Genomic DNA, 117,500 nt, shown 5'->3' on the forward strand with positions numbered 1-117,500 from the left:
ACCTGCCGGGTAGACGGAGCATCAGACGTCAAAATGCGGAAATGTCGGAGTTGAGGTGGTTGAATGAAAGCAGCTGGGTATCAGACCGGATGTGTTTTAGATGAATCCAGCAGGACAGAGTCTGAAAAAAGACAGCAGAGCGTAAAGGTCCTGATTAAAGACGATACAATCCACCGGGAGGTTTGAGAAGGACAGCACGGCAGTCCCGCTGCGGTGTTTTCGCTGCTGCTCTCCGGCCTGTGAACACTGAGCACCACCGAACACTGCCGAACACAACCGAACAGTACGGGGTCTCCCTCACATATAAACAACCTGCACGGGCTCAACGAGAGCTGTAAATATGAAAACAAGAGCCGCGTGTTTGTTTTGATTTTAGCCTGAAATCCGTCTGTTGCACATGTGCAGAGGACGAGCCGCTGGGACTGACTGCTGCTGCACGAGCTGCTGAATCATCCACACACACACACACACCGAGACACGCACACACACACGTGCGTGCACGCGGACAGCGCTTGCGCGAGGCACAGCTGACACTGACGTCATCCTTCTACTGTAAACATAACCCTTTCGTCACCAAACTATATATGAGTTTTATATTTCTTTCACCACATAAAAACTTGATCTGATAAAAACGTAGAAACTATGAAGAAGATACTTTAAAAAGAAATAATTTAATTAGTTTAAATTATGATTATGAAATTATTAAACCAACTCTTTCAGATCATCTCAGTAAAAGGACTGAAAGTATAAAAGTATGTAGAAATCACACGTGAAGTTCTGGACTGAAAGTTTAACTTGGGTTAAAGTTTTCTATATTCTCTCATTGAATAAATATGAAACATGAATGTACAACGTTGAGCTTCTGCACTTCTGTTCCTGAAGTGTATATTGTACTGTTTTACTGCCTCTGTCTGACATTGTCTGACAGCTCTGTGTGTAAAATTAAACATAAAATAAGTTTCTAAAAATGGATTGTTAGAATAAACAGACAGGCTCGTGTGTATTTGATGTCACTTCCAACAAAGAGACATTTCCCCTCCAAACTTCTCTTAATGTTTAGGCCCCCAAAGGTCAAATTAAATCATAGTGTCCAGAAAAATGTTTGTCTGCTATGAATGATAAATGTGTAATTCTGTGAGGGTGCAATCAATTCTTTAAATATAAATATAACCTCAGACTCTCACACTGGTGCTCTGACTTCAAACTGATCTGTAGCATGAACTTTAACCTTCAAAAGTCAGAGTGAACTTTAAACCTGATCAGATTTACAAAGCAGGACGCTGTTGCTTCACCTTTAAGGATTTTATATAAAAGTCTGACTTTAACTTTGGTTATTGGTGTCACTGATCTCATTTGCTGTCCCTTGTGGACATATTGAGCAGGAAACAGTTTTCATAATAATAAAAATAATCTCCCATTCTAACTGAAAAAGCCTGTGTGCTCAGATTGTGCTGCTGCTGTGCTGTGAGCATTTGTCCACCAGAGGGCAGAGTTCACTTTCCTTCACTCCCCAAGCATCCTGTGTTTGTGTTGAAGGCCCAGAATGCACCAGCACACTTTCAGAACAAACATTTACACGTTTAGATTTGTGATTTAATAAGTCGACACACCGTGAGCAGTGACATGTCTCATTGAAAGCTTTCAGTACACTCACGGTGCTTTGTCTTTACTGCTGCATGACTCATGTCCTGCAGGTGAAACGTTGAAACATTTCTTTAATGTCCTAAAGTTTCTCCTCATCTTTGTTTCCTGCAGGAGTTTTAATTGAATGTTTTTTCTACAGAGAAATATTTTTCTCTTCCTCTTTGAACACGTTTACTTATCCCGTGTTACAAGAAGTCTACAGATAATATGCTGAAGTTATGCTTAACTAATGCATGACTCCTGATGATTTAATGCATGAATTCATGCAGGATGTAGGCTATCAATAGATCCCAGGTTAATTATTATTAATCAATATCAGATTATTTGGTTTTTAATAAAAGTTTTGAAAGCAGAAAAGTTCCTGTTTGCGTTGAAATATGAAGCTTTGACTTCATTAAACTGCTTATCAGATGTAAATATATACACATATAGACAATATACAATACATAATATATATATATATATATTATGTATTGTAATATTATATAATATTATATAATATTATAATATATATATATATTATGTATTGTCATCAATGTATATATACATTGATGTAGGCTATATATTCCTTCTTCTGGTGTTATTTTAACTGCGTATTCATTTTCTCCTGAGCTGTAGTCGCTTTGATAACCTGCTGCTGTAACGCCACAGTTTCCCAGTTTAGGATCAATAAGGTACATCTATCTATCTATCGATCGATCTATCTATCTATCTAAAATAGTTAAATAAAGACACTTCCATGTCACTGAAATGCAGCTAACTTGATGCTGATTAATTCATGTATGACAGAACATTCCTAAACTGATGAAAAGGTGAGGGACATGACTCCGTGATATGTTCTGCTTTCACTGATGCATTACATCAAAATGATTCATGCTTTATCCGAGCATTACTAAAGTATATTCTTCGTACTCTTCCTGTAAAGTGTTCCCAGTTTATCTCACTTGAAGTCTCCTCCGTGTGTTTATGGTTTTACATCTCAGAGGATCCGGCGGGACTGTGAGAGTAAACAGGCGGCGGTGAGATCAATATGTTGAGACGCTCTTGACGTGAGGCTGAATATGTTAAAGGCTGGAGAGGGTAAATTGTTTAGGCGCTGAGGGTCGCCATCTGCAGCCTCAGTCACTCTGCGCGCACAGCAGCGGACTAACCGGACAATCTGAGCGCGTCTCCTGCAGGAAAACATCACAGCTGCTTTTGTTTTTGAGACAGGACGGTTCTTTGTTTTTGTCTGCATGCTGGAAACACACGCAGAGTTTGGTGCTGCCTCGCGCTGCAGGTGATGGTGGACAGAGGATGGAAAACACAGATCCATGAGGAGAAGTTGAGACTGATGTGGCACCGAAGGCGTGAGTCTATTTCTATCCATGGAGAGTTTTTATAACGAGAGCCAAAACCAGAACCAGAACCAGGACCACCGGGACCAGCACCAGGTGGTCACAGCTGGAGCAGACAGCCCTGGGCCGGGTGGAGGTCTCAGTCTCCGCGCGCTTACCGGCTGCGTCCTGTGCGTCCTGATCGTCTCCACTCTGCTGGGGAACACTCTGGTGTGCGCCGCGGTCATTAAATTCCGCCACCTGCGCTCAAAAGTCACCAACTCGTTCGTCATCTCTCTGGCGGTGTCCGACCTGTTCGTGGCCGTGCTGGTGATGCCCTGGAGGGCGGTGTCCGAGGTCGCCGGCTTCTGGCTGTTCGGCCGCTTCTGCGACACCTGGGTGGCCTTCGACATCATGTGCTCCACCGCGTCCATCCTCAACCTGTGCATCATCAGCATGGACCGCTACTGGGCCATCTCCAGCCCCTTCAAGTACGAGCGCAAGATGACGCGCAGGTTCGCCTTCCTGATGATCGGCGTCGCGTGGACTCTCTCCATCCTCATCTCCTTCATCCCGGTGCAGCTCAACTGGCACCGCGCGGACTCGGACAACTCTACGGCGGAGAACCCGGAGGACTGCAACGCGAGCCTGAACCGGACTTACGCCATCTCTTCGTCCCTCATCAGCTTCTACATCCCGGTGGTGATCATGGTGGGGACGTACACGCGCATTTTCCGCATCGCACAAACCCAAATCAGACGCATCTCCTCTTTGGAGAGGGCGGCAGGGCACCGTGCGCAAAACCGCCTCCACCGCGCGTCAACGCACGACGAAAGCTCGCTGAAAACGTCTTTCAAGAGGGAAACGAAAGTTTTAAAGACGCTGTCCATCATCATGGGCGTGTTCGTGTTCTGCTGGCTGCCCTTCTTCGTCCTGAACTGCGTCGTGCCTTTCTGTGATCTGGACAAACTCGGAGAGCCGCCGTGCGTCAGCGACACCACCTTCAGCATCTTCGTGTGGTTCGGCTGGGCCAACTCGTCCCTGAACCCGGTCATCTACGCCTTCAACGCGGACTTCAGGAAGGCCTTCTCCACCATCCTGGGCTGTAACAAATACTGCTCCACCTCCACGGTGGAGGCGGTGGACTTCAGCAATGAGCTGGTGTCTTATCACCATGACACCACCATGCAGAAGGAGGCCTGTGCCATGCCGGGCCCCGGGGCGCAGAGACTCATCCCTCCACCCCCTCCGCCTCCGCACACAGGAGGAGACCTGGAGCAGAACTTTGACAAAGTTTCTGTCATTTCAGAAGATTCCAGAAACCACAGTAACCCGCTGCTTCCCGCCATGCTGCAGTACGAGTGCGAGGCGGAGATTTCTCTGGACATGATGCCCTTCAACTCCTCCGGACCCACCGACTGTTACGTGATTCCGGGTCAGATCCGGGACCTGTGAGTGGTGCAGGGTACCTGTTCAGTTTGGTGCCTCCTGATCCATCCTGGGCCTCGATCCTCACCATATATCAGGGACCATTGACCTTTGACCCCCAGCTGATGATGCCATAAGGAACAGGTGCCAAAATGAGCTACATCAGTTGTTCTCAACACTTTTTGGTTTGTGACCCTTCAAAGTAAAGTGCTACTTTTATTGTGGAAAGAAGAAAAGATATTTTCTCATCAGACACTTTTTCCACACAAACGTGAACAGTGGAGGAAGTGTTTCTCACGTTGAGTTTTTAGGAATGTTTTTGTTTTTAATTCCCCTTTCATCATCTTCACAGCCTTCACATTGGGACCCCAAAAAGTTCTCTTGACCTGCAGGTTGGGAACCACATATCCCACGTCTGCAGCCTGTACATGTCAACATGTACATGTTACAGGGTAAATTACGAGCTTATCAATATGTGCAAACGATTGATTCTAAGACAATGTAATCTCTTGTTATCATGTCATGATGCATGTTAACACTTTGAAAACGTTTAAACTGCAAGAAGAAGATCACACATGTTCCTGTGTAGCAGTTTGAGTCATGCTATGCAGCAGGTTCGTCTGTCTCCTCGCTGACTGTTACTGAGTGTTCAGATGTTCATGAACCATCTCATGCTGTAGATAAACCTCACTCTCTTCTTATTAAACTTAAAGGTTCCTCTGGTTGTAGAGCCAACTCATCTTTCACGTAATGAACATTAATCTGATGAACGGAGTTCAGCAGCTGCTCGAGCTGTAACTCAATGACTCCACTTTAGAGCTCCACTGTTATAAACACAACATAATCGTTGCACTGAACATTAATTCAATCATCATATTTATTTAGATTTGTCACATGTTGCCCCTGAAATGTACTTTATGCTCACAAATGACCTGTTGGCTTTGATGACACACAGACCTGACCGGCTTTAAGTAACTCCTGCAGTGATCGACTGACGTCCTGAACCACGGTTCTTTGATGTGAGCGTTTCTGCCTTTGATATGTTAAAGAAGGCCGACGGGACGAGAGGGGCAATTAAAAACAATTATACAATTAGCTTCAGTGTTTAATTGCCCCTTCAGGTAACTACAGGCTGCTTTTGTCTAACCTCAGAGTTAGATGAGAGGTGAGACGTGCATTCAGGTGCATCCAGGCTGAAATGTGTTGAAAAGGTCCAACAGGAAACAGGGAACACTTTTTTTTTTTTAAATGCTGAATCATTTCAGACTCTCTCCTCCGGCGAGATGTTCCCTATGTAACTAAATAAACTACACTGTAAATTCTGACAAGTTGAGTTTACTTAAAAACCGATTACTTAAATATAATAATAAACCTTTTCAGTTGCATTAACACAAAACATACACTGGAAAATTTGGTTTATAAGACGCACTTTTAATACATTGTTTTTCCACATATTTACGAAACAAATTAGGTATTTTTTTCAATAGCTTCCGTGTCATGTGACCAAGTGTCCTCAAATCAATGTCAGATGTCAACGCTCACAGAACTGGTGCCTTTTTACAGCTTGATAATTTGCTAAAAAAAAAAAGATGATATTGTATTATGTTGTATGATAATCATTGTATGATTTGATTGTGTTCTCTTGTTCTGCACCAATCCTCTCTGGAGTACCACAGGGCTCCACATTAGGCCCATTTATATTTTCCTTGTTTAAGCTTCCTTTGGGTCCTATTCTCAGAAAACTTCTCCTACCGTTGTTATAGCGACGACACCCGGCTGACACCTGTACCTCCCTCTTAAAGTGCTTTGAGGGTGTAAAATCAGGGCCGGCCACTTTATAATCTTGATTAATGCATAATGTAAAGTCTACGCAAACTTGAATTTGTTGTATTTTATTGGTTGTTTGTGTAATAATGTTGTGTATAACATCGAATCCTCTTTTTTTCTGTGTTTCTAATGAATCATTCTATTTTTTTATTTGTCTGTAAAGCTCTTTGGTCATCTTGTTGTTTTTAAATGATTTGTTTTAAATAAACTCTTGACTCACAAGACGTCAGTTTTAGCCGTGAGGTAATGTGGATCACTAAGCCCATTTACCCATTTAGTAACACAAACAATGTCAATAGCATTCCCTTTCTCCCAGCCTAAGCCCACATGAATCCATTTAGCTGCACTTTGGTGAACTTGGTCCAGTGTCAGCTTCTGAAATCTGATCCTATAGAAGTCTATGAGAACATGCTCCTCCTCCTCTCCTGTGTTATTCCCTCAGTAAACATGTTCCTAATGAGTTTATGGTCTCAGTCTCTAGTTTCAAGTCTTCTTCAACACAGCATGATGTTCATTTAGTCACTGATGCTCCATTGAGAGTCACACAGACCAGGAAGAGGGGGGGGGAGGTTTAGGGCTACCTGTGAGTGACAGGTCGCTACCCAGTGACCTGAAAAATGTCCTGTTTAACGTTTAGTTGTATTGTGTTAGTCGTAGTGTCACTTTGTCTGTTTTTTTCTTAGTCAAAATAAGCTGTGAATAACAGCTGCACCTAGCTTACCAAGCTAGCATTAGCTGATAACACAGTATTGCTAACCTCTTGCTCATCTCCAGTTCCGACCTGCGTCCACATATGAGATAAGATAAGCTTTATTGAGGACCCAACAGCGGACATTTACTTTAAAAACAAGACGGTGACAGTCCGAGGAAAGCCCGATACAGCTGCTAGCATAGCATAGCTTCTCAGTCTGATTTCCCCTGTGATTACTTTCTGTGTGAAGGTGTGTGCGTTAGGAAAGGTGCAGTCAGCAGCTGGGAAACAGGCGATGAAACACGCTGTATTTGTGGAGTAATCAGAGGTTTCAATGTCACTTTGAAGGGACAGTTTCAGATATTTGATGCCAATATTCCAGGTTGTGTTTGAGTGTGGCTCTGGTAGGAACAGGTGGACTGCTGCGATTCCGACTGGATCCAGATGGAAAGGTCAGAGCTGATTAACATTCAGCTTCCTGCCAGACTCAGAGAAAGGATGAAGGCGGGAGGAAAGTCATGGACAAAGGCAGATAAATTGTCTGCGGATGATAAATGAAGTTTTCACACAGAGTGCTGCGGTGTGATCCCACCGGGAGTTCTGCAATCTGACGGCAGTTTGTGTAACTTCACCTCAGCTTGATTAACCATCTACTTCCAGTTTGGGTAAAACAGCTGAAAGTTAGACTGCTTTAATATGAGTGTGTGATTTATGTGTTTAAATCCATTTTTAATTAACTTCTTCTAAAATACCTGCTTTAGTTTTCAGCCTTTTCTGTCAACTTCATTCCCACCTTGATCTAAACAGGAGGAAGCAAAGTGGGACTTATTAACAAGGCCTCAGTCTGTCAATCATTGTGTCGCTAGAGAAGCATCAGCTACATCCACAGGTCTCAGAGCTTTAGTGACTTTTAGCTGCTCGTTTATCTGTCAGACTCACAACTTTTCCAACTGCTTCACTAAAGAGATATTCCCCTCAGGAGGTGGAGACCAAAGACAGCGCTAAAAGAGATTCATGAAACCACATGAATGCTTATGTTCCCCTTTATCTGCTCCATATGGAATTACTTTGTTAATGCAATCAGCCAAAACTGGTAGTTTAAATTCACGTTGACAGCAGGAAGGAAAGAGTCCAGCAGCACTCCTTTAAGACTGCTTGCTGACAGTCTGAAAAGCTGCACATGCAACAGGTCAGAGGAGGTCACTTATAAAACATGAGATCAGGTCACTCACAAAAATTGTCAACCATGAAACCGGGAGTTTTCGTCGATGATTCCCAACTGGAAGCGATCAAACATAAGTTTAAATTGTTTTCCCATTGAGGATGTCTGAACTCGTCATTTTAACGTAACGTTATATTACAGAGAGTCTTTAGGCGTCAAAAGAAAAGCCAAACAGCATTAAAGCGAGGCCGGAGTTATGAGTTTGTGCTGTGTTCAGACAGCTGCAGACAAACAGGTAGAAATGTAACGGCCCAATCTCAGGATCAAGCTGAGGGAAGATTTAGTTTCTATGTAGCTTTGAGTTAGCAAGAAGACCTAAATCACTTTTAGCTGCTCAGGAGTTTTAACAGAAAGAAGACTTCAAACTTTGGTCCGGCTGAACAGATCATTCCCCACGCAGGTAAAACAGGCAACAAGTCTTTAGGACAAAATGCACAAAAGAGTTTATGGTCAGATTTGTTTTATTAACGCTTTACGAAGTTCCAAGAAGTTCATCCTGCAAAACAAGGAAACATGTTACTCATGATGGAACAACTTTTACAGAACAGTTTGAATTTAAAGTCTCTTTACCTCATTAGACCTTCTTTCCTCCTTTGGGCCCAGTCACTGCTGGAGACTTCTGTGGAGCTTTGACAGCCGGGTAGGCCATGACTGGTGGTTCAGGGTACTCTGGGACGTACCTCATGTGGGAGAGGTCTTCCCTCGCTCGCAGGTAGCCGTTTCTGGACTGGATGATGTAGGAGGAAGGTGCCAAAGGAGACGTCTCACTCGCGCTCTGCGGCGCCTCAACCTCAGAATCCCAGACGCTCAAATCTGGGAAAGAACGAGACGGCATCCAGCTGCTCGGGTCGTAAAACGAGGCGTCAAACCCCCCTGCGGGCTGCTCAGGCAAAGAAAGGGAGCCTGAACTAGAGGGGTTTCCATAAGAAGCAGGGCCGTCACCAAACCCGAAGGATGAGGGAGCGCCAGCGTAATGAACAGCTCCTTCACTGAAGCCGGTTGTTGCAGGAGCAGCAGCGTAGTGAGCAGCTTCGTACCCAACATCTGAGGTCGCAGGAGCAGCAGCGTGAGCAACTGGTGCTGCAAAGTTGGAGGTCGCAGGAGCAGCAGCGTAATGAGCAGGATCATAGAAGGGGCTTGAGTCTCCACTGGTGCTCGCTCCAGGCTGAGGCTGCACGGAGAAGCTAGGCGTCTTCTTCCCGGCACCAACAGGTGGACTGACGTAACCTGCACCCTGTGGAGGGACTTCAGGAACCCTGGAGGGTTTGTCAGAGCTGGAATCAAAACTCACGACAAACCTGTTGGGCCCATAACTTGGTGTGGCCCCACTGGGAGCTCCCAGACTGGAGGGGGACTGGTTTCCAGTGGAAGAGCCGGCCTGATGGTGGGCTGCTCCAGGCTGCTGAACAGCAGAAGGTTCATGCTGCAGAGACGCCAGAGGAGGACGAGGAGCAGGTCCATCACTGGAGCCCCAGGTAGCCGTGTAGGGATATCTGTAGTCTGGATCAGAGAGATCAGGTTTAGAGGAAGTCTTCAGGGTCTTTGAGTACAAGTAAGGACAGAAACAGATGTCTCCATGTTTAGCTCTGCTTTCAACCAAAACATTAAAACAGCTTTGTGCATCCTCGTTTGGATTTCTACCAAACTCACCTCCTTTTGTTGCAGGAAAACAAGCTCCACTGCTGAACAGCAGCAGACAGGTCCAAGAAACCCTGCAGGAGTCAGAATGTTATTTCCTCTTGAAGTTTAAACAGAGCAGAGTACTTGTTGTCTATCTAGTTCAGGTGCATGAAAGCCGTTGAGCTCACCTTAAAGAGAGTCCGTGCAGCATGTTGGAGTCAGCAGGTTGATCTACAGCAGCTTCTCCTTCGAGCCTGTTGGAGGTTTGGAGACTGAAGCTTTGTGTTGAGCTGCATGTGGCTCCTCTGCTCTTATACTGCTGCTCCACATGTCTGCACTAATTACACTCATTACTGACACCTGGAGAACAATCAGGCCCTGCAGAGGATCAGCCCGTCTCCACAGGTGGAAGAGAGGATGCACATCAGCTCCTGTTTGGTTTCTGTAACTGTCAGATAAATGCAGCGGAGTGGAAAGTGCACGATGTCGCTGTCAGAAGTGTTTAGTGACAGAAAGAGCTTCAAAATAAAACTAAAGGACAGAATAAACCGGTCTCTGCGCCCTGATTCAAACTGAAATCCTTCTCATGTGTTCATAAAGTAGAGAAACTTCTGCTGCTCTCAGTCTCTGGAGTAACGCCACAACATGTACACCAGGTCACACTAAACAACTGATGCTGCGTAGATAGAAGCACAAAAGCCACTGACAATGAGGGGATGTTGGAGGGGATGTTGGAGGGGAGGGAGGGTACTTTCTGCTAATTAGATTATACCTGTGAAGAGTAACATTTAGAGGACACAAAATGCCAGTTAAACTAAACAGGTACCTGGATGTGATTCATCCTAATCATCCAGTCACTTTCCAACGGTTATCATGACCTTGAATCCAGATTAAATTGACCTCCCAAAGACTGTAAAGTTTTCCTCCGCTGAGTCCTTCCTTTGATTAAAAGTCCTGTTTTGTACGAGTAACGACCTCAGAGACTTCCAGTTTTAATCAGAGTAAAGGTCAGCCGGAGTCGAGCAACTTTTTACTGCAGATTTTTTATTAAAAGATTTGATTGACAGTTTTTGAACCATCAGACGTGTTTGCAGTGACTTTTATAACAGCCGCAGGATTGAAACTCTGCCTCCATCACATGACCCTCCTCCTGCAGGTCTTAACGGTCGCTCGAGTGTCCGCTGCAGGAATCATCACACCTGAAGAGACACAGAAACACACAGATCTACATTAAATGACAGCTCGGTGCGTTCTCTCCGAGTCGAGTGCAGCACTAAGTGTCTCCGTCTGTTTGAAGCTTTTGTTCGTCTTGCGGAGCGCGGCTGCAGCGAGCTCAAAGGTCAGGGAGCGAATCGGAGCGCAAACACACACTTCACTTTCATCTCCAGGAGAAGAAGGCTGGGATTGTGCTGGAGCCTGCTTTTATTCTCTGTCAGGAGTCACTCCAGCTCAGTGTGATGGTGTTCACAGTACGGGATTATAAGTGGAGGTTCAGTCCATCAGCAGAAACCGTGTTTATCCTCTAAGTGTGGTGAAATCTAACGACAACGCCAAGAGGATTAAAGATAAAGCATTAAAGGGGCTTTATGTACGATTTTACATATTCATCAATCAAACATCATTTTTTATTGCCAATGTGTGAAGGGACAGCAGAGGAGACCTTCCCCAGCTTCCTCCATCGGCCCGAACAACCTGTGAGCTGATCTTTATGTAAAACACTCAGGACGGTTTTTCCTCGAGGATGTGACGTATCTGCACGTTGCCGAGTACCTCTGCCGAGAGCTCATTCTGCACCACTACAGTCACAGTGTGCAACACGAGACAACGCAGGCTGTGAAATGGAGACGGATCGTGTTAACAAACGACAGCACCCACAACAACACAACACAAACTACACACAAGAATAAACAAACAAAATAAGTTTATCTAGTGAAGCCCGTCTGACCAAACAGGAAGTGACCGACGTCAGGGGGAAAACTAGAGTCAACATCGGCAGGGCATGCGACTCATGGAGACCTTCGACTGCTTTGGGGATCAAAACCGACCCACGACTTATTGTTGTCATAGAAACAAAACCCGCGTGCAGCGTTCTCTCGCCGCGTGCAGCGTTTTCTCTCTCACAGCACAAGAGCTTCATCCCAGCTCTCTGCAGCCGCCCCGCCTGGCTGATGTTCGCTAAAGCTCGTGACGATTTGCTGATTCGCCGGCGTAATTTGCCATTTGGTTACAAAGCACAATGCCAGAGTCGTCCTGTACTTATGTTAAGCTAGTTGGCTAACCTTAGCATGCTCGCTAAAGTTATGTCTACCAAAATACTGAGTGTGTATGTCAGTTATCTAGCTTGACACATAACTTCACCAGCTAACGACAGTGTTGATTTTGTTAATTATGTAGCAGAACAAAGCAAATGTGAATGACTACAGATTGTTTATTAGCCAATATCATTGCTTTACCTGCCTAGGCTAAGGTTAGCCAGCTAGCTGTTTGCTGGCCACAAGCTACCGTTAGCTTGTTTGCTATCGCAGATGATTTGCCAGTTAGCCAACGTAGCAAAACAACGTCGAGTAGATATCAGCTCACGCAGACTCCCGGAGCTGATCTGGCTGCTAATTGAGTAATTTGCTGTTTGGTTATGAAGCACAATGCCAGATCCATGCAGTGTAGTTATGTTAGAGATAGCTGGCTAACCTTAGCATGCTCGCTAACATGACAACCAAAATACTATCCGAGTGTGTATGTCAGTGTTGTCAGTCTAGCCTGACAAATAACATCTCCACCCAACGTGATACCAACTCAGGTATGACTGTTGATTTTGGACATGATGCCGCTCGATGAACACGACTCGTCAGTGAAAAGTAAACAGAGCCGGTGACGTCAGAGACCGAGCATGCTCAGTTTTGTGTGCGCGAGTGCTCAAGAAGGTTGACTGCAGTTCCCTCAGCAGACCGTGTCGCCAGGAATGAGTGTTTTCTGAACGTTACAAAACACCTTTAAAATATAGAAAAGCCAGAAGTCAGAGCTAAGTGATACTCTGCAGATGTTTTACAATATTGATAAGGTCTTCGGGCCTCTCTGGCGCAGGTCGACTCAGTCACAAGAGATAAGTTGTGATTTAAGCACCGTGAGAAACTTCCAGCCTTTTAAAGCTTTGGAGAATAAAGTCAAACATTGAGAGAACAAAATTACACTCATGAGCATTTCTCTGCAACATGTCAACGCCTCAAGATGAAAACAGCTGTTGGTAAGATTCTAAAATATGTACAAAGGTTATTAAAAAGAAGTCTCACTCTAAAATCAGTTTCTTTTTGCCTTGTCAGAGATTAATCTGCACCCACACATTTTCTTCAGCCTGAGGTCAGATGTAACATGAACACAATCCTCCAAACACTTCACAGGAAACACAGCTCCATTGAGAACTTGTAGCTCTACTACAGAGAATTAATCTCAACCAGCCACAGAAGTGGACCCGAGTTCTGCCAAGATACTGTTGTGAACGTCCGTCTGCTCAATTTAGAGCAAGAAAAGTTCGGTCACTTTAAAGTGTTGGAGGAAACAAAACCAAAGTGTAAGCGCTCTGAGATTTTACATCCTTTGACTGCAAAACTGCAGTGACGAAGCAAATGATCCACCTGTTCCAAAGCAACGAGACATGAAAGCAAGTCAGACATGAAACAGGAGACTTGACTTCAGAGACTTTATTAAATAACTGCACACATCCACATGTTGAAGGACGGCTGAGGCTCTGCTCATCAGAAGCTCCTGCACAGAAAAGAGAAAATGTCACTCACTGAAGAAACTTTAAAAAAAAGTTCAGACTAAATATTTCTCTTTACCTCATTAGACCTTCCTTCCTCCTTTGGGCCCAGTCACTGCTGGAGACTTCTGTGGAGCTTTGACAGCCGGGTAGGCCATGACTGGTGGTTCAGGGTACTCTGGGACGTACCTCATGTGGGAGAGGTCTTCCCTCGCTCGCAGGTAGCCGTTTCTGGACTGGATGATGTAGGAGGAAGGCGCCAAAGGAGACGTCTCACTCGCGCTCTGCGGCGCCTCAACCTCAGAATCCCAGACGCTCAAATCTGGGAAAGAACGAGACGGCATCCAGCTGCTCGGGTCGTAAAACGAGGCGTCAAACCCCCCTGCGGGCTGCTCAGGCAAAGAAAGGGAGCCTGAACTAGAGGGGTTTCCATAAGGAGCAGGGCCGTCACCAAACCCGAAGGATGAGGGAGCGCCAGCGTAATGAACGGCTCCTTCACTGAAGCCGGTTGTTGCAGGAGCAGCAGCAGCCTGATGAGAAGGTTGGTATCCAACATTTGAGGTCGCAGGAGCATTGTCGTAAGCAACTGCTGCAGGAGCATTGTAAGCAACAGGTCCATCACCAAATCTGAAGGCTGTTGGATTGTTTGCGTAAGGAACCGGTCTATCATGAAGCCCGCTGGAAGCACCTGAGGAACCTGAAACAAAGAAGGATTCAAGTTAAGAGTCTTAAGAGAGGGTCAAAAGCCAAGTTAGAATAAAGGTGTTGAAAGTTTAAGGACTGTTGGAGATGGATCACCTTTCTTTGCAGGGTAAGCAGCTCCAGTGCCAAAGATCAGCAAACAAATCCAGGAAACCCTTTAAAAGGAGCAAACGTTTCACTCCATTCAAATAAAGTTAGCTTTCAATTAAACAATGTAAATTAAACCTTCCAACTTACCTCAGAAACTCCATCTTGAACTCTGAAAAGAAAATCTGTCAACCCAACAGTTCAGCTACAGCAGGTGCTCCACAGTTTGCAGACAGAGGCCGTGTGCTGTGACTGAACTGCACCTGATCCGTCCTTATATTGGGGCTGCACATGCTCACTGCTCCAATTAAGCTCGTTAACCTCACCTGGCGTCCAATCACAGTCAGTCAGTCCATGCTCTGACGCTGAAGGTGAGGCAGGAGAGAGCCAGTGGAGATGGACTGATCCTCTGCAGGGCCTGATTGTTCTCCAGGTGTCAGTAATGAGTGTAATTAGTGCAGACATGTGGAGCAGCAGTATAAGAGCAGAGGAGCCACATGCAGCTCAACACAAAGCTTCAGTCTCCAAACCTCCAACAGGCTCGAAGAAGAAGCTGCTGTAGATCAACCTGCTGACTCCAACATGCTGCACGGACTCTCTTTAAGGTGAGCTCAACGGCTTTCATGCACCTGAACAAGATAGACAACAAGTACTCTGCTCTGTTTAAACTTCAAGAGGAAATAACATTCTGACTCCTGCAGGGTTTCTTGGACCTGTCTGCTGCTGTTCAGCAGTGGAGCTTGTTTTCCTGCAACAAAAGGAGGTGAGTTTGGTAGAAATCCAAACGAGGATGCACAAAGCTGTTTTAATGTTTTGGTTGAAAGCTCTAGACTTCCTGAAAAGTTCAAACTTGTTTAAACCTTATTAAACATGTAAATATAAAGTTACTTTCTCGCACTGCTCTCTGATGACTCTGAACTTCAGGCTGAAGCATGTGTAGGATCCAGAATATTTCTTGTCAAAGCTTAATCCGAACCTAATCTCTCTGATCCAGACTACAGGTATCCATACACTGCTACCTGGGGCTCCAGTGGTGGACCTGCTCCAGGATCAAACTCTCGTCCTCTGGTGAACCTGCAGCATGAACCTTCTGCTGTTCAGCAGCCTGGAGTCAGTCCACCTGTTGGTGCCGGGAAGAAGACGCCTAGCTTCTCCGTGCAGCCTCAGCCTGGAGCGAGCACCAGTGGAGACTCAAGCCCCTTCTATGATCCTGCTCATTACGCTGCTGCTCCTGCGACCTCCAACTTTGCAGCACCAGTTGCTCACGCTGCTGCTCCTGCAACCTCAGATGTTGGGTACGAAGCTGCTCACTACGCTGCTGCTCCTGCAACAACCGGCTTCAGTGAAGGAGCTGTTCATTACGCTGGCGCTCCCTCATCCTTCGGGTTTGGTGACGGCCCTGCTCCTTATGGAAACCCCTCTAGTTCAGGCTCCCTTTCTTTGCCTGAGCAGCCCGCAGGGGGGTTTGACGCCTCGTTTTACGACCCGAGCAGCTGGATGCCGTCTCGTTCTTTCCCAGATTTGAGCGTCTGGGATTCTGAGGTTGAGGCGCCGCAGAGCGCGAGTGAGACGTCTCCTTTGGCGCCTTCCTCCTACATCATCCAGTCCAGAAACGGCTACCTGCGAGCGAGGGAAGACCTCTCCCACATGAGGTACGTCCCAGAGTACCCTGAACCACCAGTCATGGCCTACCCGGCTGTCAAAGCTCCACAGAAGTCTCCAGCAGTGACTGGGCCCAAAGGAGGAAGGAAGGTCTAATGAGGTAAAGACTTTAAATTCAAACCGTTCTGTAAGTGGTTTTGATCATGACTGACTCTTGTCCCGTTCCTTTCACAGGGTGGACTTGATGACTCGACAAGCTTTGGCTTTCCTGAAACATTTGTTGGTTTGAAAACTTAAAGTGTCAATAAAAAAAACTTGGACAGTGAGAACCTGTTTGTCTTTGTTGTTGCTGGTTTTAACACCTGGTTAAGGTATTTCTTATTGACATGACTCTCGAGGGCGATTCAGCAGATGACTGAGTTTAGGGCTCCTTCACTTAAAAGCCTGATCTTGGAGCAGATTTGTTCACGGTCAAAGTCTTGTTCGAGGTCTGTGTTGGAAAGCGCTTACAAATGTCATCATGCTTCTATTGGTGGAACTCTTGTGTTTCACTTCATGCAGCTTGATTTTTGATCAGGCCGGTCCCTCTTTGGAGAAATGTGTGTAATTCAGGAGGCTGTTTGCACATTGGGAGTGTACTCGTAAAAATGCTGGTGTTGCACATTTTCAAGCACTGATTGGTTCTTCCCATCTTTTAAAGGCCTCTTCATTGCATCTCGTATCAGCTTGGCACAGTCTGACTGGAGGATTTCTTTGTCTTTCTCTTTGCTACAAAATCTTGTCAACCCCACAGGCCTCGTCTGTGTCTCGCTGGTTTAAGTTTAAATCAAACTTCTTGACCTCTGAAACTGTGGGAGGTGTTAGATGATGTAGATCTGAAAGGGTGTGAGCCTGTCTGATAAAGGCTGTAGATATAAACTTCTTTAAATGGCACCATTCTGCTCTAGTTTTGAGAAGCAGTAGGATGTTAACTGTCCATTCAGCTGCTGCTTACCTCCCAGTGTTCATGCAACGCAGAGACTGTCAGTTGCCTGACGCATGGTACTGTTCTGCTGTCTTATTTTGGAAGTGTTTGTCAGGAGAGACTGAGAAACGGTTTGTTCAGACGGAATGAGTCATTTTCAACAAGTGTCTCCGACTGAACAGTTAGCATGTGCATTTCTTTTTTTTTTAAGTGAGTTTCTATTATGTTATAGTGAGGCAATGGCACCTATATAACTGCAGTTTGAATTATTGAAGTATAAGTATATAACACTGTCACTATCTAGTTCCCTTAAGTATAACACTGTCACTATCTAGTTCCCTTAAGTATAACACTGTCACTATCTAGTTCCCTTAAGCACCCACACGCTCTTGTTCCCTATGGTGTTAATCTGCCCCCAGCATGCTGGACAAGAAGCAGCTGATATTTCCTACGGTACGTTTTGAGAAGAAAAAGAAGATGACTAGATGTGATTTCAGTTGGACTTTATCGGACATGTATGAAGTGGTTGGACTTTTCCTTTGACTGTCACACTTCACCTTCCCTATCACTGGCAGCGGCCTGAAGGAAAAGGCACAAGATTAAAAGACATGTTTATGTGACACGGTTCAGTGGACAGCAGCCAGCAGCTCAGCCCTGCTCCTCTTCATCTGTTCAGTCCTGCTGCTCAGCATGTCATTTCACACACTAATAGCACCACTGATTGCCTGAGTGGACATCTATTCACGCAGGATGCTGAAGTGCCACTTCTGAACAGCTATTGGTTTCGGCTGATGACATTATATGTCCAATCCTCTGAACACAAGCAGAGCTCTCCACTTGTACAGCGACCATCAGCCATGCTGCTCTTTCATGTGAGAGACAAAACAGACGTTCAAAGGAAACTGAGGCTGACAGGAGCTCGTAGACAAAGCCTCAGCCTGACTGTTTACATAAACTACTTCACCTCCCTGGGTCTCCTTCCACTTTCGGGGTATTTGGGCGGTTCACATTAAAAGACAGAAATATGTCTTTTATAATATTTATAATTCTTGCATCGCAACAATCAAGAAAGCTGCTCTTCAATCGGCAACACTTTTTCAGTTTACTATTCTACATATTCCTTGTTGACCTTTTTTTCAACCCCTTGGTTGTTGCTTTAAAGACATTTCCTGTAGATATTTCACAATAAAAGGCTAACAGTAAAGGTAGGGATTATTACCTGTACGTCAGCTGAAAACCTTTTCTATAAAACATCTGTGTAGGAAGATTTAGTTTTTAGATTTAGTTTAAGCAAAAATAAAACTGCACTTTTGCCAGTTACAGAGCTGAAGTTCAAAGTAGAAGTGCAGGGCTCGACATAAGCACTGGCCAGTAGATTAAGCATTTAAAGCCCACCATGTAATCGATATAGTAGCCCTCCTGAGATTCACAGTTTCGATGGACGGGACAAATTACTTTCTACGCAGGATGGCTACTGCTGTCAACAACACATTACACGCTACACGCTACAGATCAGCTGGCATTCTAGAACACGCTAATTGACGTTAGCAAGCTACCGCGGACTAGTATAAATACACACGTTTTTGTTTTTCAGACGCGACGTTACGTGAGGTGGCAAGTGTGTGTATTCCCGTTATCAGCTGCAGCTCGTACCGGTGCACGTTAGCGCTGTGGCTACATAAACAGACCGTTCACGGAGCGGGCGAGGTGCGGACTGTTTGAAGGCTACAGGAAGTACGAGACGGTACGATTTCATTTCAAAATGTTTTCCATTTTTTCGATTAATCGATCAAAGGAATATTAGTCTCAAATATTTGGGGGATGTCAAACATTTGCTGGTTTCAGCTACTTAAATGTTCGAATTTGGTGCTTTTTTTTAAAAAAGTGTTCGTTTTACGTTAAAAAAAACAAATGTGTCATTACAGTTATAAATCTGATAGATTGAGATAAGGTTGAAAAAGTCAAAGAACCCTATTAAACATGAATATTCTGTTTTGACACCAGTTGAAACACATCTACTGCTTCAAGTCTGTTTGAATAAAATGTAAACTCAAAACAAGTATTTAGTTTATTCCAGTCACATAATCAGCTGTGTGAGCTGCAGAGACAGAAGAGGCTCTGAGACATCAACACGAAAACACTTTCACAAAAATACAAACAACTTTGTTTGTGCAGATTGTTTTTAACGGGAATAAAGAAGGACTAAAGAATGTGAAGAACAGAGCGAGTGCACCTGAGAGAGAACGAGAGGCGAAGAGGTGACGGAGGACGAGAAAGTGATGGTTGAGTTTTAATCAACCGCTGAGTGGACGAGAGGGAGGAGGGCTACACACACACACACACACACACACACGCTTATATAATATCCACATACAGTACATATGTGTGTCATTTTACTCCTCATCACTTGTGTGTGTCCACTTTCTGTCTCTTCAATCAGCAGCTCATCAATCAGAGGACACAAGAGTGTGTGCGTGTGTGTGTGTGTGTGCATGTGTGTGTGTGTTTGGATAAAGCCGTCGCTGATGTTAACGCATGCAGCCACGTTGTTTCTGATTTGCAGGATAAACATTTATTCTCTGATAAATGGACAGTGATTATTTGATTATTCCTGTGTTAGAGAAATGTTTAAATATTGATCACATGAATTAACACTGGGCACAGACAGTTTCACTGCAGCATACAGAGATCCCGTTAGACAGGTAGACATCACTCGAGCCTGCACGTCACCTTTGGGCATCAAAACACATTTAAAGTTGTATCATGATTAAATACCTTATTAATAATTCTTCTGTTCCATTTTAACGACCAGAAACAGAAGTCCTCATTTGGTCGGGGTAGAATGATAGTCCACTGTTGGTTAGGTTAATAAGTATAAGTGTGTGTCAAGGTGTGTGTGTGTGTGTTGTTCCCTCCTCACCCTGCAGGGGCGGCGCTGTGCAGAGGAATCACTCCTCCTTCATCCACACCTCCAGGTGATTGTACACAGATATTAATGAGTTTATGTTTTAATTTATCAATCAATCAATTCACCATTACTTTTCAAACAAATCAATGCAATGTACGTATTTTAAAGCGATTGATTTAACTAATTAATTGAGACTAATATACATCAAACATGAAAAAAAAATGAATATAAAAAGTATTACGTTTATTTGTACAAACAACGAAAGATGTGTGATTAAGATAATAACAGAGAATTAAAGATAACATGAAAACATAAAATACAGCGCAAAATGAATTGATTATAGTTTATCTCTATGATAGAAATAGAGTTAAATATAAATGTGTATACACCATACCATGTGATCTAAGTTTGTCTTCACATCCTGTAAACTGAAACGCTTCATTCTCAAAACATCAGAGCGGATGCAGTTCATGACCTCTCCACTAGATGGTGCACACTATCCATCACCATTCACAGTTTGCTTCTCAGGTTCATGAGGAGGCTGTCGCCCAAACAGAAGATGCTTAGTGCGAGAGAATTTACTTTAATGAATAACCACGGGACACTCAGGTTTGTTCTTGTTGTGCTACATGATGAACATATATTGCACAACGATCATAATTAAAAATGTATGAATGTGTTTAGATCACAGAAGTAAACAAAACTTTAACAGCATCAAAAAACACTAAAAATACATTTTGACATATTTCATTAAAATTTAGCACAAAACTTCTGAGAAACGAGAACAGAACCACTTTTTACACTCTGCTGTCAGAGTTTGTTACGAGGCCTCGCTCCCCCTGTCAGCCCTCATGGACTGCAGTTCCTGCTGGGTGGTTAACTGACTTCCTGTTGAGGATACAGTGTTCTTGCCATCTTCTGCTCCCGTCGTGCAGCGCAGGGCGCGGGGCAGCGAGCTGCAGAGGGCCTTCCTGAACATGGAGCTGGAGAAGACGTAGACGATGGGATCCAGGGCCGAGTTCAGGAAGTTCAGCCCCAGAGACACGATGGTGAGCTGAGTGAAGGTGTAGAAGGAGGTGCAGTCCCACGGGCGGTACGAGCGGATGACCCACACCCCGATGGTGGTCACCGTGGTGGGTAAGAAGCACACCATGAACACCACGACGATGACGGCACACACTCGCATCGCCTTCCGCACCTTGTCCGGTTTTCCTATCTGTCGCTGCCGCAGGAAGCAGGAGATCCGGATGGAGCAGAAGAGCAGCATGGCCATGGGGACGATGAACTCCAGCACCGTCAGGATCCGGTGCATGCTGACCAGGATGATGATGGCCCGCGAGGCCTCTTTGTAAGAGGTGAAGAAGAAGCACTGGGTGTTGCTGCCGCTGCCCTTGATGTGGTTGTAAGCCAGCATGGGAACCCGAGGACTGATCACCAGCATCCAGACGAACACGGACACGAACACAGCCTGGCGCTTCGTCATGCGGTTGAAGCGGTGGTGGGGGTGGACCACCTGGAGGACGGTGGAGGGTCAATCATTTGTATAGAACTTTTCATACGCGTTAATGCAACATATACCTCAAGCCAAGCTAATACTGTTCAGTCCACATTTCCTAATTGCAAGTTTAGTGGTTGTATGAATGGAAATAGAAACCTGGACGGCCTGCTGAAGCTTAAGAAAATACTTGACATGTTAAAGATTCATCAGCGTAAGTGTTGAAATGGCCAAAATGAGCCGCGTATAACAATACAAAGCTTACTCACCTTAAAGTAGCGGTAAATTGCCACCACGGTCATGAGTGCGATGCTGGCCGAGCGGTTGGAAAACATCAGGAAGAGGTTGATCCGGCACATGCCGTCTCCAAACACCCAGTGACCCCTGAGCAAGGCATCGATCCTCAGCGGCAGACTCACCAGAGCCAGGAAGTCTGCGATGACCAGGTTGAAGAGGAACAGGTTGTTGGGGTTCCAGGCCTTTATTTTAAAGCAGAAGATCCAGATGGCGACTACATTTCCCAGCAGCCCCAGTATGACGTCAATGGTGAGGACTGGGGGCAGAATCAAACCCTCCAGTTGGATGCCGACTGGTGGGCAGCCTCCACCTCTTCCTCCACCTCCTCCAGGGAGCGGGGTGGTCCAGTTTAACGTGGTGGTGGAGTTCTCATTTTGCTCTGGCAGCATTTTAGCTCATAAGATTTTAAACATCTCTTATTCACCGCTGTGGAACTGGAATCGATGAATCTGATTGGCAGCTCAGTCTTGATTTGTTGATTTTTCTGGTGCTTCTATTTCTGAAAGTTGTGGGTTTGGAAAAAATCCTTCTTGACCACACCAGGAAATCTCTCACTTCCTGTTTTCGCCTCCTTCCTTCTTTTTGTAGAAATGAATCTGTGTAAAAAAAGTAGTTTTGTGTTTGTTCATGAACCAGTTTCACATCAGACAATAAGACTTGATTTAGTAAAACCTAAAGAGCGGCAGGCAACTTTTATGAAGTTATATCCACCATCTTTTAAATAAGGTGGTGAATTATGGTGGATTTATTTTCAATTCAACGTGTAGTTTAAAGATAAAAAACAACAGCATTTGAACTTAACTTCAGTATGGTTTCACAAATAAGGTAAGATAGAACTTTATTAGCCACTTGGTTAAAACAAATACACCAAAAAAAAACACAAACCAAAATAATGCTGTTGACGTACGTTTTTAAAAATGCATGCAACTTAACATCTACAAAACATCAGGACTTAACTTTGGCCTGTTGCATATTAATGCTGCTTTGTCATTAAATCCATTATCATCGCAAACACGTACATTGAGGTTAAAAGACTGTGAATAGTAATATTCAGAACTCACCGATCAGCTGTGTGAAGAGAATCACTCATAAACTGCTGGAAGAATCAATGAAGGGATTTCTGCCCTCATCAGAGCATTTATGTCTCTAACAGGAAGATGCTCCTGTGCGGTTTACTTTCATAAACTTCACACGTCAAACAGTTAAAGGTCTGAGCACAGAGGGCAACACAAAGTGACGTGTAAGACGTGAAATCATGTCTGAAGCACATTTCTCAAGACATTTCACCAGAGGTGTCTTAACTCATCGATGAATGCACAGCAAATGAGTCATAATCTGATCAACACTTCCTACATTTCTATTATTGCTTATCGTGATTTAATTTGTCTTCAAACACTTCAGAAGCATTCAATCTGAACAGCCTGAGCTAACAGGTAAGTTAAAAAACATCAGAAAAGTTACATGTTTACATGTTTTCTGTCAGATTTAGCTAAATAAACACACACCTGTTCCAAACAGTCCATTTTTTATTTTAGATCAAATTAAACAGGGTCAAAGGTTAATTTATTTATCAAAACATGCAATGAATTTAGGTTAATTCAACCTTTCCTGCATCCTAGTAACACAGAAATTAAAATTATTATGATTGAAGTATCCTCTTGAAAAGATACATTTTGTTCTCCTAACTCTGACACTGAGAATTAAGCCTGTCTTAGCATGCTATTGCTAAAGCTAACCCTTCCTTATTTTATTGTTGATGAACAATCGAATGCTGCAGTCGGCCATCATTTAAACTGTTTTAAAGCTAAAGAGATAACATACTAGTTACATACTTAAATTATGCTCAAATTAAAAATACATAACATGAAGCTAACTGTATTTATATGAGGTGTGTTTCAGGTAAAATGGATATGCCAGTGATGTCTGCTGAAACTACCCTTAGCCACAGAAGTAAATACCTCACTGATATCAATGTCTGGAAGCAAACACCAGTTTGTCACTGAATTTTGTGTGTTGCTGTTGTGTCCCAGTGTTACAACAGTAATGCTAAATGCTAACTTAGCCATCATAAAGAATGACCTTTGGCTAAAAAGTCACTAATATTTGCTTCTAACTTTAGTCATAAACCAATGCAACATACCAGCAAATTAACACAGAGCTTGGTGCTAAATTGTGCCATAAAAAGGCGAATATTAAGACGAAACGTTAGCAGAAAAATTTCTTGGACAAACGTAGAAATGTACATAAATAACTGCTGATGTTAGATTGCATAAAGGCTAATAAAAAGCAAGCTTACATATAAATGTTAAGTAATGCAAGTTAAGTGCTGTAAGTGAAGTCTGATTTTATAGAGCAACGTGAACATGAACTTGTGCAAACAGTGCTTGATATTTCACAACGGGTTTCCCCTCTGTGTACTCATGTTAAAATGATGGAGGAAGTTTGGAAATCAAAGAACTGCAGTTGTTGCTGTCGAGTGACACATCAGCATATTGTCATTTTTCAGGGTCTGTAAATTACAATATTTCAGTCTCAGGTTGCTCTTAGACGGATTTATTCAGTGTTTGTGAAGAATCATAATTTCACTGCTTCTCAATTCACCAGAAACTAAAAAGACTGTAAGAAAATCCGGAGGGAAATCTGTCCCTATATAGAGATAAAGCAACATATTTATAACCTGTTACCTGCTTAGCTGTCAGTCAACAGCTAATATTAGCATTTAGCCACTAGTAGCTATATTAGCCTACAAAAAGCTAGGGATTGGCTGAAAGCTAATATCACCATTTCAATGTGCTAGACAATTGTAAATTACCCAACGTAATGTTTGCTAGCTAGAGGTGTTGTTAGCTAGGAAGTAGTTGACTGCTAATGTTAGCTTTTGTAGTAGCTAACAGGTTATCAAACATGTTTCCGTTTGAAATATGGCCTGATTTCCCTCCAGACTTTCGCTATCAATCATCTTTTAAGTTTCTCACTAATCAGGAGGCGGTGAAATGTAAACGATTGTCAGCTACACTAAAACAACTTACGGTCTGGTGTACGAAAGATTAGTCTGAGTGTCCTACATGCTGTGTATGAATGTGCTGTGAATATTGTGAATAGTCAGATTGGTTTAATTCTAATCAAGTCAATTAGCTAGATGCTGTACTTGTTAGCATTAGCAGAATGCTAATTTGATTCTTTTACAGGCTTTGCTTCCTCACATAGCATATTCTATAGCTAGTTGTTCATATTTATGGTGTTAGCATAGTTTTTGGCAACTTTGCAGCTGTGGGTTCATTACCTGCATCGACAATGAAGTCTGCTAACCGACCCTTGAGGAGCTGTGAGCCTGCCATATTTTGGTACTTGTTAGTTTCTCCAAAGAAGAAGGATGTCGAGACGGTTTGTGCTCGCTTTAGACGATGGGCTGTATTCTTAAACATTTATAGTTTTTTTTTTCTTCTTTATACAACCTAAATGCTAGAAATGCTAATATGTTTCATTGTCAGTGTCCCACTGCTTATTCTTGTGTAAAAGGTTCAGCAAAGTTTTAAATGCTAGACTTGCTGTGTTCTGACTCGACTCAAGAAGTCACAGCAGACTGTAACTGTCAGAAGAAAAGTTTTATCAAACAAATTGAATGAAAACAATATAAAACTATAATGTCGAAAATGTAGTAGGCTACCCTTAGCTAGCTTTACAGGTTATAAAAGCTAACCTTAATCTAAACATCAACATAAGCTTCTAACATTAACCATCAACATGGCTATAATTTAACAAGTAGTAAAAAATGAACAGAGTGAATCCTCGGCAGCCCTGGCTTACACAACCTGGCCACACTTTGGGCCCTTAGGTGTGGCCAGCTGACCTGAGGTGCACCTGCAGAGACAGGGCAGACAGGTCAGTTGTCCAGCCGGGCGACACCACAGGGATCACCACATTTAAGCTACGCTGATCCATTGAAATACACCCAGATCGTCTGTGATAGCGGGCCGTAATGATGACTGACGCCGGCGCAGCTCTCACTTTCTCCCCTTCCCTCTCGTCCTCAGAGATGATTCATTCTCCTTTGTGTTTCCAGTCAAGTAAAATTTGAATTTCAATCCGTGTGCGCTGAATTCAGCCGTCTGCGTGCCTGCCTGATACTCCGGTAATATTTACAGGTGACTTATCTTTCCGAATGCATTTGTGAGACTCCAAAGAGGCAGCGTTAAAGCTTCCTCTCAGTGTTTTAACGATACCGCTCTAATCCTACAGCTGCAGAAAGGACAAGTCTTCAGAAAATGTAGCTTTAAACTTTCATCCTCTGTAAGGTTTGTGTGCTCATTTTGTGCGTGTGGGTGTGTGATTATGTTGTGTGTGTGTGTGTGTGTGTGTGTGTGAGGGACGGGTATCAGCATGGATTAGTGAGTAAAGGTAAGCGCGTGTCTCTCCCTGTCTAGGCGGATTTCCATCCCTCTCCTCTTCGCTCCGGTCACACACACCGCCCTGGTTTGAACCGCCGCCGCCGTCTCTTCTCATCCCGTCTCCTCCTCAGAAACACCCGCTGCTGTCTCATGGCGGTCTAACACTTTGCCTTCTTGTGTGTGAGTGTGTGTGTGTATGTGTGAGAGTGTGAGAGTGTGTGATTGGTTGGTTGTGTTTTTTTGTCTTGGACCGTCGTGCGATGCCATTCCTCACTCAGGACGCGGAGCGTTTCGATGGGCTGTCTCTCCTCTACTGGTAAGCTAATTCCCCCTGCGCTCCTCCTCCCCCCCTCCTCACTTCCTTCTCTCCTTTCCTCGTTTTTAAAAACAAAAACTTGTCTCCTACGATGGTTTTAAGCTTTTGTTTTCATGCTTCGTCCCGCGTCTGCAGCTCTTGCTGCTGTAGTTGATGTGGGTCACGGACTTCAGAGGGGAAATTGGTTTACAGCCTGTTTACTGGCAGATGCCTCTGAGTTTAAGTCCACATGCATGTGCGCACTTCTGGGTCATGCATGTCAGAGCTGCTTTAAAGGAACAGAACAACATTTACACTGATTCTCGTTTTAACGCACTTCAGTTTGGGCGTTTCTGTTTGCAAAGACTTTGTGATGTTTGTGTCTGACAGCTGGAATTCTGTTTAGATTTATAGTTTAAATGTACATAATTATAACGTTTCCTCACTGTGTTGATTGGAGCTGAAACCGTCAGATTAATGAAACAGCTTTTGCTTGAATTCTTCTGCCTGATTCAGCTTCTACTCAAACAGAATAAATATCCAACACAGAGCTAGCTTACTTTGTCAAAGCTAGCAGCTCTCTTAAAAGCACTGGAAACCCAAATTCACTAAATCTTTTTGACGTTGTCCTTTAAGGTCTTTTGCACATAAGCATCTAAAACGGGTCAGGAAATAGTTTTGAATGTTTATTTTCATGTGCAGTTGTTTGATGCAGTCAACGAGGACCTATTTTTGTGTAAGACGACACTAAACCAGTGCTAGCTAACGCTTTATAGCGCTACAGTCTTGAGAAAAGGTCTAAACAGCAGAATGAGCTTTCTTTACACGTTTCAGGTTTTATCTCAGACGTTTGTGCAAACGCTCAATTTTAAAATCAGATTTGTATTTTACTATTTCAGGCCAAATTTCTAAGACTTTTAGACGACTGGATTAGAAAGTGTCAGCAGAAAGATGGAGCCAATTTAAGCTTTTCATATATTACTGGGTAGTTAAGTCAGTAATATGTGTGATATGAGTGAGCGAGTGTGTACAAGTAATCCAAACTTTACTGTTGAGCAGATCCCCTTTAGAAGTTTCATTAACTTAATTTAGTAACATAAATATCTTCAGAATGGCACATAGGTGTATCTACAGCTGTGACTCCTGAATCCTGCCACCCATAAGTCATCTTTTCTCATGCGATCACCTTCTGATCCCGTCTGAACTCCAGCTGCAGCTTCTGATAATCTTCCAGCGCACGGATCGTTTTCTGCATTATTCATCTCTGCAAAAACATCTGCTGCGCCTCACAGCGAGGAGCCTCGCCGCTTTATTCCCCGCTCCTCGTTCTGGGCGTCTCGTTCTTTATTTGACACTTGAACATACGGGGAGAGGAAGCAAACAGGCAGGAGGAGATTAAATATGGAGACACCAAACGATGCTCTGCTGCACAGCTTCGGAACTGAAATGCATTTTAACACAAATTTAAATAAACGAAAAAGATTTTGCAGCAATGTTTGTTATTTTTTTGTTTGGATCGAAAGAAAACACTTTAATAACACACTGAAGCTAAGCTAGGAGCAGGTATTTACAGGTGCACATCACCCATTTTCAAAGACTTGCATTTCAAGGAGCCAGATGTGAGCATACTTGTACGAGACACGGAGCTGGAAAGAATCGGGGGGTTCAAGTTAGTTTGGTTAGCATGGTGCATCACTTGTTCACAGCTACAGAGGTATAATTGGGGATGCTAATGTTAACATTCAGAGAACAGACTTAAAACAAAATGTGCTTATTTTTAAATGAAGGGCCGACTTCTCAGGCTGTCTCTGAGCACAACTAAACGCTGTCACGCTGGTAGCAACTTGTAGTGATCATGTTTTGCCGAGAGAGAGGAGCTCAGGACAAGCTATGGGTTAGCAAAGATAGTGCTAGCTTAATTAGCATTCATGTTAACTCATTATTTGGGATGCTAATGTTGGCGAGCTTTAAACAGACTTTTAATAAACACTCGACTCCTCAGAGTGTCTGTTAGTACAGCTAAACACTGAACAAGACTTTTACCAGGTCGCGGTGTTGTCGACTTGTCAATCACAGGTAGCCCCGCCCTAAACCCTCCCCTGCTTTATGGTCTCCGTCACCCCTTTTACACTGCCAGTTCATGGTGGGATTTTAACGCCTGTGTGACGTTCCGTCTTCTACGTAGAACACACGGAGGCTGATGGTGGCCGAAGTCGCTCCGCCTCTCAGAGTTAGTAACAGAGGCGAAACAGCGTCTGTGTAAGCAGCGGAGCCGGCAGGGCAGAACAGCACCGTGTGTGTGCATGAAGCACATACTGTTTGTTTACACCTCGCACACATTTTGCTTCCGCACCGGAACGCTGTAAAAACACAAACTGAGGCGGCTTCATGCCGGTGTTGCTCGGTCCAGTATAAAATAAAGGCTGCATGACGGTGGAGCTTCGTTACGGCGCTGAGGCGGAACCACAGTGTAAAAAGGGCTTCTGACTGTAAATGGGAGCATCAGTGACTAAATGAACATCATGCTGTGCTGAAGAAGACTTGAGACTAGAGACTGAGACCATAAACTCATTAGGAACGTGTTTACTGAGGGAATACATCAGGAGAGAAGTAGCCACCAGAAGTGTGTCCCTTCCCTGGGTCTCGACCCTCAGCTTGGGAACCGAGCTATAAATAGACAATAAGTGCCACTGAGCAAACTCCTTTCTCTGACGAAGACTGAGATGTGGTTAAACCTCCTGCAGAGCTTATAAGCGGAGCATTTTAAGACTCACATAATTTTTCCGTCATCATCAGATTACTGTCGGATTCAGACAACGCGCTGACAGGCGGAAGCTGGGGAGAGAAAACGGTGCAACAGTTGCTGGTTTTATGCAGCGTGGCGTCTCCAGAGGTGGAGACATTACACAGTCTTCACTCTAGTATAATACACAGATACTGGTGTTAAAAAAAGACTGGTTAAAGTAAAGGTGCTGCATTGTCCCCTCTGCTGGTACATCAGGCTTGTTTGAAGGCGATGGGCAATGATTGCTTCAAATGTATTAAAGCTAAAGTAACGAACCAGTTGTGAAAATGTAAGAAGTAGAAAGTTCAGGTAGTTATTCTAAAATATCACAATCAGAAATACTTTCAGGCCGTCAGATGCTCTGATACAGAGAGACGCATGAAGAAATATAGGGCACAATTAATACAGGAAATAAATAGAAGTAAGAAATATATCAAATAAACAGGAGCAACTGTAACAGGCTGCACGCGCAGTCGGTTCATGCGCACCAGGCCTAAAGGGGGTGCAGAAGCCTTAAAACCTTACTGTTACTGTGATGTCAGATTATCCACAATTTCCCAAAAAGTGAAAAAAAAATTTTAAAAAGGGAGCCGGAGGAGAAGAGTAATATTCCAAGAAAAAACTAAAGTGGTGAATTTGCCAGAAAAAAAAGGAAAGTTGTGAGAAAATAAAGTTCAGGGATCCACACTTCCTCTCACCATCTCACATCAGACGCTGCTGCCTGCTGTGCATCAGGCCTGCTGTGCATCAGGCCTGCTGTGCACGACCTTAAATTATACTTTTCAATCTGATTGAGCAAGAAGGAAACACTTTGATTTTAGCCCAGGATCTAACATTTATGACTTTGTGATCTCAGAACTTTGCTGGTTTTATTCTTGCAAATTTCCCATTTTGATTTACGCCTTTAATCTCGTAATTTCCAGGATTTTTTCTCGGCATATGACTTTTCTCCTCTGGCTGTTTACAATGGTCACTAATAAGCCGTCGTAATAAAGTATCTATGTGATCAAAAGAAGAAGTTTCCGATGGGGAAATTCACGTGACGGCGCCCTGAAGTCAGAACACGGGAAGTCAGAAAACTGAATAACCTGAGCTGCTGAGTTGACGGATGACAAAAGTACATGAAAAACATGGCGGACTGAAGTTAATGAGACTTTGTGCATTTTATAATCTTTTAATTCATAAATGTTGTAACCAATAGTTTCTGTACACTTAGTGAGGAAGATCTGTTTATAGCATTAAATTAAATCACATGTAATTTAGAGCGTCCACTTTCTTTCCCTTGCACACCTTAAAGCTCGTGAACACGCCGAAATCTCATGTCACACTCGACGTTTGTTTACATTCTAGTTCTCGGAAGCCCGTCTCTAGCTCCTCCTCCTTATGACATCACACAGGTTGTTAAAGCCATAAGCTAGTCGGGGTGTCGTCTGTCATGACTCAGCTGAGTCACGGCAAGAATTTCTGTCTCTTTAATCTGTAATCTGACTCAGTAACATCTCCTGTAATCTGAACATGAGACACCCAGCTCCTAAATGACAGGAAGTCCCCCCCACCCCCCCACCATCCCCCTCCTCTTCTGCAATGTACACAAAACAAAGACAGAACCAGGTGTGTGAGTTCAGACCGGCCCATGGCCCTGCTCCTTGTTACTGTGTGTTCCCGCTGGCGGTCGGCCTGTGAGTGATGATAATCACTTGCGGCAGGTAATGCAGATTATCAGGTATTAAGTGATCAGTTTAATTGCTTCCTCATGTCCCTGCTGCTGGCTTTGCTGCACGTTGTCGTCTGTTTGTGGAGCTCAGAGAGCTGCTGCTGCAAACCGGCAAATGCTTTGACATAATTGTTTAAGCAGCATTTGTTGAACTTCTCTGATTATCTTGTGAGTAATAAACAAACTAAACGCCTCCAAGCAAGAACAAATAACTGACAGGATCTGTGTATAACGTTTCCAGCGCACAGCACTAAGTGTGTAAGTATCACGGCACAGGGTGACACATGCATCCTTATAAGTACCAAACTAAAGCAGCCCCCTTGGTTAAGGTTACAACTTTAATCCAGCTACAAATCATCCATTAATCAGAGAAACAACTCAAACACATGAGAAACGTTGCATCAGACTCACAGGAGTCTTTTCAAACCGCTCTGTGTGCACTTCAATATAGGACAATAACAAAGACAATGTTTACCAGTTTACTGCACACTAGCAACGGTTATTACAAGACGAGTAAACCTACAGCTGTGTCAGTGCACATGTGTAGCTAGCATTCAGCTAGCGAGAACAGGTAGCTGGAGATGGCTAGGCCATGTGCTGAGAATGGAGCAGGTGTTAAGATGGACACCACCAGGCAAAAGGAAACCCGGAAGGCCCAAATCCACCTGGAGCAGAACTGTGACACAGAGCTGGAAAAAATGAACCTGTCATGGAGAGAAGCCCAACATGCTGCTAAGGACCGAGTGCACAGCAGAGAGCTCACTGAAGGCTCGTGTCCCATAGGGGATGAAGAGGAGGCCATTTTGGTTCCATCTGATGGTTTTGCTGTGTAGTTAAAGATCCTGGTACGAGTACCTGAACAGAAGAGAAATCATTACACATTTCTTCTACCGTCAGCTACAATTTACCTTTGCTTCTGTAACTTTGCTTCACCTTCTATCCCGGCTTTGTTAGCGTTAGCATTAAATTACAGCTCTCATCAACTTTGTAAAAGTAAACACTATGAAGTTTCACTTCATGAAGTTGCAGGTTTAGAAGTATTTGTTTCTTTCATCGTACTTACCTCCGTTTGTTCCATAGTTCAGACCCACCAAGCAGGATTGCTGCTAGAAAAGGGCCGGCCAGCATTTCCTGTCTTTTATGGTGTCTGTGATGTCATCTCTGACATCAGAGGGTCATCTCAAGTGTAGGGGTTTTCTTTTCTGAACACTGTTTCTTTTTTATTTATATGCATCCTGGAGTAATTTGACAAAAGTGACTAACCTGCTGTAGAGCCTTTTAATAAAGTAAAGAAGCTGGTACATGTAAATAAAAAATTAAATTACAATGAGTTATTATATAAGTTATAACAGCCAGATATCACCAAGCAAACCAACATGCTAGTTTAAGCAGGACAAACAATGAGTAAGTCACGCTCAGGGTGGGAAGCTTGATGCTATGCTAATGTTGTTCTGCTATATTTCAGGTCTTTAAATCACTTAAACGTAGACGTACCCTGAAAGTGTTTTTATTCCACCTCTTCAGCCACTGTAAGGACTAATAGTGAAAAGTAGGCCATATAAAATAAGCTAAGTCACAACAACTAATGTTAGCATTACCAAGCTAACATTACCATTAGCTTGTCATTTTAAGCCTTTCCGATCATATTGTGTAACAATAGCAACAAATGCTGCTTCCTTAATGATCAGCGAATACAAAGACAACGCAAAGCAACATCACGTTAGCTAAAGTTAGAGAACCGCTAACAATAGCTTTCCAACAACATATCCATCTGACAGTGTCGCAATACGAAAGCAAAGGCACAGCTAACGGTTATGTTAGCTAGCTAATGATGTTAGCTGGGACCTCTCTGAATGCTAAGGTTAGCTGTTGTCTTAAAATATGTCACGCGTTCCCTCCGGATTTTCACTATTTGTTGTCTTTTCACTTCCTAAATTTAAAATGAGAAAGTGGTGCTAAATGAAGACGAAGAGTCGTTTGGGAGTTCAGAGCGCCGTGTTTTAGTGCTGAGCCGAATGGAGGGACGGAGGAGACGTTTCAAACACAAAGTGGGCACAGCTACTAATTCAGAATTTCAACAGACACATGCTGCGCTCAATAAGAACCAGTGAAGACATCCCTCCTTTGGGAGAACATCATGTTCTAATCGAAGCTCGGCTCTTTGAACGTCAAGACTTTACATTCTAATCAGCAGCCTCCTAATGATATATAATATGTCGTGTCATTGGCTGTGTAAGATGGATCATATAATTTCAAATAAGCCTCTCCAGAGAGATCAGAGTGACCTCCGCTTTACCCCTGAATCTTTATTCATCCACTTCACTGTACATTATCCCTTACATAACACAGTATACAGCGCCTGGTCCTGCAAGCAGCGTCGCCTCACAGCTCGCTTCACCTGAAAACAAAGGAAGACAGGTACCGAGATGACTTCAGAGTGTCAAACAGTCAAACAGTCCCGAACGAAGCTCCACCTTTACTGGATTTCACTGACGGACGTGTGAAGGAGCTGAGCTCAACCAGTAAGTAGATACCAAAGCTGTCGGACTGTCGCTGTGCAGGTGATATTTGTCTCTGAGATGTGGTGAAGAAAAGGAAAGTTACAGAAAATGATAATACCTACAAGTAGCTTAACCTCTACTATAGGTGCAGTACTTGTGTAGGTGTGCATAGTTCCAGTCTTCAACTGATTTTAATCCACTTCTTTCAGAGGAAAACAAAGAGCCTTTTTAATTTATACTCTTATGAAGTTAATCTGATGGCTTCATGATTCAAATGATCAGTCGAGAAGACCCACAGTCCGTCAGTCAGTTTAATCTCTGTGTCTTTTTTAGCTGCGTCATCATGCACAGATTGCTGCAGGAGCAACAGCATTGACAGGCTGTAAACTTTCAAAAACGTCTCTAACAGTTTTTAAGCCTCTACTTTTTTTTTTACTGCAGCCAAATTATCCACAGCGGCCTCCTCCTCTTCAAAACAAACAGACATGAAGATAGAAATAAGTAGAGTACTGAAAAAAGCTGATTCATGTTAAAAATCAGTGTTTCTTTAATGATATTCAGCAGACACAGGACATGTGGAGTGGGCTGAGAGCTGAGCTGCTGCTAGCTTGATTTGCGTTGCTCAGCTTTTATATGTTAGGATTCTTTCAGTGTTCCTCATTCAGAAAAAACAAACTTACAAATTACCAGAATCCAAACACTTCCTAGCTTTCATTACAGTTTGATAGTTTCGCACAATATGTTTGGAAAGGGCATAGCTTCCTAGCTAACGGTAATGCAAGCAATTTGAAGAATGCTAGCGTTAGTGTGTCTTAGCTGTTGGTTCCTCATGAGTTATAAAATAAGTGGATTTAACTTGAAATACAGCCCGTTGTTCCTCCGGAAAGGGTGTAAATGGCTAACAGCTAAATTGTCTAGTTAACGGTAAGGTTGGCAAATGTTGTTGGATGCTAATGTTAGTTGTGACCTAGCTGTCGGTTGCAGATCAATAGAAAAGCCATGAATTGATGAGATTTTGATCCATTTCTTATGATGAGCAAACATGGAACTGATATTTAAAACTGTAAAAAAAAAATTAATAAAGTTTCAAGTAAAAAAAATTTGTTGGGAAAGTAATCATATAGTTGTGTGTGTGTGTTCCTCCATTCTGCTCTGCTGCATAGATTCTGCTCAGGCACTCTGATGGACTTTCGTCACTCTGGATTTGACGTCATTGTTGTTTGTCGAGTTACGAGTTATCTAACCGGCCTGATCGAGAGCCATCACCTCAAAGTGTGGCTCGGATCCAATCTCAAAAACTGTGTTCCTCATGTAGTTTGTGGTGTCTCGACTTTCTAGAAACTATCTGGACACGATCTGGAAATGACAAACCGGTCTGAACTAGGTCTTCGGATGAGGCGGGAAAACAAAGCAGACAGGACACTGAGAGTTGTTTGGTTGTGATAAATCTACTGTGGATTTAACAATACCAAAAGCTTAGTACATAACCCCTGTGTTCAGGCCATCCACCATCAGCTGACCCTTTAGCCTGCACTGCACTTATCAGCGGTTGGATCCCCAGCAGCTCTAGTCATGTCGAAGTGCCCTCAGGAAGGATCCTGAACCCTGAATTGCTTCAGAAGGCCCAGTCTTTGGTGTCTGAATGTGCTATTTGAGCTTTGCATGGGACTGTTGTAGGTCTATGAACGTGTGTAAATGGATGTATGCTGACATGTAGTGTAAAGCGCTTTCAGTGGTCGGAAGGCTAGAAAGGAGCTAAATAGGCGCAATCCATTTACCACCTACCGCTGAATTCCATTCATTCTGTGCCAGATCGTCTAATGTGCTTACTACTTAGCCTTCATCGCTCCCTGATCCCTGCTGGTTTTTTGGACCTCTGCCTCTTCGCCTGATCCCTTACTGGATGAGTTTACTGTATCTTACACGCCTGCCTGGTGTTGACCGTCCCGCCAGTAAAACTAAATGTTACCTGCCCGCTCCCTGAGACCTGCCTTTGGCACTAAAGCTGACTTTTTGGGCCTGTAAATGTGATTCTGTTCACTGAAAGCAGGATGAGCTGGTACCCTGCTCTCTGCTGGTATGGTTTTTGGACACATCTAAACAGCTGATTACAACCAAACACTAAAAGCACAAATTAATCCTCATCTGTTGCCAGGTAAAAATATTACCTGTCACCTCAAATAGTACCTGAATAATAATAATAATAATCTTGTTTGAGGTGATAAAACTCCACAGCACAGACTGTATAAGAAGTGGATGTAACCACTACGATATCTCCCATTGGTTCTAAGCCTAAGGTTTGCATTTTGGCAGGTTTCCATAGTAGCAACCTGTCAATCACAGGTAGCCCCGCCCCAAATCATCCTCTGATTTATGGTCTGTTTGACTCCAATTCGGACTTAGCAAAATCAGACTAAACCTTGTTTAGTCCTACAACAGAACAACTGCGTCTGCAACCCATTCAAAGCTAACAACATGATAAACTTTACAGCAAAAACTTTCCTCTAACGGAAAGGTAAGGGTGTGACGCTAACGTGCTGTTAAAATGTTGTACTGCAGAGATCCAGGTCCGTTAATCAAACAGCTACATAAAATCGTATAAATGTTCATAATTTCACCACTTCTTTCTGGAGAGACATCGGCCCCTTTAACGTTTAAAAAAAGCTGTTGTATAGAGTTTGACAATGGCTAAAATTACCATCCAACCACTTCCTAGCTTACATTACAGTTTGATAGTTTCACACAGTTTGATAGGAAAAGGATTACATAAGCCAACGGTTATGTTATCTAGTTAACGGTAATGTAAGCAGGGAATTGGTTGAATGCTAAAGTTAGTCGGGGCTGAGCTGTCGGTTCCTCATGAGTTTTAATTGGCCCGTTGTCCCTCCGGAAAAGCGTAAATTGAGAAGCTAACGGCAATTTTGGGTTATAGTTAGGCTTTTGTTGCATGCTAACGTAAGCGATCTGTTGCAGATCAATGGAGACGCCATGAATTGATGATAAATTGTTAGATTCTCTACCTTTATGTGGTTATCAGACCTGGAGCACAGCAGCGCAATGTTCTAACAGCATTTGAGCTTCTATTCAGAAACATGGCGCCATGTGAATATGACACATGAAAAAAAACGTGTCAGATTAAATTGTAACACCTGATTGGAAGCAGTCTGTGGATGATGGTTTTATGGATGTCGTGGATTGCACCATGAAAGTGGAAAAAGGAGGGGGTCAAATTGTCCTCAGGGCCCCAAAAACTCCGGCCCTGTAAAGTCGGTCTAGTCCACCACAACACAATGATGCTGTCTCCACATGGACACTTTGTCATGCACACGCATACGTAAGCATCTGAAGCTCTGACAGTGAGCTGAGCCTCGGGACCGGACCAGCAGACAGCAGGATCATGTTAAACACGACTGAGGAATCCTGAGGAAATCTTCTCACTGACAAATCTCTCCACACTCACACACACACGGGGATTGTCCAGGATATAGTAACTGCTGTGTAATGTTCCTTTGATTGTTTTTAATCTCTGTTTGTGTGTGTGTTCCTTACATAGAGGTCACCGCATGGTTCAGACGCCGTGTCGTTTAAGAGGCGACAGCTTTTATTGGTTTAGATGTGACTGAGGGAGGGAGTGAGGGAGGGGAGAAAATGACAAAATCCTGGGATGATTTGATTATTTTCTGCAGCCGAGCTCCGAGGAGAGAGAGAGAGGGCGGCTTTGGATGAGTCAGGATGTTGATATGTTTTTGAATCTGTTGTGTTTTTCCTCGTTGCCAGGACAATCATGGGCCCGCACGGCATCAACCGAGCCGTACAGAGGCTGGAGTTCTGCGACTGCAAGAAGGGACTGGGTGAGCGTCTTCCTCCTGACCTCTGTGACCTCTGTGGTGTCAAAACTGTCAGCAGATCATTTGTTTTTCAGACGTTTCCTAACTAACCTGCGTGTTGGTGCACAGGTGTGAAAATAATCGGAGGATACCGCGAGCTGACAGGAGAAGAGTTCGGCATCTACATCAAGCGGGTGATAGCCGGTGGGCTGGCAGCTGTGGACGGTGCGTACTTTCCTCAGACTCTCTTGTTACACAGGAAATAATTATTTTAATCAGAATGATGATCATCCTCCCGCAGCAGGTCCGTCCGTCCGTCCGTCTGTCTGTCTGTCTGATTGTTGCTCTCTGTTCCAGGTCGGCTTAAGTCAGGTGACCTGATTCTGGATGTCAATAACATCAGTCTGATGGGAGTGACCAATGAGAGGTGAGGTCAGCATGTGCTGTGTCTGCAGTTTATCTCTGAGTGTGTGTGTGTGTGTGTGTGTGTGTGTGTGTTTGCAGAGGTATTTTTAGGTAAGAGGCATTTAATTTTTTTTTAGCCTTGCTCACAGAGTTGATCCTGGGACACCAGACGGGAATACTTTAACCAAAGCCTGACCGATAGGGAACTTTAGCGTCTGATACGATTCGTCAACGACAGAAACGGTGGTAGATTTTTGAGCTGTAAAGACGAGGAACCTGTTTGTGATTAGTGCCTCCTCGCTCACTTATTTTGCACACATATGAGAGCACACCTTCCGGAGCACCGTCTGCTCAGCCGAGCTCGTGGCTGACGATGGTTTCTCTCTGGGGGAGACGGACAATTTTTCGGGGCTTCTGGTGTGCGGTTATTTGGATGAGCGACGACGGACATGCGGGCTCAGACTTCCTTTTCTTTCTGTTGGCTGTTTAAAGTGTGATTGCAGCTGATGTTAGTTATAGAGCTAATAAAAAGCTAAATCATCGTCAGAGAAGAAGGGAGACTCCTCCTCCTCCCATGATTTATTCCCTCAGTAAACATTAATGAGTTTATGGTCTCAGTCTCTAGTTTCAAGTCTCCTTCAACACAGATGATGTTCATTTAGTCACTGACGCTCCCAGTTAGAGTCTCGTAGCTGCTACGTCTGCGACCTCTCAACCAGGACAGAGGCGTTAAAATACATGTCCAAATATGGTCACAAATGAATGACTTCACGATGGCTACATCCACTTCTTAAACTGTGAACTGTTTGTCCGGTTAGCTACGAGGCTAATGAGCTGGCTAATCTTCTTCAGTTATTCTCAAATGAATAAAGTGACAAACAACAGAGTGTGAGTGCGACTCGAGTGAACAGCCCGCTGCAGAGGAGAGGAAACATAAAGCTCAGGGAGCTGATGTGACGGCAGAAGGTAGCATGTAGCAATAGCTATTAGCTAAGCAGCAAGAGTAGCTTACCAGCTAGCCTTTGAATAGTCACCAAACTTATAGAGCTACATGTTAAATGTATGTACCTGTCCTGTGTTCTGATAGGGCGGTGGAGATCCTAAGGACCGCCTCGCTCTCTAATCACATGTCCCTGCTCGTCGCCAGAGACGATGAATCCAGGTGAGACACAACACACACAGTTTCCTTTCCCTGCTTGTCTGAAATCTTTTGACTCACACATGTAAAAAACAACAACTCCCATGATCCCACACTGCTTCACAAATCAAACTACGACTCTTGTTGAGGTTTTGAGACCACAGTTTGGTCATTCTTGTTGGATAATCTGTTTCCTTAAAGTGCTGCTTTCAACATGTCTCTGATTTATGAGACTTCTGATTGGCTCGTTTACTCAGCATCTTACCCAGCTCTGTCAGGCACCAGGAATAGGACTGTATAGGTCGTTTGTGCAACGGCTTACGAGATTAGAGATGTTTGAATTCCTGTTTTTCTCCTGGACTTGCAGACAGCCCTGCGACACCAGTGTGATTAACTTTGACTTCCTGTTTGAATGACCCGTGTTTAGCGGTTTGATCCGTCCTTAGTGTAAACCCTGCTGTGAACGTGTGTGTGTGTGTGTGTGTGTGACGGGCAGCATCCTGCGGTTCAGCAGCAGGAGGTAAAGCGACCTGGCACTCTGCTGTCTCCTGTGCTTTTCCACGTCGGCCTGCCACGTCGAGACAAACGCACAGTGACACAATAAGGCCGCTGTGCTGGCGTCCACCGGGGTTGAGCTCCAGCTGATCACTGATGCAAAACTGCTCACAGATCAGCAGAAACAGCAGCTCACTCTGGATCCACGCTGCACTTTTTGCAGGACGCTTTGCAGACTTGATATCTACGTGGCCGATCCCACTCGTGCTCCCAAACTACCACGTTTCAAAACGTCTCAGTCCAGTGTTCCTTTCTTCACTCTTTCTATTGTTTGATTCTCCACCTCACAGTTCAACACACGTGTCCTCCTGGGTCTCAGTTCCTCATCCATAATATTTTGGATCCTGCCTCTGAAACAAACACGGGAGTAAACAGTCTCTTTATTAACACCTTGTACTGCTGAAAAGTCTTCAAAAGTTACGAGACCTTCACAAAGACCAAGTCACGAACCAGCAGACCAGACGAGCAATGAAAAGTGGTTCGTGCTTTTTAAGGCACGAATAAAAACATCCAAAGGAAACGACCACAAACACCTTTAATAAAACCCGTTCATGTCCTCACATCAACACCGACATCAACTGTTCTCATTGTTTACAGTCCAACTAGAAACGTGCTGACTGCAGGTGGCGTTCAGAGACGTCTAAGAAAGGATTGTTCGCTATAAGCATGCACATGTCTGTTTATAGAGAGGAATAAAGATCGTTGATGGGAGCTGGGATGGTGTTACGGGGTTCCGTCTGCTTCTGCTCTCCACACAGGCGGTTCTTCCTGCATACACGCCTGCTGATACGTGATTGGTCAAAACTACTGTCTTGTACAGAGAGGGTAGTAGGTAGGTAACAGCAGTTTGGTGTGGCGCAGAAAGATGATTGAAGGGAATGAGCGGGTGTGTTTCAGAGAGGAACAGAGCGGACAGAGGTTGTAGAAGAAAGGTCGTCCCGCCTCTTCTTCATCCTTTATTATGACCAAACCTGCAGCGTGTGTTCGCGTGTGTTCGCGTGTGTTCGCGTGTGTCTGTGTGTGTCCGTGTGTGTTCGTGTGTGTCCGTGTGTGTGAAAGCAGCTTTGTGCCGACACGTCCGGTTCGACCTTGCAGCTCGACCTTGATTGTTGCGGCGATTTGTTTCACACTTTAAACAAATTATGATGATTACGTGCAGCTGGACGGGAGCGGGACGGCGGGTCGCAGCGGGACGGCGGGTCACGGCGAGTCGCGGCGAGCCGCAGGAGGCTGATGAAATCATGCTGGGAGGATTTGGTTCTGTGTCCTCACAGGTTCAGTGGATAAAAAGAGAAAAACAGAGTCTAAGCTTATTGCTGAGTGTCGTGGGATCAGGCTGCTGTAATTTGCGGATGTTTGTGTCATTTTTAAGCTGTTCTCCAGACATGAAAAGTCAGGGAGTCTGTCACCGTCTCTGGGTGATCACTGACAGCAAAGTACAAAAACTGGCTATGTAGGTATCCACATGACCTTTGACCTCTGGCGTCTCAGTCTGCACAGACTTTACATTTAAAACCCAAACGGTGAAGAAGATTTGAGAGTTTTTTCTCGTAGTTTTCTGTGTTTTTAAACAATCCGTACTCTCAGATGAACCCGAATCGTTTATCAGTTTAAAACCTTCAGAGAGCTGACTGAGGGAGCGCGCTCGCTCCTGGTGCTGAGCCTCAGACGGAGACGACACGACGGGAAGAACGCATCCACAGAAACAACATAAACTGCATTATGAGAAAAGGTAAAGGTGCAGGAAGGGACAAAAAGAGTTCATATTTCTGTATAATACGGCACCAACAGATTGAATGAACCTCAGATGTAATCAATACGATTAATGATGAACTTTGGCCTTTATTGTTATTGATTTAACAAGGTCACAATAATCGTGATGAAACTGCAGAAAAGAGATCAACAGAAATCTGCTCGTTGGTCGCCCTCGTCAGGTGTTCCACTACAAACAACAAATAAATCGCAACATGTTTTGTTGGTGTCACAGTGAAACGTGTCCCCCCCGTCTCAGTTTGTCCTTGTTCTGTACGTACGTCCCGTCTCTCTAAAAATATCTCCAGGTGTGAAAATAATTTAATCTCAGACATGAAGATTAAAACTTTAAAACAGACGTTTAATGTCTCTGCAGGCCTTTGAATAAAGATAAACACTCTACTGCTTTAAATCCAGACGTGACGCTCATGCTCTGCAGGGCTATTAGAGGTCAGACGTGTGATCAGTGTCTGTGACCTCTGACCTCTGAGTGTTTGGTCCCTGTGATCCTGTTACGGAGGAATTAACAGATCAGACAGCTCTGACCCAGGTTTCCTCTGCGTCCATGTGAGGGAGACAAACTCTCACGGATCAAATCTTCAGCTTCAAAATAAAACGTTCTCATGGAGAGATTTAAAAGCTCTTATTGTGAAAGTCTGAGTTTAGCTTCACGTGTTTGATCCCAGTTTGGTGGATGTTTGTGTTTTCAGATTGTGTTTGCACAGAGTGGTTCTAATGCTGTGTGTGTGTGTGTGTGTGTGTGTGTGTGTGTGTGTGTGTGTGTGTGTGTGTGTGTGTCCTTCAGGAGGGAGTTTGCCGAGCTGATGGAGAAATACGGCTCCAACAACGTCACCGCTTCAGGACGGATCTCTCCCACTCAGCTCTCCACAGGTACAACGCTACATCACTGACCCTGACCCTGAGTGTGACCTCACACCGGAATCAGTCTTTACTCTTAAACTGCTTGGTAAAAAAATAAAGACGACCGCACAAGATGTCCTCACTTCTTAACATGTCCTGAGTTTTTACTAAAATCCTCCCCTTCTGAAAATGTCGTGACTTACCAAAGCTGCCGTCACAAACTTTCTCCCATTCATCGCTTCTCTTTAAAATAGTTTGCTCATTGTCCAAACGACTCCTCCGAAACATATATCCTCTTTTTATTGTGTCAATCTTCCAAATACTTTCACTGACTAAAACAGGAGGGTCGATCCGACTACAGGGAGAGACGGCGACATCCAGATCGTGATCTACCAGCTGAATTTATAACAAAGTGATCAACAGTGAGCAGTTTGTGATCCTTTCTAAGGCTCTGCCCCTGACTCGTAGAGTCGCGGTCGCTCCGTGTTTCCGTGAACAACCTTTATAAAGAATCAAAGACGTCTCCAGCACACGCTGTGACAGAGATGAGCCGGAGGTGATCCACGCGTAGTTTATCATGAGCGCGGGGAGGAGACAGACAGGAGGAGAGGAGCAGATATGACGCAGATCTGTCAGTTAGGGTATAAACTTCGTCTCCACATGCTGTCACACGTCCATGATAACACAGAGCTGTAGAGGAGCGTCAGGCTTCATGATCAAACGAAGTTTCACATAACGTCATGGGATGTGAAGCCAGGGTTGCCAGGTCGGCGGTTTTCCAGCTGAATTGAGCGACTTTTGAAGTGCTGCTGCCGGCGAGGCCCTGTGCGGTTACACTATTCTCAATATTCTTCCCAAAATGTTCCCACTTTCCAAAATAAACTTTCTCACTTGCTAAAAAGCTCTTCCCAAAGTTTAGTCCTGGTCTGAATTTTAAAACACTTGCTGAGTGTTTCCGTCTTTCCAAAAGTGTCCTCACTCACATTTCAGTTTAGTTTCATGCCGAGAAATCTTTCCGATCAATTACATTATGAATCGATCACACTGAACTGTCTCCTCCCGCCCGCTCCTCTTCCTGTTTCCCCCCACCCGCTCCTCTTCCTGTCTCCTCCCGCCCGCTCCTCTTCCTGTCTCCCTGCTTTCTTCTTCTCTTGTCTCTTTTCAGGGAAGCTCACAGACACGGCCTCCTCCTCCTCCTCTTCCCGATCAGAGAGCCCCCAGCTCCTCAGTCCTAAAGAGGGGGTCACCGCCTACACCCACACCCCTGCTTACAACGCTAACCCCGCCTACACCGTGCACACGCCCACGCTCGCCTTCAGGTAGACAATGTTATCATTATTATTTTATTATTCTTCACTCAAAGTTCCATATTCGCCTGACCTTTAACCTGACATGAAACAGCAGGAGTGCACAGCACACTCTAAACAAACAGCTCATTAGGAGACATTTAGAGTAAAGTTATATTTCTGTCCCTTTGGATGGAGGTTACATAAACTGTTAGATTGTCCTCCTGCAGCACAGGAACACCAGTAACAGCTAAAAATAGTCCAGAAGCATTTTCATCAATTTCCAGAGTCGAGTAGGAACACGGGGGGGGTTACAGATTATGTCATGTGGGATTGAATGTGAGCGGCGGCGTGGCTTTGTGGTTTTTAATCATGCTTAGTGTCATCCTCTCTCTCCCCAGTGACAGCATCATTCAGTTAATATGCGTCGCCAAGGGAACAGGCCTGGGGCTCGTCATCAAGGGCGGAGCCAACCGTGCGGAGGGACCAATGGTGTTCATTCAGGAAATAGTGCCTGGAGGAGACTGCCACAAGGTCAGCGTCCTCACGGAGAGCTCCGAACGTGCAAATGTTTGTTCACCATCGAACACAGAAAATAAAATGACAGAAGAAGAGATGATTGGTCGATCTGCTGTGACACAGGAAGAACTTAAAGCCTTAACTTCAGGTCTTTGTCTGAATGAAGCTTCTGTTTTTAAAGCTTTGACAAAGTGGACAACAAATGTTTGCTTTTAATGTCTTAAATCACTTCCTGTTTGTAACACTGTCATATTTAAAGTGCCTGAACAGTGAAAGAAGTGTTGTTCTGAGGCTTTACGCTGTCAGACTGTCCGTCAGTCCGTCCTACTCGACACCTTTAAAACACCTTGAGAAAAGGTCCACTTCGACCGAAAGGCTGACTGATTAGAATTGGGTGTTTACAGGTCAAAGGTCACTTTGATGTCCATAAACACGTTTTTGCGTGCAAAGAGCAAACAGAGGCCACGTTGCCAACAAAGTCGTCTGTCGCTGTTCAGTTTAAGGGTTCTCGTTCTGTCGAGCTGCACTTTGTAGCAATGCTAATCATTCTGCGTCAGAAAACGTTACTACAAAATAAAAGCTTTATGCGGGAACTCTGTCAGCTTTGAATTTTAACATGCTTGTGGCTCATCAGAAACATATTTTAGCTCTGAACCTGACACAGATGTGACTGTTCGACTGTGTTTGAAGCTTCTATCTTACTTCCTCTGCAGAACTTTGTTGTAGTCGGTTAATGCGTCTTTTCAATGGCCCTGAAAACGTGGCGTTCCCCAGGGCTCCATCCTCGGTCCCCTTTTTGTTTAAAGTTAGACACATCGTCTGCAAGCTCCAAATTCACCTCCACTCCTCCGCAGATGAAACTGAGATTTATAAAAACTAAACCAATGTAACTTCCATGATGTGTCAACAATCTCGGGTTTTTGTCAGAATGACAAACCCGTCTAAAGCTGTGTTTTTGTCTCGTGTTGATCTAACAAAGATTGTTTGTTGTGATTTAATGTTTGTGTTCAAGCAGAATAAAAACTGATGCTTAAATCGTTTGTTTCACCAAAGAGCCCAATGAAGATAACTGAAGTGAACTTCATCCTCGTCGCTCAGTTGGCTGCTTGAGCTCCAGGATCTGAATGTTTCTGTGTGTTTGTGGTGTTTCAGGACGGCAGGCTGCAGGTCGGGGACCAGCTGGTGTCCATCAACAAAGAGTCCCTGATCGGAGTGACGTATGAGGAGGCCCGGAGCATCCTGACACGCACCAAACTCAGGTCTGAAACACCTCCGGACATTATTCAAGATGCAGAAGAAGTTTGACTCTAACATTAGATGCTGCTGGAACAACAGTCACGCCAGTGTTAGACTGTGAGGTTCCCCTCGGCTGGGCGTAACACTAGTGATCATGAACCAGATATCAATGTTCATGCTTGAAGATATACTTTATCTTTTCAGATTTAGTGGTTAGCTGATTTCAAAAGAGAAAGAAGATCCCAGTAACTATGAATACTCTGTGTGTTGCAGACCGGACCCCACGGTAGAAATTGCCTTCATCAGGCGGAGGTCGTCCTCCAGCTCCAGCAGCGGGCCTCACAGCCCCATCTCCCTGCAGGGGCCCGGAGGTGGAGGTGGACCCCAGACGAGGGCCCCGGGGCTGGGTGCCATGTCTCCACAGCCTGCCGTGATCACCAAGATCACCTCCAGCCGAAACCCGGCCAGTGAGACTCTGCCGTCTGTCAACGTGAGCCAGGTGAGAGAATCAGATCACGTCTTTGGTTTCTTTTGACAGAATGTGTCAGCTTCCTTTCTGTGCAGTCAGAGCTGCAGGACCATCAGCTCACACCATGACGCATGTACACACTCTGTTCACACCAGTGTTCCCATGTTGTGTGCATGTTTGCAGGTTCGAGTGCCTGCAGCCAGAGCGGAGCCGACACGCGTCTCCTCGCCACCAGAGGGCGACAGAATCACAGAAACGCACCCTGGTATGTGTCTGCGTCCTCTGAAACACTGCTTCTCAAACTTTCAACAAGATGTCAATATGTAGTATGTAGACGGAGTGCTGGTACCATACTGTTTATCAAAGCTGCATGAACATGTGAGGGAAGAGTTCAAGAGCCCAGCGAGCATCCTGAAAGACCTGCGTACCTGTCAGGAGAGAGAGACCTGTGAGAAAACCAGGACAATGACAAATACATTCTGGACTACGATGAATTAATAAGTGGACAGTTTCAAAATAAGAGCTTCTTACATTCATCACAGTTTGGAGACACAGAGGGGGGAAATATTTGTGACGTGATCTTACAAACACGAGGAACGCGGTGTTTTTAAATGTAAGCAGCCACACATGCCTGTGCACAGACGAAGGTGGGACAGATGGCGTGTTGTTGGCCGCCCGTCTGAGGAGGAAGTGAGGCATGCGGGAGGTCTGGCCTGTGATTGGCCGAGGAGATGTGAAGCGTCATGGCGCCTCTGTGTGTGTGAGGGATCCTGAGGTCTTTCTCCGTATGAGGGCCTGAAGGTGTTTCACCATCCCTCTGCAGGACGGACAGACAGGAAGTAGATGTCATGTGACCGACATTGTAAAATAAGAGTGTGGACGATCAAGGACACAAAATGATCGACTGTAAACATAAATATGAAGCAGACACCAAAACATGGCCGCTGACAGAAGAAACTGTAACTGTAATATTAACGTCACATCTCTCTCTGTGTGTTCGTGTGTCTCCAGAACCTTCCAGCAGTCAGCCTCCTCAAACCAAATCCTCCGTCAGCACCAGCTGTCGCCTCAAACTGGAGAGGCTGGAGCAGGTGTGTGTGTGTGTGTGTGTGTGTGTGTGTGTGTGTGTGTGTTATGTATATTTCATATTTCTCAGAATCAAACTTTATTTCTCAGTTTGAATTATTTTATAACCGAAATGTTTCTTGATATTTGAACCTTGTCGCTCGGACGTTCTCACTCACCAGCTGTAAATGTGTTGACGCTGACGATGAGCCTTGTAGGTCAGATTCTGCCTCAGGCCACAGGCTTCAGCTGGCCTCTGTCAGCTGGTAACCACGTATCTCCAGGTCCTGTGATCGTTAAATTGTGAGATAAGAGGAAATAAAACTCGCTGCTGTGAACACAAGATGTTCTCTGACCGCTGAGGCTCCTGAAACATCTCAGCTCCTCTCCATCGTCTCAAACACGGAGCGTCTACGAGCCGAGATATGGGCTGTAAATGTAACAGCAGCGTGTGACACCACGCTGTGTATTGATCTGTGTGTGTGTGTGTGTGTGTGTGTGTGTGTGTGTGTGTGCAGGCTCTGGATCTGCTGGGTCTGAAGCCCACAGAGGCTCAGCGGCAGGCGTTCAGGTCCAGACTACGTCCTGATGCAGCAGGGACGGTGGCCTTCACAGGTAAGACGCTCTCATCTCTACATCCTGTTTCCCCACCTGTCGCCTTTTTCTCTTAACCCCCCTCAAAGTGTGTTCCTGTCCCGCCTCCATGCGGCGCACGCAGTCTTTAGAAGGACAGACACTCGTCAGCCGTAGCTTTGCACCCAGACTGTCCAACTGTTACAAAAGATCGTCCTGATCGTGAGTCGCTGCTGCTCTGTGGAGTCGTTGTAATCGACCCGTTCTGTTGTTTACACTTTAACGCAGGACTTTTAGAGGAGTGTTTTTACACACTTGTTTAAGTGGTTTGATTTTATTTTTAATATGTAAATATCAGCGTCCAGGATTTATGAAGAACACGGCTCCACAAAAACAGTTTCAGATCAGAAAAGTCTCTGTCTCTGTCTGTCTAAAGTTCTGTCCTCAAAGTGAATTCCAACATTTATCATGTGTTATTGTTATATTTGATGAGTTCTATTTTCTACATGTTATCTTGAACTCCCTTTGAGATGTGCTGCAGCTGAATACACACAGACAGACAGAGAGAGTAGTGTCAGAAGAATCAAAGGAAATCCTCGAAGGTAAACGTTCTGTTCGTGTCTGTGTTTGCAGATTTCGAGAGCCTGATCCGCGAGCTGTTCAAGCCTCAGCTGGAGGAACTGGGCGTCACTCAGCCGGGGTCAAAGTTCACGTCTGATGACCTGTACAGCCTGTTGGAGTCACACACCAACACACAGGTACGCGCTCCCTGCAGGGCTGCAGATACACGCTCATTAACACAACAGAAACAGGTGTTTCAGCTTCCACACAGACACGACAAAGACTTTACTGTCGTGCAAGTTTCTGCTGTTTCTCTGCTACGTTTCATAGTGACAAGTTCTGCTTTGACTCCACTACATGTATATTATATATACAGTATATTATATTTATATATTTATATAATATACCTGTAAAAAACTTCCTCCTTCTCTAAACAACAGGAATAATGATGTGACTTTACATAAATTCAAATCAACACAAAGAGGGACGTGCAGGTTCACAGTCTCTACACACGTACGTGCAGGAAGTGACTCCACGCGTGTCAACAGCTCCGTGTCGTGTGCACGTGTGCAGCTCGCGGCCGCTCGATGTGGACGCTCACTCATCGATCTGTTAGTGTGTGAAGCGTCCTGTCAGCAGGATGTAAAGATTTTCTGCACGGCCGGGGTCAAACTGCATCAGAGCGATAATCAGCCACAGAAACGACGACTGGACAGACTTTTATTGTGAAAGAACAAACTCACACTCAAGCACACGAGCGTTAGTACAAAAGAACAAGATGCAAACAGAGTTAGCAACAGTGCTAATGTACATGGGCAGACCCTCGGCAAAAGAAAAGGCCGACACATTAAAAAGACAAAATACCACCGAACGCGGATTCATCCGCCGCTTAAAGTAGTTCTGAACAAATGCACGACTCCTTCCTGTGTGATTTAAACTCCAGCCAGCAGCTGTTTGAACTAAATAAATCTGTTTTTAAAGCATGAAACTAAAAATCTGAGGGCTCAAACGTTTTCTTCACCAACGTTTAAAAGTGTTGATCTTTAATCTGCAGCCGTCGCTGTCCGACTCGGAGGACCTGGAGGAGATGGAGCGGCTGAGGAAGGAGCACATCGAGGCTCTGAGGGAGATCAAGAGGCTGCAGGTAGAACACACACACACACACACACACACACACACACACCTTCAACAGCCAATGTATGTGTATACATGTATGTGTTCCTGTGACTTGTGTGTCTACTTCCTGTTGACTGTTTGTTTCTGACTCAGGAGCAGCTGGTGGAGTCTCAGAGAGTTCACCATCAGATGGAGGAGGAGCTCAGCAAGGTCAAACAGGTGAGTGACACCTGCTGCAGGTACAGGAGGCTGACCTCTGCTCCAGTAGACTTCCTGATACCTGAAAGAGACGAAAGGTGGACTGTCAACGACTCGCAAACACACACGCGACTGTTGGAGAGTTCCTGTAGCAATAATGACGAGAGTGACGTCATGTGACGTGAAGCTCAGGCTGCAGTTTGTTTGTTGTGAGTCTGCAGCCTGGTTTCATCTAGTCGAAGCGTGTGTGTGTGTGTGTGTGTTTGTGTGTGTGTGTGTGTGTGTGAGAGGGCTTTTGGATGGCCTTACCTCCAAAATAGACCAGCAGGTGACCCTGTACACACACACACACACTTTAACCTGCACTTAGAGACCACCGTGCTCAGCATCAGCTTTCCCTCTAATCCTACTGTCAAGTGTGTACGTGTGTGTGTGTGTGTGTGTGTGTGTGTGTGGGAGGTTGAGGCGGACTCTCACACAGCAGCAGGCCTGCAGTGGGAGGAGTGTTAGGCCTCCATTGAATCTTTATTTGGGCTCCTCTGTGTTTGTGTTTTATGTGTGTGTGTGTGTGTGTGTGTGTGTGTGTATGTGTGTGTGTTGTGATTCACAGCTGAAGGGTCTCAGCCTCTCTGACTCCCACTCTGCTGCCTCTCAACTTTTATTCTGTTGCATAAACGATCGATATCCACATTTAGACGCGGCTCACAGCTGAGCCGGCCGAGCGGAGACGCTCAGGACGTTTGTGATCGGTGTGTTTGGACCTGACGAGCAGAGACGAGGAGGGTTCACTTCATGTTCGGGCTTTATTTTGCTTTCATGCACTTCCTGTTGTGTGCATCAGGCAGCTGCAGAGAGAACGGTCTTCACGCTGTCTCCTCTGCAGCACGACAGACCTTCGTGTAGGCCATCTTGCTCGTCTGCATCCAGTGTGTGTGCAGTAGAGATATTATCCACGTCCCGCCCCTTCCTCTACCCGACACACACCTTTACCTTGTGTCCTTGGCGTGTTGGAGCCCTCAGGTGTCCTTGGCGTGTTGGAGCCCTCAGGTGTCCTTGGCGTGTTGGAGCCCTCAGGTGTCATTGCCGTGTTGGAGCCCTCAGGTGGGCTCAGTCTGCAGCAGAACAGCTCTCTGTTTCTTGTACTCACATTATTTCTCTGTTTCAGAGGAAGTGCAGGTAATTGAGTACGTACCAGGTCTTGCTGTTTCTTTAACCGTCGAGTTTTTGATTCAAAGCTTCTGTTTTCAGACTTTCAGATTCTGCAGAATGAAGCGATGACTCTCCTCAAGATCTCAAAAGCTTTTAGAGGAAAGTGTTTGAGTCCTGACTCGCTCCTGAATCAAAGTGCATTAACATCCTTCTCTCTGACGGTGGCATTTTAGCAGCGCTCTCACAGCTTTTAGGGAAATCAGCAGCTCAGAGACATTAGCCTTACATAACATTCAAACAAAGCGAGAGACCATACATGTAACAGTGAGCGCGTCTCATCAGAAAAACCTCCGACTCTCAGGTTCAGGATGATGGAAAGGACCCGCTGCTGCTCTGTTGTTGCCGGGCGGTGCAGTAAGCGCACAGCGAGGAACGCTTCGACCATTACGTCGTCTTTTCTGCAGAGCTGGAGGTCTGAGCGGCGAGGGGAGGCGTCCACACGAGGCCTTGTTAGAGCTGCAGGTCAGGCTGCAGGATGGGAGGCTCCTCGGGGTCCACAGCTGGAGGGGAGGGAGCTCATGCTGGGATCCATTAGTTACCCAACCAGACGAGGCCACACACACACACACACACACACACACACACACACACACAGACGTCTCCTCCACCTGCTGCACTGAAATCTTCTCTAAAGTCTTACTTTAACAGCGGCTGTGACCTCGTCCTCTGTGATGTACACACACAGCATGATCTGATGCTGACAGCGACGTCCGTGTGCTGTAACACTTCCTGCTAACGCGAACACGAGACAAGACGTGCAGCGATCAAACCTCTCCGTCAGAACGCACTCATCTGTTCAACGTTTCAGAAAGTACAGTTAAAGACAGCTGCAGACAAAGACGCTCAGAAGGACAGAAACGTTATTCTGTCGAGTTGTGATGGTTTCTCGACTCAGCAGGAGGACTCAGACGGAGACTGGCAACAGTCGAATGTTGTTTATTAAAAAAACAAGAATTAAACCTGAACTAGGGATTATTTTGACCTTAATCTCTCTTCAGAGATTCTGCAGGAACCACCGGACTTTGGTACGAGACGTGTTCTGCTTTCTGTCTGTAGTACATCTGTAGTATTATTGACCTATCACATATCAGCAGGCTGAACGTAACCCACCGTCACAGCTCCAATCAGCGACGATCTGACGACGACTCAGCTTCTTATTCATCTCTGCATGCTAACAGCTAACAGCTAACAATCTGTTCTAGATCTGAACTTCAACTTGACACAAATTCCCTGACTCTGTTACGAAAGCCACTCAACGTTTAGATTTCCCGACTTCCTTGAATGCATCATAAACGATGGCTCCGCCCTCCGTCTCATGTTACAGTAGTGCTCTTCTCCTCCTGAGGACAGACCTGACAAAGCTTCATGTTGACTTGTTCCTAATCTGCATCATGATGTTCTGTTTGGGCTTCATCCCGCTGCAGTAAGCCAGAGTGCAGCCTCTGTGTAACTTCCTGTTTACAGTGAGACTGAGACTCAGCACAGACAGATGAACGGGCGCTCCTCCGGGGGATGGGACGAACCGAGAGATGACAGCGTTTATTTAGCAGACACATCTGGAGGGAGGATTTACCTTTGATCTGAACACACGGTCGCTGCTCGAGCTGCTGACTGGACTGTAAACAACGCAGCGCACGGAGGAGGAAGTCCTTATCGCTGAACGCTGTCCTTCCCAGAGGATGTATCCGAGATTGTTTTGACCGTGATGATTGTACCAAGTTGGCAAATAAGTGTATTTATTGTTTCTACGCTCAGACAAACGGACAAACAGACAGACGGAAAGAAAACAAGACCAACGGGAAACAGAGAGAAAAGGAAACAGCTAGAACACGTAGGATAGAGAGAGCGAACGGGGCTTATTGGAACCTGATTGTTAGACTCTGCACGCTGAGGCTACGTCCACATTACTGTAACGTCTAGACCGAAAGCTAATCAGAGCTGTCCTTCACACACTCGCTGCCTCGTCTTGGAACAGTGAGTCACAGAATTCAAAGATGGAGTGCAGCTCTGCAGAGAAAAATGAAGGTAACAGATGGACCGCTCTCACTCCCCCTGTGTGTGTGTGTGTGTGTGTGTGTGTGTGTGTGTGTGTGTTATTTAGAGATAAACATGTCTTGCTTGTGCTTCATGTGTGTCCTGTTAGCTCTCAATACATATGACGGCACCACAGGACGAGAGCTGAGGCTGCCAACATCACTGCTGTCTGCTTCATACGTGTGTGTGTGTGTGTGTGTGTGTGTGTGTGTGTGTGTGCTGCTTTGATGACTGATGACAGACCTGAACGACAGAAGTGGATTTACACTGACTCACAAAACAGCTCACACAGCGGCAGGTGTCCCTGACACACATGTAGCTTACATTGCTTACCTGTCAACAAGTTGCACTGGGTAACTCAAACTTCTTACCTGGGAGTGAAAGCCAACAACATTCCTGACTCCCTGCTCGGGCTACCTGTCACTCAAAGAGGCCCCTAATGCTGCATCACTTTAAGCCTTAATATAATGTAAACAGGTGAGCTGTATAAAGATTCTCCCCGTACAGTTGTCATGAAGAGAGAAATGAGCTATAGAGACCCAAACTGTTTTTTGTACCAGGCTGTAAACATGTTTATTTCTGCTGTAAAGTTTAACATGGGGCTCTATGGGGACTGACTCACTGCTGGAGGCAGCCTCAAGTGGACACCAGAGGAACTGCAGCTTTGGGACTTTATTTTTCAGGGTTGGCGAGCTACTCCTCTCTGAGGTTTAAAACTTATATCTCACTCTGGTGATCTTTTACTACCTCTGAGGATCACTTTACTGCAGCTGGGCGCTTAGAGTTACTGGTTTCCAGCGTGCCAACAGTACTGGGAGTGGTTGCCTCCCAGTAAAGAGGGTTACAGTGTCTCATAGTTGTGGGTGTCTGTTTCAGCGTCCTGACAGTTATGTAACTTCCCCTCTGAAGGCTGCTGTTCCCTCTCGGCCTCTCACACACAGACTGTCTCACAAAGCTCATACACTGTCTTTTCTTCAGTTTACGAGTTTTAAGGAGTTAAAATCTGCCAAAGATTACGAGATATATCGGTGCGATGTCAGTTAATGTTTGCAGTTGAAGAAATATGTGGAAAACCAGAGAAAATTGTGATTTAAAGACGCATTAAAGTTTCAGCAGCTCAGAAACTCTTCATGTGACTGCAAAGAACACAAAAAGCAAGAAAGACTCAAAATGTTAAAAATGTTAAGAATGTTTGCTCCGTCAGGGAAACACAAGAAGCATCAGATCGGAGGGAAGTCGGCTTCATGCGACGCAGTCAGCGCTAGCTTTACGCTTTACGTTATATTTTAGGCTAATTCTCTGCTACGACTTTACACTTGAATATAGCACCTCGACGTGAACACGATTGGTGTCTGAGTCACCTACAATAGTTTTAATTTGCAACGGTGTTGGTTTAAGATTGAAGACCACAACTCCCATGATGCCACACTGCATCATGTAGCATCTTTTGTTGTCGTTTTGATCTAGAGGCCAGACTTACACACTTAGCCTTTAACCACAGGCTCACTGTGCTGCTAGCTGGGCTGCTATTCAGGCTGGTAGCCGTGCTGCTAGCCGTGCTGCTAGCTGGGCTGCTATTCAGGCTGGTAGCCGTGCTGCTAGCCGTGCTGCTAGCTGGGCTGCTATTCAGGCTGGTAGCCGTGCTGCTAGCCAGGCTGTAGAATCCTGGTTTGTTATAAAGACAGAAGCTTTTCTTTCTGAGGTGTTTCTGACAAAGTTCCAGGTGTTTCGTCCTCTCTGAGAAAGAATACTACGTAAAAGAATATTAATTTAACAGACAGAGAGTTGAGTAGTTTGACATGAACTGAGTTCCCTTTAGAGGATTTTTAACACGTCTTCACTCCTGTTCTGTTTCCTGTGATGCTTCTCTCCACACGTCAGTGACCTTATCAGAGACAGAAATATGCCGAGCGCTGACAGGTCTGTGCGAGTCCTGCTGGGACGCGACTGCACAGCCTGCTGATCCAGTAAAACGTCCCTCAGGCCGCAGCAGCTTCTTCACGCTAATTCAGCCTGTCACCAAGACTTCATCGCTCATACATAAGATTCATAAGGGTTAAGAAGTTTTGAGCGTGCCCTGAACGCACCACAGAGGCCCGGCTTATGCCCTGCTGACTATCACCTGTTCACCTGTGACTCTGACTCCTCCCTCTCTTCCCTCCTCTTCCTCTTTCCAGGACGTGAAAGTGGGCGTGGAGGAGAGCCGGGCTCTGAGGACTCGGATCCAGCTGGCCGAGGCGGCTCAGAAGCAGGCGAGGGGGATGGAGATGGACTACGAGGAGGTGATCCACCTGCTGGAGGCCGAGATCGCCGAGCTGAAGACTCAGAGGGCGGAGCAACCGGCGCCGACCAATAAGGTGACAGCAAGGCAACAAAATCCACCTGCCAGCACACCTGAAGCTCGATCAGCCTTTAAAACGAATAACAGACATGACAACATTTTATCTTTTACATTTTTAAATTCAAACAGTTCAAAAACTTTATTTAACAGCCGCTGGATACAAAGATCGATCTGAATGAAATGTGTCCCTTTGCTGCAGGAGGAGACGGAGGAGCTGAAGAAGAGAGTCGCCGTCCTGGAGTGTCAACTACGGAAGAACGAAGCGGCCAAAAAGGGTTTTGAGATGTCGACGGGGAAACTGCTGAGTTTTGTGGAGGTAAAAAATCCAACCAGAGGATTAATCTGATTTTTTATATCTAATTAGATATACTCACGAACAAGTATTGATCGTCTGTCACAGCCGGATAAAAATCAAAGTTAAGAGGAAATTAATTTCCTTTTCGTCCAGCTCTAGAGGGACTCTGTTTGTCACTGACGAGGACGTAAACTGAAGTTTATCTGTGAAATAAATCAAGAAATGATTTAAATGTGGACTTTAGAAGAACACGTCTCCTTCAGTCGGAGAGACGTTTCCCTCGAACAGACGACAGGAGTAAAGTTTATGTGCAGAGAGGCAGAAAAACTAGAGACCATCAAAAACTGAGAATATTTGTTCTTTATTTTGTTTTCCCTCAAAGAGAGAAACAGATTCTACAAACGAGTCGCTGAAATGAACACATTTGATTTTCTGTTTGTTTTCTTCTGTCGCTGCAGAACGTTCAAGAATTCCTGCTCGAAAGTCACGGACCAATGAAAAGCCACAGGTAGTAGAGTGTGTGTGTGTGTGTGTGTGTGTGTGTGTGTGTGTGTGTGTGTGTGTGTGAGAGAGAGCGAGTGTGTGTGTGTGTGTGTGTGTGAGAGAGAGAGCGAGTGTGTGTGTGTGTGTGTGTGTGTGTGTGTGTGTGTGATAAATAGAGAGAGACAGAGGTTACAGTAATTGCCAGCCTGCTGTTCGTTAGCAACACGGTGGCTATGCTAATGAGTCAGAGCTGCTAAACTGGTTGCCGTTAGCAACAACCATCCCTGCATCTTGCGTGTGTGTGTGTGTGTCTTATCAGGATGTTTATATGTGTGTGTGCTTATTTGTGTGTATTTACCTGGATTTATGAGGTCATTTGAACAGTTATTGTGTGTGTGTGTGCGTGTGTGTGTGTGTGTGTGTGTTCACCATCGTTGTAGTCACATAATGAGAGATCCTGCAGAGAGCAGAGCCCATTAGCCCCGTTCAACACACACACACACACACACACACACACTCGGTGGTCCAGCTTGGCCCACTTCAGCCCAGGTAGGCCAGCGGTTGGCTCCTGATAATGGCCGCCCGCAGCGAGCAGCAGCAGCAGGGTTATGAAACAAGTCGACCTGCGAGACGGTGCGAGGTCAACACCACAGAAGAAGAAGGAGAGGAGGATGAAGGAGAGAAGGATGAAGGAGAGGAGGATGAAGGAGAAGGAGTAAAACAACCTTCCCTAAGTCCTTTGCCTTCTTTTCCTCTCTTTCCTTTTTCTTTCCTTCCTTCATCACTTCTATATCTCCTTTCCTTCTTTCCTTTCTTCCCTCCTTGATTCATCTTTTCTTTCTACGCTCTTTGCTTTCCTTCTCTTCTCTCCTTCCTTCACTGCCTCTTTATTTTGTCTTTCTTTGCTTCCTTCTTTCACTCTTTAAACCTTTTCTTCTTCCCTTCCGTCTTTCACTCCTTATATCTTCCCTTTCATTGTTTCTTTTCCTTTACTCATCTTTCCACTTATCCATCCTCCATTCTCTCTTTTTCCTTCCTCTTTCTTTGCTTCCTTCCTTCCTTCCCCATGTTATGTATATATAATTTCTTTCCTTTAAAGCTCCCTTGCTTTTTGTTTTCTTCTTTCTTTGCTTCAGTCCCATTTGTCCTTCTTTTCATCAGCCCTTTCTTCTTTCCTTCCTCCTTTCCTCCCTTTATTTCTTCCGACTTACATTCTTTCCTTGTCTTCTCATCTTCCTTTCTTATAATTCCCTTTTGTCTTTCCTTGTTTCCTTCTTCCTCTTTTAAACCTTCCTTTCTTCCCTTCTTTTTGTCTTTCTCTCCTATTCTTCTTAGCTTCCTTCCTTATTATTCTCTCTTTCTTCTGTCCTTCCTTCTTCCATTCCCTAAACATTTCCTTTTCCCCTCGATTCCTTAAATCTTTCCTTTCCTTGTTTTTTGGTGAATATTTTCTCCTCCTTTTTTATTCCCTATTTTTTCTTTCCTTCTTAGCTTCCTTCCTTATTATTCCTCCTTTTTTGCCTCCTTCTTCCTCTTTTAAACCTTTCCTTCCTTCCTTTTGCTTCCATCCTTCTTGTTTTCCTCGGTGCTGATATTTTTAATCACTTGTTTTTTCCTCCGTCTCTCCGTTTGTCCTCCTCCTCTGTTTCTTCTCCATCTGTTACTTCTTGAAGCGTAACAACACGAGTTACCTGCACCTGCTGGCTTGTTGTGAAAGTCTGTAAATCAGGTCAATCGGTCGAGTTGTTAAGTCACCCGGCTGCAGCACCTCCTGCCAAGGTGTCCTTTTCTTTCAGTCCAGGTCAGTAGGACACCGCGGCTCGTCTTTCGTAAGCTCGGGACCCTCGCTCGACTCTTTGTGCACCTGTCCTCCTGACGGTTCATCTTCTTCTTCTGTGGTGTCATAAAGACTCTGCTGCTCTTTCTCTGCTGTTAATGACTTTTCATGATGAGGCTTTCATTAGTCAGCGCTGTGATAAAGAGAGCAGCTCAGAGAAGAGAACATTTCATTGTGCAGGTAATGAGTTTGGAGGACACAAACACAGAGTCCTGTCTGTGTGCAGAGAGAGAGAGAAAGGAGGGTGACAGACGCAGACGTCTGAATAACAGATTGACTCTGTGATTTTACATCACTTCATTATTCAAACAGCTGGAGGTGTGACTTTATTCATCAGGCTGAGACTGAACATCTTCAACAAGCTGCTTCATGAGAAGTTTAAAGCTTTGAGTGCCGAGAGGAGAGGAGAGGGTCGCCATGCAAACACCAGACCGACGGCAGCCGGGGCGCTCGCACGGCTCGTTTCTCACAACACACCTATTTCAGATTATATTTGGATTGTTTCCTCGTGTTGACCTTTAATGCTTTTATTCTTATATTCTGTGCTTTAGTATCTTGTGTTTACGGCTGACCAGTGCCAACGTGCTGCAAAGGCCTGAATCGTTTGCAGCAGGAGAAACCGGCTGCAGATTTAAAAACATGCATGTTCGTTCTAAAGGAGCGATTTGAGGTGAACGCCACTTAGTCTGACGATATGAAAGTTAATCAGAGAAAAACGTCGTGTTTACATGAAAACTGATGCTAAAGAGTGAAACTGAGCTGAGTATCCTTTGAGGACACGTCCATGACAGCAGAGTGATCGTTTAGGGCCGCAGACTCTCTGAGGGTTTGGACTCATCCGCCTCTCTCTCTCTTTGCAGCTCCGGAGACGTTAAAGTCGGAGCGTCGTCTCAGAGCCTCCCTCGCTACAAGAAGAGTCCCTGGACTTCGGCCTCGCTCGCCCAGGAGGCGAAGGAGCTCACACGGACTGTCAGAGCCATCCTGGAGGTCGACTGTAAGTGATCTCAGCTCCACGCATGCAGCTCCGCACGTCCTCCTCCTCCTCCTCCTCAGCCCTGCATGAGACTCCCGCCGGATAACACCACACTGATCCTGCCAACCTGCTGTTGTTCCTGTCCTCCCCGTTTCAGTGCTGACCTTCTAGAGGATCGGCCGAGTCGGCGAGACGTCAGCAGGAACCGACAGACAACCATCAACCCGAACTCTCTCTCCCCCGACATCTCCTCAGAGCCTGCTAGCAACGGACTCACGTCTTTACTCTGCATGAAACTCTGTTTAGTTTCTGTCCAGCAGCACATTTATCTCTGCTTCGTTTCTGATAGTCAGTCCACAGGTAACAACAGTTTCACTCCAGTGTTTTAACCTGAAATCTGAGGAGACTGTGGGTCGGGTTTTTTAAAGGATGTTCGTCGCTGCAGGAAACATTCAGTTCATCTTTTCTGCAGGTTGAAACACTGGTCGAGGTTGTTGTGATGGACGACATGAACGTTTGAAAGTTCTGCCCGTTGTTCACCTTATTAAATATGTGATGAGAGGAATGGAACCAATGCTGTAAGATCTTCAGGTGACAGGATGCTAAGCCATTCACGCTAACGAGCAACAGGAGGAAGCCATTTGTATCTTTAGCTGTTTGCAGTCCAAGCTAACTACTTAGCTCAGGGAGCTTTTGTGACTGACAGATGCTAGTATGTTCATGCTAGCAGGTGTGTTAGCTCACGCCTGCAGTTGTTAACTTCATCACCGAGCTTGTAGAACCAAATATTTCACAAGGAACTCCCTGAAGACGTATTTCAGGTGTGAGATTTGCAGGACGTAGCAGTGCAGCTAAGCTAAAATAGTTAGCAGAGACAGTGCCTAAACACTCGATAGATCATGGGTAAAGTGAGCGACGGACAAAACCTCCTCAAACGTTGATGCAGTCCTTTAGATTCAACCCGATCGTCCGTCCGTCTGTCGTCAGTGACCTTCATTTAGCAGCAGTATAACAATACGAACCTTTAATGTCACATGATCAAATAGAAGCCATTTACTGTAGCTAGCGCTCAGTTCCAGAGTTCAGACAGGTAGAAGTGGCCGTCGCTCTCTGTTAGCTTTGTGTCTGAGCGGCTCGTGTTCGTGCAGTAGACTAGCTAACCAAACAAAGCTGAGAAGAATCATCAAACATTACGGGAGGAGAGGTTTCACACACCTGACCTGAGACGCAGCGGGTCAGGAGGGAGGGAGGGAGGCAGGCGTGAAGGAGACTTTAGTATTGGAATGCAGCCACTGTGGTCTGATACAGCGATGATTACATGTTTTTATCATGTTGAGTTCTTTACTGTGTGTACTTGATCTTTTTCTGAGTAAATATTCTGGAACAAACTCTGTCATGAGTTCTTCTTTGTAACAAATATCTGCAGACTGAAGCTGCTGGACGAGTGTGGACGACGTCAGTCTGTCGGACACGTGTACGTGTTCATTTATTTTTGCAGCGTTTGTTTGGAGCAAAGATGAACTGAAGCACATTTTTATTCTAAAAAGTGCTTTGAAACGACTTCAGTGGTACGTCACAGTTTGTCAGCAGTCGTCATCTCTGCAGGGGACCAACAGGAAGTGGAAATCTCATTAACAAAGACGAGACGCTGATGAGCTAAAAATAGATCGTTGATAATAAAAGAAAAATAAAAACGTTTTCGTTAACGAGACGAGACTAAAGTGCGTTCACAGAAAAAACGGCTTTCGAAGGAGGCGGGCCTCAGAGGACACTCCATTCATCGCCTGCGTAAACGTTAAAGCCGTAATGAGACGCTCTGGTCTACGGAGCACTTCCTGTTTGCATCACCAGCTGTTCCCTCCCTTTTGCTTGTGTCACCAAACGCTGCTCCTGTTGCCTAGCAGCAAATAGCTAGGGGGCTAACTAACTAGCATAACTAATGTCACGTAAATTAACCTTTTAGAGCCCTTTTGATTTTTGAAACATTTGTATCGCAGCTTTTCGATTGCGTTGAAACCAAAATCGTTTACATTAAAAGTGTTCTCCTCAGTAAGAGTCCGCCATGTCGTTTGAATTGGCGTGCAATGAATCTCGGGATACGCTGAGCCGCGAAGGATGCACCCGATGGATCCGAGAGCTGAGATGTCAAAGGTTCCTTGAATGCAACAGCAGGAAGAACTTTAGAGAAGATAGTTGGACCCAATCCAGTTTCAAGTCATCTCTAACTCCAGCAAGAAGAAGAACAGCTGACACACCTGGCAGATGGATGGAGGATCATCCAGACAGAAATATGTCAAAGCTGAAGAACAGAGACGGACAGGATGTTTTGATTGGACAGTGAAGGCATCAGAGGGAGGCTGCAGAGGCGTTCAGGTGATGTAGGAGACACGGCTTCTTTCAGGTTTTTAGAAAGCAGAGGATCCGATCACGAGTATAATGACCTGTCGAATGCTCTGCGGTTTCCCCTCCGCAACAGTTAACATGTTAACCTTCAAGGGCACCTGGCTTTCACCTGGAGTCTAACACCCTGCTGACGTGAGCACCCTGTATCTCTCTTTCTTTATTGAATATTTAATCGTACAAACATGTGTTTGCATGTAGTGCGGGGCTGGACGGTGGCTGTGTTCTCACACTGCGCTGGGCGGTCGTCTGCAGTCTGCAGCTGTTCAGATGTGTTTTGTTAGCATGCTACATGCTACAGTTTGGCTAAATCAATGTGCATTGCTAGTACTGTATAGTATGCAGTTTGGAACACAGCCAATCAGGCTCTACACGTTAGCAAGTTCCCAATGAACTGTGGGTAAGTCCCACAGGAAGCCATGAGTTGAGCCATGAGCTCTCAGAGCACGCCGTGGTTTGACAGCGTGTGAGTGTGCAGGTTTATCGGGTGAAAGTTTCCTCTTTAAGGTTTCCTTCTCTGTCTGTAAAACATTAACTTTATGTCGTGTTTTGGAAAAATGTCGGCCTGAAATAAAATTCAACGTCATCATGAAACAGGAAGTCAGAAGTGGTGTTCCTGTTTGCTCCGTCCTGCACATGACAAGGTGAACCTTTCAGGCGTGTTAGTGTGGATGGAGATTATTTCATCCACACTAACTCCTAAAACATCTTGTTTGGGTTCAAACTGAAATCATAGTTTTGTAAAAGTCGTCTCCCACAGGTTCCCATGAATCAGATGTGTTGTTCCTTTAGACGTTTGGTTCCATGTTGAAGCCGGCAGTGTGCGTCGGGCTGCTTTCTGCCTCTTAAACCTCCCTGCTTGTGTCTTTATGAGACACAGACGCTGATTTTAGTCTGACACAGTTTGTGGAGCAGCAGGACGTGAGCTTCTGACACAGTCACCTCGTTTCCTCCATCAGCGGCTCGGTGGGAGGACGTGGGCTCGCTTACATAATGAACAGCCGCCGTGCAGCATCACAGACGCCCTCCATCCTCCTCCATCCCGTCCTGTTAGAGATAAAAACCAGCAGCAGAAAGTAGGTCAGTCTGATCCAGGTCTGCGTGTGTGTGTGTGTGTGTGTGTGTGTGTGTGTGTGTGTGTGTGTGTGTGTGTTTTCAGCACCTGTAGCTCGTCTCCATCACATCCCTGGTTGCCTGGATATGAGTTCACCTTTTAAATAAATACATCTCAGGTTTAATGAAAGCGTCTGGTTCACTTTTCCTCCGCCGACGTGTTCCAACCTGAGGCTGGTTAATCTTTCACAATCAAAGCCTCTGAAATCACAGTTTTCTGCGCGGCTCCTGAATGACTCATCCCTCGTAACATTTAGAAAGGAGAGGACAGAAGCGGCTCGCTGTGACCTTTAAAAGTCCCAACTGTAAGTAGAGACAGAAGTTCACAGCCGAGAGTCTGCAGAGCTGAAAAAAGGTGAATTATAAGGAAAGATGTGGAGGCTCAGTCTTAATGAATCTCCCTGTAAAACACTGAAAGCTTCACATCTTACTGACCCAACACGTCACCTCTACCTGAGATCAGGTCACCTTCAGTGTTTTACTGTCACATGATGCTTTTAAAGGCCTTTCACAATCCAACACTAAGGAACGTTTACTGTCGTTCAGGCTTTTTGTTGGAATATTCCAGATTTATAGTTTTAATCGGATGAATGAAGCTCTTAGTTTATTGTTTATGATATTTCTGCACCAGCAGGATGTTTAAATGTAGAAATATGACAGCCTGAAGATTTGATTTGTTATTGAAAATGTTGTTAATAAAGTTTTGCCTCTGCAGTAAAACGTCTTTCACTGATTCTCCTCAGAAGGAGGCTGTGCGCTGTGTGCCGGTCGACGGGCTGCAGCCTTCGAAGGAGGCGGTCCACGGAGCGCGCTCCATTCATCGCCTGCGTAGACGTTAAAGCCGAACTGAAATGAGACGCTCTGGTCGACCCTTGCATTACCAAACGCTGCTCATGTCGCCTAGCAACAGCAAGCTAACTAAGTAGCATAATTCAACGTTGTGTAACTTAACCTCTTATTTTAAAGATAACCTGTTTAAAGGGCCCTGTGGTTTCCTTCAGCGTGTGTAACACAGCTATTCGATGGAGGTGAAACATTTCAAAGTGTGATCCTCGGCCGTGTAAGAGTTCGCCATCTCCTTTGAATTTCGCACAATGCATCTCAGGATACGATGGGCCGCGAAGGATGTACCCGATGGATCCTTCGCGGGTCGGGGAAACGGAGGACGCATTCGTCGGCCGCATCTGTGACACAATCGGCCTTCAGATACGGCCTCCGAGGCTGCAGGCTGGGACACAGCTTTGATGTCAACACTTTGAGGAGGTCAATTTAAAAACTTTATTAACAGAGAACAAGAACAAACTACGAAATGTGCAAATGAGTTTGTATTTAAGCCTGCAGCAGCAGGAGCTCCGATTGGCCAGCTGTTGGCAGGAGTCTGTCCAATCAGCTTCGAGTAAACAGACAGAACCTTTGTGTGGTTGCATTTTAAATTAGCCTGAACTCAATTCATCATTTCAGAAAAACATGAATTAGCAGGAGTTAAGCTGCTTTGACTTTCATAAAGTAAAAATTCAATGAATCCTTTAATTTAGAGAAAAAATGTGCGCGTGTTTACATCAGTGAGCTGAAAACTTCTGTTACCTTTCTGATGGCGTCCGCGCGGAGTCAAGCCTGCTCAGACTTTTCATTTAGTGCACCCCCGAAAACAAACTCATCCGATGTTCATGGTTTTTATTTTAGCCCGAACTTTTCCTCCAGATAACCTTTAACGCCTTTAGATTATTTAATGGTGACGATTTACGAGTGTCTTCATAAATGATGAGAAACAGACAGAGAATGGTGTGTGTGTGTGTGTGTGTGTGTGTGTGTGTGTGTGTGTGTGTGTGTGCGTGTGTGTGTGTGTGTGTGTGTGTGTGTGTGTGTGTGTGAAGCTACTCAGGCTTTAATCTGCAGGTTCACACAAAGATCAGCTTCAGGAAACGCTTCAGATCTCAGCTTAGAGAGACGAGCGACCCGATGAGAGTCTAGAGAACGAACATCAGACGCTCTGTGAGGCGGACGTGGATAAAAACGGTTGTTAGAGATCCTCTCGTGGATCTGCCGTCTGTGTTCCCAGCGTGAACCCTCCGTCAGGGCAGAGCAGCTCAGTGAGGCGAGAACATGGAGCTGAACCAGGCCGGAGGAGGAGAGCGGAAGTTCATGCAGGGAGCCTGTGTGTGTGTGTGTGTGTGTGTGTGTGTGTGTGTGTGTGTGTGTGTGTGTGTGTGTGTGTGTGTGTGTGTGTGTGCAGGCTGAAGTGTGTGACGCTGCAGGAGATCATCGCGTTTTCTCATGCGTTTGCTTCCACTTCCATGCAGCTGAGTGTGTGTGGCATCCTGCTGAGTCAGAGTGCGTGTGTGTGTGTGTGTGTGTGTGTGTGTGTGTGTGTGCGTGTGTGTGGAAACAAAGCCCAGATTGGGGATCATTTTAGGATTTAAGTGCAGCACAGCTGAAAAGTTCTGCATATAAAAACCGAGTAAAATTCAGATCTGGTTTTGAACCGTCGCTCACAGCTGCTGTTTCCATCACACAGCGCCATCTTCCCTCTCCTGTGTGTCTAAAGTGATATTGAAGTAATAATAAGTCATTCATTCATAAGTACATTAAATATTTGAACTATTTGTGACCTTGTTTGTGGCCTCACCTGGTGTCAGTTAAGATGAAACCTGGTGGGCTGATCTATGAGTGTTATGGGACAAACAAAAACACGGTTGTGTCTCCGGTCTGATAAAAGACTCCCGTGGGTCAGTTCTTTAAAAGCACTTGTTCCTCCTGTTCGAAGCTGACCGAGTATACTAAAGAAAACATGCCAATAAAAAGCAGAAATGTGAAAGAAGAAGACTTTATCTCTGTGGGAAGGAGGACGTGTGCAGCAAACAAAAACACTGGGATGTGTCTGAGGACTTCCTGCGAACGCTCGGCCTCGATGAGTGGCAGCTTCTCTTCAGCAGAGTGGAATAAAGACACTTCAGAGTTAATTAAATAAAGTGTGATTGTGTGTAAATGTGTGTTTCCCTGGAGATGCCGTGTCCTTTGTGTGGCACCCACAGATTAAATCAGTCACATGTTCGCTTTGAAAGCCACTAACAGGCCCAGCGCTGAGAGAAACCAGCACAGTGTTAGGTAACGCTCACAGCTCAGTGTGAGCACAAACACAGTCTGACCCAGTTTCAGACTCCAGATCAGCAGAGGAACCTCGGGAAGCCATGATCAATGAGCAGATATTAACACATGAATACTGTTTTACACGTACGTCTACATCTGATTAAAGCTCACAACTCTCTCTGAGCTAACGAAGAATTACGAGTAAAGTGAAGCAGACACCAACAGTAGTAACAAAAGCCGTCATGTGAGGCTGCGTTTGGTTTAATGTTGATGTTAAATAATACTGAATAATACACCGATCAGCCAAAACATTATGACCACCTGCCTAATATTGTACAGGGACAAAACCTGTGCTGCTCTGTGTGTTCTGACTCCTTTCTGTCAGAACCAGCATTAACTTTTTCAGCAGTTTGAGCTTCTCTTCTGTTGGATCGGACCACACGGGCCAGCCTTCACTCCCGACACACATCAATGAGCCTCGACCGCCCATGACCCTGTTGCTGGTTCCCTGCTTTTCCTTCCTTGGACCACGTTTGGTCGGTTCTGACTGCTGCAGACGGGAACACCGCACAAGAGCTGCAGGTTTGAATCTGACCCAGTCATCGAGACAGTTTGGTTCTTGTCAAAGTCGCTCACATTCTGACACTCGCCCATTTTTGCTGCTTCCAACACGTCAACTTCCAGAACAAACTGTTCACTTCCTGTCTAACATATCCCGCCCACTGACAGGTGCCACTGAGGCGAGATAATCAATGATATTCACTCCACCTGTGGTCATAATGTTATGGCTGATTGGTACACAACAAATATTGACTCCTTACATCATCCAAAGTCGTTCTGTGTGCTTAAACTCAATAAATAGAAAAAGCTTTGATTACATCGGTTTAAACTCGACGTCAAGAACGCCTCCTAAATAGCTTCATGAGAATCAGAATCAGAATCAGAATTACTTTATTGATCCCCGGGAGGAAATACAGCCGTTACAGTCGCTCTGACACACAGACAAGAAAATGTATCGAGATTTAATTTAACTAGTGACATAAGCTCTATCTATGTGCCCATCACAGAGAGGTAAGTAGGCGTATCTGAGGAACATAATGTACCATGTATAGGTTTACAGGTTTTCTAGGAACCTTTAGAGCGGTGTACTTGACCTGGACATTAAGTGTACAGTTCCTCTTGGACAGGCGTGTTTCCACAACCTGACACCTGCCCGGCGTCCCTCGGCCCTCCTGTGAACACTCAGAGTGACAGGATGAAACCCGGCCTGTGACACGTAGCGCTCAGCTTCACACGTCGTATTCACAGAAACACAAAGCGGCTTCCCGCTCGGATCAGGTGTCTTTGTTCCAGCGGTGAGAACCACATTGTCGTCCCCGTGCACATACATGAAGAGTACTGAGACGAGGACACGGGAGAGTTTGACGTCCTGTGGACAGTATGAGAGACGAGACGGGATGCAGAGAGAGTGATGAGGAAGAGAGGAAGAGTATTTGATCCATTATCAAAGACCATGAAGATGAAACATTTTATAGAACAGATGGTTTAAAACAGTTTAGTAACAGTTCCGTTTCTGTGAAGTGGGTTTATTCTAATTTCTTTCTCACCATAGACTGTATATAAGAAGTGCAGCCGCAACATTGATTGCTAGCAACAGTTTGGAAGCATTGAATTTGATTGTTTTGAAAACATCGCAATTTTCTTTTAAAGCCAGAATTAGTTTATTTGATCAAGAAAGCAGAGTTGGAGATGAGCGAGGGGCTAGCAAAGTTAGCAGCTAACATTAATGCTAGCTTGGTAAGCACTTGCGTCCTTCGGGGGGGAATAATTTTTGCTAGCATAAAACAAGCTGAAGCCTGTCACCATACAACACTTTAAAAATCAGCATTTCTTTTATCTTATTATCCGTTGCCATGGTGTTGGTCACTGGAGGAGATGGTTGCTTGGTCAGTTCATCTCAACAAATCATGAATGGATTATCATTAAATCTGGTACAGCCAATACTTTTGGGATGAATTCTTATGACTTTGTTGATCCTCTGAAGTTTCTCATGGTGTCACCGTTACCGTTCACATCGGTGGTTTTAAGTTAAATGTTTTATCAGCTGTCGGACGGATGTTGAAGAAATGTGTCTCAGATATTCGTGTTCCCGTCAAGACGAACTGTTAAACTGATGATCATCAGGTCAATATTTTAATGTGTTTAATACTTAACATACGAAACATAGTGAATATTATGTCTTCAAAACGTCAACATGCTAGCATTAGCGTTGTGAGCATGTTAGCATGGTGAAGCTCAAAACCACCTCACATTTCTGCTGGCTGTTTGTTTTCTCCAGGCAGCTGTGGATGTTCTTATCAGTGTCAGCTGCTCTGTGCGCAACATCTCTGAATATCATGCTTTTCTGGGACTAGCATGCGTTTCATAACATGTAATCTGTCATGTATCATGTCATCATGTCAAACCCCTCATTGAGCCCCTCATCACTGATACAGTATTCATTACAATCACTCTTTATCCTGAAAGTGTGAAATGTTTGGTTTCAGTTTACGAGCGAGACGCCGCAGGGCAGCAAGCGAAACGTTGCCCCCTTTTGTTCCCTGAAATGGGGTTAAGAGGCTTTTCATCCTCCATCTCGTACAGTAAGAGGAGCGATCAGTGGAAAAGTACAGTAAGATCTCTCCAGAGTGGCAGGTTCAGGGAGCCTCTCAGGGAAAACAGGCTGGATGGAAACTTGATACTAGTGAGCAGAGTTTGGTGATCTGTTGGCCTGATTTTGTCTGAATGAGTTGAAGCTACAAGGAGACTGAAAAAAAAAAACACATTAAAAACAAATTAGACATCCAGGCTAACGGTTTGATGGCCCTTTATTTCTCCCCTGCAGGTCTTCCTTACGGCTGGGAGGAGGCCTACACTGCAGATGGAGTGAAATACTACATCAAGTAAGAATACAAAGATTTAACAACCAATTTATGATCACGAACACATGAACCTGATGAACCTGATGAACCTGATTAACCTGAGTTATCCCCCTAACTGCCAAAACTGATGGAAGGTTAACAAAGTGATTCAACTCATATTGTGCGGAACTTTAGCGATACCTTATTAGCATTTGATTTACAACGGCATAAGTTAGCATTCAACAACTTTCAAGCTAAAATTTGACAGTGTTAAACAAAACAATAGCACAGGCCTACATTTGGCTAACTGTAATTTCAGCTAGCTAGCATTTGTGTTTGACAGTTTTACACAAAACAATAGGTTATGCGTAAATTATTAGCGTACTCTGATTTCAGCTAGCTTACATTAGCGTTTGGCAGTTTGGCGCACTAAACAAAAGAAAAGGCTTAGCTACATTTTAGCTAACTGTAAGTTTAGCTAGCGAACATTAGAATTTGACAGTGCTACACAAAAAACATATTTTTAGCAAACTAATTTTAGCTAGCTAATATTAGTGTTCGACAGTTACACACAGCAATAATTAAGGCATACATTTTTAGCTAACTGTAATTTCATCAAGCTAACGTTAACGTTTGACTGTTACCCAAAACTACAGGAAATTCAGTCAATTCTTTTCTACCAATCGGTAGCTGCTGTGTTGTGTTTGGTTTTACGATGAAATATCACCAAATGTTCCTCACGTTTGGTCGTCGTGTGGGTATAAGACCATTTTGAACCAATTAGCTTCTTGCACTCTAGCACATTGCCTTTTGGTGATCATAACAAGGACTACAGACCGTGATGGCACCAGTTAAAAGACTACAGGTCCCATAGGCAGCAGGGCAGTCTGGACAAATGTTGTCCCCAGCTGAACCATATAAGCTGATTGCCCTTCTGAAGGAGAGGAAAGAGAGTTGTACAGAGAGGAAGAGGGCTTTACTTTCACTGAGACAGCCGACCAGAATTTTGATTTAAACATGTTTTTGTTGTTTACATTCTGTCTGAGAGAGTTAGTTTAACTGTTATGAACACGCGGAACATTGAGTTTGGCGTTTGGCGAACACACTAAGCGACTGTTTTTATTTTTCTGACCTTTGACAGTCATGTGACCCAGACGACGTCATGGAGCCTTCCTGTGACGAGCAGCAGCAGCAGCAGCGTCCTGGCGTCTCCTCCACCGTCGGAGTCCTCCGAGCTGGAGGCGGAGCGGGACGGGGAGGTAACGGATCGAAGGCCCGGCCCGTCCATAGAGACCGAGATGTAGAAACCTGCAGCAGATTGTCCCCCCTGTCACCTGTCATCGATGTTTCTGTAGTGACTTTGTGCATCACCTGTAGTAACCTGTGCTGTTCGGCCAAGCTTCATTCAGACCCATGGAACTTTATTTAAATTGAATATTTAAATATGTTGGTTAATATATTGCAGAGTAATTGTGTTTTTCTTGCAATAAGACTGTTGTGTCAGAACTGTAAATATTAAGCTAAAGCCAACAGCTGGTTAGCTTAGCTTAGCATAAAGAAACAGGTGACAAATCCACCTACCTGAGACCTATAGAATAGGACCATGAATATGTGTCATGTGTTTGTTCAAATTAAGGTTCAGAGAAGATTAAGTGAAAAAACTTCAGTTGAGGTATAAATGAGGATTTACTGTAGTGTTTTATCTGATTGTAAAGCTCAGATGTGATAAATCACGAGTGATAATAAAATTAATAATTCACAAAGTTTCAGAATAAAAGTCTGCTGTATTTCTTCAGTGATTCTGCCTCATTTCATGCAGCTTTTCCACTTGCTTTTAATTAGCTTTTAAGACGTTTAATTTTGGTGTACAGATGGCCATTTCAATATTAACACCAGCCCCAAGTGGACATCTGAGGAACTGCCGTTTTTGCCCCTTCCTGTTTGCCTTCAGCTTTCAGTCCTCAGCTTGCTGCAGCTCCGTTCTTTGTCTCGCTTCAGTAGCCTGGGAAGCTTTACTCACTGTGTTGAAAACGTTGCAGGCTCGTAGAGCAGCTGGTATGTTTTCATTCCCAGCGACAGGAAGGCTTTCTCAGTGGTCGAAGCTATTCTGAGAGGGTCTACATTCCTGCCTCTGAATTGTTCTTCTGGCCACAATGGAGCCTGAAGTTTGCTGCCACAAGCTTGTCCAAACTAACAAGAGCTCTTTTTTCCTCTCTGCAGCGGGTAAAGCAAAAGCACTGAAAGGAAACACGAGCGAATCAACCCGTCAGTTGTCCCACCTGACAGAGAAGATAAGAAAAAAAGGTGACAGAGGAAGTTCTTTATTGTTTTAAATTATTTTTATTTTAACCGATCGCACAAGAAACGTTTTTTATCAGGAAGCACAAAAAGTAGAAAGAGTGGTATTTATACATCTGAACAAGATCACATGAAAGCTCTAACATCATTATCGATTTCCCAACATTATGATATGTGGAGCTGCTAGCTTCACTGCTAATTTCTATATATTTTAAATAGAACCTCGCACAGCAAATGATGCTTCTATTCTGCTGCGGGCTGAGGGAACAGGATTTCATCTTTTGTGACCAACTGAATGTTAAAACTTTTATTTATAGTGAGCTAACAATGAAAGGTTTTTGTTGAAGTCATAACTTTTATTTTTTTTAACTTTTTATAACCTTTAGTTAAAGGATTGAGGTGGATTTCCTGCAGCGTTTGGCTCATAGCACAACAGCTAACATTAGCATTGAACCATGCCCTAGCTAACACTACGCTTAGCTAGCTACTATCAAGAATTTACGCCCCTTCTCTGGTGTCGTGTGAGACGAGCAACCATTAATGTCAGCTGGGGAGTACATGAATGCTAACATTGGCTGTTGAGTTGCCAGACATAGTTTCAAATATGACCCCATGTTCTGTCACATTTTCTCTTTACATTAGCAATAAACAATAAATTGATATGCTGATCAATCAGGAAGCTTTGAGATGATAACTAATTAAACAATTTTGAAACCTGGAACCTGCAACTTTATAACAGCAGTTTGAAGTTTAACAGTGAGGACAACAACTCCCATGATCCCATGCTACTCCATGATGTCATCAAAGGTCTTCTGTTATTGTTTTGTTGGACAAACGTTGGTGGAAGAAATTAAATTCTTTAAATATGTGTAATAGTTTGCCAGGATTGCTTTCGGTTTGATTACAAAGGAGGAAAATACTCAATCACCTGTTCAACTAACTTTGATTTATTTATTTTTTGCCTCCATCATGGCTGTAAACATGTTTGTGAGGAGTTTGTCGAGCGCATTTGGTCACTTTTTAATCAGGAAATGGAGCTTATAGGAAAAAACCTGTAAGTCCAGTGGCTAATATATAAAATAATACAAAAAAATGAAGGCCTGTAACAATGTGAAGAGCGTGTCCTCAGAACTCATACGGTCACATATTGTGTTATTATAGGGCTGCTACATGTGTTATGTCAGAGGCAGATCAATATAAAGAACAACTCTCTGGCAGTGTTTCCATTCGCTGTGGGATTTCAAACCCGTTCTTCTCTGTGTTGTTCTTTTGCTGACGTAAGTAACAAAATGAAAGTCTAATAATAAGATTATTCTACTGTTTAGCTGCGGGTGAGCAGGTCATTAGGGGAATCATTTATTAAGCTCGCTGGTGTGTGTTTTTGGGGCGTTTGGAGTGTGTGATTGTGTGTGCTGGTGTGTGATGTGAATGGTAGTATTTATAGTGTGTGTTCGAGGGCTGGGAGTGGAAGGGCGAGTCAATATTCTTCCTGCCCGTGGCTCCAAGTATTGATTTCCCTTCTCGCTAGCAAGAGCACCTATAAATATCTGCTGCGCTCAGAAACACTAATGACATTTCTCACACACACACACACACACACACACACTCACACCAAAACACAAACCTGGATGCGCGATCATTATTTAATGGTATGTTTTTGAGACATTTCTGAAGGCGTAAAGCTCGTCGACCACCGGCTCACATGAGCAGTCGTGTAATTATGACAAATATATGAAAACGTGTGGAGAGCGAAACATACAATGCCTTTCACAGGGGTCAACTTATACACACGCTCGTGCTTCAATGAAGTGAAGTCTTGCAATAAACATTAAATAAAAACTTTAATCTGGAACAAAGAGCCAGGTAATGGGCACAGCTAGCCTGTTCTTTAGCTAACACTGGAGCTTTAAGGGCATGCTGTCAGCTAGTTATTATTTCTAAGCTGTTGTTAAGCTAGCTATTACGAGTTAGCTAAACTGAAGCAAAGCTTAAGTCAGGAACTAGCTAACAGTAGAGGTCATTCATAAACACTGGCTCTGGTGTTAAAGTGAGCTTGTATGGGTTATTGGTTAGTTCACATTGGAAATGAAAGGGTACGCAGTCAGCTAGCTTACATTAGTTTGCTAATAAATAGTAAACGTTAGCTTTAGCTGAAATTTAAGGCTAAAAAGCTAACAATAACGGTCATTTGTGGACACAATCTAATTTAGAAATTCTTGATTATTACTGGCTCTAATGACAATGACAAGCTAAAGGCAAAGCTAGCTTACATTAGTTAGCATAGTAAAGAAAATTACACGTTAGCTTTAGCTGAAATTTAAGAAATGAACTAGATAACAGAAGTAGACGCTTGACACAATCACATTATTTATTATTTCTGTCTCATGTGTTACACATTGAGCTCTTAGGTTTGTTGATCAGCTTTATATTTAATGATTCAAACTGGACTGAGCTCACAGTCTTTCTGCTGCTATCAGTGTTAATATGGCAGCTGTAGATTTAGTCCTTAAAAATGGTTTTAGTCACATTTTAGTCATTTTCACCCGTTAAGTCCAGTTTTAGTCAAAGTAAACAAAGTGGTTTTCTGTCTAATTGAATCAGCCTGATTCCGGTTCACTCTGCTGTGAAGTCCTTTCATCCGTCCTTAAGTGTTACAGCGGCACAAACTGCACATCCCTCTCTTGTCTCATTTGCAGAGGCAGTGTTGGTTTTTACCGTATAAAAACGTTCCATATAATCATCATCGCTTCTCATTCAGACAGTCGGACTGAAGCAGACAGTCGATGATGATGGTCGCTCCTTTTTCTGTGAGCACGTTTTAGTCCCGTCTCGTTAACGAAAACAAAACATCGGTGTCGTCAGAGATTTTATTATCAAAGATCTATCGTTGACTCGTCGACGCTCCTTTCCGTCGTAGGTAGTTGAAGAACATTTTTTTCATTAACTCTGCACTTAATAGATGGACAATGAAACCATTTGCTAACTGAAGCTGTAAATATAAGTCCTATAATATGATGTACAGCAAATAACTTTTAACTATTAAATACAAATTTTCTGCTACTTACTTCAAGACTTCTGACTAAAGGTGAGAAGGAGACGCTCCCCTCTCGGTCAGGACAAGACGACATCTTGCAGAAAAAATGAAACAAACATAATTAGAATATCGCAGCATTATTTATTGTAAAGGAGAGAGAATAGTAATCGTGTGTGAGTGACTTCGACCTCAGCTGAACTAAGAAGCGAACAGATTACTGAGCAGGAAGTGATCTGATCCACTTTCTAGTTCTTTCGAGGTACTGCCTCCAAACAGCGCCTACGTCACCTCTCTGTGAGTATTACACAATGCATTCATTGGAGCTCTGTTACAGTCACCTTCTGACCTGCAGAAACACAGGTAGGATAAATGATCATAATTATAGTGGACTGATGGACCAATGATGGAGGACGGACAGCAGAGGCCTTCATAGATTACTGGAAGCTGCATCAGCTGCGCTGCATGTATTGGATCATCTGTTCATGTACGTGCACACATGCGGTCCTGCCTCTCGTTCAGTCCGAACAGTTACACAACCTGCAAAGCCTCTTTACCTTGACTGAACCTGAAGAGGTCAAAGGTCACAGACCGCATCGACACACTGTGAGGACCGGATTAGAAAGCTGAACCCAAACAGATCAAAGTCAGCCTGTGATTGGATGATGATGATTCTTACATGTCTGTTATTTAGTCTCTTTGTGAGGGGAGCTCGCTCACCGTCATGCGTTCAGCTGTAAACAGGTCTTGGCTCAGCAGCGTCGAGTCTTAAGAGGCACCACAAGGTCAGCTCTCTGAACTGTTTCAGGCCAGGTTGGGTTGTGTAAATTTCAACTGTGCACTGCTAGTAAATATTGCAGATACTACACTCACTGGGACTACATGATCATGTTGTTGTTTTTATCAGCACGAAAACTCAGAGCAAAGAAACAAACGCTTCGAGTGCTCACAAAAACCTCAGCGTTAGTTTGATGACGTCCTCTCACAGTGAAGAACATTTTGACAGCGATCAATATGGATCAGTTCTATTATCGTATTTAATCTTTTCTGCATTGTTTGGATGAAGCAGATATTCACGCTGATGGAAAGTTCGCTGACTGTAGTGTTAGTGTCAGTTACGTCTCCTCTCGCCGTTCCTCCTCTACTCTGCTACTCGGGAACAGAACGCTGCAGGAGCCCCATTTGTCCACAGAGCTGTCAATCATGAGGCCACACCCCCTTTTTATAGCATCAAATAACTTATTAAAAGTAAACACAAATCAGCATGATAAGAACTAACTATAATGACAGAAAAATGTATTTGACGTGTATTTTGATTTTATAGATTGACTCATGTTACATCTGTTATATTTATATCCCGTCTGGCCTGGGAACGTCTCGGGATCCTCCAGGAGGAGCTGGAAAACAGCTAGGGAGAGGGACGTCTGGGCTAACTTGCTTAGATGACTTGCCGGATGGATGGATGGATATTCTTTCTCTCTTTTAGCTCCATTTTCTGTCTCCGCCACCTCCTGAGGAAGTAATCTGGATGTTTAGCTGCTAAATGCTCCTCTATGTTCCTCAGCCACCACCTTACCCTCCCTTTAGTGATCCAAAACACCAGAGCTGTCAGCCGTTTAACCAAATCAATCAGTTAGATGAGACACTTTTTGGAATTTGGTCCATTTTTAACAAAAACTTCTGATTAGAGCAGCTTAAACGTACATTTGCCCAAAAGAAATGACCTATTGACCTGTTTATGGTAAAGTTCGGAATTGAAAACTTAAAAGTGTGCACATACTTCAGGTGATGGAGCGTGTGGTTTGCGGATCTAGCGAGCGTGTTGGATGAGTCACGGCCGTGTCTGGCCTCGTCACGGCTCTGAAGCAGCACAGCAGGCGTGTTAAAGCCGTGTCCTACTTTTCCTGTGTCACAAAGGTCGTCACAACATCGCTGTGCTTTAGCAACCGCTGTTACTAAGGAGGCTGTAATGAGAGCAAGGCTGCTGTTAGGAGGAGAAGGTGAGCCGGTTCATCCCGTCTGAAGCTTCATCTCTTTTATTGTCCCATTATACGTTTTTATTACATTTGCACCATAAAATATTTCTCTCCAACATTTCAGTGTAAAATAATTGATACTGATTCATGAGTACTTATAGGACTCATCCCCTTCTCTTGTTTCTTGTTTCTTGATCTCCTTTCCTCTCCTCTCCTCTTCTCTCCTCTCCTTATCTTCCTCTCCTCTCCTTTTTTGATTCCTCCTCTACTCTCCCCTCCTCCACTCTACTCCCTCCTTTTTTAACTGCTCAACTTTCTTCTTTCCTCCGCTCCTTTGGCCCCCACTCCTGTCTTCTATTTTGTTCCCTTCATTTCCTTTCTTCTCCCCTTCACTCTTCTGTTTTTCTGCTTCCCTTCTCTCCTGTTTTCTTTCCTACCCTCCTCTTCTCTCTTTTCCCCGTTCTCTCCTCTTTATTTTTTTCCTCTCTTCTTTCCTCCTCTCCTGTTTTCTTTCCTCTCCTCTCTTTCCCCTCCTCTCCAAGTCTCCCCTCTTCTTTCCTCCTCTTCTATCCTCCTCTCTTCTTTCTGTCTCTCCTAGTCGCCTCGCTTCTTTCCTCCTCTCCTGTTTTCTTTCCTCTCCTTTTTTCCCCTCCTCTCCAAGTCTCCTCTCTTCTTTTCTCTTGTACTAGTCTACTCTGGTCTCTTCTTTCCATCTCTCCTTTAGTCTCTCCTTCCTCTCCTCTCTTCTTTTGTCGTGCCTACTCTCCTTGCTTCTTTTCTCCTCTCCTGTTTTCTTTCCTATCCTTCTCTCTTCTCCCATCCTCCCCAAGTCTCCTCTCTCCTTCCTCTACTCCGAGTTTCCTCTCTCCTTTCCTCCTCTCCTCTCTTCTCCTCCTCTTCTATTTATTTTCCTATTGTCCTAGTCCTCTTGCTTCTTTCTTCCTCTCCTCTTCCCTTCTCTTCTTTCCTCCTGTCCTAGTCCCTTCTCTACTCTTTATTGTCCTCCTCTCATCTCTTCTTTCCTCCTCCCTCCTCTCCTCCTCCTCTTCTTTCCTCTCCTCCTCTCCTCCTCTCCTGCTTGATTTGTTTTTCTCTCCTCTCGAGCACATGAGGTTCAATGTGCTCAGGCTGCAGGAGGGGGGGGGGAGAAGGGGGAGGAGAAAGGGAGACGGAGGCCTCTCATTGGGTAAAAGTAGGTCAGACCGGCCCACTCATGTGGCCAGCATTCCTCTCTCAGCCTGTGTGTGTGTGTGTGTGTGTGTGTGTGTGTAGTAGTGTGTTATTAATCAGCTAAAATAAAGAAATAAATGTTTAAATATAAAAATCAGGCGTCAGTTCTCTTCAGTTCCTGTGAGCTTCAAGTGATTTCAGGAGGAAGAACTCGTCTGTTCTGATCCGTTTGAAGGATTCATTTCTGACAGAAACTTTGACACTGTTTGCGTCTCTTGCAGATCAGAGGTCGGGATGTTCGGGAAACAAGTGAAAACACAAAAGCATCAATCTGTTTGGGATGTTTGTGGATCGAAGTGCGCTGATTCATGCAGCTAACACATGCTTTAATAATAATGAGTCCTGCAGAAGTTCTAAACATTTATTAAATTAAACATAATGTAAGTTTGCATATTTTTAACTATTTTCTTATCGTGATCGCGTCGGAGGCGACGAGGACCGAACGTCTTTCATGTTTTATTTTGGATCAGTTTCAACGTGTATGCGGACACATCCAGGACACGCACACCTTTCTGTTTATACTTAAAGGTGTCTGCATACAAGGGCGTCTTCACACATACAGTATTTAATCAAACATATTCATCATGTACTTGTTGTGCTGACAGATCAGAGACTAAGTGTATGTTGCACCGACCGTAGTGACCACGCTGAAGAGGAAAGAGCAGTTTCTGATCAGGTTCCTGATATATCAGTGTTAACATATAAATACGATAATAAAAACAGTGTGTGAGACGTGTTGGACGCTCTGTTCGTCCAATAAAGCGCACACACAGATTATCTGTCTGATATTTACATGAACAAATCTCCAAAAGGCTCCAACAGCACAAACACGGCCCAGAGGTTACGTTCAGTGACTGAGTTAGCTGAGGGGACACCTAGCAGACAGCTAGCAGCTCCCAGCTGTCACTCAAAGAGGCCACGCCCCTAATGCTGCATCACTTTAAGCCTTAATATAATGTAAACAGGTGAGCTGTATAAAGATTCTCCCCGTACAGTTGTCATGAAGAGAGAAATGAGCTATAGAGACCCAAAGTGTTTTTTGTACCAGGCTGTAAACATGTTTATTTCTGCTGTAAAGTTTAACATGGGGCTCTATGGGGACTGACTCACTGCTGGAGGCAGCCTCAAGTGGACACCAGAGGAACTGCAGGCTTTGGCACTTCAGTGTTGGCTTCATGTCTCTGCCCTGGAGGTTCCCTCTTGAGGAATAAAATGTACAGAAAATAAAGTTTATCTCAAAACAAAATATGAATATATATTTGAGTTATCGTGGGAAACTTAAACTCGTTCTGACTCTAACTCTTCTGAGTGGCTGCTTCTGGCTAAAAACAAGTCTGTAAAGTAATAAAAGACCTGCTGCAGTTTATTACAGGGTCACTTAAGAGTATTGTATTCCTGCATTCACTGTATTCACTGTTTTAAATGGTGACCAGAGAGAGAGAGAGAGAGAGAGAGAGAGAGGGGAGGGGTGTGGCTGAGAGGAGGCTGCTTGGCTCGCGCTTTGACGTCAGCAGTCCTCCGTCCTCACACATGGGATCGGTGCTCCATCTGTCTGTCTCCTGCAGCCCGGTCAGGCACCGCCGCACGCGCCCACAGCACTTCCCGCGCTCGTTGTTGTTTTTACCCTCACACACAGTTTGATTCTGAGGGCAGTTATTCTCCTCGTGTTTTTAATGTAGGCTCCAGAGGAGGACTCCGACCAGCAGCTGATCCTTACTTGTGTCCTCTGTCTCGCTGTGTGTCTTGGCTCTCCTGGTTCGGTGGATCTGCGGCTCCCGATGCAAGGAGGCGTGATGGAGAAAATGTGCCGACATCCCGTCTCGCTCAACCCGGGTTTCCTGCCTCCGGCGACGCACGGAGTCCTCAAGTCTCTGCTGGAGAACCCGATGAAGCTTCCGCTGCACCATGAAGGTGAAGTAACGAGCTGTGTCGCACCTCAGCTGCTGTCCATGTCATTTCACGCGCTCATACGAACATGTTCAGGTTTATAGCGTGAGACTGAAGCGGAGACGCGATGCGCGAGGAATGTCAGCCATGCTGCCTCGGAGCTGTCACACACCTGCAACAGGTCATGACGCTTCTTATTTTCACTTGTTGCGGAGGCTGAAGTGACCGCTCACCTGTTGACATGTTACGGTAACTCGGGTAAACTTTTCATACCTGGAGAGACGTTCACGAGCTGGTAAAAAGACGGGAAATATACCTTCAATGTCACATTCAGTGAGGAAACGAAACGTCTCAAAGTAAAAATGACAAACACAAAGGTCCTGTATATTTTTGCAGTTATGTTTATGATATTAATATTTGCTCGTTTCATGTTTGTTTAAAGTGCAGACACATCAGGCTGCAGGTTAAAGGTGCACCCCCCTCCTGCAGAGCCCCTCCCACCTCAGACACAATCTTGGCAAATGTTCAGTGTTAGAAAAAAATAAAAACATTTAACTGTTTAATGACGTTTTGACAGGTACAACAGGTGACAAACACTTCGTCTGTTATTACATGAGAGCCAGATGCAGATATCTGCAGCTTTGTACAGAAATGATTTAAAACGTTATCATTCAACGTAAGAAGCTCGTGAACGTTTCAAATCCATTTCTGTGTTTCATTTAATGCATCTGTAAAAGTTAAACTGGTTTGAGTCTGAATCAGCCTTTAAACGCAGCATGTGTGACGTGTGTAAACTGATCAAATATAACTCAGGACGGGACCTCAGTGTGTCTCGTGGTGTCATATGCAGCTCAACCTAAAAACACAATCAGGCTTTAAGTTTCAGTGTAACAGTCTCTTATGTTTGTAACCTCCTGATGTCAGGTTTGTCTTGTGACGCCACAGAAACGACGTGATGTCGAGCTGAGACACAAAGAATGTTTCGTTTAAAAGGAAAAGACGAGCAAATCAGATTTAAATGTATTAAAAGTTAATTTTGTGTTTTTCCTCTTTATATCTTTAATTGGATTCTCTGCGAGCGCGTTTCCTCACCACTGCAGAATCTCTTATTAAATATTCTTTAATTAAAAACTCTGAAATCTCTAGAAAAACAATATTTAAGCACAAAAACGTGAAAGTTTCAGAAAGTCGTTTTATTCTGAAGATCTTGTTAAATCTGTCGGCTTTATTGATCATTCTGCCGTCTTGTTGGGTGTCACAAAACACGTCTAATCGTCCTATTGATTCCTGTGGGAGAGGTCCACCTGTGTGTGAAGAGGTCAGAGGTCACAGCTAGGAGCTGATAGGGGTCCAGAAATAAGGTGCCATAAAGGCCGTGATGTGAACGTTCTCTGAGGGTGAATTGGAGTTGGGACATTGTCTTTGTTAATGTCTACTCTCCAGAGGTCACTCCTTCATTCAGTAATCACTGGTCAGACTGTTTGTTGACGGTTCTTTGAGCCGCTCGGTGACGCTCAGTCAAAATCTGAACTCGCTCAGGCACCAGTACCGTGACTCGTCATCAGCGAGGGCACACTCCCTCCTGACTTCACGGCGTTCCCCTTTAGTTCAAATAGTTTCATGTATGAGACGGAGGGTTGGGCTGGTGTCAACATAAACCGGTTTGATATGAAGCACCGCACAGACTGCCAACCTCTGTGTATCATAACCCCCAAAAACTCAGGAGCTCTGGACTGGACGGGACAAGTGGGAAACCGACTCTAATAAGATCTGTCTGGCTTTACCCAGAATCCCTCTTGTTTGTAGTTCTCTTTGCTAATACAGAGCAGCTTGGGCCCGACTGTTGAAAAGAATCTTGTGTTAACATAAGTTAAGTTGTTCTTCCTTAAACTAATTTAGAAATACTTTAAAACGTCCATCGTTTAACTCCATGTTTGCTAAACTGGCACTGCCTGAAAAATAACGTTTGTTTACTTAGTTCTATAAGGACTACAAGTATACGAGATCTAGACGTTTATAAAGTTATTCGCTCGAGTTGAATCGTTTGCAGGGTGTGTCGACGTGTCTCCAACCTCGGTAAACCTCGTACTTCTGCGTCTAATCGCATCATCGAGAAGTGACTCTTTAGCCTGACACAGTTTGGAGAAGCTGCCGTGGATGGATTTGAAAACATGTTTCCAGATCTACAGTCAATGTTGGTTAATTTCAACACAATAAATCTCTGATTAAACATGTGAAACACAAAACAGGACTTACTTTCAAACTGATGAGCCAAAAGCAAATCCTCCCCAAAGCCAACCACCGTACCCAGCGGTGAAAATGTCCTGAAGAGTTTTTAGGGTTGTACTGATGGTTGTTCCCTCTGTCCTCCTGCAGCTTTCAGCAAGGAGAAGGAGAAGAACTTGGAGGAGGAGCGCAGCGCCCCCCAGTCTGCCTTCCTGGGCCCCACGCTGTGGGACAAGACGCTGACCTACGATGGAGACACCTTCCAGCTGGAGTACATGGACCTGGAAGAGTTCCTGTCCGAGAACGGCATCCCCTCCAGCCCCTCCGCGCACCACCACAGCCAGCACCAACCACACGCTCCACAACGCCATCCGGCAATCATCCCCCAAACCTCGCCCACGCCGGCGCCCTCAGTGATGGACCTCAGCAACCACGCCTCCACCTCCGTACACACGAGTATCGTCTCCCCGAACTGCCTGCACAGCAGCCCGGCAAGAGCAGGTAAAAAACACGTTTCACCATGTTCACTGTTGCTACGTTTATAATCTTAAGGTAAATCAACCTCTGAAGAACCACGCTGCTGCATTTCAGACTGTTTTAAGTTTAAGTCAACAAATGTTTAAATGAACGTCTCTATGTTACAACATTTGGTTGGTTCAGCCTGTGGGGCGACTACATTGGTTTGAAGTCTGCTCGATAACAGTTGCCTACTGTTCTTAAGACTATCAAAGATTCTGTTCTTTAGACTTTTAAAATTCGCCTGTTCATTTGGTGTTAGATCCACATGGAGCAGAGCGTCATCAGCATAGCAATGAAATTTAATTTATAGGGACAAAATAAAGGGACAGAACCACACAAGAATTAAGAAGGTGAGAAATTACAGGAAAGAGCGATCAGTAAGGTGAAAGATAAAACAGTCCCAAGTTGTACCGTGAATACAAACGATATTGTGAAGGCAGTTAATCAAAATAGCACGTTTAGAGTCTTGAAATCAGAGCTGTGTCATCAGCGCTGATGATTCCTCTCAGAGGAAGCATCTTTAGGGAGAACAGCACAGGACCGAGCATGGATCCCTGAGGAACTCCACAAGAGATGTTGCCAGAATAAACCAGAGAAGGTCAGGAAGTACGACTTTACAGCAACAATAGTTTTTAAGCGAAGGCAGTCCAGACTTTAATTTGCATTACCAAACAATAATAATGAAAGAATTAGAAGGTAATTAGAGGTAGTCTGCGTTAGTTTGGTCTATCAAATGTCGTGTTACTATATTAGTAGAAATCGCCTGTGTGATGTCCCAGAGGCCCAGTCTTCACCAGCAGTCAGAAACTTTCTCAGGAGTCTCTAAAAACTGTTTCCTTCTCTTTCTGCAGACTGATCAATCAACAACTGATTTAACTTTATTGACTGACTGTTCCAGCGTTAGTCCAACAGACTGTAAATAGATTTCAGAACAAAGAACAAATGGAAACCACATAAAAAGTTCTTTTTAAAGCATCACATGCTTTTCTTGTGTTTCTCACTCAGCCGAAGAGTTAGCGCGAGCAGAACGACTTCCTCTCTGCTCCCAGTCGTCTCTCGCTGAAAACAAAGGGGAAGCCATTCATCTGGTCGGTGATGAGTTGTAGCTGCAGTAGGAGGACAAGTCTGTCAGCGTCTTTGTCCTCTTGCGTGATTAGCAGTGATGGATGAGCAGAGACAGACCTCCGTCAGGCAGGCAGGAGGCGTTCAGGGCTGCGCGGGGAAATGAGCTTTGTTTGAAAAGTCGATCAGCTGATAAAAATCAGTTTGATTTACAGGCTGATGTTCAGAATTCACTTCTTTAAAGAGCAACAATAAAGGCTGCTGTTTTATGACAGTCTATGTAAATGTTCTCTTTAGGTTCGGACCACAAAGTACAAAAAGCTGACACTGAAAGTTTGTGTTAGAGAGTTCCTGAAGTTTAGTCTTTCCTTAGACATGAAGCTAATCGATCATCATGATCAGGAGCCTCTGGTGGCTAACGTAGCTAGCATTAGCACAGTTTGGATGTTGCTGTGTAACAAAGTCACCGGGTCGGTTCGCTGTTTTATGACTCTTGTGTAACTCTATGAGCATGTTTCTCATCTCGTCACATGAACGCGGTTTAAACAGCAAAAACAACTTGTTGTGAACACACAGCAGCTCACCAGGACACACGGCGTTACCCAGCTTTAGATGTGTGAAACATCGGACACTCGAACACTAATAAACATGTTTGTTGTTGGAAAAACGATGGAACCTTCACACAGTAACGATGTAGAAGTTCTCGTAGTCTTATTACTTCCTGTCTGATCAGATAGTTCCTGATTTTAAGTTCTTGAGCGGCACTTTTGTTTCAACATTAGGTATAAAAATATAAATAAATAAAGGTACCATATTAATACCAGCACCAAAATACTTTGTACCTGCAGACGTTACCTCCACACTTCCACTGCACACGTTCTGACATTCAGCATCGTATTGAGACTTCCCTTTGTGGTCCCTCCGTCCTGCCCTCTCATCTACTGTTTCGGCCCTTTAACATACAGAGAAAACACCCGCTGAACTTAGAGTGCAGAGTTCAAAACTTTGACCCAATCGTGGCAGGAAAAGTGCTGAGTAAGACGAGGAACACGGTGCAAAGGTGAGACGAGCTCAGGTGTATTCAGACCTCAGAGGAGTCAGGCTCGCTCCAGCTGCGATGGAAACAAACGCCCCCGACACCACGAGGGAGAGAAGCGTTAGATTTAAATGCCTGACAGATGTCCTGAGTGTGTGTGTGTGTGTGTGTGCATGTGCGTGTGTGTGTGTGTGCGCACTCGTGTAGTGCGTGAGTGTAAAGGCGAGAACTTCCGCTTTATCTCTGCTACTCGCTCCGTGTAGCACACAGCTCACAGAGAACGAAAACAATCCGTCCTCTCGCAGCGTGTAGAAACATGTGACTCTGATGTGTGTGTGTGTGTGTGTGTGTGTGTGTGTGTGTGTGTGTGTGTGTGTGTGTGTGTGTGTGTGTGTGTGTGTGTGTGTGTGCGTGCGTGCGTGCGTGCGTGCGTGCGTGCGTGCGTGCGTGCGTGCGTGCGTGCGTGCGTGTGTGTGAGTGTGTGCGTGTGTGTATGAGAGAGAGATCAGTGTTTTAAGAACATTGTGTTCCCTTGCAGAAGTAGGCCAGTGGGCGGCAACCCTCACTTCAACACACACACCAAGTTTCCAACTCTGTGTTTACATTTACATTGGCTAATAATCACACACACACACACACGCACACACACACACACAGACACACACACACGCACACACACAGACACACACACGCACACACACAGACAGGGCTGCAGTGTGTGTGTCTGGTTCAGAGTAGAGTTTGTGTCATGAGGACGACGGCAGGTTTGTTTCACAGTGAGCTGTGAGTTTGAGACGCTTTCTGAGCAGATGTTGAGGAGGTGTTAAAACGTCCTGGTCCCGCCCCTTCCTCTCCCCAACACACACCTTTACCTTGTGTCCTCGCCGTGTTGGAGCCCTCAGGTGTCCTCGGCGTGTTGTTGTGTTTATGAGCTATACTGCAGCCAGTCAGCAGGGGGAGCGGGTTTGGCTTGAATGATAAAGTGAAGACATTTTTTAGTAAAAAGGTTAAAGGTCACCTCTCTTTGCGTTACTCATGTCCTTGTGAAAGTCATTTCTGGACTTGTTGGAGGGAATTTATTGGCACAAACGTCGACGTCGACTGAAGGATGAGCTGAGTAGAACTGGTCAAAGGTCAAGGTCAGTGACCTCTAATCGATCATAACCATGATATATATTTACACCTTGATTGAGTGTATTTACATCTGGTTTATTTTTATTAGATTAACTTTTTAAAGCACCAGGAAGACCTAAACGCATCACCATGTTTAGTTTTGATCTTCTGTGCGACTGAACAGCAGCGAGTCGCAGCGTCTGTCCGTCCTGCTGCTCTCGTGTCTAAATTTAGCCGAATAATCTGAGGCATAATCTGGCATATTTGTATTCCCACATGGTCCTGCAGATAAGGAGGCGGGAGGCAGGGTTACCCAGCGTTCAGCTGATAATGAAAAGCAAACTGACAGACAGAGAGGAGGAGGAGCAGGAGGAGGAGGAGGAGCAAACATCCTCATCCTGCTCCTGAGCTGGAGTCTCTGAGCAACATGAAACATTTTGAGAGTAAAAATCTTCACGCTGTCACCAACATGCAGAGCCTCCCTCTGACATGCGGTGGAGACCTAAATATAGTCCTGGACTAAAAGTGGATGATCAGAGACCAGCTGAGCTCTGTGGGAAACATCAGGAGCCACGACTGAGCGGCTCACACACACACACACACACACACACACACACACACACACACACACACGTGTCTGTCAGCGTCCTGAGGCAGCGAGGAACCTCATGTGCTGCCGGTCAGCTCTCACCTGCTCCTACACACACATGATGCCTTCAAGGCACAAACACACAGCTGGAAACCTCAGCGCTGGCTGGCCTGATGTCGCGATGAGAGCAGCTGGTGTGTAGTTCACTGACACTCTAACTCAAACGTACAGGCTGGTTAGTAAACGGTTTAGTGTTGATGGAGGACGAACGTTTGTGGACTGTCTAATGTTCAGTCACGTTCCAACACTCAGAGTCAGACCCCCCCCCCCACAGCCTGTATACAGACTGTATGAAACTGTAGAAGTGCAGGAGCAGGACCGGACCCTAACCCTAACCCAGGACCGGACTCTGCTATGAGAAGTGTTCTGGTTTCCATTTGTAGTACACTTGCAGTCCGAGTGGTGCTGACCAATCACGTATCAGGCTGCAAAAACAGTCCAACGCTGTGACGACATCCAGCAGCGTCATCTGACAAAGGTTTCTATTTGTATTAATTTGCACTCCTGCAAATGTTTTCACACACACACACACACACACACACACACACACACACACACAAACACACAAACACACACACACACCTGCCCCTGACCTCTGCAGGAGCAGCTGGAGAGGAAAAACAAATATTCTCTTCCAAGAACTGATGTTGAGGTTCACAGAGAGGGGGGAGGAGGAGAGAGGAGAGGGGGGAGGAGGAGGGGGGAGAGAGGGAGGAGGAGGAGAGAGGAGAGGGGGGAGGAGGAGGGGGGAGAGAGGGAGGAGGAGAGAGGAGAGGGGGGAGGAGGAGGGGGGAGAGAGGGAGGAGGAGGAGAGAGGAGAGGGGGGAGGAGGAGGGGGGAGAGAGGGAGGAGGAGAGAGGAGAGGGGGGAGGAGGAGGGGGGAGAGAGGGAGGAGGAGGAGAGAGGAGAGGGGGGAGGAGGAGGGGGGAGAGAGGGAGGAGGAGGAGAGAGGAGAGGGGGGAGAGGGAGGAGGAGGAGAGAGGAGGGGGGGGGGAGGAGGGGGGGAGAGGGAGGGGGAGGGTCTCAGTCATCTTCACCCCAGACGTGGAGGTGTTTTCTTTCCTGCTGGAAGACAAACCATCACATGAAAAGTTTGAGTGTCAGAATCATGACGGGGTTCAGACACAAAAACATTCGCTGTTCGTGACTTTGTGATTTAAAGTTAAAATCTGGACGGTTGTCGGGTAAATAAAAGTCTGCCCTCTCTGTCTTTTGCAGAATGTGTGAAAGCTCGATGACAAATGATGAAACATCCAAAATAAAAAGAGACACAGTTCAGACTGTCCATGAGGACGCTGTTTGGACACCTGCAGTCACAGCTTATCACCACAGGGGGCGCCAAAGAGAACACAACTAATACTTTGACTTTGACATGTCTGCGTTAACTTTAAGTTTCTGTCTCGTAGAATCATTTTACTTTTACCACAACTGTTTTTTTTGTTTGTTCATCCTTTTGGGCACAAACAGGCTTCCGTACAAACCCTTAACCTTTAACAGCTTTACAGGGATTATTTCCTGTTGGACACTTAAAGAAAGAGCTCATAAAACACTCCATAAAACTTCCTGCAGCTTCAGTAAATAAACAGTTTATAGTGTCTGTGTGAGTAATCCTGCTGTTTTGTATCACTGATTAAGACTCCCACAGTCAGCGTTACATAACGGCCGACTGTCCTGAAACACGAGGGAGAGACTGCTGAGAGGCAGACCCACAGTGATGTCTGCAGTCAGCCGAGTGTTCCTGTTTTAAATGGAGTATATGTGCCGTCAGTCACAGAGCGACAGGGCTGGATCTGAATCAGGTCATCAAAGCCTCGAGTCAAACAGGAAGCAGCTTTTTTTAAGGTTTAATACTTCCTGTTTGTAACCTGCTCACAGGACCCTCACTGTCTCACACACACACACACACACACACACACACACACACACACACACACAGATTCTGATGCGGTTCAGTTTGACGTCAGGTCTGCCGCCCTCTGCTGGCTGCAGATATGAACTGCAGACAAACAGGAAGTTCTGTTTTTAAGGAACATTTGAAATAATATTATAGTAACCGACCTTAAACATGTAAACATGTTTATTCACTCAAAATAATAACAAGTGTAAAACATGAAAACAGAATCAGGAGCATCTCAGCCTCATGACTCAGTCTCCCTCCCTCTTCTCCCTCTCAGGCCTCCCCAGCTCCAGAAATACTCCCAGCCCCATCGACCCAGACTCCATCCATGTCCCGGTGGGCTACGAGCCCGACCCCGCCGACCTGGCTCTGTCCAGCGTGCCGGGTCAGGAGATGTTCGACCCGCGAAAACGCAAGTTCTCCGCCGAGGAGCTGAAACCTCAGCCGATGATCAAGAAAGCTCGCAAGGTGTTCATGCCCGAGGACCTGAAGGTAAGTTGGAGCCGGTTCTGCAAACGTCTGTCTAACCTGCTGACTTCCTGTCTCATCTACATCACTCATTTTATTTCCTTTACTTTTAACTCACACAAACTTTTCACTTTTTCTTTGATGTTTTGGGGCTCATCGTGGGTCGGTTTTCCTCTTGTGTTGTCCTGCTGGAGAATTTCAAAATAAATGTCTCCGTCTTCTGTTCTTCTGTTCTTCCTCCTTTTTCACGTCTCCTCTCTCCTCCCTTGTGTCCTTTGAGCAGGATGACAAATACTGGGCCAGGCGCAGGAAGAACAACATGGCGGCGAAGCGTTCCCGGGACGCCCGGCGGCTCAAAGAGAACCAGATCGCCATCCGAGCCAGCTTCCTGGAAAAGGAGAACTCGGCTCTGAGGCAGGAGGTGGGAGAGCTGAGGAAAGAGCTGGGACGCTCCAAGAACATCCTGGCCAAGTACGAGGCACAGCACGGGCCGCTGTGAGGACACACATATACACACACACACATATACACACACACACACACACACACACACACACACACACACACACATAAATGTATACACCAGCGTCCTTCTGTCAGTCCTCCTCACTCAGTCCTGACGGCTCCTCTCACGGCAGGTGAACTTTAAATCTCTGACCGACTTTAATGTGATTTAAGTTAATTTAAGGTTATCATCATTCTGATGTTAATCTGTGTTTTTATTGTCAACAAATCTCCACAAAAAGGGAGAAAGAATTAGTTTGTTTGGGACTATTTTCAGCGGCGTATGAATCTACAGGTGCTGCTTCAGTGCAGTGTTTCTAGCACCCCTAGTGGCACTTTGGAGAACTGCAGGGGTACTTAAGATGTTTTAAAGAATATCAGTTATGCATGATTCTTTACATTTTTTAGATCGTTTGCTGCCATAAATTGTCAGAACAAAAGCAGCCGCGTTAAACTTTGACATGTTTTGTTGTTTACGTTTGATCGGAGTGGATTTGTGTTTGAATGCAAGAAAACAGCTGAAAACACGAAGCAGAAGCGTCACCATCAGAAATAATCTGTGAACGCTCGGGGGAGAAATGAGCCGACAGCTGCAGGAAGCCGGCGACTCAGGAAGTGTTGAAGAAACACTCACAGCTGATTCGTGTTTCTGCAGACAGAAGCACAAACGACGGTCGCACACCGACGTGTTCGTTTCCTCACAGCTGAAAGCTTCAACAAACCCAGCGCGACTTTATTTCCTGCTTCTCCTGCTGTGAGCTGAGCCCGTTCCTCAGGACACACACACGCACACACACACACACACACACACACACACACACACACACACACACACACACACACACAGTAAGGACATCTCTCCGGCCCTGTGAACCCTCCTCATGGACTCCTCTGACCTTTGACCTCTGACCCTCCTCTCTCAGTGTTTGGTTAAGGCACTTTAGACCTACCGACGCCTCTCTGCCCGCCCCTCACAGACTCAACCTCCTCTCTGGGTGCAGGTGCGCTCCCACAATGCACCTGTTTTCTGTACATACCTGCCTTTCTTTCTGATTGTATATGAACGTGCTCTGGTGTTTGGAAGCCGTCTGGGGGCCCTGAGCAGAGTTTAAAAATGAAAACGTTTCAGATTCACTCTCTGATTTTGATCCGGCGCCCGAAAATGCCAAATTGTTTTTATAGAAACCAAGGAAACGAGTTTTTCTACACCAAACGTGTCGTCACAGGATGATGACAAAGTTCTGTGATCAGATCAGCGAGTGGATCTCAAAGACGGCGATGAAGACAGGAACCAAAGAGAGTGTGTCTCCGGGGCCCCCTGGTGGCCGAGGGGCGCTCTGCAGCCTCTCCGCCTGCTCCTCAGGCTCATGTACAGTTTGTCTTCATCGCGCTGCGGGTGTGATGATCTGACGACCGACCAGCAAACATGATTCAGATGATGAACATGATTTATTGATAGATAGATTTATTGATCCTCTGTATGTTCATCACTTTGATGTTTGTCTCTTTGTGTTTGGAGACGGATGATTCTCTTTGTTTGTCACCACTGTGTGGGTTTCTACAGGGACGATTTTACCGGCACAACTGAACAGTGACATCACAGCGTGACATCACAGCGTGACATCACAGGGTGTCACAACATCTCATGATGCACATGTGACCGTGTTACGACAGTGTTACATCCACATCACAGACACAAACGACAGTTTCAGAACTTTATTTTTATTTGTTGTAAGCAAATGAATCTAAGGCACTTAAAAATGTTTTGTCCTTGCAGGGCACCGTACTGTGAGGTCCCTGCAGGGCACCGTACTGTGAGGTCCTTGCAGGGCACCGTACTGTGAGGTCCCTGCAGGGCACCGTACTGTGAGGTCCTTGCAGGGCACCGTACTGTGAGGTCCCTGCAGGGCACCGTACTGTGAGGTCCCTGCAGGGCACCGTACTGTGAGGTCCCTGCAGGGCACCGTACTGTGAGGTCCCTGCAGGGCACCGTACTTTGACACGGTAAAGCAGAGCCACAGTGTTGTTGTTGTTCAGAAGAAAAACAAGTTTGTCAAAAGATGTGATTTTCCTTGAACAATCGATCACATGCTGTTTATTGATTATTGATGCTGATCAGCTTTTGTTTGGTATGTTTTGAAGGTTCATCAGCTCAGAAGTTAAACTTTGAGCGACAGACCAAAGTCGCTCCTCTCAGTGCCACAGACTCTTCCGTCTGACTCTGGCATGAACTTTATTTTTCATCTTCCTCTTTGTCGTGTTTACCTAGTGTAGCTCAGCGACAGGTGCGCCCCCTGGTGGCCAGGTGAGACATGAATGTATATTTGAAACGTTGCGTTGGGTGTCTTCTACTTTAGTACTCTTTACTACAGAGCAAAGCAGCAGCTTATAAAGGATATATTGATATATTAAAGGTTTAATGTTTATACAGAGCTATTCTTGTTTTGTACAGGCTGTTTTCCTACATAGACTTTTCTCGTGTATTTTGGGACGGGACATAAATATAAGCAGTTTATTATATATATTCAGATATATTACCACACGGCGTGCCCGGGCAGTCCGGGCGGTGCATGGGCATTATGTAAATCCTTTAAAGTTTGTCTCCCTGCGTAGTTGAAATACCTCAGACCCCCCCCCTCCGTCACACCTGTGCAGGTTGTTTTTGCACCAGGTGTCCCGCTCTTACACTCTCCGGTGTAGATGCTTACGTGTTTGTTCTTTCTCGCCCAGACGAATGTATTCACCAGCCTGAAGCACTTATTCTTTTTGATTTCTGTTGGTTGTGATTTTTCTCTTCGCTGCATCCCGGTGTTCCCTTCTCTCTCCGCTCCTCTCCGCTCTTTCGATCTGTGTTATTAAAGAGATTTTTCCATGTTTGTCCCTGATTGTGTTTCACATGATCAAAAAGAGAAAATAAATAAAAGTTGAAATCCGTTTTGTTTCCATTTTTTCTTGTCTGAAGTTTTCCAGAGTATTTAAACCCGCTGACAGTCAGCCGGGTCAGGACCGAGACGCCTCACAGCGGACTCCTCATCCAGGCCTTAGAACACCTGCTGACATAAATATAACTTTAGATCTGTTCGTCTGACAAGCAAACAAACGATGCATTCAAAGTTGATCCAGATCATATATATAAAGTCTGTTCTGGCTGACAGTAAATCCAGTGACGACCACCGGGGGGCAGCACCGCCACATCATCAGCACAGGATGGTGTGTGTGTGTGTGTGTGTGTGTGTGTGTGTGTGTGTGTGTGAGTTCACCATGAAATAAACATCCTCATGTAGAAGGAGGCAGAAGCACTTTTGGTATGTTAATGATTGTCTGATTACAAACAGCTCAGTGAGTGTTTCAGCTCTTTGAAGGGAGCCGGATCTTACGGCTCCGTTTCTTTCCGAGAGGCGGAGCGGGTTTCCAGGGTTTAGATCCAGGGTTTAAATAATATCGTCCCCCCCCTCAAGCTTCTTACCTCACCTCAAGCATGTGACAGGTGTCAGAGAGCGAGCGAGTTAATCATTAAGGAACTATACAAGAATGACAAATGAAGTCCCTGTCATTCCTCATCTCTCCACCAGATGTCCCCAGTAAGCTGATTATCCTTCACCTGTCCTTCGATGAAGCACACCTTAGCCTCGCTCAGTCATTCAGCCTCATGGTACACGTACATGCACACTTTCCCTCTCTCTGTGCGATAACAACACTTTATATTTGACCCTAACAGTTCAACATGAAGGAAGTGATGAAGGCTGCATGCTGATGGACTGTATGAGAAGCCGTCGTGCTCTGCAGGTGTCATCGCGCCGCTCGTCACAGCTCTGCAGATGCAACAAAAAAACATGGATCCTACAGAAGGCTGCAGCTTAATAAAGTGAAAGGTGTGAATGCTTAACATCCCTGTTCTCTCAGGGCAAACATCTGATGCTCAGAATAGAGTCCACTTTAGTATTAAAGTGTGTATCATGTCACATCGTCAGCTTTGTTCATCTGCATCATCGTATTTATCGTCTGAACACGTGAGATGTAAAAACATAACGAGCAGAAACACCGTGTCCCCGTCCACATCGTGAGCGCCGCTTTTCATCCATTCTGTTTCCCTCTTTAGCGCCACGCTAAGTTGAAATTGTCATTATGTAATTCCATTTTCTCAAAGTGAAAGAGAGCAGATTAGGATGCTCTTCTAATCCCACCAGTTCAGACCGTCCCCCGATGACGACAGAGGACTTTTTAGTGCTGCCTGTATGAAAAACATGATGAGCGTTTAAAGTGCCGTCCTAAATCAGCGCGATGTGCAGTCATGACTCCACTGTCCAAAGACTCCAAACAACATCTGCTGTTCACATAAGCCTTTAAAGGTTTCACTTTTTGTTTTAAGGACAGATTTTATCTGATAAAACGTCGCCCTCTGAATCCTTTAAAGATGGCAGATGGTTTCTGGGACATTTCGGCCAACACAGTTTTTCTGCAGAAGTCTGCTCAAACGTTTGATACTCACAACTACAAACAGATACTGGAATGCTTCCGACACCAACATGCGCCCTTCACTGCAAGAGAGAGAGAAGGAGGCAATATTTCCACTTCACTCTGAGACAAGAAGCTAATGTAGCATTAGCTTGCGATGAAGGTGAGGCTACAAGTATGAGAATCAGGAGCAGCGCTGCCATCTTTGGAGGAAAGCATAGCTAGTTAACGTAGCTAGTTAACGTAGCTGTCTTTATCTGTCACCGTGTCTGGTGACAGAGAAGCTCGAAAGAAACTTTAATTAAATAAATTAAAAAACTTATCGTTGGAGGCAAATGTCCAATTTACTAACAGATAGGTACTGAGGCCATCTTCCATTCCTCTGCACAAAGCTAAGCTAAGCTAGCTAGGGCCTACACAACCTTTAGGACAAAGGTAAGCTAGCTAATGTTTTGCTGAATCAAAGCTAAAGAAACGCCAACCAATCATGCGTAATGAGTCTTCCAGTATCTCTCAGAACGAAACACATTTAGCCGCCGCTGGCTCGTCAGCAGTTCCCTGACAGTGAGAAGTAAACATCCTGCAGATAAACAATGGGAAGCAGTCACATGAACTTGTTGATCGTTGGTCGTGTGTTTGGTTGACAAAAGTCACGACGAGCTGAGGCTACCTAGCAGGACACTGACAGGTGTTGTTCACACAGTTCGGCCTCCAAAAATGGCCGACCAGCTAAAGATAACGTCACATTCCATTTTATTTTCTTGGTATTAGCGGTATGAAATATGCACCACCAAATGTTTCAGGTTTAGGGCTTATACAGATTGAGCTGAATGCTAACAAGTGCACAATGGTGATGCTAACGTTTGGATATTTGCAGGTATGTTTTCTAGTAACAGCCGGATTAGGCTTGTTAGCATGCTAATGTTTGCTAATTAGCAAGTAAACTTTAACAGAAAGTTTTTCATATTTTATTTGGACATTTTTTGTTTACAGGGTCAAACTGAGCGATTCAATTTAGCGTCTCATCGTCGTCACAAAATAAAACATCTGAGAAAGAAAATGTTAACAGACAATATGAAGGATCATTTTCATTTTGAGATACAGAATAAACGCGCTCCCATGACGTGATGTGATGTTGGTCTCATTATCTTACAGAACTTCCCACAAACATCCAGCCGGACGTGCGTCTCTGCAGAATCACTGAACGTGAAAAGTTTTATTTTAACGTCGACTTGTTGCTTTCGTCCCAGACGATGCGTCGGGTAAGAGACTAAAAGAGTTTTACTTTACATCGACACCAACAAGACCACATGTTCACATTCCACATATGTCATGCACATCAGCAGTTCCATCAGTTTTTCTGTATTTAAGAGGACAATAAAACATGCTGTTCTGTTTCAGTGCTTCAAAAGTCTGAAGACAAACATGAGTCATAAGTCATGACGGATTCTCTGCTGCCAGTCGAGGGTGTCGATCACGGCCCGGTACAGCTCGATGATGGAGTCCCTGGAGTTCCCAAAAACACGTAAAACAGACGAGTTCGCTTTCCCAGTTTCTGTTCATTCCTGCAGCGTTGCGTGCTGCGGCGGCGAGCCGGCCTCTGAGCCACATGTAGGCATCAGATGAGCCATCAGGTCAGGCCTGAACACGACGAAATCTCAGCCTGGTGACAACCTGAAGCTTACGTAACCCTCCCAGCGGACAAAAAAACAGCACAGGGCAAAAACAAATACATAATACATGCTCCTAATACTCTGCTGCAGTCACCATTTAATCCACAAACATGAAATATGGAAGGGGGGTGGATAATTGTGCAATTCATATTATGGATGGGCTGCAGCCATTGGTGGGCTGCTCAGCTGGCTGGCTTTTTTATGTAAGAGGATTTGTCCCGGCCGGGGCCTCTGTGGCACGAGTCCGCTAAAGACTCGGGGTTGGATCATCTGTCAGACTTTTGCCAGAGCCAATGAGCAGCGGGAAAGACCTGACGTGGGCGGCGAGAGTCTTTTGGTTGAGGAGGATTTTGTCGTTTTAGGAAGGAAGTGAGATTAAACCAGCCGAACAAATGTGCACAGTAACCTTTACTTATAAATCTGACATTCAGAACCAGCCAAAGAAAGAGGGTTAATCTGCTCTGCACAGGGCCATTCTTAGGTTAAAAACACATGACACATGTGATGCTGTCATCCCGTTACAGCATCTGCTCCCATGGGTCCATTTAGATGGTATTTGAAGTAACACAGGTTTTAAATCTGGATTGTGACGGGCCCTTTGAAGAGTAGATTAGAGAAGAACCAGCCGGTGAACGTCGGCCTTTAGCTCCAGGATGCTAACTCTGTCCTTCGTTAGGTACCCACTAAGGAAAATGCTGCGTCCATGGCGTCCACTTGGTTGATAGGTGCGCTCAAAGGTTGAGCCAAATGCTGAAGTAATCCCCCCCCCCCGCCCCGGGTCCGATTTGGTTCAGCTAAAGTGTTCTCATCTTCGCTAGGCTAGTTAGCATTTTGAAAACGTATCTTAAGGGCTGGTACCGCTGACCCATCATGTTCTTTAGATGTCGTCAGCTAACTTGTTGATGCGAGCTTAGCCGTGGTTAGCGACAACAAAACAGGACTGAGGTTGGCCTGTCGGTTAGCTTCCTGGCTTACTACGGCAAAAACCAACGGCATGTCCATTTCCAAGCACACGTCCAAGACGGTGCCATCATGTGTTTACCGTCCACAGCATCCTCCTGTCTTTGATCAAGTCTCTGCTTTTATTTCGTATGCGACAACCAAATCACGTCCACGTCTGTCGAGCAAACTGGACAGCAGCTGGAAACAAGTCTGCTCGAGTCAAAGAGCTGACGTACAGAAGCGACAGATCAAAGACTGTCTGTCAGTGTTCCTGCAGGTGGGCAGCAGGTCCTGATGAGGCGCAGTCACCATCCTAAAGTGTTCAGTGTCCACAGGGATGATTGTACCTCTTCTTCAGTCAGACCTGCTGGACGCTGTTTGGTCCTCTGCAGCCTCTGTTGGAGTCAGTCCTCGGAGGGTCCAGGCTGAACAGGGGGCTGATTGCTGCCGGCTGCTGGAGGATGCTGATGATGAGAATCTAAGGGGCTTTGGGGATTTGTTGTTTTTGCAGCAGGTTCTGGAAAACACATACAAAATGTGGTTAACTTGAAGCACTGTTCGTTGCATGTAAACCAGTTTAATGTTCCAGCTCTTTTATGTTTACAGGAGAAGGACGCCTCAAACATTCGTGGTTTCAATATTTGTTTAATTAAGTTTGGCCCAAAAAACAAGTGACTGATTGAAGTGCGTGTTTCTGTCCTGTGACCTGTGAGGCCTAAAGAAAGACTTTCAGCCAGTTAGTTTCAATACAGCATTAAGTTCAGAATTTATTGTTCGCCTCAAAATCACTAAAGTATTTCATTTCACTTCGAGGTTCAGCTCCAGACAAACATGTTTTCCTGGTCGTTTTTTACAGGTACATTTATATAATAAAATGTTTTACAACTGGTCTGTACGTTAGTTTAGCCCACACTGTAATGCCTCAATAACTTTAAGATGGATTATGATTCATTTCATGTCAAACATCATTTACGTCTTTAGCAGTAACGACAGCCTCGTCAGCCTCAGGTGTGCTGTGTTTAACACTAACATTATACATGTGAGGCGTCAGTTTAACTTCACCGGGCAGTGATAAAATACAGTGTGTTTCTGTAGGAGGTAAACAGGTGATGTCAGTGCTTTGGTGTCTCAGTCGGAGGATTTCCCTCCAAACAAACATCAGCTGAGTTTCTCTCTCAGCTTCTTTTAACACCATCCAACAAATCTCCGTTAACAGCAACATCTGCTGCCGCCACATGTGTAAACCTTAACCCTCTCTCAGGGTCAGGCCCGCTGTCCAGCATACGTCAAAGGGATGAGTGACCAACACGCATCCTTCCATTCATTCATTATTTCCCTGTCCTCTGAGGGTTTATGTTGTCAGCTAAATTCATCTCGGTGATGCAGGGAGGGGGGAGGGGTCGGGCGGGGGATTTACAGGCTGGTTCAGAGCTTCATGCTGCAGGACGAAGAGCTTACAGTCTGGGACCTCAGGGTCCAGAGTCTGGGGGGAGGGGCGCCGGCAGACTCAGTCTGGAGCTGCTGACGTTCTGGTGACTGTGATGTGTCAGAGTTTTGTTTAAACAAGAGCAGGAGAATCACCTTCACCTGCTGACGGTCCGTTTGTATCATGTCATGCTGATCATCAGCCGCTCTCATGAAGTGACTGTTACTCTTTATGATGCAATCAAACAGATTAATAACATTTATATAATGACATCGACAAATAGACCATTCCCTCTGTAATCCCAGCGTTTGTCACTGCACGTAAAGATAGATGATGTGATGATGTGACAGATGATGTGACATGCGGCACAATGTAGCAGCTCAAAGTGAAGGTCTGTTTATGTTAATGAACCTGAAGTGAAAATCAAGCAACAATCGCTGTCAGAGACAGAGAAGAAGAAACATCCAGATGTTGGAATCATGCGCCACAGCTGTTTGACACGTTTGAGACAGCACAATAAATTCATCCTGTCACAGTTTACGACATGACGGAGTGCTGAGCTCAAGCTGAGGACGGCGTTCGCCTGGTTTCTGTCAAAGGGAACAGATACGCTCTTCACACATGTCACACATGTCTCTGCTTCTCTCTGCTCAGAGGTTGGTGTGGACGGTTGGCGTACAACTTGTGTCCAAACTAAAGTCAGACAGGTTTTAACACACACCTTTGGTGCCACTTAGACACATCATCAGAGATGTGACCTGGGGTCATCGGGTGTTTCGAGTCTTTCAACATCAGACGCCGTCACCCAGGCGACCCTGACGGGGGCTGATCACGTCCACGGGTCACCCTGCTTTATCCACAGAGATTTTCTTGATGGCTGTTTCCGACAGCAGAACCACGTCTGGCCTGAGCGTGCTCACCGCCGTGGTGTCTGGGAATTTCAGCTGCTTCCCCAGGTCGACCTTCAGCTGCCAGTCCGACGCTGCTGCCAGAGACAATCGTGGTCTCCAGTGAACTTGTTTGTCCTCTAACTTAACGCCCCACGCCATCATCAATAACGTTTTCTGTATCGATCGATATCAAACAAAATAAATGCCATTCTTTGTAAACATTCATTGACAGTGTCCCAATAGATTCTGATTAACAACGAAAACTGATTTTCTGGGTTCAGATTGAAAAGTCTTCCTGACGATTAGTTTGACAAGGTGTGTTTCCAGGAGAACATCCTGTTCAAAGGTCAAGACTTCAACTAAAGAGCACACCTTCTGCTGGTCGACTGCATGGCCAGGGAACAAACATGCACAAAGCTCATGTGAACATGTGAACATGTGTAGTGCTGCCTGTTTTTAGGTTTCAGCAAGCAACAGCAGAAGCTAGGGAAAGATTGTGGCAGATTCCTGTCTGAATGATGACTTAGCTCCTTTGATGTGAAGGTGTCTGATTTATTTAAAATAAGAATCATATCGTCCTCGTCCCCGGGATGTTGGTGGTCTGTCGTTAGTAAATCTTTGATCTTTGACCTCAGCTTGAGGTGATGTAGTCACCACGAGTGTCCGACTGATCGCACTAACGAATGTGAAAGGTTTGTTTTTCTGATTTCCAAGAGGAAACCGTCTCTGTGATATCAGAACACAAGATGATCACAAGATGTCAGTTTGGACATTTTGATCACAACAACTTGTTTTCTTTTGTTTTCATGGCGACACTGAAAACAAACTTCTGAGTTACTTTTTGCTTTTTCAGAATCTGATGTGAGCGAACCTGAAAGTTTTCTTTGGTTCCACTTCCTGAGTTTTCCTTTGAGAAAGTGGAAACACATTTAAACCACCTGATTTATAAACCAGGAGCCAGTGGGCGGGGCTTCAATGTAAAGCTAAATGTACTTTACGTAACTTTGTTTACAGGAAACATTCAAACCATATCTCATTCATGACGTTACGACTGTCAGAGTCATTATCCTGCTGCACATGTCATTCAGTATGGACAGAGTATAAGCAGCTGTGTTTAGGGCGGCCACAGCCAGCGTGACCTTTGACCTCAGCATGGTGGAAACTAAAAGAGGTCAACCTCAACCTGGAATTCAGAATGTATTTGGCATGCAAAAGATCTGAGCCGAACTTTAATCCTACGTTTGACATGCACGGCTCATGCACAAAGCCAGAGTCCTAAAACAAGGTTTGTTTTGTAAACTTACTTCATGTAAACGTTTATGTTTACAAAACATTAACTCTGATGCATTCAGGTGTTTGGCTTATGTTGTGCATAAAAACTGAATTTATGAGAAATAATTTAAATAATAAAAATAAGTATTATTTTGATCAGTTGTACTTTCAAGATGAAATGCAAAATAAATCACCATGCAGTCAAACCCTGATATTTGCAGCAAATCAAGTAGTGTTTGACAACAGAAGAAAATAAAGAATCCAAAACACTGACACAAATATGTGGTTAAGTTTCAGTCCTACAAAGTCAAAGTATGAGGGCTTCTTTTTCCCATTTTACAACATAAAACAGAGAAAACCTCCACAGAAGGAACTCGTCTCTACATCAGCAGGAGCCGAGATCGTACAGAGAGCAGAGAAAGCACAAAGTGTGTAAATATAATATAATAAAAGAAGGATTAAACTTTTCATTTGTTGTTGACGGATCAACAACCTTCAGAAACGAATTAATCAGGTTCTGAATTGCTGTTAATCTGATTATAACGCGCTGCTCCATCCAATCAGCTGCTCAGACCCGGTGCTCGCTTCGTGCCACGAACACGTAGCAGCCGTAATGATTTCTATACATTTGTTAATGCATGATGGATTATAGCTGCAACTTACAGAAAGCTGGCACGACACAGTCTGGACATGTTCTGTCTGTACGGGAGGAACAGATGCCCTTGACACACAGTCAACTTTAAAGCACACACACAGATGTTCACATGTGGGATGATTTAACAGATGTGGTCTGCGTCAGAGAAATGCTCTGTGATATACTGCGACCACTTCAGTGCCAAAGATTGCTTAAAGTTCACCGAGTCTCTCCTTTTTCTTGTGTTCTTGTTTTGCAACTATTTGTACCATAACTGTAACAACCGTAACAACAAGAGAGAGAGAGAGAGAGAGAGAGAGAGAGAGAGAGAGAGAGAGCGGGTGTGTCACATTAAACCCAAAAAAAGTCTCACACTTGATTTACTATCATTACGGGGACCTTCCACAAACCACATTTATTCTCCTGCTCAAAACAATAAAACAAACTAATTCAAATCTTTTCAATGAATCTAAACTTCAAAATGAACGCTTGGAGCTGTGGGGAACTCTCTGGGTCTCCATAATGCAGACGTCCCCATAAGGCATAGGGTCCCGATGACATAGGTGTGGATTCAAGTGTCCCCACAAGGTCAGGTGGTCCTCGCAAGGTCAGTGGGCCATCAAGATTCAGTTATTGTTATAAAGAATGTTGATTAATGGTTAAAGTCATCAACATAAAGTAAAATAACAACAATCTCATGAACTGATTTATTATTTAAAGCTCCTGTGAGGAACTTTCAGTTCAGTGGATTGTTGCGCCCCCTGTGGACAAAGTGATACCTCTTATCCCCTTGCTGATCTTCTCCTTCACTGTTTCAGAAGTATCATCCACTGTGAACGTTTGATTGGAAAATATAGAAAAAAGGTTGATTTGGCAGTGAGAAGTTCACCGCCTCGTCTGACACCTACCCCCCCCCCCCCCAGCAGTAGTTACAGGCCTTAACAATAACTATAAAGAGATAATCAATCTCTGGTTTGCTTTTGTAGCTCATGTAGAATTATCAGAATTCATTTCAGTCCGTTTCATAACCAGCTAAAGATTTAAGCCTTCGCTAATTATTATAATCATGCCATTTCTCCAGTGTGAGGATTTTCTGACTCCTGAACTGACGTACAAATATTTAACGTGATTCTGAAAACTACTGCTGGAGGACTTCATTTTTTTAACTACAAAATCATATTTTAAAGACTGAACCTTTAAAGATTCAACCCTTACTGGATGCCCATAATATGACGAGCAGTAAAAGAAAAAAACACTCTAATATGCAAATTATGTTTTGTGTATTTTGATTCTTAAAAACCTGTTTTGATTATTACTTTGTAAGTTTCCGTGCACATATTTATGTTTTTATGTTACAGGGACTTTAGTGGATAAAAATGCAGTTGTAAATGTTTCATGTTCTTTTTACTATCAAAGTTTTCGTAAAACATGATCGCCTCGCTTACAGTGTCGCAATCTAGCTCAATTGATCTGCTATCTCTTTACAGTGCTCGCTAATATATTAATATTGATGAGGAAGATGTTCTTGTGTCTGTGTGTTTCAATCTGTGCAACAAACACACAAAGCTTTGACGAGCAAAGTCTGCGATGAATGGTTTAAAAAGGAGAACTCTCTGGAATCATTCGACTTAACTTTTGATAAAAATGACACTTTTAAATACGTTGTTGGTGTCAGTCGTCTTTCACGTGTGTTAATCACTGCTGAACGGGTTTGCTCGACAGCAGGTGTTTGGGGGGGTGGTTCAGGTTCAGGTTGGTTTTTTTCAAACTCAAAAGTTTTTGACGGACCTGCTGGTTTCTTACCTCCTGCTGAACTACTCAGCAGCTCATCAACGCCATCAAGGGGTGTTTAAAGTAAGAGTAAGAGTCCAGGACTAACAACACTGTACACAGTGATACAACAGCACTTCATGGTTGTCCTTCCTCCTCCTCCTCCTCCTCCTCTTCAGACCAGAGTACTCCTCTTCTCCCTCTCCCTCTCTCTCTCCCGCTCCCTCTCTCCTCTGTCCCGGCTCAGGTCGGGCGTCGGCAGCTCGTGGCCGGCCGTGCTGTTGGGCTCGTAACGGGAGGAGGCGGGCGAGTTCTGCATGACCACCAGGCGTATGGGCGACTGGCTGGGCGGCGCCGGCGTGTTGTCCGGGGCGTACTCCTTGGTGGGGTCTTTGCCCCGGCAGTCGTACAGGATGCAGGAGATGAGGAAGACCAGGAGCAGGATGACATAGCTGGCGACCAGAATGATGAGGTTCAGGGTGACGGGGTCAATCTCCAGGTAGAATTCCATGAAACCCATGGTGCCGCTTCATATCTCGCCCAGATCCAGAGAAGGAAGAGACGGTGGGAAAATCAACAAAAAACAAAGACAAGAACGAGAGAGAAGAAGCAGAAAAAAAGACGGTGTTGATGGACGAGGGATGGACAGCTGGCAGGGAAGCGAGAAAGAGCAAAAGACAGCAGAGGGCAACATCAGAGGGATGAAATGAGAGGGATGAGCTGAGCGAGGGAGAGAGAGAGAGAGGGAGAGAGGGAGAGAGAGAGAGGGAGAGAGAGAGAGAGAGAGGGAGAGAGAGAGAGAGAGGGACAGCAGGCCAGTGTGGATATGAAGCTTTGTGCTTTAAAGGACGTTAATCCTCGCTGCTCCTCCAACCTTGAATTTCAGCAGCCAATGATTAAAGCTGCTCAGTTTTAATAACTTAAGCCACCATTTTGATTTTGCCAACTACATGTGCAGAGCAGTGACAAAATGATACTCAGCAAAATGGAGGGCAGGCCTTCAGCACTCACCTGTCAGCCTGCCATAAGCTTCACTTTAGGGATTTTGTTGCTCATGTAAGATGTATTAAACAACTGCTTTATTATGTCACTGAGTGATTATTTTTACATGTTGAATCTAATTAGATTAAAAGCATTTATGGTCACACAACAGGCTGTGGTGTCGCTTAAATTGCTGGTAGCATGTTAGCACTTCCTGGTAATGACAGCTAGAGGATTCTCTTTGCCCAGATTTAAGCCTTGCAGGAAGAGTTTCATCTCAGGGGGGCTGCAAACCCGTCCTCTCTAACTTACTGCTTAAAAAGGGTGTTATTAGTATGCAGCATCAGCAGTAATGCGGGCGTTGTACCGGAGCGTCGTGGTGAACAGGGAGCTGAGCCTGAAGGCAAAGCTGTCGACTTACCAGTTGATCTACGTTCCAACCCTCACCTGTGGTCATGAGCTTTGTGTAGTGACCGAAAGAAAGAGATCACAGATTCAAGCGGCCGCAATGAGTCTCCTTCTGAAGGGTGTCTGGGCTCAGCCTTAGAGAGAGGGTAAGGAGCTCAGAGATCGGAGAGTAGAGCCGCTGCTCCCTCACATCGAAAGGAGCTAGTTGAAGTGGTTCGAGCATCTGATTAGGATGCCTCCTTCTCCTTTTTTCTGGGCACATCCAACTGGGACCGGATTATATTTCCTGTCTGGCCTTGGAACGCCTCAGGATCCCCCAGGAAGAACTGGAAAATGTTGCTGTGAAGAGGGACGCCTGGATCACCTTGCTTAGCCTGCTCCCACCGTGACCTGGCCCTGGATAAGGATAAGACCTATTTTGGGGTCTAAATGAATAATACTTACAAACCCTGGAGCATGTTGTCAGCTGCTGTACAAAGGCACTTGGAGAGGCGGTACCGATGGAGGCATGATCAGGTCCTGAAGACCTTTCTTGAAGCCATCAGCGTAGGAGTTGAGTGGCTGAAGTGGTCCCAACCCTCCAAGAAGACCATCACCTTTGACCTCAGCGAGAGACTGGCAACTTTTGGGGGACCTCGAACAGCAGATGAAGTTCCCCGGCCATACTGCAGCCACCACCCTGCGACCAGACATCGTCCTCGTCTCTAAGTCTACCAAGCAAGCCGTGCTGCTGGAGCTAACAGTGTCATGGTAGGATCATTTGGAAGAGGCCTTCCCAGCAGGTTTTCCAGTGGAGGTTGGATACGAGGTGATTTGCAGCCAGTTCTCTGGACAGAGCCTGAACCAGCTTGGGCATCGAGGGAGAGAGGAAGAGGAGAGCCATCCGCAGTCGAGAAGGTTGCTGTGGCCTAAAAGAGGAGAGCCATGGAGTCAGAGTAGCTCGAATATGTAGGACACAGAATTCTGAACTTAAATAACATTATTACTGGTGTCATTAAATGTGAGTAGGGAGGACAGTCTCTAATCTCTCTTTGTATGTGTTGAGCTCCTGTTGGTGGCGCTCTTTTTAAGCCATCACTGATCCTAATCACGACCAGACTCCTCTTCAGTTTAACTGCTTCCTGCTCAAGACCTATTTCTGTACAGAACTTATGAAAACCGTCTGAATGTACAGGGTTGTATAAATTATTTCATGAGACCCCGTCTCCCACATAAACTGCAGACGGAGCAGTTTGCTGCTCTGAAACTGCTTCCTGTTGTTTGGATTCATCTGTTCTGCATTATGCATCCGATCTGCAGCTTCTCCTGTTTCTCAGAGCCGCTCAGAGTTCTCACACAGAGCCATGCAAAGCCTCAATACCGAACCAAATCAGAGGCAAAATGCAGAAACAGAGAGCGCTCAGATTCTGTTTGATTGCATGTGTCCGTCTTTAAACCTCTCAACTCTTCTCCTGTCTAAATAAAACACAGAAAAATGAAAAGAGGATATCCAGTCCCTTCGAAAAATGTTGTAAAATAACAGAATCAGGAAATACCTTTCAGACCAGGGACACCTAACTACAGATGGTGAGCGTGCGGGAAAGAAGGAGGGGTAAAAATAACAGAGCTGGAGGAATATAGCAGAGCGGATATTAGTCTGTAGAGAGAGGACACCCAAACAAGCTGAAATGACCTGCTAATGGTTTAAGACTCTGAGTCTGACCCACTGAACAGTGAGACAGGCTGCAAAACCAGCACACACACTGCAGAGGGACAGTTCTCTTTAATCAGACAAGGAGGCAAAAAGGCACAAAGTTCCTGAGCTGTGTGTGACTATTCAAAAAGACCTATAATCCCTTTAACATGTCACTTACCATCACTCTTTGGAAATCCACAGGTGATCTGAAAAAGATTGTCATCAGGATATTCATTGGGTGTTTTCAGACCAAAGGGTTCATGGGAACCCTGAGAAATACATATTTTGGGCCTTTCTTCCACTTCTATTTGCACCACAGTCTCTGACTTCCTGTCCAAGAACACTCTGTTGGACCCAAATCAGTCTGGCTTTAAGCGGGGCCACTCTACTGAAACGGCACTACTAATGGAATCACTGCGTCTGGCTAAAGCTGCTGGACAGTCTTCAGCTCTATTGCTGCTAGATCTGTTGGCCGCCTTTGACACAGTGAACCATCAAACCCTCCTCTCCACTCTCTCTGAGCTTGGTGTCTCAGGATCTGCCCTCCTCTGGTTCATGTCCTACCTCTCAGGGAGATCTTTTAGAGTATCTTGGAAAGGAGAAGTGTCCAAACCCCAGAGCTTATCCACAGGGGTGCCTAAAGGGTCAGTGCTTGGTCCCCTTCTCTTTTCAATATATACCACCTCACTTGTTGCAATCATCCGCTCCCAAGGTTTCTCATACCATTGCTATGCAGACGATACCCAGCTCTTCCCACCAGACGACACTACAGCCTCGGCACAGGTCTCGTCATGCCTTGCGGTGGTGTGGCAGTGGTGGAATGAGTTAACAAACTCGATTCGGTCCGCAGAGTCCCTTTCACCCTTCAGAAGAAGCTACGGACCTAGCTCTTTGTGAACACCTCTGACCTTAATGATGAATGAAGCTTTTGATGATGATGACACTGAGGATGTGGGATTTTCACGATGATGATGATGACTATATTGACCTTGTGCCCTGTGCTCTGCCTGTCAGCACCAGTGTCTGATCACACTTGAAGCTGTTTGTTGGCTCTACTGACTCCGCCCACTCCTGTCTCGATCGTTGCTCGAGTTGTATTAACTCTCAGATGTACGTCACTTTGGACAAAAGCATCTGATAAATGAAATTGTAACATTGTAACCACCAGCACGAATGACCATAATGATTCTAACTGAGGCACCGGGAGAGCCATGTTTGAGAATCCACCTGGATCCGCTCCAAAATGTAATGGGTTTTTCCTTGTCCCAAGCCTCATCCTTCCACCAATTTCTATATTATTGGGTAGTTTTTGCTGTGGTACTGCAGCACCAAAATCCAGCCCTTATTGGTGTAGATAAAAAGAAATATTTCACTGTTTTATACGGGGTAGTTTAACCAGGCAGCATTTGGACTCCAGGGAGGTACTGGTCCCAGACAAACCATAAATCACCAGAAAGTGCTTTAGAGAACTCCACAAAATGCCAAATTATTCCTTAAAGAGATCAACAACGTTATTATACTTCATCCTTGGAGGAACATGAATATCTTATGAGACATCTTAGGAGACATGGTGAACTGACTGCAGCTCCTAGAACTGTAGATGAGATACAGAGGGCAGAGTATACCGCAGGCGTTATAGCGAATACATCATCCCTGTTGACCCTCAAGCTGCAGTGTTCAGGTCCTGCAGTCACGGTGCATTGTGTTGAGTTAAGGAAGTGGAGTCCCCTCTGTACGTTGCTGCTCTCTTGAACAGCTTTCAGTCTTCTTATCACAACCTTTTCAGAACGGCTTAAAGAAACGACAGCAGGCAATCAGAGTGCTGCTGCCATTCTTTTCAAACACAATGTGAACTTCCTGCGTTGAGGCGGTAACGCTGAACGCACCCCTCCTGTCTGTCACAGCACCAGCCACAAACTGGGAGCTGCGAGCCCGGCCTATTATTTCTAGAGACTTTAAATCCATCAGCACGCCAGCGAAGGAAAGAAACAGATGCAGAGAGAAAGTTTGAGTGGAAGAAATGGATTTTGACGGATGAAAGGAAGTGCCTCTCCCTGGTTAATGGGGCCTTTCGGGGCCTTCTGGGCCTCCGTGCCATTGTGTGCCCTGCTGGTCAGTCTCCTTAGAGGCTGAAACCACTTTCCCACCACTGACCAACTGGAGCCGCCCAGTCCCACATACAAGAACCTGAATATTATCCAGCCTCCACAACTTGTTTTAATATGTTCCTAATGTTGTAATAGATCAGTCCCTGCTTCTTATTTAGTGTGTGATTTATTTTAAGATCAGTGAGGTAGGTTCTGTCTCCCTGGTCTGAAGGGGAGCAGATTTAACTTCATAGCAATGCATAGCAATGCATAGCGAGAGCATTTTGTTTTCATCTGAATCAGCTTGATTACACAATTATGATTTCAAAATGTTTCGCAGTTCTTACAAACTACGGTGACTAAAGTCAATACCAAGCCTCGACACTCTTCAATGAAACTCTGCATGAAATGACAACAAGGTCCACATGAAGCAGGAGATGATGGATAATATCAACGTCACATGACCATGACCTCTTCGTGAAAGGACCAAGACATCCACGTGAAACATCCAAGACCTTGAAGTGAATTGATCATAAACTTGCATGAAATCGCAACGACCTCTAAGTGCAATGACCACGACCTCTACACGCAATGACCACAACCTCTACGTGCAATGACCACGACCTCTAAGTGCAATGACCAGGACCTCTACATGCAATGACCACGACCTCTACGTGCAATGACCACGACCTCTACGTGCAATGACCACGACCTCTACATGCAATGACCACGACCTCTACGTGCAATGACCACGACCTCTATGTGCAATGACCACAACCTCTAAGTGCAATGACCAGGACCTCTACATGCAATGACCACAACCTCTACGTGCAATGACCACGACCTCTACGTGCAATGACCACGACCTCTAAGTGCAATGACCAGGACCTCTACGTGCAATGACCACAACCTCTACGTGCAATGACCACGACCTCTACATGCAATGACCACGACCTCTACACGCAATGACCACAACCTCTACGTGCAATGACCACGACCTCTACACGGAATGACCATGACCTCTACGTGCAATGACCACGACCTCTACACAGAATGACCACAACCTCTACGTGCAATGACCACGACCTCTATACGGAATGACCATGACCTCTACGTGCAATGACCACGACCTCTACACGGAATGACCACAATCTCTACGTGCAATGACCATGACCTCTACACGCAATGACCACGACCTCTACATGCAATGACCACGACCTCTACACGGAATGACCACGATCTCTACGTGCAATGACCACGACCTCTACACGCAATGACCACAACCTCTACGTGCAATGACCACGACCTCTACACGGAATGACCATGACCTCTACGTGCAATGACCACGACCTCTACACAGAATGACCACAACCTCTACGTGCAATGACCACGACCTCTACACGGAATGACCACGACCTCTATGTGCAATAACCACGACCTCTACACGGAATGACCATGATCTCTACGTGCAATGACCACGACCTCTACACGGAATGACCATGACCTCTACGTGCAATGACCACGACCTCTACACGGAATGACCATGATCTCTACATGCAATGACCACGACCTCTATACGGAATGACCATGATCTCTACGTGCAATGACCACGACCTCTACACGGAATGACCACGACCTCTATGTGCAATAACCACGACCTCTACACGCAATGACCACGACCTCTAGACACAATGACCCTGACCTCTACACGCAATGACCACGACTTCTACGTGCAATGACCACGACCTCTACGTGCAATGACCACGACCTCTACACGCAATGACCACGACCTCTACGTGCAATGACCACGACCTCTACACACAATGACCACGACTTCTACGTGCAACGACCACGACCTGTACGTGCATTGACCACGACCTCTACGTAAAAGGACTCAGACGTCCATGTGAAACAACCAAGACCTTGAAGTGAATTGATCACGAACTCTCAGTGAACTAAAAACAACCTTTAAGTGACATGACCTTAAACTGTGAAATGACAACGTCCTCAACGTAACATGTTCACAGCCTCTGCCTGAAATGACCAACAACTCCGTGTGAAATAACCACAAAGTCTTCATGAAATTTCCATTCGTGTCACCATGGCAACAATCCCAATGAAAAGTTCCATTAGGATGCTTTGTAGTGGTAGGCTCGTACCGGCTCATGAGCACTTTCAGTTTATTGCTTCCCAGGGTAAACCAGAGTGAAGCTGCTGTCTCTAAAGACAGATTTACTGGACTCTAACTGGGAGAGAAAATCTATGAAAACAATCTAAATGTCCAAAATCTCTGAAAAACAAACAGACTTCCTCTTGCAGATTACTTTCTAGTTAAAGACGGATATGAAGATTTAACCTCTGCAGCTGCACAACCTCCACAGTCAACAGTCATTTCCAGACCTCACAGCTTCAGGGAACAGCTGAAGCGTCATCTCAACAGGCACCGAGAAGAACTGTCCTCACATGTATTATACGTACATTGTTATATTTCTTATTTCATCGGTTTTTTAAGGTGCTGTGTGAGCATTGTCGGAAGTGATGTTCACCAATCTTAAAAGAACCTTTGGACTTAATGAGTCCACTTTTTTGTTGCACGAAAATACAAGTTTTCACGTTTGGCTAAGGTCAGAAGAGTCATGCATGGAAACACACTGAGCGAATGAATCTTTACATCGATGAAGCATGTGAACCAAACATCAGATCTGTCGTCACAGTGTCTCGATGTGTCCAACTCCTTTAAGATTGTCTGTAGGAGAAACTCACTCTGCACTGCATTTGGATGGTCATGTGAGTATTGTTATCATATCTGTCAGTTTTAAGGTAATAAGATTCTAAAATCACCTTTTTTAACCGTCATAACTTTACTGTGAGTCTGGAGTTTGGTCACCTCATCGCCCACTCACAGCTTAAATGTCAGTACTTATTATTTCTAACTAACTAAAGCGACTCTCCCGTTGGGTTCCCATCAGATTCCAGTTTTAGCTCCGACTCTGCTGCAGGAAACAGGAAGGTTTAGAGTCTGTAACGAGCAGCGCTGCATCCCAGCAGCTCTGACAGACGTCCACATGCAGCCTCATTAGAGATCCACCGACCTGTCGACTGCAGCTCCTGAGCTGACAGGTAATTTAAGCTCTGCAGATACAGAGAGACGCCCTGCAAACTCTGGTGCTGTGAAGACCTCATTTACTATCGAGTCTTTTTTTTACATACATTTAAGTTGTTCTGCCTCAAACCGACAACATTGTGCCAACTTTGTTCACACTGTCTCCTTGTTTTCGACACAATAATGGATATTTCCTCTTTAAACAGGAACTGATTCATTTCAGCCTTTACTGGTGCAGAAGTCTGCACAGTTGAAGGCTGCAGATCAGTCTGAGACTTTCCACTGATGTTGCGTGTTCTCACCTCAGCACCACAACAACTTCAAAGACTTTCTACTTGGAATGTTCCTGCACAAATCTCCAGTTTCCTTTATTTATTCGTCATCAGTTGTTTCCTAAAGATCAGAACTGCTCAGGAGCTTCAGAGACTTCAGTTGTCGAGCTCGAACGCTCAGGAACAAAAGCTGATTCACTCTGAAAGTTAACACTTATTAATTAACAACAGCAGAACCTCTCACTCCTAGAAGACGACGTGAATCGTGTGTTCTGTAATGACGACTGTCACTGGTAGATTTTATGCTACAGCTGCTAAAATCTTCTGTAGCTAGCTAGCATAACCTAATGCTAACCGTAAAACTCTACAAGTTACCAGAAAACTGTCTTTAAACTCATCCATAATGTTTCCAATAAGTCGTTTGTGGTGTTGAATCAGGAAAAATACAGTTCAGGGTTAGCGTTCAGGCTAACAGTAGCATCTCCGTACTCAGTGTTGTAGGGAGTCTGTGAACGTTTCCTGAGATAACGTTTGTTCACACCTTTAAAGCCTTTCAGTGTGAAACATACAGTTTAGAAATGTTATCAATGAAGCCAAAATCCAGCCTGTGTCTGTCTGTCCACGGTGAGCATCCAAACATGGCTGCTTTTGTGTTGATATAATAGGCTTGCTAGGCTAACTAGCTAGCGGTCACCAAAGAAAAATGTTACATTTCCATCTTTTTAATGTTTCATCACCAGGTGAGGATGCCTACCTGTGACCTGCTAGCTTTAGCTTAAGTTTTTAGCATTATATCATGTATGTATGTAGCCAACAGATAGCATATTAAACCCCTTCAGAATTCAGGTTTCAAACACAATTTTCAACTAGCCATGTATTTGCTAGCGAGCTAGTTCTTACAAACATCTGCTGAAGACAGAGACGTTATATCGACACAATCAGTGGTCACGGTCTGAAAATGAAACGTTGCTTTGTGTGACCTGAAGCTCCGTTTGTTCAGAAGTTAACTTTGGCACCGTTTTCAGTTTAAACTCCGACTGTGCTACGCTAACACGGAAACATTGACGTCTTCACTCGACTGAAGTTTGAGAGCAAAAAGAACTTTGAGTGAGCGCTGTCACAGCTGTGAAGATTTAACATCGTGCACAGGACGTTACACTGCAGTAAACTAAGCTCAGCCATCATGACTGTAGTTTAAAGAGGAAGCTGATGAGAACAACCTTTGACCTCTCAGGATGGTCGCCTGCTGACTTACAGCGATAGCAGAGGTTCATGTTGTTCCTACCTGATATCATGTTGGCAGCCATTTTGAAACAGAAACAGGGATTAAAGAAAGTTAACTTCCCCTCAGTCAGAGCGACGGTCCTACCCCTGAACAGCAGAGCTGTTAGGACCCGAGCTGTGGTCTGGCTGCAGGTTTTTGTCTCTCTGTGACCCTGAGACTCACAGTCTCACGCCTGCAGGGGAATTATTTCAAAGTTTTGTTAAAGGGTGTGATGGGACAGAAAACTCCTTCCTGTTCTCCGGCTGATCCCTTTAATCGTGCCGATTCCCTGTCTCGTTGCGTGCCAGGCCCTCTCTGGCTGAGAGTCAGGGGTGTGTTTGGGGGGGAGGAGGGGTGACACTGCCACTGTGTTGGCCCTGTGGTCACTCAGCTGGTCACTGTGTTACAGGAAGGGAAGGGAGGGTCGGGATTTCCCCTCTGAACCCTCCGCACACAGAAACACAAAGAATCATTCATTCTGCAGAAACACAACTCAACAATGGCTCAGCTCCACTTATTTTACCTCCAGCAGGAAGGTTATTATCCTTCACCAATGTTGTGCTGAAGGCAAGAAGCTTTTTAAGACTCATGTATTGTACATCAGCGTGTGGTTATGTGCACTGTGTGAGCTCGTGTGTGTGACCTAGATTATTTCTGAGCATTAAAACACGACATGTGATCTTTGTAACATCCACGTTGTTTCCACACAACATCTTAAAGCTCAGAGAGGACGGACTTCAAAACGAAGGAACTCCGAGCGTCCGATGCTTCGCAGATGTATGGTTCAACATTCAATACGACACGTTTGTACTAAAGAACAAGTGTTTCATGATGAGAACAGATTGTTCTGCTTAGACAGCATCTTTGTAGTATCCAAACTTGGGACGTCCGAGCATCCGAGGAGCATGTGAATGCAACGACGCCCTCCACACAGGACTGCAACCGTACCAGCTTTATACCCACAAGTTTGTACTGGAACCACGTGGTTATATTTAAGCACCAAAACTACCTGAGTTCAGGAAATGAATCAAAGTTCAGGTTAAAGTAAGAAAAGTAAGTTCTGTTTGATGAAGCTTCACTGAGTGACGGGAGGAACTCTGAAGAGTCTGTCGGTTTCACGAGGATCTCAGTCTCACGTCGTTCTTTGTGTTTAAAGAAGTAGAAATGTTAAACTATGTGTGACGGTTGTTCACTGTGCTGATCCTTACACCACCTCACCTGACTGCCACCTTTTCTCCAGTCTTATCACATTAAACATTTACCAGCAAGGATCATCAACAGGAAGTGATTTAACTTATTGATTGATGAGATTGAAGCTTCTCTGGGGATCTGCTGAGGCACCCGGGCACGGCGAACCCCCTCAGGGCCCGACGGAGAGGAATGCCAGAAGAGGCGTGGTCGAGGCGTGGTCGAGGTGTGGTCCAGCTTCTGCAGCTTACAGCATCAATATGGGTCAAAGATTTAGAGCACATTGTTTTATCTGCACAGGGAGAGGATGGACGGCTGTCAGTGTCGTATAAGATTTACCTACAAACACAAAGTGAACACAAAAGTTCCTGGAGTCTGGTAAATGTAGTTTTATATCCCTGCTGAGCAGCAGCTCATCAGCAGAGTTGCAGCAGGTCATTTGGAACATTAATTAAATAACGTGATATTTAATGAGTGGCTGATATCCGCCTCAGAGGACGGTCTCACTTCCTGTCAGGCTCTGATGTTTTTCCACTTCCTGTTTCTTTTTTGTCCGTCACCTCAGAGAGGAGCTGACCCTCCTCGAAGTGTCTGCAGGAACGAGACGGAGGATCCTCTGAGGTGATGCAACACTGGACTCTCTCTCTCTTTCCACTCTCTCTATGTCTCTCCCCCCTTCTCCCCCCTCCTCCCACATTCCCAGGATGCTGCGCTCCAGTGCAGATAAAGTTAGCACTGCAGAAGTGACAACGCGTTGTAACCGTTACCCGTCACCACGACCTGCTGCTCCTCCGGGTGACGCAACCCCGACCTCCTCCTCCCCGCTCCTCGGTGTATTCTCTGGTCGTGTGTCTGTGGATGCTAGGCAACATAAACACAACTAAATATAACAGCCGGGCTGCGACAACTTTCCAGGCTGTCCTGGAGCTGCTGTGAAAGACGACGGTCAGACTCAGGCCGGAGCGTTAATCTTCAGTTTAATCAAAGAAAGACAGAATAAATAAGACGGACAGACTGACCCTCAGTTAAACAGCTACATGTGAACTCTTTGTACAGTGGGATACATGATGTTTGGTTATTGTTCATCACTTTGGATCATAGTGCACGAGCTTAAACAAACAAAGTGGCATGCATATCAGAGGTTAGTCCCATCGGTGAGCTCAGCTTCACGACTTTACTCCAGGACTCAGCTGCTCTCAGAGACCACGTGGAAGAAGAGGGCCGGCCTTAAACCTGCTTTAGTTTAACTTACCAACAGCTAACAGCCGACTTCACTGGTTCTAAAAGAAGTGTGATCCTATAGAAGTCTATGAGAACATGCTCCTCCTCCTCTCCTGATTGATTCAGTAAACATGTTCCTAATGAGTTTATGGTCTCTGTCTCTAAGGTTAGGGTTAGCGTGATGTTCATTTAGTCACTGATGCTCCCATTGAGAGTCACACAGACCAGGAAGAGGGGAGAGGTTAGGGCGGGGCTACCTGTGATTGACAGGTCGCTACTACAGCAACCTGATAAATGTCTTCAGCGTTCGTTTGGAAAACACTGCGAGTAGGCTAGCTAACATTAGCGTCCACATAAATATAATTTACCTTTAATTATGGACGCACCTTTCTGAACAAGCTAGCACTAGCGTAGCTGCTAACATTTGCCAATCCCTCGCTCCTCTTTAGCTCCGCCTTCTCATCCAAATATGGTGACTTGAGGATTAAAAGCTGTCCAACAAACGGCTGATGCTCGGTGGCCAGGTCCTTTGTTTTATCCACCACTGACAGCTACAGAGTGTAACTGAGTCACAGAGAGACGCTCGGGCTGCTGACATCACAGACAGGTTCTAACAGACGTCAAATATTAACAGAGTACCTTCTTAAACGACTTTACAGCTTATTAGCAGCTTTAAGTTCAAACTAGTGTCCATCATTCGTGAGCTCTGTGGAGCTGCTGAAAGTGGGAGTGAAAAAGAAATCCATGCAGATAGATTATTAACACTTTCATGACCTCTGACCTTAATAAAAGCAGTGCGAGTTAACAAGTGAGTATAACTGAATCATGTACAGTGCTAATAGAAGCTAATCACACCTATGTTATATTGTCTCCACTATTCTGACACCAGTTATTAGTCTGTGCTGTTTTTTCTCCATCCCATATTTTTCAACCATTTGACCCTCAGGGGACTCCAAAGAAAATACTGATTACAACTTCCCAAAGCTCAAAGCTGACGTCATTAAATGTTTTTTATGTCCCACCAACAGTCCAACACACACGTGATCATACGAGCTGAACCGTCGTTCAGCATTTAGTCTTGATAAACGATCCTTTTCCAAAGTGAGCGTGTGTCCATCGTCCTGCCCGTCAGAGTCCGAAGTCTCCATCATTCATTATTTCCTGCTGAATCGTCCGTGACGCTGCATCCGTTCCTCCGACCATCACAGCCTCAGACAGAACAAGCTCCATCTCGGTTTCATGCACCAGTCAGTGTTCCTGTTAAACTCTGCATTGTCAGTGTGGTGCGTTCAGGTTCACTGCCTCAGTCACGTTAATCTGAACCATCAGCCTGGATAAAAAAGAGGTTTGAATCCCCTCAGGACAGGGCCGCAGCGCTCAGGCGATGCAGTACCCCTGACTGGCCATGAGGGCGGTCTGACTCTCCCTCCGTCTGTCCTTCTTCTTCCTCAGTCGGAGCCTCCAGCAGAGGGCGCTGGAGCCCAGCAGGCCCAGTCCAGCAGACAGCAGCACCAGTCCCAGCACCGAGATGGTCGACCCGTGGGAGTTGAACGTGTACGCCACCGCCGTGACCACGATGCCGGCGATGAGGACGACCACGCCGAACGGCACGGTGCAGCGATAGCAGGACATCTCTGCGCCGCCGGTCGCCGCCGTCAGCTGGACCTCGTTGACGTGTGGGACGTGCGTTGTCACGACGACGCCGCGGTCCTTCCTGACCTTCTCCCGGCTCAGCTTCTCGGCAGAGAGGGACGCCGGCATCCTCATGGCGCTCCTCGGGATCCTGGGCCCGCCTTTGCTGTGGAGGTCATCCGGCATGACGATCTTACTGGCGAGAAAGAGGTGGGCCATGATGCTACTGAGGTCAGAGGTCAGCCAATCACAGAAGAGCTAGCTGAAAAACAAAGAATAAAAGAAGTGTGACGGTAAAACAGCTTGTTTGAAGCTTCTTGAGCTGTCGTAAGATTCAGTGAAAGAACTCCTCTGTGACATTTTGTCCCTGCCAGGCTCCTGTAGAAATGTGCCCTGAGCTTCACTGTGCAGCTTCTCTTCTGCTGGTGGTCTGACGTAATCTGGTTTCATGATGAAGATCTGCTCCTGACAAACTGATGCAGAGAAACATGAGCTCAGCTGGACGATCAGACTCGTGTGTGTAAAGTTTCATTACAGCTGCAGGAAACGAGAAAATCGTCACACGCCCTGGTTTCTGCTGTTCTCTGAGTAAACGGTCTCATGAACTGAATGAGTCATTGCAGTCTAAACATCTTCTGAATGTGGAGTGTGTGATGAGTGATTGATGCAATAATTCCACCTTAAATAGGCCAATGAAAAAAGAAGAAAGAAATCAGCCTCACGAGATGATCTAACTGGTTTCAGTGAAGAAGGAAGACGTGATTTATTGTCAAATGAGAGGTGAAGAAAAGATGAGACGTTAAGTCTGAGCTTATGTTCAGATCCTCTGATGTTTTGTTGAACGACTGTTCATGTTAGTGCACAAAGATGAGCAGAAAACATTGAACGCATCGTGAGTCTGCTGTCTGTCAAAGATCGACACAAAGTTTTCTATTTGAAATCTCAGACGTGCTCAGAAGCCGCTCGTCTTCATCTTCATCTGCAGATTCATGAACGTAGTTTTTCACACACTTACAAAGACCGACAGACGGTCTTCTTACTGTCCTCCGTTAACGTGCATGAATGATTTTCTTTAACACTGGTGTAGAAGAAGAACGTCCCGTCAGTGTGCAGAACATCAGCCTGACGAGCAGCTTTAACATGAGGAGCTCATTAAGAGCAGCTTTCATGTAACGTTCACTGACAGGTTACTCTGCAAACTGAACTTCACCTCGGCGCTCTGATAGCGACCGTCTGTCCCTGCTGTGCACATCCTGACAGACCGCAGAGCACACACATGTCCGTCTGTCATCACTGCAGCTCTATGAGTTTTAAAGATGCTGCCAGTCAGCTGCTTCCTGTCCTGGAACATCAAAATAAAATCACTTACTGTGGACGTGTGACGCTCTCCATTCCCCGAGTGTGTTTGTGCTGTGCTGCTGCGTGCTGAGGCTCTACAGGTCGTCTGCCTGCTCGTCTCTCTGCATCGCCCTGACTGCACGAATAAAAGGGGGAATATGGCTATCAATAGAAAAAACAGGGGGGACTGCCCTCACCTCCCCCTCCCCCCTCCATACCACCTCCTACTGGACCAACTAGAAAAGTTTTAACTCTTTCCTCCCTTCAGCTGCTGCCCGGGCTCTGACACACTCTGTGAATGTAGTGACCCTAAGATGTCCTCACTGAACTCGTTAAGTCGGACTGATGAACAATCGGCTTTGACACCAGTTAAACATATTTAACTCTTTATATATACATATACTCTTTATACATATTTAACTTTATTTCACTTTGTGTTCAAACTGAGCGAGAGGGCGAGTCTGTTTAAATGTGACTTCACATCATCATGAAGGTATGTTTTTTGTTCACATGATACATGTGAACTTTGTAACGCTGCGTTTAACTTCCTGTTTGTGCTGCAGGTGTTCGTGGAGGGAGGCGTCCGTCGTTAACTGAAGAGGAGAGTGAGTCGCATGATGAGCGAGCGAGTGTGTGTCGGGTCTCGTCCCGTGCTCGAGTTCTTGTCTGTGATCTGGTTTGTTCTCCTCACTCCTCCTCTCGTTGCAGATCCTGTCTCCATGGTTACCTGACCCTTTTCCACCTGTGCCTCCTGCTCTCCTCGTGTATACAGTCTGTGCTTTCCCTTCGTTGCCCGTTCGTCTTTGTCCCTCCGTGTCAAACGTCATCATGTGTAGCTGATCCTCGTGCACCTACCCTGTGTTTGCCTTTCTGCCTGATCCTCGCCTGTTTTGTCTGCCTGGTCTGACCGCCTGTGTACCAAACCTTTGCCTGATTAGAGACAGACTCGTTCTGAGTCGTGCATTGAGCCCTGTTCCCCGTGTTCTCCGGTCGTTACAGTTTGTCGTGTTTCTGGGGACACCTGAACGTCGGGTTCGCTGCGGCTGCGACATCGCCTCTTCCTCGTTCTTTCTCCATCCGTCTAGCTAGCCTGCAACGCTACAATACTTTACAGTAACAGATTCAGTCACAGACGTGCGGACGGAGCTGAGCTCTGAGATAACTGAGAAGCTTCAGACGCTGCCGTTTGTGTTTCTCTCTTCTCGACAAACCTAAACACACAAACCGTTCATCAACATTTAGAACCAAAGTCTGGGATAATACCTCAATGATGACTTCCTGTTTCACACGGGGTCCTGAGCAGCGGCCTCGAGGGTGAAAGAGCCGAGTGAGCAGGTGTGAGAGTCTTTGAAAACTAGGACGGTTAAAATGTTCAGATGATCAAGAGGAAACCTCCTGACAGACCGTCAGACCGTCAGAGCGCTCATCTCTGCAGCAGCATTCTGCATCTTCATGTTGTCTCATGAAACAGGAGAACACCAGCGTCGTACAGCTTTGTAGTCTTAAACAGAAGTTCAGCAGCAAAGCAGTAAAAGTGGAACGTTACATCTGAACTAGATCTGCAGGAGACAGTCTGGGTCACATTTGTTCTCCCAGAATCCCCTGCAGCCCCCGGGGAAGCCTCCACCCTGCAGACCTGCAGAGTCAACATCTGTGAGGCATCAGCTGAGACGCAGCTGAGCTTCATTTATCACCAGATCCCCGCTGTCCTCCGAAGACTGCTCCGCTCCCACGTCCACGGCCCCACAGCAGACACAGAAACACCGCTCACGGGCCGTCTAGAACTTCCTGCAGGTTCATGGTGACGGAGGATTCCTGCTGTGTGTTATGTTGTCAGAGACCGTTTCACCGCGTCCTGTGGAAAACTGCTGGATGGAACTCTTCCTGTTATAAACCATGT

At 45.1% G+C, this 117,500-nt stretch overlaps 7 protein-coding genes across 8 annotated transcripts in view; 3 read left to right on the forward strand and 4 right to left on the reverse strand.

Moving 5' to 3' along the window:
• The window catches only part of LOC138593371 (serine-rich coiled-coil domain-containing protein 2-like), a 34,466-nt gene extending 34,164 nt beyond the window's left edge, over positions 1–302 (reverse strand). The window contains exon 1 of the mRNA XM_069664363.1: positions 3–302. The gene's annotated coding sequence lies outside the window, so the exon portion shown is untranslated. The remainder of the gene's footprint in view (positions 1–2) is intronic.
• Positions 303–3,011: 2,709 nt separating this feature from the next.
• LOC138593367 (D(5)-like dopamine receptor) lies at positions 3,012–4,415 on the forward strand. Its single transcript, XM_069664357.1, has one exon. The coding sequence runs from the start codon at positions 3,012–3,014 to the stop codon at positions 4,413–4,415; it is 1,404 nt and encodes a 467-aa protein (XP_069520458.1).
• Positions 4,416–20,585: 16,170 nt separating this feature from the next.
• Positions 20,586–21,946, reverse strand: hcar1-3 (hydroxycarboxylic acid receptor 1-3). The gene is made up of 2 exons (XM_069663927.1): positions 21,530–21,946; positions 20,586–21,278 (listed from the first exon to the last, which is right to left on the reverse strand). Exons 1-2 carry the CDS (start codon positions 21,944–21,946, stop codon positions 20,586–20,588), a joined length of 1,110 nt encoding a protein of 369 aa, XP_069520028.1.
• Positions 21,947–26,205: 4,259 nt separating this feature from the next.
• stxbp4 (syntaxin binding protein 4) lies at positions 26,206–68,777 on the forward strand. Its single transcript, XM_069664356.1, has 22 exons — positions 26,206–26,261; positions 37,018–37,091; positions 37,197–37,292; positions 37,425–37,494; positions 38,560–38,634; positions 41,723–41,808; positions 42,944–43,097; positions 43,466–43,598; positions 44,736–44,842; positions 45,093–45,318; positions 45,472–45,553; positions 46,300–46,379; positions 46,872–46,968; positions 47,560–47,690; positions 48,542–48,631; positions 48,757–48,822; positions 54,222–54,401; positions 54,585–54,701; positions 55,139–55,188; positions 57,861–57,994; positions 67,458–67,515; positions 68,615–68,777. The coding sequence occupies exons 1-22, from the start codon at positions 26,206–26,208 to the stop codon at positions 68,775–68,777; spliced, it is 2,325 nt and encodes a 774-aa protein (XP_069520457.1).
• An 8,764-nt stretch (positions 68,778–77,541) lies between these two features.
• On the forward strand, positions 77,542–90,303 carry hlfb (HLF transcription factor, PAR bZIP family member b). 2 transcript variants are annotated; one of them, XM_069664359.1, is made up of 4 exons: positions 77,542–77,919; positions 80,272–80,622; positions 86,675–86,889; positions 87,146–90,303. In XM_069664359.1, the coding sequence occupies exons 1-4, from the start codon at positions 77,787–77,789 to the stop codon at positions 87,362–87,364; spliced, it is 918 nt and encodes a 305-aa protein (XP_069520460.1). In that variant the 5' UTR covers positions 77,542–77,786; the 3' UTR covers positions 87,365–90,303. The 2 variants fall into 2 exon arrangements, with proteins under 2 accessions (XP_069520460.1, XP_069520461.1); XM_069664360.1 differs by having other exon boundaries at positions 87,149–90,303.
• Positions 90,304–100,606: 10,303 nt separating this feature from the next.
• Positions 100,607–100,951, reverse strand: smim36 (small integral membrane protein 36). The gene has a single exon (XM_069664362.1). The coding sequence runs from the start codon at positions 100,949–100,951 to the stop codon at positions 100,607–100,609; it is 345 nt and encodes a 114-aa protein (XP_069520463.1).
• Positions 100,952–112,375: 11,424 nt separating this feature from the next.
• On the reverse strand, positions 112,376–115,721 carry LOC138593369 (transmembrane protein 100-like). Its single transcript, XM_069664361.1, has 2 exons — positions 115,632–115,721; positions 112,376–114,524 (listed from the first exon to the last, which is right to left on the reverse strand). The coding sequence occupies exon 2, from the start codon at positions 114,479–114,481 to the stop codon at positions 114,008–114,010; it is 474 nt and encodes a 157-aa protein (XP_069520462.1). The 5' UTR covers positions 114,482–114,524; positions 115,632–115,721; the 3' UTR covers positions 112,376–114,007.
• Between the last annotated feature and the right edge of the window lie 1,779 nt (positions 115,722–117,500).

This window comes from Semicossyphus pulcher, unplaced genomic scaffold, assembly GCF_022749685.1.
Source record: "Semicossyphus pulcher isolate SPU_LCO1_2020_fin unplaced genomic scaffold, fSemPul1.0.p SCAF_16, whole genome shotgun sequence".
NCBI classification, from domain to species: domain Eukaryota; kingdom Metazoa; phylum Chordata; class Actinopteri; order Labriformes; family Labridae; genus Semicossyphus; species Semicossyphus pulcher.

Coding starts and splice junctions, on each gene's coding strand:
- LOC138593367 (XM_069664357.1), top strand. CDS start 3,012: ATGGAGAGTTTTTATAACGAGAGCCAAAACCAGAACCAGAACCAGGAC.
- hcar1-3 (XM_069663927.1), bottom strand. CDS start 21,946: ATGCTGCCAGAGCAAAATGAGAACTCCACCACCACGTTAAACTGGACC. Junction 21,279..21,529: donor CAATTTACCGCTACTTTAAG/GTGAGTAAGCTT, acceptor ACCGTCCTCCAG/GTGGTCCACCCCCACCACCG.
- stxbp4 (XM_069664356.1), top strand. CDS start 26,206: ATGCCATTCCTCACTCAGGACGCGGAGCGTTTCGATGGGCTGTCTCTC. Junction 41,809..42,943: donor TCCCACTCAGCTCTCCACAG/GTACAACGCTAC, acceptor GTCTCTTTTCAG/GGAAGCTCACAGACACGGCC. Junction 47,691..48,541: donor ACACCAACACACAGGTACGC/GCTCCCTGCAGG, acceptor TTTAATCTGCAG/CCGTCGCTGTCCGACTCGGA.
- hlfb (XM_069664359.1), top strand. CDS start 77,787: ATGCAAGGAGGCGTGATGGAGAAAATGTGCCGACATCCCGTCTCGCTC. Junction 77,920..80,271: donor GCTTCCGCTGCACCATGAAG/GTGAAGTAACGA, acceptor GTCCTCCTGCAG/CTTTCAGCAAGGAGAAGGAG. Junction 80,623..86,674: donor CAGCAGCCCGGCAAGAGCAG/GTAAAAAACACG, acceptor TCTCCCTCTCAG/GCCTCCCCAGCTCCAGAAAT.
- smim36 (XM_069664362.1), bottom strand. CDS start 100,951: ATGGGTTTCATGGAATTCTACCTGGAGATTGACCCCGTCACCCTGAAC.
- LOC138593369 (XM_069664361.1), bottom strand. CDS start 114,481: ATGGCCCACCTCTTTCTCGCCAGTAAGATCGTCATGCCGGATGACCTC.